This window comes from Chroicocephalus ridibundus, chromosome 4 (genome assembly GCF_963924245.1).
Source record: "Chroicocephalus ridibundus chromosome 4, bChrRid1.1, whole genome shotgun sequence".
Classification (NCBI taxonomy): domain Eukaryota; kingdom Metazoa; phylum Chordata; class Aves; order Charadriiformes; family Laridae; genus Chroicocephalus; species Chroicocephalus ridibundus.
Genome location: NC_086287.1, coordinates 24,383,383 through 24,527,561, shown reverse-complemented (window position 1 = coordinate 24,527,561; position 144,179 = coordinate 24,383,383). Strand labels below are relative to the sequence as shown.

Here is a 144,179-nt window from a genome sequence, read left to right as displayed (position 1 = left end):
TTTGCAAGTATGCAGATTTGGGAGCCAGGTAAGGCTTACTAAGCATTATTTATATTATAGCAACATTCATAAGAACAGTCAAAGTCTGGGTCCCAATCCGCTCAAGCACTGTACTGGATTCCTTATACCATGATGATTCTGCTTTCCACTCAGCTGTCTAGACAAGTAAAGGATGTGGACACACTTCTTGAATCATCATAATGCCACAGGAAGAAGATGTAATAAAATTCTAGAAAACGTGCGTAGATGAGTGGCAAGTAAGACTGAAGATTCTCCCCCCAGTAAGGAATTCATAAGAGTGATATCAAACTACAAGATCTACTGCGTATACAGGACTTTGTCAACACTTATAAATACTTAAAGGGTGGATGTCAGGAGGATGGGGCCGGAATCTTCTCAGTGGTGTCCAGGGACAGGACAAGAGGTAATGGGCACAAACTTGAGCATAGGAAGTTCCACCTAAACATGAGGAGGAACTTCTTTACCCTGAGGGTGGCAGAGCACTGGAACAGGCTGCCCAGAGAGGTGGTGGAGTCTCCATCTCTGGAGACATTCAAAACCCGCCTGGACGCGTTCCTGTGTAACCTGCTCTAGGTGACCCTGCTCTGGCAGGGGGGTTGGCCTAGATGATCTCCAGAGGTCCCTTCCAACCCTATGGTTCTATAATTCTGTGACTTTGAGGAAAACACACAGAAGAAGCTAAAAAAAAAAAAATGTAGTGAGGGAATTTATAGAGAGGTCCATCTCTTTTGCTTAAAAGAAAGAAGGTGTCTTATTACAGTGTTTAAGGAACTTAAGAAAAAAATACTAAATGACTAAACAGAGAAAAATCGAAGGGGTTACTGAACAGAGTTATCATGATAACCGCAGCTTCACAATTCAATGTACTTTTGTCATACAGTGGACGGAGACTAGTATAGCCCTTTGCTAGCACTTGATTTGAAGCCATATAGTAAGGCCAAAAAGGATAGATCCAGTGCATAATCTAGTTTTGCAATCAGTGGGGAAGACGTGATCAGACCTCAACTCACTGAAATCACTTTGTTTCTGATATTGGGAAGATTTTCTGGTTGCTGGTAAAACATGAGTCAGGCACTCCCAGTTCCTCCTACTATGTACACAGGGCATACACAAAACAAACACTGCTTGTATGATTTGCACCCTTGTTGCATCAACAGTGGCAAGTGACTCTTACCCACGTGCATGTGTTTGGGCAACAACATGGCGCTCACTGAGAATGGAGAGAAGGAGACCCCATGAACAGAGAGAGGGAGACCCCATTTATCTGCATCAGGTGAGAGTGGCTCATTTGGCAAGTCCACAAAGATTGAGGGGGAATTTTCTGAGCAGTGAAACAGGAACACAGTGAAGCTACTCCTCCAGGAGGCATCAAAATTTAAAGTCTAAACTTGTACAATTAAATACAACCCTATACATAAGGAAGAAGTCCCAGCTGACTTGGTCACCAGCAATGAATAACCTTGCTCTACAGTAAAATTTGTCAATGAACATCAGGAGCAACATCTGATAATAATGTCCTACCAATTGGCAGGAATTAACCATCTGGAAGAATTTTCTTGCCAATGAACCATAGTGATATGAGGCCAGCAGAGCTGCTCTGGACAAGAACCTGTGCAAGACTATTTTTAAAGAGATACAACTAACAACATCTGGAGAAAATAATCTAAGCTATAAGATTTCCAACATGATTATGAGATATCCATTTCTCCGTCCAATACTTAGGAAGACTCATCTGTCTTCCTCTAGGCTTCAAGACTTTTCTTCAGCACTCAGTCTTATAACAGAATCATTCAGTCATTGTCCAATGACAAATCTCTTCTCAGTCTTGATATCTTTGAGAAGCAGAATATATTGAAACCTAACTGATACAAGGAGCTGAGGCTGGTGCTGCATTTGTTTGTAATTGCTTATGGTCTCTTCTGCTTTATTGTTTTCCTCATTGCTGCTGTACCTCAAAATGTATTTGCTTCACAAGGCCATTTGTAAGCAAACTTAAAACAGTAAAACTATAAATAACTCAACCACAGACATCATCAGGAGTATAATATCTACTTAAAGTGTGGAATTCACCGTCACAAAACATTAATGAGGTGCATTCTTGAAAGGAATTATACATCTACTGATATAAAAATCAACTTTTATAAATACCTACACATACAAAGCTAGCTTGTCAAGTAGCAGTAGTCAAGCTACCTTGACAAGGTTTGTTAATAAGTGTGAAAGGTGTTCAGAAGGAAATATCTTACTGCGATGAAGTATTTGAATTAGGTGGATTGTGAGAGCAGGAGTAGGAGCCATTGCATTAAAATTCTGACTTCCACCATTATCCATAGCAGAAGACATGGATCTAAGATTGATAGTTCCACTCAGACAATTCTTATATTCCCTCCCCACAAAAATCATAGAAATTCTAGAAATTCTAACAACTGTGACAAAAAGATAGGGCATGATTTCTTCTAATGCAAGCTAGGTAAAAAAAAAAAAAAGGGATGTGAAGTAAATGGTTTAAAAAGTCTTAATAATAATAACAATAATACAGTATTATAGGATCTTTTGCAGACCTGTTAGTTCAGTGCTAATTTTATACAAAAAGAAATTAATACTACGTAAAATGTTAGTGTCATAACCAAAATAATTTAATAGTCATCATAAAAGGGATGTTATAATTCTAAACGTGGGTGACATGCCCTTACTGACAAATGGTATATTCTACAGAGTGATACTTAGCCATTTGTTATTTTCTCACACACAGTTCCTCAGTGTACATCCTGTAGGTCATCGTTCTGCTCTTAATTAGGGATTCCAAGTAGGAAACACCTTGCTGTCAGTATTATTTGTATATTTCTTAAGGATTTAATGGTGGAGGTTTTTTTGGTTAGAAATACTCCTTTTTGCTGTTAGCGTGTTTATTTCTCCTGTGAAATGAAAGGAACATAAATACTAGCTTCAACTGGAAATAACACCATCAGACTTCTCCCTAACTTTAATTTCATAGATTCCCTTATCTCTAAGAACATCCCGAATAACTTCAATAGCCCTGTCTGCCTGTGTCTAAGACTGCCAGTGACCAGGCGTTTATCTGCTGAGGGTCATAGTTTTTTTATATTGAACAAAGTTCATTTGTTTACAAACACAGGCTTTCTAAACCATTATTCTATTGAATAAAGCACTTATCAGAGAGATGAAATCAACAATCAGTTGTACAAAGCTTTCCAGGAAGCTATGCTACAATGGCTTTTTTGTGATAAAAAGGGATCAAGAAATGCCCTGAAGCATGAGATTTGATTACTCATGTTTATGAGTACATATATGAATGTTATTCTCAAACACAGAAGGAACCTGATTTAAGACATCTAATAGAATTTGTACAGTAAAACACATTATCAATGTTATGGTTTATATATAATCCAGAAGTAGAAATAGAGGACAGAAGAGTAAAAAACATTTCATTTAGGACCAGCCTTATCACTGTCACTTTGCAAAAATAAAAATTCAGGATTTGTTCTTTGTGGACATTTGAAACATTGACTGCAATATGGATCAGACCTATCCTTGAACAGAAGAAATTAAGTATGTTTGTCAGACTTTTAGTTATTGCATGCAGTTTATCAATTTTTGCATAAAAATAAACATTTTTTTTTCTCCAAGTATCTTAGTGACCCAAAATTCATGTCAAATGCTGCAAGCCGCTGACATTTATCTCCAGTAAGGGTCTCTAAAAAGGCTTTGATCCAGATAGTATTCCCACGCCCTCACTTGATATAGCAAAATACTGAGTACACGCAGTAGTTCTGTGCCATAACTGGTTAATTTTGGTATGTCAATTAAAATTGCAACAAATAAAACAAGCTCTCAGAAGTGATTTTTATTAGGAAATCTCTTCCAGTTCCAAGTCAGGACTAAAATAGTTTCTGAATATTTTAATAATAAAGTTATACTCCATATTGACCAGAGCTGTTATAAAGTGTACCTTGCACATTTTTTATATCTTATGAGATAAGGAGGATTTTATCAAAAGAACTAGGTTTTTGTTGTTAATTTCTCCTTTTAAATGAAGGAGGGAGGTTTTCCTATGAGAACATAACAAAAGAAGTCAACAGTAACTTCATCACTTCTCCAAGCCTCTGAGCTGGATCTCAACTCAAAAGGCTTCACCCTCTTCCTGTGAGTTCACCTCTGGACAGTCCTGATTTTTTGCTTCTCTGAATCTATTCAAGTCCTCTGATTTCTCCCACAAATATATTCATCTTCCTACTCAAAACGCCGCCTTTCAAAGCTCCCAGACCACATAGTTTCAGTTCCCCAGGAGATTTTCGTGTTGCTGTTTTATTGGTGCTGTGCTATGTTTGGGGTGGGTTTTTTTTGATCAGCTTCCTTGATTTCTCACATTTATCTGAAATAAGACTCTGTTTGCAACTGCATTTAATGTTGCTTGGAATATTTATAGTACTGTATCATCATAGACAAGAGGGGCTAAAAGAGACCACAGAAGGAATTTGTTTGTGTAGTTTAAGCCCATTACTTCTTGCTCCACCCACCATGTAAACAAATAACAGATTACACCCTCCTCCTCAGCAACCTTTTATGTCTTTAAAAACTGTAGGCATATTTCTCTTCACCTTCTATGATGTAAAACACTGCTGTTTCATTTCAGTTTTTTAGGTTATCTCAAACCGGGACGCTCCTAAACTGTTTTCTTGTCTCTCTTCAATTGGGCTAGCAATCACCCAAGCAATGAGCTCAACATTGCTCACGTCCAAAAGCCTAATCCTTACAGTTTACCCTTATGCCTCCCAAACTACAGCTTTGTTCATATGCCCAGTTTGATGTTTGTTTTTTAGCAACAGCATGCCTGTTTTTGACTCAGTTTGTCATCTGTATCAGCCACTTCTCCTGCAGATCTTGCACATGCTCAAAGGTTTTCAGATCCTATATTTATCAGCCGATTGTTTCCACCTAGACTCTTGCCTGTAAAACCAGTAAAAGAAAAAGAAAGTTTCAGACATTCTCAGATAAAGCTCTATTCAGTGAAAAACAGTAATTTCTAGTGGAAGACTGAAATTGCTGTTTTTCTGGCAAGTCCTAAAATGAAATCCCTCACTCCTCCCAAGACCGACAAATAAGAATTACTTGATTTATTGATGAAGGAAAGAAAAAGAAAGTATTAAGGAACAATTAGAGACGTTGCTTGTCCAGCAGGACTGAACAAAGACAATGCTAATCTGGGTCCCATTTTCTTAATCAGGATCCAGTCTTGGCCACCATAGGAGATGGCTATCATATTAGACACCCAAAGCGTCCACTCTTTGGTCAGTGTAAGTATCACGATGACAGTGAAATTCACCTGTCTTTATGCCAAGCCACTTTCAGGAGTAATAAATGGTGTTAATTGTTACAGAATTGTTTATTGCCCAGCCAGTTACAATCTGCCTCCCCTGGCACAAAAGCACAATTTGGATGAAGCATCCCTCGGGCCTGTTCTGGCTCAGAGACTGCCTTTAGGACTACGCTGTGATGATGAACTAGATTTTAATCTTAATTGTAGCCCTCAAACTCAAAACAACCCCATGAGATTTCAGGGATGTCAGCAGATTCACAACAGCAGCAACAACACAGAAACGAAACCACTCTTCCCCTCCCCCAGGAGCAATCTCGCAATGGCGCTTTCAATTCTATTATCACTTCTGTTCTTGCCAAAAAAATGCCAAAAAGTCTTAAAAAACCACAGGCGTTTGTTCTCAGATGCTTCCAGATGGAATTTTGGCTCAGCATCTGAAATATTTATTAACTCACCAACAATATTCTCCTGCAAGGCAAACATTTTATTTTTCAATTGTAAAATCAAGTACTGAAGAAGTTTGGGATTAATGCTATGTGCTATCACAGGTTAATGGAGCAGACAAGGTTTAAAATCAATCACCCTTAGTGTGAACATACACTCGTTACTACAGCTAAAGAAAACACACCATCTTTAACTTCTTATCCAAGCAGTAAACTTAAAATTAAATTGGCATATTTGTTAGATAAAATATTTCAAGCCTTAGAGGGCACTGTGCTTAATGGTAGGTGTAGTAAGAAATGTATTTTTACAGCAATGTAACGTTCCCTAGCGCTTCTAGGTTTGCAACATCAGAAAAGTAAAAATGATCCATTCGGCTTTGACAGGGTGCTTGTTGCACATGCACAGACTCTGCTTTCCTAATCCTGTCCTTCAGGCTGATCTAATCTCAGCAGCCGTGAGAGCTGGATTCCAGGTTTGTACAGCCACACAGACACTCCTCCATTCCCAGCTGGCTGAATCAGCACGGCGCTACCAGCTTCCAGACATTCATATACCAGACTGGTTGAGGATGCAAGATCTGGTGTCTCTAAAGCCAAGGACGCTCTGCAATAAACCTGCAAGGCAGGTTGAAAACCATTCAGAAGTTAGTTCTCTTGACTTCTTTCCCAGAAACAGACTATTGCCTGCTGATAACTCTGGAGATATCCTATTCTATTACAAACAAGTTCAACCCTGCTTATAACGAATGAAATTACAGCAAGCAAAGACGTAGAAAGTATCAATGCCAAACTGTATTAACAGTCCGGTAGTCCAGGATCCCAAAGAGTCCACAATAACATTTGTTGGTTTTATGTTTTTCATGCTGAAAGGGCAGGGCCAGCTTTGCAGTTACCATAGGGAAAGGTGATGCGTAAGGACAGCAACTGGTCAGCAAAAACTGTTAGAAACTGCGCAGATGGTCCTGCTTGCTCACTATGAAACATGCCTCCTCCTCCTTTTCAGCTCAGAGGAGCACAACCAGAAAGGAGGATCCTTAATGGCTGCAAACTATTAAATTATAAAAACTATAAACTATAAGACTTTGACATACGGTTTTGGCAAGTCAACATCCTTTCTACTTCTCAGGTGCAAACTCATCTGAAGAAATCTAGGGAAAATATAGTACCTGTGTTTTTATCAACCTACAGGTCAATCTGTATGATATTCTAGCACATTCCTAATAATTCCTCCAAAACCCGATCCTTCTTCTCCGTGATTAACCACATCTCTTTAAAAGTAGCTAAAATGAATGTTTAGTTTCCTGTTGGCCTTCAGGTGTCACAGGAATTCACAATGGATTTCTTTTGGGCTTTGAAAACACTGGTAAAAGTGCAAACATCATTCAAGAAACACAGTTTTAAGAATATTAAGTTAAGAAATTAAACTTTAGTCCATTGAAAGACAGCGAATGACCCAATTAAAGGAGTGCAAAAAAATAATTTTAATTACACAGACAGGACATGACAGACATGACTAGGAATGAAAGCATCCTTAAGTGAAACCTTTTTCTGAAGGAACTCCAGTGGTGGGTTTTTTTAAAGAACAAACACTACTGAACATTTCTTAAATAGATACCAGAAAAAAAAATTAAAAAAAAAATATCAGTCTTCTGGAAAAGGAAGTTTAAATCCTGCAACTGATCCCTTGACGACATTAGATTATCCTTCCATTTAAGCTTAATAATCAATACAACAGTGGATAATTTACACCACTGACACCACAAGCTGCCATAATTTCGTTTGTAGTCCTCAGTGAGCCAATTACACAAAATCTTTCTTACTTTTTTTCTTTAACTGACTGTCTTTAATGCATATTGATCTGATGGTATACAGTATATAAATCTGTCCCTCATCTGCAGGGAGGGAATGAAACAATGTTTACAATTGTCAAGACAAACTTGAGTAGCTCAACCTAATCTATCCATCTAGCCAAATGTCACTCACATTTCCTGTCAAACTGTTGAAGCGTCTCCTACATTTAATGCATGGATAGTACTAACAGTCATCCAAAAACCTCTGAAGATAAAAGGTACGTCTCAGGTTCCAAATCTAAAGATCCAAAGGAGATGCAACAAAATAAATGCAAGAATATAATCAAAGAAAAGGTTTCATCCTCTTTCATATGCACATATGAAAAACCTTTCAGGTAATAAAAATTAAATTAAAATTAATAAGTACTATACTAGTTTGTGCATGACATAGGAAGGTATGATGAACACATTTAAACCTTCTTTCCTGATCCAAGCTGATTAAGACTAAAAATAACTATTGTCTAGTGAAGGGCTGGCGACTTGCAGGGAAACATTCAGTGGGAAAATACTGCATTTTGCCTATATTTCACCCTATGTATCTACCTACACAAGGCTCAACTTGACTGTCAATCTCAGAGCTGTGGTCAAGGAATGAATGGGCAGGTAAAGTCAATTCCATTTTGTCACAATATGAAGTTTTGTATCAAAACCTATGAAGATACTTGTGCTACGTAATGTTTGTCCTATTATTACTAAAACATTTTTATTTTTTTTTTGCAAACCGACACTTTTCATCTGCATTTAGAAAATCCTGCTTGAAAGGAAACGTACTGTAAATTTGCTTTCAAACTACGCCACTACTGGGATGGATCATATGTAGAAAGAGCGTATCTAATAAGTGTTTTTGTCGGTTGTGAACTAAATTACTCACAAATAATTCTTGACATTATTCAAGTAGTGCTAAGTCCCTATTTTACTGAGTAATGACAAAGACCGGAAAGGACCTTGTTTTTAGCTGTCATGATCCATTACTATAGCATGTATCTTTTCAAGATGTTTAAGATTATGAATATCTCTTCTGCTGCAGCTGCGCTGGGCTTGGTTTGAGCCATTAGATATTTCCTGGAATGCATAATTACTAGTTAACACAGCCAAGAGCCATTTCAGGATCTTTCCATAAAGCTCTAAGAAATAATCTGAAAACATATGAGTTGCTTGAGCAAAACGAGGGCTTGGATTAGCTTTCAAGGAAAGTCAACAGCCACAAAGCAAAAACTAACTATAATGCCTTTAAGAAGCACCTCCGCATATAGCAAAACAGTAAATAAGTTAATTTGAAGACTGCGCTTTTTCAAGAATGGTTGGAGTTTCAGAACAAATTCCCAAAACACAAGAGCTTTTATTAAGAGCTTTAGCTCGAGGCATACCTGATCTTCTGGTCTCATCTTACTGGTGTTTAGGTACTCGTGTAATAAGAGATGCGCTTCATGCTACTGCCTAGATCTAGCTCGCACATTCATCTTAGTGCCTTAATTTTCCCAGTCTCCTCCACTAGTAGATAAAATAGGAGCTTATTAAAAAGCCTTGTACCTCCATAAAACTGGGCCTTGATCTCCTGCAGCCTCAATAGGTACTACTTCACTTTCTTAGAGGGGTCAGGTCACCCAACAGCGAAGAGAGGCCAAATCACATGACCCAATTCTGACTTCAAATTTTCAGTCTGTCACCGAAATCAGCTTCAAGCATTTTGCTAACAGGGATTCAAAATATTGCAGACCTTGTAATCATTACAGAACGGCTTTACCAAATCGTAAAATAATAAAATCTCAAAATCAACAACTAAAACATCGTAAGGACTAATATCAGCTCGGCTGCAGATATTTTTCTGCCCCATCCAGTGCTAGAGGAAGCAGGTTTCCTCTTCATGCTGAGTACACAGAGTTTTGACTCATATTACCAGGAAGGCTGGAAGGAGAGGCCTCCCCAAGCTTCTGAACTCATCTGGTATCTGCTCACACAAAGACATCAATGTTCTGAGATAAATTAGCCCCTGGAATGTTTTTGTTTTTAGAACTGTGTTCTGAAAAGGCAATGTTTGCCACACATCTGGAAAAAGTGTGCATAGGTTAAGGATGGAAGATGGGAAAACCTTGAGAAAATAAAACATGAAAAGGAGCAGACTGGGTGGGAAAACTGCTGCAGACTAAGTGAGGGGGTGAAAGGGGACTATCCTATCAGGAGGATGTCTTGCAGAGAAGCTTACAAAGATAGCATTTTCTTCTGGGGCTTGGAGACGCTTCACTTGACACACATCACTCCCCAGCAGAGTGGGTGGACAGCTAGTTTGAAGTTTTATATGAAAGTGAAATCTTTAAGATATAAATACATAGAGAGGATCACAGAAAATCTACAGAGTTTTGGGTGGGGTTTTTCGTTTTTTGCTTTGTTTTTTTTTTTTTTTTTAAAGGACATCCTTTGTTGCTAGAGAAATGGCATACTACATTCTGACTGTAGAATGTAATGGGTGGGAGAAAACAAAGAAGCCACAGAGGCTTTAAGTGCCACTTTCTAGCCTGTTTTTTTTTGTCTGGGGTCTTCATAACTGTGCTTAGTAGAAAACTGGAAGTCTGAACAAACAGTGTGAGGTGTCGTACGTAACATTCCCATAACCTCCAATGCACTGCCTACTGCATCCTGTGACCAGACCTCAAGCCTGCACCTGATGTACTGCTGATAGTCTCTACAGTTCTTGCAGTCCTTCCCAAGAACAGTCAATTAGTCTTTACTACCAGTGAAACGGAAGTGCATTTCTACTCAGGACACTAATACCATTGCTAGAAAAAGCATCTCACTTAACTTTCTAATACAGACCGTGCAACTGATTTCACATGATCCGACCATTGCCATCTGTAAAGCCCTACACACATCTTTCTGTTATTTCTGTAGATACAGAAAAATAAAACTAGGCTGCCATACATCATTTGTATGTACTCTGTAATGAAGTGGAGAAAAAAAGCATGCTAATAATATATAAATACAAACCAAATAAGTTGTCTGGTAGGGTAATAATTAGCAGCCAGTAAGCTCAAGGAAGTATGCTTGCTATTTACTAGCTTGTAGATGTTATTGTAATGCAAGAAAAAAAAATGTGATCCACAAACAAGACTGAAAAGAAAGTAAAGGTCAAAAAACCCAATCTTCTTCCATCACAATTACACCAGACAAGTTATCAATATGTGAAAAGGACTCCAAGCCCAATAGTAAATTTCGAGAACAGTTCCATCAGTTCTGTGAAATGTTAAATTCTACAACTAGGAAAATACTTTAAAGCATGTAACAATACAATGCACACAGCGAGGGAAAAAAACAATGAAGGTGAAATCACAGTCTACTGAACACTCTAGTAAGGATTAGCAGTTGACCTACCAGTCACAGGCTCTTGACAACAGATTTTAAGGCCAGAGGTGTGTATTAGATAGTGTGCATGCTATAGTATAAGGAATTTTAGTTGGCTATCATTGACAGAGAGCAAAATGCTCTCTGTCAACTGAAGTACGATTTCAGGAAAACACCCACTTGATTTGAAAGCAGCAAGAAAGAGACAATCTACCATTCTCCTAAACAGTTTGTTCTCTTAGGAGAACAGTTGGACAGTACTGATCTGAATAGGTGGCAAGAACTTGAATTCGAGTCCATCATTTCAGAGTTTCAGCCAGACTAGCTTACCATAATGGTCAATAAATATAAGGAAGGTCGTTACTATCCCACATGCCTAGCACCACTTCAAAGGAAAAAACTGAATAAACATGAAATGTCTGAGACTTTTGAGCCTAGAAGTGAAGAGGAAAAAGGGAGAGGGACAGAATCAAACAAGAGCCTTCATTCTGTTTTTCTTATTGACTAGCTAAGGTGCCTAATTGATAGATTTTTGTCCCATGTCCCCTCCCTAAGTTAGTGTCTTGACTGTTGAGAAGCCAGGTCCCGGTGTCTACCTCCCCAGCACATTGCTCAAGGAATCTGTATGTCCAAGGTTTTAGAGCTCAAGGCAATTGCCATGCAAAGAAGAGCCACAGCAATAATGATTTTCATTGCTCTTTAAGAGTCTTCACTTTCAGCATTTTAGTTTAATTTGTACCTTAGCAGAGGGCAGAAAAGTGTCTCTCAGTAAGCATGTCACAGTGGCTGGATCCTTCTAATCCTGTCATTAATCAATACATACTAACACTTGGAAAGCCTCTGTTAATGAACATGACTTCACTAACAACAGTACTCGACAGATATCTACAGACAATTCCATTATATGCACATTTTTAACTTATCAAATTAAGACTTTATTCTCCTAAATACTTCCTGAAACACAGACAAGAACGTACCAGAAGTGTAAATTTTCTGGAAACTGCTCAACTCTTACACATCCTCTTTACATAACTGTTCACACAGCTTTTTCTTCTGGTTATGTATTTGACAAACAGGTTTTGTTAGAAATTTATCTTACTTTGCACAATAGCATTGCATTATAGGTGTTAATATCAGTTTAATTAATCTTTGTTTCAGAAACAAAACAACATTTTAAAAAGAGGGAAGAATAAGAACTAAGCACAGCTGAGCAAAGGAGAGAGTGATGCACGGTGTAAATGGGGAGGTCAACGGTGAATAAGAATTAAGGCTGACTTTAACTAGCCATGTGCGCACACCAACAACAACTTGCTAAAAATTAAGGAGTTGTGAGCTGCCTTTTTTTATGTTATATGTCCATAAAACCTAATGGACACATGAAAGAGGTTGTCAAAGAGGTAGCTCAAAGTTCCCTTTTACTTACCCGTAACCAACAGGCAAAAAAGGGTGTCTAAGCAAGCCACTGAGGTGGTGGCACAAGCTATTAGTTTTTAATAAGTATTTTATAAACTAGTATCCCTTCGTAGCCCAGTGTGGTTGCAGAGTCACTGCAACTCTTCCCGACGTACTATATCATCAATAGTTTTTTAAAATACTATATTTTACAACAATAAAGGTAAGCCATAAGGGTACTTTGCTTTGTGTATTCTTCACCGAAAAAGCATTGCATATACGTCGCATGTATATGTTCATACCAAGAGCCCTTCCTGTATGAATCTTTTACTGTACTTAAGGAGGGAAATATAACAGAGACAAATTCTGTTTTGAGTTGTTCTCCCCTGCCTTCATTTACTTCACAGTCCTAGTCAAAACCTAGACTGAGGATGAGGACAATGAACAAAAGATGGTTCCTTGTAAGCATTGCTAGCAGGGATTGACTCTCAGAGGAAAAGACCATTTCCTCAGGTGCACTTCCAATTTGAACAAATGTTTCACTGTGAACTATCAAAACCTGAGCTATTCTTTTTTCCACATGTACAATAGGTTTTGTAAAATGAAAACTAGTATATGTTAGTGTTTTTAAATCTAAGCTAATAAGTAAACCTCAAATCTAGGCTAATAAATAGACCTCAAATATTTGCCTCAGCTTTGTTGGACTAGTATAACATATTTTATTTCAAAAAAGCTCATCACATGGATAAATTAATTTCCTTTCCATGCTATCACAGAAAAAATGTAAAGGACTTAAATCCATCTCCAAGCTCTATTTGCATTAAGATGCAATCTACCAGTGACTACTTCAAATTCTCTTTTAATATTAGCAGGGATTCAGACACAACAGAACTTACACAGGCAAGTTTTGCCTATTCTGAGAAATACGTATTCACTCTGTCCTCTTTTCACTATTGTGAATGCATAAATAGAATCAAAGGTAGTCCATCCTGCACCTCCAGAAAAAATGTTCCTCCCCTGGCTAACATATATCCAACATACACACCTCTTAATCATCTGTTTCTTGCCCCCATTATAGGGACACGCTAAGAGCACAGCCCAATTACTCTGTGCTTTAGTTACCTCCGAAAGGCACAAAACATTCTGAAGAGCAATAAGAAAAACTGGAGTTATTAAAATTTATGCAAGGCTTGGGCCAGGACCTTAACACGTAGGAGGCTGAGTTGCAGAAGTGCTGAACACCGTATCTGCCACTGACACCAGTATAAACAGCTATTGCTCACTGTCTTTGCAAATTAGGCCACTGCATTTTAATTTATCATGTAATCATTGATTACTTGAGAAAAAATCATTCTTCCTTTCATGCTCAAGACAAAAGCGATGCACTAAAGAAGGGTACAAAGAGAAACTTCTCACAGAACGTAACAGCAAAGCCACCAAGATTGTCCCTGTCTTCCAGAGAACTGCGTGGAGATGAAATGGCATAACCTGTACTGCACACCAGGGAACAGCAAGGACCAGCTGCCCCCTCAGAGAGCTCTCTCGGCAGAAAGCCAAGGGGGACGGGAGCCAAACATGGCAGGCAGAGCCAGCGTTGGCAAGAGGGTCCAACAGAGCCATCAGCACGGCAAGCAGAAGGCCCAGTCGATGCAAAAAACACTTGAGAGCAGAGACAGGGCTGGAGACAAGGCAACATACCCGTAACAAAGGGCCCATCCAGGTTGCAGGTGTGACAGCTGAAGACAGGTCAGCTCAAGAAAAGGTTAAACTCCCAAACCTGAGCCTAAATGGGGCTCCTGGGACCATTGCAGGGGTGGATGCCCCAGGTGAGGCAGGTCAGGGCCATTAAAGCCTATTAACACCCTCAGGGCCCTGTCAATATAAGGTATTGTTGCTGCCTCTTATTGCAGTGGGCAGGGAAGGATTTGGAAAAAAAAAAAAAACAACAAAAAAGAAACACAAGCAAACCCCCAAAACCTCAGTTCTGTGTCTGTTTCCTCTTATGCTTAATTTTTTGTGCTATCCATCTTCTCTGTGCTGAGGACACAAAGGCTAGAGTTCTTAGAGAAATTAAAAGGAAAACACAGACTTAGACCTATAAGAAAGAAAAGCTCAAGTGCAAATAGTCCTGCAGGTCATCTCCCTAATGCCTAATTTATTTGAACAGCTGTGTACCAAAGCTAGCAGAATTAAGTGTCTCCTTTTGTTAACTATGAACCATTTTAAGTAGAAGTCCGAAAATGTCATAACATTTTGTATTTAATCTATACAACTCCAGATTCAATGGGATGTGTGGGGAAAATATCTCTTTTGTAAGGCTTTTAATCTCCCTCTGTTTATAGTGAACAATTGCATTCACAGTGGCTTTTTCTACGCTTGGATTTTTTTGGCAATTAATACTCAGTGGGTACGGTTTAACCAGTGATAACATCAATGGGAATGGTATTGGTGCCAATGGTTTGGGAGCTTATAGTCTCATTTCATGTCTGAGTGCATCTGAGCAGTCTCAGGTTACAGTTTAACTGTAGTTATGGCCTGTAGAGCTGCACTTTCTTAAACATAAACAGATCCCACCGTAGATCAGGCCACTGCTAAATTTTCCCAGTACCATCATTGTCATAGGTGTGACTGCATCGGACTGCTTGGAAGAAAGCATAGAAGATGGAGACAGTTCCCCATGATTGTACTGTAAAGATCACTATTATCGTAGGTGCTAAGACTTAAAAGAACTTTTCAGCTGTGTTTTGGTTTCGATGTGCTTTCCACTCCTAACATTCCATTTATATCCCAGATCCCAGGAGAAAGTACTAAAGGTAACCCATGTTCGTAATCAAAGAAACAAATATAATGATTATGCCTTTTAAAGGAGGGATCTTAATGTAGTGTAGTCTTCTCTTCATGAAAGGCAACCGCGTGGTACCAGCTCCTTGGCTGTGGAGCTGTAAGAGGACGCCACTGTCCTGAGCCTCCTGGCCTGGGGAGAGAAGCGTCACAGTGTCACAACTAGTGTCTTGGTTGGTACTGAAGCAGGGAAAGGCAAAATTAAATTTCCCATCTTTAACTGCTTTGAGGATTTTGACATACACAAAGAAGCAACCCGCTTGCCTGTTTTGTAGCCATTCTGTGAATAACAAGACAATTTCTACCACTTTCTGACTTTCACAGTTAAAAACAACTTTGCTCTGGCATTAAACCCAGCTGAGTTTTTCCTGACTCTGCTGTGCACTGTGTCTCAGAAGTCAACCCCTGAAATACTTCACAGAACCGGAGAGAAAGATTTAGGCTGTACTTTGAAAGAAATGTAAATACAATGCTTCATTAGGTGGATTCAGGCAAAATTACCTTTATGTTTAAAATGAGGACCATGATCATTTAAAACCTGAAATAACAATAATGGGGAAAGAGTAATGAAGAAAAAGTAACAAGTTAGAAATACTTGTGTTTGGTGGGGAGTGCTTTCTTCCTCGCTAGCTCTTTCTTTCTCTCTCTCTCTCTCTCTCTTTCTCTCTTTCTTTTTCTTTTCAGATGAGATTACCAAAGGATTGAAAGAATCCAAGCCAGACTTTGTCAGATACTGATGCAACGGGACTTAGGATAATAGTTTTTTTTCTAATCTCAGATAGTTATAACTCAGGAGCTGGATGCTGGCTTCACCAATATGATGAAGCTAGCTTTAAATCCTTCAGATGATCATGATGATATTATTGATGGTTTGTGGTTTGTTTTTTGGGTTTTTTTTGTTCTTTGCCTAGTTTCTTTTTTACCTTTTAGCACATGACAGAATCCATTCTGAGACTTATTCTATAGATGCTTTACCCTTCCCAAGAAAGCTGAAATTCATAAAAATTAATATGAGTCCAGAAGTGAAGTTTTTAGATCAAATAGCAAATGTCTGTGAGCTGTATCATAAAATCTTGAGAGTTTGCGACAGTGGATCCATGAGAATCCAAGTAGCTATAGGGGAAGATTTTGTTGCCTGAGCAGAAAGTGGCATGGGGAGTTGTGAGAGGTGAGGACCTCTCACCTCGAGCTGCTGGTGGGCAGCTACACTTATAAGGAAGGAGGCTTGAATGAAATAAGGCAAAGACACACTTGATTCTGAAATGAACTGACAGTCAGGAATTCATCTTGCTATGAAGATCATCTTCACAGCTTTCCTAATTTTGTTTTACATACTGTATTCATACTATTTTTATGACAATTGCAGGAAGTGATAAACTTGTTTTATTGCTCTTCAGAGGTACTATTGTGTCCAATTAGCTTGGTGCTATAGTTTTCTCTAATTAGATGGGAAATACACAACATAGTTAATTACACTGTACATCATTCGAGAGGCTGGAAATAATTAAACATGTTGTCATTATTCAACTGGCCTGGAAAAAGTAAATACATTTCAAACACTAGTCCTAAAATACTCTTTCTGACACTGGCATCCAGTTACATCAAAACTTTCAAAAAAGCCTGAATACATTGTCAGAAATACACGGCAACTGTCAAAACAGTGAGCTGTGTGCGTCCACGAAATATATATTCTTTCCTTAAAGGAAGAAAGTATATACTTCTGTGGAAAACAAAACAAAACAAAAAACCAAAGTGACTATGTGAACAATATAAATGTAATAACAATGAATAACACTTAACATAAACAACGGTATATAAGCAATGAAGCTAACTGAAACTACAAATACACACGACTTTGAAAATCAAGCCAGCAAAATTTTCTTCTTCAGATTTGCCAAGTAATTAAAATTCAGCAAATACTTTCACTGCAAAATAGTGCACTGTGATATCTGAAGAAGAGATGACCTCAGTTATACAACTTCATTTTTGATGGCCCTGCCCTAAATATCCTCAGATTCAGCTGCAGCTTTATTTTCACTAAAGGCCAGAGCCTACAAAGGACTTAGTAGACTTAAAAAAAAATTGGGCACAGAAACCTCTGCGCTGAGTGCACAGGCTCCCTGCAGAGTGCATTCAGAGAGCCAGACCCCTCTCAGCAGCATGCCAAAAGGCAGCCAGGGCGGGGGGCTGGAGCCACTCAGTGTCCCTCAGCTCAGCAATCAGTAGACGAGAATTAGCCAACAGGGACACTCTGCGGTCAGAAGCACATTAGAAGTGTCACCCACCCCTCCTCAGGTGTGGGTCCCTCAGGTGTGGGTCCTTCCTGGAGGGAGAATCTCTTCTTGTTCCTTTCCTTACACTGAAGTAGGCAGACCTCATGTTTTACTTTATAATTAACCCATAGGCCCAGGTCATCACTGTGGAAGGGTACCCTTTTCATTTTGGACAGCAAAATCTACCCTGAATTGCCTGAGGTGTATATCTTGTATGAGACGTATTGCCCAGATCGGTGGTGGAGGCCCCATCCCTGGAGACATTCAGGGCCAGGCTTGATGAGGGTCTGAGCAACCTGATCTAGTTGAAGCTGTCCCTGCTTACTGCAGGGGGGTTGGACTAGATAACCTTTAGAGGTCCCTTCCAACACAACACATTCTATGATTCTATGATCTATAACTTTCTCAATTGGTCTGCTCACCTCTACTTCAGATGCACCAAGCATTGGACACTTTGCAAGTGGGCTCTTAGAGAATTACCCCTCTTTTACATGAAATCTGCATAGGACAGTAAAGAGTTTTAGGAAATTCGCTTACATGGGAGGCTGCTCTTCGAGATATCCAGGAGCTAAAACTTCTGTTTTGTGAAAAATTTCCAACATAGAACAAACCACCCAGACTCCAAACCGTCCAGGAAAGTAAGTTTCAGCAGGGGTGACACAAGGGAGGGAAAATTACTGTGGTTGATTAAACTTTTAAAGTGTAATTTACAGAGTGGGATAAACCACAACAGAAATAGAAAGTAAAATGTAAGTGGTAAAATCAAAAGCAAAACTTAATTGTTTAAAAATGGTAAAAAGATATTTTTTAACATTGTGGGGATTTTTTTTTTTCTGCATAAAATGAAAATTTGACAACTGTACGAAATATGAGAAATGCAGTTTTGACAGAACCATACATTCCAACAGAATATGATTCCCTCAAGATTTCTTTGTCCTGGGCCATTTCTTAACTCTTTCAAGAGATTCATTCTGAATAGACACAAAATTTACCTTTAAGTCTGCTTGTTGTCAGAGAATTTAGAAAGGTTATCAGATGAGAGAGACAACTAGAAGAAAAACTCTTTCTTCATCAGGTATTTCAAATTAGCTTTTAGAACCTAATATCTCTGATGGTTTGTGAAATGTGGGGCTATGTTTACTGTGAACATCAGCAGGAAATTTCTTGCTTCAACTTGCCTTTACAAATGAAGCAAATCAGATACAAATTGGTTGCTAGTGACTTTGCAAATTTGAAATAACTTATTCTTCTCTGGAGCTAAGACAAATGAGATTTAACTGCCTTATAAAATATTTTTCTATTTAAAACTGTCATTTTTATGACTTTTTTTCTGACTTGACAGTTGCATTAAAACAAAAAGAAATTTAAACCTGAAACAAATATGCCTCCACAGTTGTAACTTGAACTTCAACCAGTAACAAAATCAAATGTCAGCAACAAAATGAGTTCAACCTAAAACAATATCAAGATTAGAAGAGGCATTTTCCTCTGATCTTTCTGTTCATTTGAATTTCTAAACATGATTACCTCAAATTATTGATTTATACAAATTAAACATACTTTTACTTAATTGAAACCATTCATGAACCGCCAAACTCTTTTGTAAAATTATGCAAGTGGGCAAAAAAGAGGTTTAAATAATTTTTATTTTTATTTTTACTGCAATGAGAGTGAAGCTGCGTAAAAGCTTCCTGAACAAAACCAAGCAAGTTTTGGTTAGTAAGTGAAAGCAAAATAGTCATGCCTTAAGGCTGATTCATTTTGTCATAGATAATTTTGTCTACTATTGCAGTTGAAATACACATCTCTGGTGACATAGGTGCATATACCCAGAATCTAACTGAAAAGCCCACCGAATCCACTAATGTTATTTTCATTGACCTCAAAGGGTCAATGTAGTCCTATGGCCTACCTGTTAGTGTGCAACTGTGGTTGCTTTCAAATGCGAAGTACACTCTGTCCATTTACAGCTATAAGAACAGGCAATAGAATGTACATAAGCAGCTTTATTTTTAAATGAAACATGTAGCAGTTACATACAAACTTTTCTATATGTCTATATTTCTCTGTCTATTCACATATAAAGCAGAGACATTCTAGAATTAATTGAAAAAATAGAGGATAGTATTATTTTTCTAGAGTTTTATATCTAATAATGTTGTTGTAATTCACCCTACTAGAAACATAAATGGATAATTTGGTGGTTTCCTCTTAAAAATCTAATTTGACTTGGCGTAGCAATGCTAAATGAGCTTGGTGTAACAAAAATCACCCCATTGTATTTGTTGCTGTTGTATTACATTTAAAACAAGCCTGCAAGTGACAGGAACAAATAAAAGATTGTCAGGTCCTAACTGCTTCTGCAAGAAAGGCACTTCACGAAACTTCAAACTGCTGGACCTGGTCCAGTAACATCAAGCACAGCAGATTGGCAAATTTATTGAATTTCCACGTTTCCTTTAGTGGAAGGAAAATGAGGGCAAATTGAACGCCACATTAATACACTTTAGTCCAGCAGCTGTATGCAAAGTTGATAACTTCAGGAAGAGGATGTTCAACCTTTGACCTCTGGCTGCAGGTCTGGTTTTCTTACACACCTGGGAGTCCACGGAAAGCCCATAGAGCAAAGGAGCTTTCTTCCACAAAGCCCTAGGTAAACAACAAGCTATAACGCTTCAGCTTTAAAAGGGTATTTCTCAACCTTTATTTTGTTCTTAAATGCAAATAATGGTCACATGAGCTTCCATATCTTTCAGTCTCTCTGTGGGGTTTAGGCTGTCCGTCTTTTTGTTATTTTATGGGGGACTGAAGATAGTGATATTGATTTCAAGGAGCTTGGAGGCTGAGGGGCTGCTGAATGGAGGCCTCTGCAACACCAAAGTGGTGTTGGGGTTGTGACACATACTACAGTAGCAGCAATTTAATGAAGCATTTCTTTATGTACATTAGTTAAAAATTAATTTAGAACCCGGGAGCCTGATCCTGATTTCGAGAAAATCAATGTTTAAACACCCACTGAATTGTACAAAAGAGAGATAAACTTCTAAATTATTGACCACTGCTGCTTATGTCATCTGTTTGCAGTTCAGGTGTCTGGTTTCTTAAGGGATTTCAGAAAGATTCAAAGCCTTTCCTTATCTCAAACACTGAGCAAACTCAGACAGACTCAGACATAATCTGTACCGCGGGAGGACTAGGCTGACAAACCAAGGCGATGCATCACTCCCATGGCACTCTGGGTTTTTCTAACACACGGAATTACACTAAATAGCTTCACCTTTGCTCTCCCAGCTGTTCAGAGCAAGCAGATCCAGTTCTGACTGTCCTAGACCATCACTGCCTCACCATACCAGTAACAGAAGGATATCTATTCCTAAGCAAATAGTCATGGCTCCAACCTCTTCTCAGGCACCTTTCGGTCTGCTGGTCCTTCAGAATCTCTTTATTTCAGTAGCATTGTCACAGACATGATTGCTTAGGGGTAAGAGAAAGAAAAATTTTGTAGGAAGAGGAAATATTTGTCATTGGAATGAGTGATAACTGAAAAAAATAGTCCAGCTTTCTTAGACAGAAAAGAAAAAGACTTCTTTTTAAGGCTGAAAGAATAGTTTCTGTGTAAAACCTTGTCCACCTTTTCCAGCTATACTTACTTTAGCTTCAGTTAGCTTAACAAAAAATCTTCCTGTGCAGCATCAGGATTCCTTGAATTAAAAGTGGTAATAGTAGTATAAATCTGACAAGGAGTAGCTAAGGCTTTCCAGATGTAATGATGTGAAACCCAATTTGCACACTTAGAACACCATACTTAGGGGCAATAAAGTCAGTTTTGTTCCTCACATTTTGAAGATTTGTTCTACTTCATTTTGTTTTCTTATTCAATTCATTTTGGTACGTGCTATTAGGACTAGGTGTGCCCTATTTTTATAAACCAGGGTAGTTCTCTATCAATCACCAGAAAAGGCAGATTTATGCTTACTAAGAAATTGGAGGAGATTGTATAATTAGCTGCAAAGCAAGAGCAGAAAAGATCATTTCATTGCAGAGCAGAGCATAATAAAAATTCACTTACTTTGTTTTGTTAAAATATACATCTTCTAAATTGCTCTTTTTGATGACTAGATGGTGAAAGTTAGGCAAACTGACTGAGGCAAGCAGGATAACAAAATAAACCCAAGGCAAAACATTACAAAAACAGTAAGAAGGGATTCTTTAATCTTTCAATGGAGCTGGTCCAAAAATAATAATAAAATTTCATTTTAGACATAGTCCCATGTAAAATAAGCCTTACTTTTGTATTATCTGATTCTGCCTGTTTTACTACTTTACTAGCTATATCTTTAATGTAATTATATGTTTAAGTATCCTTACCAGAAGTATGTTCTTACCTGTAATGACTGCAAGTAGATATGAATGGGCGTGGGAGGAAAATAAGATCTTCTGTCTTGTAAATAGATAGTTTGCCTTTTTACTGTAGTTTGCCTTTTTTTACCTTAACTCACAGCAACCTGGCAACCATTTTTCTGACAATCAAAATACGTAGTTTTGCTAAATTCTGGATATTTGTTCAGATTTTTTGTTCTCAAGAAAAATAGTAACTGAGCTTGGTAGAACAAAAGATACACATAGTCCTGTTTCTTGTCTTCAGTGCTGACCAAGGAAGATGCAAGAAGAGTAGAATAATCTACAGAACAGTATAGAAACACAGCAAATTTTATTAAAGAGGTGTTTTCCTAGTATAATCTAACAGCTTCCTCTGATCTGAAGTTCAAGGTTTTCCTGAGTAGCAGGTTGTATCTTATGCTTATTAGCCTTTGATAGATTATTCTTTTCTCAGTCTGCTTAATGAGATTTTAAATTCATGTAAATTTTTGGCATTGGCAACATACTGTAGCAACAAGTTGCACAGATTAATACTTTTTTTGTGCAGGAAAAAAACCCAAACTACCCAAACCATTTTGTTTGAACCTGCTATATGAAAACTTAATTTGATTTCCATTGCTTCCTGCATTCAGAGAAACGGTGAATAGTCATTGCATATAAACCTGTCTTCCCCAGATGAATAATGCTGCTTTAGATTTATGCCGTATTTGTGTCTTTTCTGTCTTGTATAATCCTAATCTATATGTATATGTATATGTATATGTATATGTATATGTATATGTATATGTGTATGTATTTGTATTTGTATTTGTATTTGTATTTGTATTTGTATTTGTATTTGTAATATAGAAGACATATGTTTCATTAATCAGCCTTCTCTCCTTTTGATGCACCTTGTGTTATTTTACTGTATCCTATTTTAGGATAAGAAGATCAGAAATTAATTAAATGTTGAATCTGTGGGCACTCCACCAACATATACAGCAACATATTGACATTTTCCATTTCATGCTAAGTCCCTTTCCTAATACTTCATAAGCCTTGATTGTGAGGTGTTTTTAAGCATTTTTTTTTAATATCAGACCTTGACAAGATTAAGTATGTCAACATTTGTAAAAGGCCTCCTTTCCTTTCTAGGGAGGAGTGAAGGAAGAATAAAGTTTGGCATGAAACATTTCAAATTTAAATCTATAAGATCTTAAACTGAAAAAAATATTGGTTTTGGAATCTTACTACAGAGACCTAAATTAATATGAAGAACGATATAGGTAGTAAATTTAGTTAATTTCTTGAAAACAGCTGAAAAACAACTGCATAAATTGCCCTGTGCAGAATCCCTTCATTGTGCTGGCAGTCTTAGACCGGCTTTTCGTACCAACATTGTATTTGGATATATTTTTCAGCATCCGTGCTGTCTTTGCTTTTCTGCCCAAACATAGAAAAGCCTTCAATTCTCAGAAGAAGGTACTGTAAATGGCAAACAATAAAGCCCCAGCCCTCTCCTGTCATATGCCGAATGCCTTTTGTGCTCTTCAGTCTCCCATTTTGGAGACTGGAGCTGGATGAATTATTAGCTCATGCCGGCATTCCTGTGTCTTTGCTGGGAATGAATTATCTATCTCGCTATCTTGCTCTCTGGAGCTCTTGCTTGGCTCCTGGTCTGCCCTTCCCCACCGTGGAATTTGCACCACAAGCCTGTGCGCAGGAGAGCAGCACCCAGGCTGCCAAAGCTGCCCACATCACCCCCCCACCCCCCCGCTCCCCCCGGCCATTCGCCTCTCCACACCCAAAAGCAAGAAGGAAGCATTTGCCCTCTTGACTAGTCGCAAATGCGACTCCTATTTTTGACATAACCGATGCTTTTAATGGGAATTTCTCCTTCAAAGCCTTGCTCTGAACACTCTGACTTTGTGAAACCTATTTGCGTGAATGATATTCGAAGATAACTGTCTATGGCCTTTCCAATTTTATTTGAACTGTACATTTAGATGAAAAGAATAAAAAGATTCTTCGATTAAAAAGAAAAGGAAATGAGTTAGGTGACACTTAAGAGTTTTATCAAGTCTTCAATGATCTGTAGAAAGTTAAACATTTGTTTTGCAAAGCAAATTCCACAGCACGTTCATCACCACGGCTCAGCTCCCTCAGATATGATTTATCAGTGGGAGCACAAGACAGAAGTCAGTGCTCCGGCACTCCATTGCAAATACAGATGCTGATCCTCTTTCTGACCTACAAAATGTCACTTAACTTGGAGCCTTTCACTTACCAGATTTTAACAGGCTGCGATTATTTTTGCCTGTATCAAAAGGAGCTTGTGAAAATCATGTTTTACCTGGCTACTATGAGGGCGTGCAAGGGGAGTGGAGATGTACTATCTTTTTCTCTCAGCCTCAGGATGTTTAGTCACGTTTGGCGGTGTAATATCATAGGGACGACAAACATGGTAAATGCTCACTATTCCTGCCCATCTGCCAGTGGCTATTACGATTATTACCTTTGCAGCAAGGAGAACAGAGCACATTATAATGCAAACTGAAATGGGATAAATTGTATTTTTGTTTTAGCATGTTAGCATAAACTGAAGTCGCTGGTAGATTCCTGCTGCTGAGGTGCTGACCTGGAGATGGAGGGCTGCTCCCCTGTGCCTGCCACCGCGTCGCAGCCAGCATCCCCCCCACCTTCTTCCAACGAACGGGGCGGACAGATACACCTGCTTTGATGTCATCTCCTTGGAGAGGGTCTCTGTAGTTGCTGGCCACCTAAAGGTACAGGTAGGTGTACACACACGCGTGCATGTGTGCACAAACACACACACACACACGGCATGCTTGAGTCCTGGGGAGACTGAAGCAGATATTTCCCTTGTGCAGTCAGGGTTACCCTGTAAAATTGTTTTGCCTCTGTGATGTCCTCTTTGAGAGGGGGATTTCTAAATTAGGCCAATGAAGGTCTTAATGGCACAACGTAGCTTTTAATTCGTATTTACGCTGAAGCCTCAGCACAGTGTTACAGCAGCATAAAAGACTATAAAATTCAAATAAATTATATTTACAGCCACTGTAAGGCCTCTTTATAGTGTGAAATTGACAGAAACGAGAAGCAGGTGCGTTTGCAAAGTACTTTGAGGAGAGCCTTGTTCTATAAATTGGAAAGTGTTATAATCTTTCAACTCGCTATATAGTGAAGGTTTCTTCAGCCTTTCCTCCTTTTAGTTGTGAGCAAAGGTTTGGCTGCAATCACTTTACACTTTTGGCTGACAAGAGTATAAGACATTGCCATCCGTGACACTATCCCTACTAACCTGATGAGCATGCTGGAGAGGCTTGCTCCTGCCAGATCCTTCACCACCCCAAAGGCTGTCAAACCTGTTGTCACTCACATATTTTGGAGTGTGGCAGCTCCAGCAGAGGGGGGGAGGGGGGAAGCTGAAAAGGTACAAGACATGGGAACAAATTAGGAAAAGAAGGGGAAAAAAAGAATATAAAGAGGACATTTTTCATGATGCCATACAATAAACTACAGAACAATGATCCACAGAGTGCTAAAACTCGCTAGAAAAGGAAATGGAAGTATTGTTGTAATGAACAGTTACACTTCAAGCATCTCTTTAGCTTCCTTTGGCCAGTTCTAAAATTCTTTATTCAGTCATTAGTGCAAGTCTTGAAACTGATACGATTTTTTTTTTCTTTGCTCCAGATAAAGAATTATAAATTTGGCCTTTTGTGTCTGTATGATTCATTCCTGCAGTGTCAAACTGAAGTCTTTAATGTTTGGGTTTGATAACCTACTGTATACAAGCAATTTATCAAAAGTGTTATTAAGTTAAAAGCTAGCTGATTACAAAAGATTTTTCTATTTGATTTACCAAAAGTGACACAGTAACCAAACACACATACTCTCCTGTCTGTGATTCATCTATATGACACTTTTATCTCAAAAAACGGAACAAAAAAGTGATAAATAGGTCAGACACCATGAGTTCTGCTTTTCCATCGAAAGTTAAACCGCAGTGTTGCGTATGGAACAAAGAGTTGTTCATGCAAATCTCCGGCACGACAGACCTGAATCTCTTCTTACTAAAGTCACTACAAATTAGAAGGTAGCCCAGTGAAGCCAGCGTGCCAGTATCAAAGAGCACAGAAGAAAGCCACTCCCAGAGTCCTAGTTATATGAAAAGCAAGGTGATGCTATTTAGAAACCTCACCCTGAAAGGAAATCTGATGCATATAATTTCATCTTCTTAGAGAACAGAACCCTGATAACTCTGTCAAGGAAGGCTTTAAACCTGTATCTGTAAATCTGGATGTTGAAAACAGGAAGCAAGGGTGACTGAAACACCATGGTGCAGTGGTTCACACTTTCTGAGCTTATTTTACATTGCTTACACAATGATGTGCAGCACTCAGAAGATTACATGCCCACAAATTCTTAGAAAGGCTGTGTGGAAAAAAAAAATCTATAAAGAGGAAGCTGAGGTGCCTTAATTTACCAAGTCGCTAGGGTCTTTAGACTGTACTTAAAATCTTGATACTCAGGCTAAAAATCAGTCATCAGTTCTCATTAATCACCAATGGAACTTCTTGTTCACGGGCCCAGTGCACCAAAGCATTAGAATTCCTCTGCCAGTGGCACACCTATTTAACACTTTGCTGGAGTTCTGCTCTCCCAGTCTTGATTTAAAAGGTCCCGATAGATATTTTTTCAAGCCTTGCAACAAAATTCAAGGAAAAAAGGGCAAAATTAAAATGAGTGAGGTGAGTGAACATACATTTTCTAAAAGTTGTATTAAGATTATATGTACCGAGACAATTTCCCGTTAGAAGATATGAAAGCTCTGATCTTGTCCTTGCTGTCATCAAAGTCAGCAATCCACTAGAATAGAAATATGCGGTAAAGTGCCTGGAACCTTATCCTGGTGTACCACCGGTTTTGTGCTACAATTTATTTCAGGCAAGTTAATCCTTATTTCTGGCCACATTTAGTTAAGAATTATGGCCACTGGTGGTGAAACCTAATGGGTTTTGACCACTAGTCCATTAATGAGTTATGCCAAGGGAGAGAACTTTAAGGAAAATTAAAGTCAAAATTGACTCGAGACAACTGCACACAACCAGCTGTCCAGTGAAGCAACTGTCCTGAGTATTAACTGACCTGATTGTAAGTGGGTCAAAAATTTTTTGGCTTAGAGGAGAGAGGATATTTGCTGCATGAGATCACATGATCCTCTTTCTGGGCAACAGGGATTTTCCTAGGAAATCCATGTCCCTGTAGAGTTTGAACAGTAGTGAAAAAGCAGATAACTTTCAGAAGTCATACTTTTAAATAACTGTAAAAACTCTCTCTATTATATTTTTTGAGCCATAATTCACCAAATTTGTGCAATCACATTCATGAAATTACAGTGTTATTAGTCACTAAATAGCTGAGCTAATGTTGAATTCAGGCTAGTACCGTTCATGAGGGTGATCCCTAGAAGACCCTTTCTGATAGTTAAGAGTAACCAGAGCTATTTAGCAGACAGAGAAACTGAAGCAAGGAGGTGAAATATTTTATATAAATGTGTTGTATATAAGTATCTCTCCCTGCTGAGGTCCCTGATAAGTTGATATTTGCTGTCTATCTCTCGTTATCTATGTCGTTGTGCCAAAAGAAGCAACATTAGTGCCTAATAGCAAGATCCTCAAAGGTACTCAGACAATTTTCTTCTCTTCCACCCTTCAGGATATAGCCAGAGATATGTAGATAAGCAGAGTGACTAATTCCTAAGCTCTTTTTAAAAGTAATGTTCAGATCCTATCTGTTTACTCGTGGGCACAAAATAAAAAGTTTTCTGTTAAGAAGACGACAGTGCAGAGATGACTCTCTGGATATCACTTATAGCTTAGGAGTTCAGCAGCACTAAGAGGAGCATTACCTCTATGGGATCAGAAGTTCAGAGCAAAGTTCGAGCTACAGCTTTTGCTGCACTGAAATTCTGAGCTGATTTCATTCTTTCAGGACTTACTCACAGTCACAAGAACTTGACGTGAGAGCAGAGACAGTGTGAAGGGAACAATAATTAGGATCACCATTTCCACCTATCTGTAGTTTATGTATCTTACAACTGATGCCTTTTTAGTTGTCCCTAAACCCGGAAACTGATGTTGCTCTGCTCATGATTACCAGGTGTAGTGACACTAAGCATTGATCAAAGGCACACCAGCAAAATAAAAATTTGGATTCATAGCCACAGTTTATTTAACCAGATTATAAAGAAGAGAGAAATAGCAACATCAGAAATACATGGGACACAGAGATGAGCCTTTCAGGAGTTTTATAAATGTGTCAAGTCTTCAGCATTAACTTAAAAGTTCTTTGTAGAACAATTCTAGTGAATACATTTATAAATGTATTTCTAAGCTCTTCCTGGAACTCATGCATTATTTCTCCATTTTTACCAGATGCAAACAGTGGTGAAATGACTGATGCAGTTTCGTCTTTAAAACATAACTGGAAAAATCATTGCTGCAACAGCGTAGTCTCTCTTTAGTTTTTCTTCCTTCCCTCTCTGAGTTACTTCTCATTAGCTCCATCCCAAACAGATACAGCTTTCAGCGCAGCTGTTCCTACCACAGCATATGCCTTGTGCTAGCTGTCTTTTGCTTCCATCCTTGATAGGAGAGTTTTACGCTTATCCTGTTGTCTTTTTGAGGCAGCTCATAACATACCAAGAGGCGATAATCAGAGTTCAAATCCAAGTCAAGCCAAACTGTGAACTAATGATTACCAAAAGTAGACAAACAATGAAAGATGTCACCACTCTCATTCACTTTACCCCATTTACTTTTATCTGAACAGTCAAGGAGGGAAAAAGAGAAGCCACTTGTCACCTGTTAACCAGGATGTCCAGGATGTATGCTGAAAAGTGTGACACCGGGCTGAACGAAGAGTTTCCATGCAGTATTGTCAGGTCAGCGCCTGCCCTCCAGGATAGCAGGCTACACCAGCAGGCAGGCTGTACTCTGTGATTTCTGAGGCTCTGAACCGTGGTTTGAGATCTGATTTACTTGGCTAGCCCACTAATTGTCTTTAAAGGGAATCCCAAGGATAACGAGGTGAGTTTTAATGGTGAGATATAAGGCACTTTCTTTATATTTTGAAGATTGGTATCACCTACTCTTTTTACTGACTGACTTAGTTATTCCTGAGTCTGCAAATTACTGGATTAGTTTAAAGAAGTTATTCTTAAGACTACGATTTTTTCCCTGTAGAAACAGAAAGGTCCAAACTTCAGTCTTAAGCCCCACAACCTGGACCAAAGAAAACCAAAATAGCATCTTAGAACCACGCGGTAATTTGGGATAGCAAGGATATCCAGAGGCCGTTAGTCCAATATCCACTCAAAGCAGGGGGGAATACCTAAGTTAGATTCAGCTTTGAAAGATCAAGTTGCTCAGGATCCTATCCAGCTTAATCCAGTAGGTATTCCAGCTAAAGAGAAGCTACTCCTCACTGAGAAAAGGTCCAACCACCACCACTGTCTGCTTATTGTGCAACCAGTGCCCTCGTAGGGAGCAGGGGACTGACCTAAGTGGAGGGATTTGCCTGTGGTTCCATACATGCCTGGATGTTTTGTCAAAAGTTCTTTGATGGACCTTGATTGTTTCTTTTCATTCTGTTTAATAAAACTACGCAGATGGACACTCCCAAAATTGCTCTTCAGTGTGCCCAAGTGAAAAACACTCCATGGATTTTTTAATGGTTTTTGCTAATGCATATAGAAAATGCATCTTTCCCGAGAATCATGTCACATCTTTCAAGCAGATATTACAGGCAAAAGGAAAAAGGAGCTGGAGAGCCCTCTGGGACTGTGTCTAGGAACTATGTTCTTCTAAATAGCACATCATCTTCCTTTGTTGCTTGAGATATCCTATACAAAAAGGAAGTTTCAGCAAAATCTTAAATGGCACTGGCCCAAGCCCAAAATTTAACCATCAAAATCTTAAGAAGGGAAAAAGATGGAGAGGAGGAAACTCAGGATATGACAGACACTTTGACTTCCTTTGAAACACAGACTCTTCCTGCTTTCCATTAAAGTTCTCAATGAGTATTTCCACTCCATGAAATATTTGTCAGCTCTCCCTTTGTGTGGGCAATTGATCACTCCCAACAGATTAGACCAAGACTCCTCTTCCTCTCTTGCTATGACTCTGGTCTAGACATTTCCTAAGTCATTACTTCAACACACTTCTCTTTCAATAATACCAATAGCTACCTTTACAGCTGAAGCTGAAATACAGGTGGTGAGGTGTAACATTAATACCACTGCCATGGATTGCTTTTTCTTATTCTGTAATAGCAAATGTGAATGTGTTTGATGAACACAGTGGCAAAAACCTGACCCAACAGAGACCTGTCAGGGATCAGGGAACGTGCTGTTTTCAGTGCAGGTAGCATCACAAACGCAGGAATAACCGCTTAATGTAGAGATTGAGAGGACATAAACTATCCATGAATCAATCAAAGAAGTTGTAGCCTGAGTTGTTCACTGATTCATATGCCATTGGTATCTGATTTTGCTCTGCATTAGATACCTTTTCTGCTATTTTTAATTCTTCTTGGTTGAGAAAACTGCTCACTCAAATGTCATATGCTTCCAAAGCCAAATATAGATATGAATTTCCTTGGATTTTAAACATATGTATGGTGCTAAAATTCACAATGATGCATGTTAGGGAAAGATTCTGTTCTTGTTTCACACTTCTGACAATCTGGAGCACCTCTTTCTACTTCAGTGAAGATACAATCATTCAATCATAGCAGAATGTGGGTCCTTGACTTTAGTGTGGCTTTGTGAACTATTTAAGGTGTATTTTTCTTCACCCCAAAAACATGCATCCCATGAAAAAAAACAAACCTTACACACCAGTCTGCCCTTCAAAACAGAAGAGCACAGATAAAAGGTTGGGATTATGTCAATGTATGAACATCAGGGATCAGATTTTATAAAATATTTCAACTCTTAAATGTGCAGATCTACCCTAGAAAGCTGAGGCACCTCCAAAAATCCCACTAGCAACCTATCTGCTTTTTAAGACAACAATATAACTTTTAAAAACTATTCCCAAGTCAGGATCATAGTCAATCAGCAGCTACGCAATAAACAGCTATAAATAGCTATGCATTCTCCTTATAAAAAAGAATTCTGGCTTGAACAAGCAGATGAATTTGGCTAATGTCGATTGTTTTACACATGCATAGGAACTGCTTACATATAAGGGTAATGTTTGAAGAAAATGCCTCATTTACTCATGCAAAGGCTATTAAGGCTTCTACAAAGCAGAAAATGAATTAATACACTCAAAATCTTGCCTTTGAACTACATAACATTGATGACTGCTTAAAGGTAGTTATGCAGGTTTACATTTCTTCCCATGCCTGATACCAATGGTGATGAATTTGGTGAAAAAAATGTTGAAGATGTTTACTAAAAGTGTGGGGAGATGAACATGCTGGCAAATAGCTTTTGATTTTGTTTGATGAATTCTGGCATCCTCGAATTTAATTGCTCAAAGTCTGTCAAACAGAAATGAAAGAGACAAAAAACCAAACAAAAAAACCCAACAAAAAAAAACCCCACCAAACTAACAACCAAATAACCTTACAATTTAAGTATGATTTCGGACAAAAATTTCCCAATAAAATTGATTAAATCAAAAAGGAGAAAGAAAAATTAAAATTTCTGAATCTACGTAATACATTCTTTATGAAGTATTTTTGGGCTTCACCTTATAAGAGTTCACAGTCTGAATCCACTTGCTGAACTCCTCAGTCTGTGCCAAGGTGGATTTATATCTCCTGTGACTGTATTCAAAAGATCCATCATCCTTATTTATTTTCTGTCTTTTGCGATGTTAATTGTGAATCTTAGGGACACACTGTGGTGTCCCCAAATATCCTATAAAAAGCAAAAATGCAGAAAGACAAGGGAATATAAAAGCTTCTCCTTGTACACTCAGCAGAACCATGGCAAGAGAAGTATCTCCTTGGGCCAGCACCATTATCCTAGCTTTACAGCTGACACCAAAATAGTACAGTAACTGGAGACACATAAATATCACAGATTATGTTCCCTTTAGTTAATTCCAAAACATCTGTGCATTAGACCACAGCCATAGCCAGACTTTTCAAATGTCAAAGTGATGCTGGTAAATCAACACTTCCAGGCATGTGACTATACTGTGACGAGCTCCCAGGTCAGCCAGGGCTACCCTGCAGGTGGCCCTGGTCTCACCCTGTTCCAAGTGGTCCTGCCGATCACATCCTGTGAAAGAGCTCCTGTGGGGACAACATGCTGGCTCCTCAGCTGCATTTACACATACAAACTCTTTCTAATGCCTTGATGGTTCATAGAAAATTGTTTCACTGGCATTTGCCGTAACTTTTTGTTTTGCTGAGTCAGTTTCCCTTAAAATAAAGATTTGCTCACATGAACATCAGCAGTTTCTCCAAGTTGACCTCATATTCATTATCCTCTTTGGGGATATTCTACGTAAGCTAGCAGGCATATTTCCTTTCTTCTAAATTTAGTTTCTTGTACTTTCATCTTTCTTTTTTAACAAAGAGCAACATGACAAATCCCTATTGTCAGTTAAGTTACAAGATCTCCCACACTCTCCTTTTTTGTTTCTCATCTCAGAATTAGTGCTGTATTTTGCTTGAATTTTATTTTTTCTTTCAAAACATTTGTTTTAAAATATAATGTTTACTATTTTGAAATAGAAATAAGTAGGATGAAATAGTTTTTTATTTGTGAGGTACAGTTTAAGAATGAGCTGAGTATGGACTGTAAATGTGACCGCCAATTAGGTAAAATTCTTTGATGGCTTCATATCTTTGTTATTGAAAGAAGGACTTAATGAATGGGGTGGGTGACCCTAATGTACATAATTTTAGTACCAAAATTACTATCTGGTAAAAGTGCATGCCTAAATTCAAGGGTGATTCTAAGATTTCATTCAGAAAAAGAATGAAAAGAAAAAGAGAAAAGGATGAAAGTTTGGGTTTTTTTGGCTAACAGGAACTAAATTGCACGTTCAAAAACTCTAATCAAGACAAAGCTAGTTATATAGAAAGCGGGTTGAGTTAATATTGACACATAGGATCATTCTAGTATGTAAAAAGAAAAGCAACTTCCTGTGTCTTGACTACGGTTTCAGAAACCATTAGTTGGACTCAGTCCTACACAGAAAAAGCTTTTGGCTGCACTGGAAAATCTTCTTAGTATAAATCAAGATTTGAATGCAAACTGAAATACTGATTTAATCCCAGAGTAGGTTTTCTCATTGTGGTTTAGATACCTGTTTACAGTTTAGCTGTGGGAAAAATTCAAAAAATAAAACCCCACCATATTGCACAGGAAAATGAGAGTTCATATGAAGGCTTAACTCTTCCTGTATACAAAGTTTAACTACACCTGTACATCACACTAATATAGTTAGCAAAAAATTTACATATAGACCATACCTATATGAAAGCCTTTATCATCTTGTATACTAAGTAGATAACTACATCACCACAATGAGCTGGTAAAGGCTTTCTATAAAAATTTAGCATTAAAAAAAAAAAAAAGAAAGAAAGAAAAAGCCAATGTTAGTTCCTTGAACAAAACGAACTACACTTGCTGAAACATTTTTTGGCCAGAACAAATGTGTCTGGTTTTGCCAGCATAGCAAAAGCTAGATAGATTTTTCTGTTTTGTTTTTCACACTTTATGTGACATATGCTGCAAAACTTTCCAGAGGAGTCCAGGCCAAAGTCTTCCCAGTCTTAACTAGGATAGTTTATACCTCCTTTACTCCTCTTCCTTCTCTTTTCTCCCCACATATGTTCATCATGCTTCAGATTAATTTTAAACTTCAGTCTTGCTCGTGTGTAGCCATAATAACACTTAGGATAACTGTTTTGGTCAGGATTATTTTTTTATATATATATATATATGATTATATTGGTGTATTATCAGCAGAATTTTTTAAGGCAGTAGAAACTGAGATTAATAGATTTATGGTTCTTTATCCTGCAGGAATTGCCTCTATACTGGTAGTGCTTCAGCAGACGTGTTTCAAGTGGTAGAATTCTGGGAGCTGACAAGGCTTTACATAGCTCACTTGGCAAAAGAGCAACTTACCACAGGGTGAGAGTGTGACATTACAGCAACATGGTAGCTGCCAGGTGCATGTTCTTATCCCACAGAAAACATGACGGAGCCTACCTCTTACCTGCCAGCTTGTCAAACAAGGCACCAGGGCACAACATGGTGCATTGGATGTAAAAATTTTCCTGATGGAAGGCAGAGCAAGCACCTTAGATGAGAAAATCTTCAGTCATTACAAGTAACTACAAAACTGCTGGGTTTGCAGCTAACTACAAAGAGGAATGTGAACCGGAGCCTTTACTTAGTTACTTATAAACCTCATACTCACTCCTCAGCACACAACTTCTATTACACTTCTTACATATCATCAGCGACTTTGGCCCAGGAGGTCTCACTGAATGCACAGGAGCTTAAGAAGGAAAATGCAAATGCAAATGTGTTTACTCAGGGGTAAAGAGGTGTAGCAAGGAAACCAGCTGAATATTGGAAAGTACTCATAAAAAGTCTATTCCCTCCTATAGGTAATACCTTCTCACTCTTCCAGCTCCTCCACATGTAAATCACATCAATTTACACTCCATTTCACTGACTTATACTCTAGTAAGTGAGTGTAAGTGGGTCTTAAGGTGTCTAACTGAGCATAAAGGACTCTAAATTACACACTTTATGCGTCACCTCTGAACTTAGCTCATAGGTTTTAAACAAAAGCAGAGTAATAAATCGACAGTTTGGAGGAGGGAGGACATTAAATGTATGTCCATTTTGGTTTCTTGAGGTTATCACTGTATTTCATCAAAACTAATAAAAGGATCCTGCCTTTTTACTTGAAACATTATTGAACTCAAACTGAGATATGCATAGAATTCTTTAAGCGATTATTTAAGCAGGTCAAAAAAATAGAAAGACCTGAAGACACTAAATAAATCAGGGTTTGGGTTTTTTGTCTGGGGTTTTTTCCTATCTCAGTTTTGATCTGTCCCTGAAAATAAAAGTTTCAGAGAAATGCATGTTATTTTCTGTTTTGGACCATGTGCTGAAATCTCTGTTGTTAAACTTCGTTCTGATTCACTGTCATTTTTACAATGGAATATGCATTTAAGTAAATTGCTGATGAGGTTTGTGGCAAAGCTACCAGGCTATGAATAGCATCTCAGAGTCAGTAAAATACTATTTAGAAACACTGGAATCTATTTATTACCAGATGACTTACTCCTGAGGTCAATTATTGCTACAAACATTTAATTAAATGGTGATGTAAATTTGATGAGCCTACTCAGTAAAAGCAAGGCCTGTTCTGCACTTTGAAAAGGTGAATAACAGAACTGTCCTTCCATCATTCCAGTTAAAATTAATTGGTCTCTTGGAAGGCTAGTTATAGAAAATATGCAAACCCCTTGATTTATCTTCCCCAGAATATTATCTCCATTAACTTAAAAACGTAGAGAGAGAGGTTTCTCAAAGCAGAATAAAAGAACAATGTGATTTACTTTGCTAATGAAAAAAAAATCCTGAGGGTTATATTTTGCTAAGGAGAGCTTTTGGGGGACTTCTTTCTTTTTATTTTTTCCCCTGAGCTTGGGGGTGGGTTTCTTTAAGGTACGAAGTGGAGCTGGAAGGGAAATAGTATTTAAGCTGAGAAACCTGTTATTATTACTGCTCTGCCTCCACAGTTTTAAAAACAGATTCTGGTACTTATGAGAGTGGGGAATTGCATTGCTTCGTGACTTCCTCCCTGATAACAAATTAATTAGATGCCAAGTGCTAAATGCTGGATTCAATGCATTCAAAGGGACACTTATGAAAACAAAAGAGTTTGGCATTTGAATAGCCTGTGTTTGTTTCTGGAAACATTTATTTATTTTAAGACTTCAAAATAATGACAGTCCATAGAATGTAACACTCAAATTTTAGAGCTCATATTTCCTCACAAAGATCTTTTATTTCAATTTTAATAGAATTCATTCTTAGAAATGATAATTATACACCAAGCTCACCCTGCCAGCATCACAGTGTACAGCTATGAAAATGAAAAGACTTGCTTTTATGCATTTGCTGAACCAGAGGTTTTCTTGAAATCCCTTTGTTGAAAGCCTGCACAATATTCTGAACCACACAGTCTTTCGGTCTTGATTCAGATAACGTTTTCAGTGAAATAAAGACATTTTCTGTTTTTATAATACAGCCCATCAATTTACCCTCAGTTCAAATCACTTCAGCTGGACAAACTTAACAGTTAGGAGAGAGACTTTGTGAGTTTCAGAACCAGAAGGACACAATGAACTACTTGAATTTTTGAAACACAAATGTTGCATACGTACCTGTCCTGTTTAGCATCTCTAACAATAATCTGAAGAAGATAATGAAGTGCTCTTTCTTCAGGTTTGCAGGTGACACCAAGAAGAGGTGGAACAGCGGGTGGAGGGACCCAGACTTGTTGAAGAAATTATGCCAACAGGAGCCTTATCAAATTCAACAAAGACAACTAAAGTCCTGCACATGGGAAGCAGAGCCTCTTGCAGTGTTACATGCTGGGAATAGACTGGTTGAGGGCAGTTCTGCTGAAAAGGTTCTGGGGGTCATAGTGGGCAGCAAGGTGAGCATGAGCCAGCAATGTGCACCAGCAACAGCAAGGGCCAACTGCATCATGAGCTGTAGGAATAAGAGGAGAGCACACTCAGGAAATCAAGGGAAGTGTTTATTGCTATTTACACATAGAATGGTTAGAGTTGGAAGGGACCTTAAAGTTCCAACCCACCTGCCATTGCCAGAGATACCTTCCACTAGACTAAGTTACTCAAAGACCCATCCAACCTGACCTTGAACACTTTGAGAGACGGGGTATCCACAACTTCCCTGGGCAACCTGTTCCAGTGTTTCACCACCCTCACAGGAAAAAAAATCTCTTCCTAATATCTAATCTAACTCTACCTGCTTTCATTTTAACACCATTACCCCTTTTCCTATCACTACACTCCCTGACAAACAGTCCCTCACCATCTTTCTTGTAGGACCCTTTTAGGTACTGGAAGGCAGCTATAAGGTTCCCTGGAACCTTCTCTTCTCCAGGCTGAATAACTCCAACTCTCTCAGCCTGTCTTCATAGGAGAAGTGCTCCAGCCCTCTGATCACCTTCGTGGCCCTCCTCTGGACTCACTCCAACAGGTCTACATCCTTGTGTTGCAGACCGCAGAGCCGGATGCAGTACTCCAGGTGGGGTCTCATGAGAGCAGTTTAGAGGGACAGAATCACCTCCCTCGACCTGCTGGCCACTCTTCTTTTGATGCAGCCCAGGATACAGTTTGGCTTTCTGGGCTGCAAGTGCACATTGCCAGCTCAAGTTGGGTTTCTCATCAACTAACACCCCCAAGTCCTTCTCCTCAGGACTGCTCTCAATGCATTCTCCACCCAACCTGTATTTGTACTTGGGATTGCCCTGACCCACATACAGGACATTGCACTTGGCCTTGTTGAACTTCATGAGGTTGGCATGGGCCCACCTCTCAAGCCTGTCCATCCCTTCCCTCCCGTGTGTCCATCGCACCACACAGCTTGGTGTTGGCAAACTTGCTGAGGGTACACTCATACCCACTGTCCATGTCACCAACAAAGATGTTAAACAGCCACTCATTAGATCACTACAAGACTACTTTGTCCAGTTTGGGCTGACTCCATACAGTAAAGACACTGATAAAGACGAGTGAGTTCTAGAGGGGACTTCAACGTGACTGGGGGCTGGATTGCTTGCTCTGTGAAGAGAGGTTGAGGGACCAGGGCTTGTTCACCCTGGAGAAGAAGGTGGCCTCAAGGTGACCTAACACCTGCATGGAGGATGTTGAGAAGACAGAACCAGCCTCTTCACAGTGATATGTGGTGCAAGGATGAGAGACAAGAAGCATAAACTGAAAGAAGAGTGGTTCACATGATATATGGAAAAACTTTCTCCCCATGAGAGTAATCAAAATGAAATAGGTTGTCCAGAGAGGCTGTACAGCCTCCATCCTTGGAAGTTTTCAAGGTCTGATAGGATAAAGCCCTAAGCAACTTTATCTGACAACGAGTTGACGCTGATTTCAGCAACGTGTTAAGCTAGAGTAAAGCAGTACCGTAGTAACAGTGGAAAGGACGTCCCTGGAAGAGATGTCCTAGGTGTCAAACTGTCTCATTAAGGATCTTGTCCTGAATACACATGTACCTCTCTAGCATTTGTGCAAGGAACTACTAGAGTTATAACACATCATTCTGAATAAACAAATTTTCCTCTTCTGGTTTATGCTAATTTCCCACGAAGGAAACTAAACTTTTCCAGTCACAGCACATTTTGGAATGACCATGTCATAGGTATTTGTGTCAGCCAAGCTGTACATATTGGTCATGCACTTCATAATATCTCTGTCCATCAAAAACATATTGCACAAATCTTTGTGATCTCTAGCTCCCTGAATTTCAATTAAATATACCTCTTTCTCTATGGGTTTGTTGCATTTTGATTTTTTAAGTATGAGCTATCTTAATTTTCTTTTTATCTTTATTTAAGTAAGCAAATTACATTAAAGTAAAACCTTGCTTAGAATTTTTTATTTTATTTTATTTTCCATTAGAATTAAAGGGGACGTTATTTTGGAGGTTAGATAATAGTTGATGAAAATTCCTATCAAGTAGTGTGAGTTTCCCAGGTAAATATACACAGGTAACTCATTTAAACATCTTTAGTAGTAATTAGCCCATTTCCCCGATAATACTATGAAAGTATTATTGGAATGCTTTTAAGAAATGCATTTTATTCACTCAATAGGCCAGAAAACTTTCTTTGGAACCATTATTCTACATCACGTAAATACATATCCAGTCACATAATGATATTCCTCTCTTTGCCCATATATAATTTACAGTTTTGTGAATTCTATTTACTTTTCAGCTGCAAGTCAAGCATACCTATGAAAAAAAAATGTCAAACCTGAATATTGCTACAAACCTTCAGAAATGTGCACAAATTTCCAGTAGGTACACAATTAATCACTGGATCTGCTGAGATCGCAGCAGCAACCTATTCATAATTCAACTTTTACCATCGCCAAAAATACCGGCATGCTGCACTCATTTGCATGTTTTTATGAGATCTGAAACCTAATACAGTTATAAACCCTTTTCTGAGATGTGGAGGATGCAGAGCACCGGCCATCTACTTTGAAACAGCTACGACTGAAACTGAGGGTCAAATCAGTGAGAACAACAACTCCCTACCTTACAGAAATCCAGAATGGGAGGGCGAAGGAAACAGCACAGATTTGGCCATCCCTGAGAAGTTATCAAACCTTTGCAACATCATTTGTAAGTCTTTTTCCAGCTTTTAAGGGATGATATCTTCAATTGCTGTGAAAATAACTACTGCTTTTAAGTTAGAAACAAAACATAGGGGTTGGGGGGGAAGCAAGCAGGCAATCAGGCTGATGTCATTTTTATGACTTGAGACTTCAGAGACTGCAAGAAAACTTGAAGTTTTGGAGATTTCAACACAGCAAGGCATTTACTGCTAGCCATGATGGCTTGTGACTTGTATGGGTTCTTTTGAAAGACTGGAGTCGATGAGGATTTACCTTCAGCTAATCATTGTCTTCCGAGAAGTTAGTAGAGGGGGATTTTCCACCCTGACAATACCAAGAGACTCCTTCCCCACCCAGCATTCAGTGATTCACCACTGAGCAAGATAACCAGAGTAGATGCTCTGTGATTCACACTGGCTCAAGAAGGGGCACTGCTCTTTCACGGCTGTCCGGCTGGATTTGGAATTGGTGAAGGGCTGACATATAATTTGGCATATTCCACCAACCTGAGTGAGAGACAGTCCTGTGGTGAGGAGATCCCTCCGCAGAGCACTGACACCGGGTAAGCAATGTAAAAGAGCCTGCTGCCATGTTCAGCTGAAGTAGGACCCATGCCAGGAAGTGATCTTTCCTCTTAGCACTTCCAAAATCATCTCCCAGATGTACAGGCTGTGCAGGGGAGGAAGGGAGAGTGTCTGATCTTTTATTAGAAAGTTGCAGACTTGCTTAATCTAAACACACTAGGATAATACAGAGAGGCAAGTTGTATAAATGTTGGACTTGGATTAAAGATTGTTCCATTATAGACGTATCCCTGGTTATACAAATATATTTATTTGTGTATAGATGCGTTTGTACACTATACATATATACGGTGAAGATCCCTGCCCATGCTAGAAAAAACTAATGAAAAATTATTTTCACAAAATATTGCATTGCGAAAGGTAATAAAGCAAACAACCTTAATTTGCATTTAACGTTGAAAAGTGATTGGTTTGTCCTGTTGTTTCACGGTTTGAGAAGTATATTCAAATGAAAATAAAAATAAAAATGGCAGGCTGCTGATTAACAATACAACGAATCAAAATGAATATGAAACAGCTTTCAGATATCCACTGCTCCCAAACTTTCCTCTGTCCCTACCTCATGTTTTTCAGCTTTTGTATCTTTGATTTTCCTTTCAGCCTTCCTCTCACACTTCCACTGAAGGTTGCACAAATAGTGTAAGTGATAGACTGTTCCCTATACCTTTTTCTTTAGGGGATTAATTTTGCTAATAGCTTTCAAATCAAGTGTGCTGTCACCAGCCACCTTGTCACTCTTACACCATGGAGGGAGGAGCTGATAAGAAGAGAGAGAGGTCACAGACATGCAGAAAATGCAGTGTAAGCCAGATGAACTATTTGGATGAAGACAGTGAGGCTTGTCTCATTTTAGAAGGCCCACGTAATCCTCCATCAACACCCGACCAAAATAGGGCCACTGCATTCCCAAAATGTAAACCAGGTGTCATCCATCCTTTTTCCCAAATGATTTGTCCTCTGGTGGATGGCCAAAAGGTAGGTATTAAGTTTCATTCACAGCATAGACTTGTTATCAGAAGATGGGGGAGGACTTGGGATATGTGGCCTAGAACACTGCTGATCCATTCCAGTCAAAAGTTCTTCCCCCTCAGTTTCCTTTATGAAGAAAACTCTCAGTGGCAACTCCACAGAGCAGGAGATCCCCTCCTTGATCAGGAATTGTGCCACAAGGTCACAAATATAGTTACGCTCTGCCTATGGCTCAATATCTCTTCAGCTTACAGCTGTCTCAGGCTGGTTCCTCTCATAAACTTCCCTGGCAGTAGTGTGGCAGGAGTAGGAGAGCCAAAAACCACTGAATTTGAGCAGTTTCTGTTAGGTGGAGAAACTGTAGGAACACCCAGCCGAGCGGTCAGTAGCTCTAAATGATGCTGTCAGCTATATAAGCTGGAACAGAGTTTTCACATTGACCTGCCATTGCTAAGCAGAACTGAGAACAAAGACTGTGGTGGTCCCTGGTATATACCATGCGCTGTGTTTAGATACAGGAAAAACACTTGTGATAAGACAGGAGGAGAAAATCTTAAGGGAAGACATAGTTTGTGGGGAAGAAAATGAAAAAAATATAAAAGTAAGAATATGTAATTTCCAGAAGATATGCATATCTATGGGGCACGGCCATTTCATCTTCCACTTTGCATTATCTTTGCCTGTGGTCAAGTTGGGGCAAAGTTGAAAGTTGCTGGCATTTGCTATCTGTCCTGCGGGGGTGAAAATGGCTGTATGAAATACAGGAACAGAGATTAACTGCAGCATTTTCCCTCACCTTCTTTCATTTTCTTTCATAAATTATAACAGCACAATCACCCGTGTTTATTACATCGCACTTGGTGATTTGGGGCTTGAGATTCTGGGGTAAGATAAGGGGAAGTTAAGAAATGAAAGGGTAGGGGAAAGAAGGAGGGAAAAGGAGTACAAAAAGAGAAAAGCAGGCAGCATGAGAAGAGTTATGTCCTTGGAAGCAATAAATAAGCTGAAGTGAAGAACTAATAGTAAGAAAGAGTTAATCCAGAGCATACCTCAGCATAGATGCATAAAATAACAATCTCAATTACACAAGCAGCAGCAGTGGAGTAGTCAATCCATTGGCAGAAAGGAGGTGAAAGCTAGCAAAGGTGATTAAATAGCAGCAAAGAAAAGTCATTCAAAAGGCTTGAATATGCTATAGCATTTAGCAAGGCAAATTAAATGGCAGGAACAAGCAAGCTGTGAAATGGCTGGACAAAAAACTGTCAGAATTTGCAACAGAGCAGCAGAGAAGCAGAGGACATGGGAAGTCAGAGGTAAAGTCCTGTCCGTGGCCCTGAGGGCCAGGAGAATGGACATCCTTCTGGCTGCTGCAGCTGGAAAAGAGTTTTTCACCAGCTACCTCAGCAATACTACAAACTTGTTCAATTCCCATTGCGTGACTAGCTGTTTCTAGTGGAAGTTCAGAAGTTTCTTCAGAGCGATGTTATGCTCTATGCTGATGAAGATGGGGAAGTAGACTAGAAATAGAATTCCTCAATTTTTCAAACATGGATAGCTGTCAGGAGTCTTGGATAAATACCTATTTCTTGATTGTTTCTTGAGAATGAATGGCAGTATTGATAACAGGTGATGCATTCTGCTGTTTTGGAAGGAAAATAAGACAGTGGCAGCTGGGGTGTGTGGGTGGGTGATGTTGTAGTTGACAAGGAACTGGTAACCAACAAAAGAGTGGAAAAGAGGAAAAAAAGTATTTCATTACTTAAGAGAGTGCAGGAGCTGAATCCATTTGACTTGTGAAGAGAAGGTTCATATGTCATTTGATCATCATTTATAAGTAGTTGCATGAAGAAAATTATGTATAATCAGTAGTAGGAACCAATGACTGAAAATTCAAGACAGATGAACTTAAAGATATAATTAGCATTGAAGAAAATTAACCATCATGATGGATTATCAAGAGTTTGACTACCTTTCTAAGCTGTATGTTCTTTCTCAGTTAAAACTTACCCCCTTAATGCAAGCATTTTTAAATCAAATTAGGCGTACTCTAGCAATGCTACATAGACCCCTTAGATGATTACATTGCTACTTTAAAAACATAACAGCTATTAAAGATTATTTTGTTTAATTTCATGGTACAGAGTGTATGAAGATATAAAGTATTTCTGGTATTTACAAAATTAATTGAAATTAAACCAGTATATGAAAAGTTAAGAAGGCTGGCATTATTCTTCACTTTTGTGGTGCCTTCTGCTCTTTTTAATGCTATTTAACAGTTTGCACACGCTATCAGAAAGTTCTGTTTTAGTGAAAGTAGAAAAATTAATTACAGGGAGTTATGAAAGTAAACTGAGCCTCAGCAGATTTCTTGTGGCCTTCTACTATTTCTAGTCTAAAAAATTCCTAAGCAGTAAATAGTGTTTTGTTCACCTGAACTCAAGTGAATAAAGTTCCTAGGCCTCTGAAACCAGCCTGCATGATGTAACGATACTACAGTTAGATCTGCCTGGATCTCTGTTAAAAGCAAAAACAAATAAACAACCCCATGCAGATTCATGTTTTCCTTTTATATAAACCACCATAGTTTCATTCACTCCATTTAAGTTATACCAGTGCACATCAGTTAAGAATCTGAACCATAAAGTATATACTATTTTATCCTTCTACAGGAACTTTCTGTCTGATAATCTTCACTTATGAGAAGGATTTCCTTGTGAAGGAAATGATGCTCATTTGTCCCATTTTACAGATAAGGAATACAATATCTGTACAGACCACAATACATGGTTTTGACATTTATTTCTTTCAAAGCAGGCCTTTGACATTTGGGTTCTTCATCCAAGTTGCAAATTACCTTTTGGGACCCAACTCTGCCAGGTATTGCATATACGTGAAAAGACAGCTTTGCTCATAATATGTACTATTTAAAAAAAGAAAAAAAGAAAAAAAAAAAGATGTGGTGAATGATGAAACAGGCACTGAGGAGGAAAAAGATCTCAAAGACATGCATAAGCAGTTACATGAGAAGAAAACCCAAAGGAAATACTTGAGTTAAATAAAATAATACACGATGCATAATAAACCCATGAATAATGAATGAAAACCATCACTAACAGTCCTTACCCATTTCTGGCCACCCATCTAGTCATTATCAGATGACAATTTTACCTTACAAAAGAAATTATTCACAAGGAATTTGGAGTGCTTTTAAGTTTTAGGCTATGTCAAGGACAGTGACCAGAGCATAAAAGATGGATTAGGAAAAAGTGTGTAGACAGCCATGGGATATAACAGATCCCCAATTCTGAGATTTATCCTGCCTTGCTTGGGCACATTGGTCTTGTAGATAAACATTAGTGATAGAGTATAAAGACTTGCTAAATGTGGAAAAAAAGCATTACCAATATTTCTGGGTTGAAACTGCTAGAAGGTTACAAACACAGCTGGTAATTAAAAAACCTAAAAGCAGAAAGCAGAAGCAGTTAGCAATCAGTAATAGATCGACGAGGAGGAGTAAATAATGAGGAAGAATGCAGACAAGTGCAGAAAGACATATAGAGCATTCAAAATGCTAACAGATGACAGGCAGTTCAGTGCAGATGAATGAAATGTAATTATGACTTTGATGAGCTTTCATGGCACAAGACTACTCTTTGTTCGAGATAAAATATGAGGAGTATAGATGAAAACAGAAGAAAAAATTGGGAGGCAAGTCATTGTGCATTATTAATGACTGATAAGAAACAGAAATAAAAAATACAACTCAATGCATTTAATGAGTCTTAATAGTCCAGTCATGTATGGCTGTGGATTGGTATGCGCATGCGTCATAAAATATGAGCACTTGGAAAAACAGTGAGAAACAAAAGGGAGCTTCTTCATGTACTGTTAAATACAAGGTGTCTGTCTGAGCACTGAGCTAGAAAAAGATCATCAGTTTCCCTGACTTCTGCTTCTTCATCCATAACTTTTTTAATCAAGATGTGTAACTTGAACAATTGACCTGGTGGTTTATGGATGTTTTGCACGTTTCTCTAAAGTGTCAAACAATGGCATGGCCAGAAGTAGCGGGGTGTTGGCATAGCTATAACAATTCTTTGATTCATGGCATCAAAATTTGTGCAGTGTGGTCTGACTCAGCTGACTCAATAGAGTTTTCCCTGCACAAACAGGAGACTTTTTTTGTCCGTTTATCTCAGAAGTATAGAACTACAGATTTGTAATAGTAATCAAATCCATAGGAAGCAATTTCATGCCCTCTCTTCTAGTACAAATGCTGAAGAGATATTCCCAAAGGACCTACTCCCATGCCTCTAAGGACAGATTTCCCAGGAGATGATAAATTTCTTAATGTTATCCACTGCCAATCTAGAATAAGTCTAGCTAAGTCAAACTGATTCTATGAGAACTTAAGGTAAGTGATAGGAGACCAGGTCCTGAGGATATGGACAATGAAGAGTCCACAGGTACTGCAATGCACTCCTTAGCTCAGATATCACTTGGCACAAACATGATTCAGCATTTCTAGCCAGTTTAGAATATGGAAAGGAAAAAAAAAAGGGGGGGGGGGGACCCAAAAGAACTGCTAACTCCAATCACACAACTGAAAATTGTGAGATTCAAAACCTGCATTTCTAGTGGAAATCATGATGGCAATCTGCAACATGATGTGTAAGTCTAAAACAATATTGATCAGGAATTTCTTTTTTCCAGTAATTGTCTTATCCACTTACTTTGTATCGGTTGGTTGATGGGTTTGTTGGGTTTTTTGGCTTTTTTTTCCAGTTTGAGGATTTGTGGTTTTGAAAGTTAGAGACTTTTTTTTTCCCTTTAAATTAGAGGTGTGACTATTGACTCATTTGCAGTGGGGGATCAACCAGGGCTGGTTAAAGTTGTTACCTCCCCCAGTTGTCCGCCCATCTCTTTCCTCATTTTCCCTCAGCAGGAAGAGCTTTCTTAGACTGGCAGCAACTCCTGATAGTTACCAGTTTACAGCCTAGCATAAAAAAGGAAGCTAAAAATTGACCCTTGTCAGTGGTAATACTTCTTTTGCTGTCAACTGCAGATGCTGAAGAATACATCTCAGTAATACCTGCTGGGCAAAAAGTACCTGCAGGAGCACAGCAAAGGGCTTTGAGCAATAATTGCTTGAACCACCCTAGTTTAGGTGACTGCAAAAGTCTGAGTGTCTCAAGGATTCGCCTTAGTCTAGAAATTAGCAGTGTCAAATTATAAATTATAAGGAAAATCACAATACAGCTCTTCAATACTGCATCTCCTCTGTGAGACTGTCCAATCTCATGTACAGCAATGAAAAAGACTAAAGTGAAGCATTGATACTATTTTCAATGAGCTTAAAAGCTTTCTCACATGTAGATGAATAATCATATCTTTCAAATATTTGCTGTATCAGACTATCCAGTATGGATTGGTGAAATCATCACTGTCTGAGAACAGAGCCGAAGGTTGTTTGTGAGCTTATAAAACGTCCCCTCAGAGACTTGATGTTATGAACTGGCCTAATGAAGCATTATGTGTTTTCAGTAAGTCAGCTGTGCAGTTGCTGGTGGTTAATATTGTGTCAGTCCTGGGGGCACTCATAGGCCCTGACTGGGTCCATCCTCCCTGGAAGCCCACGCACACCCTCTCGCCTGGTGCGGGGGCTCTGTGTTAGTTTGGGGCTGGCACCTAGACCCGTCCTGAGCACTGCTGGAGGTGTGCAGGTCTCCAGTCCTGTCTTCTGGATGGACCCTTGACATAGGCAATAGCTTTCTCTCCAGCCCTGTCTCTGGTCCTGTGTGGATTCTGAGCCTGACTCTCCACCCTGCCCTGTCTGGGACTGTCAGTGGACGCCGTCCCCAGCACCTGCTCTGCCCATCCTATCTCCCTGAGGTCACTGCCTCTGCCAGGGGGACACCCGTGACTCCCAGCTCACCCTCCCCTGTGGAGCAGCCTTGCTCTCGCTGTTCCCTGTCAATAAGCCCAGCAATAGGCCAGTGATCATGAGGATGCTAAGACTGGCCACAAAAATGTTCAATAGTGAACAACGAGTCAGAGACCAGAGAAATCCAAGAACAATGACAGTGGAAGTATGTAATTACCCTACTTTGTTCAATAGTGGTTAAGAGAAATTCTGTTTAGCAAATGCACAAAACAAATCCAAAGATGTTCCTGTAGTGAAAATCCAGCTTGCCTCTGCGCTTGCAGAATTCTGTCCCTCTGCTGAACACATGCTGACAACCGTGCATGTGCTTCAAAAATAAAATGGATGAGTCAGTTCCTGAAAACTGTCCTCTCCCTAACTCTTTTTGTTTGGACTCACTAAAAGTCACCAATAAACTATTACATACTCAAGCTGCTTCATTCTCTTCAGGGAGGATTTCACTGCCTTCTCTAACCCTACCACAAGAATAGCTTAACTTCTTAGCGTTCTTTTTGCCCGAGGCACAGAAAGGCAGATCATTTTTTGACGCAAGTAGAAGTTCAATTTATCCTGGGGGTATATTCCTGACTCTTCTTTGTAACTACTCCGCCTAGGACATTATACATGTGGTGTGTTTAACTAAATAAGCCCGTGGTTGATTTCAAATGAAATTTATCACCACCAAGTAAGCAGAAGTAACTAAAGAGAAAATCCATCATGAACTTAGGAAGGCTCCGTTTGAGTCAAAAACAAAGAACAAGTAGACTGCAATTTCAATAATAATAATAATAATAAATAATAATATGAAGAAGTTGTCCAGAAAAACCTTCCCATGTGCTGCTGCCTTTGCATACAGCTGTTTCCTTTATACAAAATGGTCATCAGTCTCTCACAGGCTGAACGAATATAGTACACACAAAGCTGATATAAGTCCTTCCCCAGGGACTGTTCAAGACCTTGAGAATGGCGAAGACTGCAATATGGAAAACCAAGAGCGGTGGAATTTCCTAACAACCACCCCTAGCTGAATTAAACTCACCCTAAATTTGCAATAGCGGTGCCATTCTGCAGATGGGTTTTCTCACTAGACAGGTTCCTTCAGTATCCCATTCGTGAAATAATTCTAGTACCTTTCCCAGCTCTGCTATAATATGGGAATGAAATTAAGAAAAAAATCTATTGGTACTAGCAACTAAATATTCTTCATAGCATCGATGTAGCGAGTAGCCTTGTACCTTTCAGCAGGGCATTTCTGCTTCCACACCGCACACATCCCTCATTAAAGCGCATCCCTTCTATTTCTCTGCCAGCAGGCCATGGCTACCTGGATGGATGCTGAACCTTTCACAGGTTCAGTAGATCTCATCAGAGATCCTTGTTCCTTCTAACAAAGTTTCCCCTGTGTCTAAAAGGCAATGCATTCCTTTTCATAAAGAGATTATTGAAGTGGCATGAGCTCTCTTTTACTAGATCCTCAGAAAAAGTTTAGGACTAAACAAATTGAAGCTGGTGCCCTATGTTTCAAAACTGATGAAGAGGTGTTGACTGCTGTGACAACCTTCCTATCCCCCTCAGTCCACAAATCTGTGATGTGGGTGCTTTGCACTGCTGAAGAGCAACACAAATGGTTTCACAAGATATTTTCACTGCCTCAAAATCCTCTCAAAGACCTGAAAGCTTACTGCCAATTTATCAGGATTCAAAACAGATACCATCTGCCTAGTCATTCTGCCTGGGTTTGGGTTTTTTTTTTTGCTTTCCTTTCAGGTGATCACTCCATACCACAGTGACATCCTTTTCTGCCCTCTAGCAATAGACCCTGAAAAGGGGATCTTCCATCACAGCAACATGCAAAGACTTTTGCTCGTTTATTTCTAAGTGTGGAGGTATAATCAACGTAGCCTCTGATTCTTGACCTTGATGGCCAAGGCAATGTCTTTATGCCTTCTTCTTTGGGTAATTGAAACCAATTTTCCTTTTCACCTATCCCTTTTACAACAAAATGTTCTAAAATAAATAAACAGGAAGGATTAGAAAAGGCTTCACAAAATGGCATTACCTCTTTATCATAATCAAGGGATTAATCCAGAAAAAGCAAAAATCAATAAATTTCAATAGAAAATCTACATTCTCCTTTGTATCCCATTACACATAGTTAGCTTATACCGGGATTGAAAGAGGTTTAACAACAGTTGTCAGGTAGCGCCTAAGGTTTTTTAAAACGTTGTAGAACGAAGTTTGCTAGTCTTGCATAAACTGATGCATGGAAATCAAGCAGCTGTAAAGCTATAAGAACTGTGCCGGGAGCCCTGGGGTCTATGTAAGACATTGTAGCAATTTTTTCATGTTATCTCTTTAAATAATATAGAGAGAATTTGGCCAGGCTAATTGTTTTAAAATAATTTTCTCCTATCCAACTTCTATAAATCCTCATAATTCTGAAGCTGAAAGAAAACTGGATCCTCTTAGATCATTTAGGAGGACCCTTCCATAATTATAACCATCCCCTTGAAAATCTAAAAAGTTACAGAAATGGACTTGACAGAGACAAAAGTGAAAGAATTATTTTAGCTTGCTGAACTTGTGGATAAGAAAGTACAAATGAATCTGTTTTTTTAATCAGTAGAAAATTAGAATGAGTGAGCTCTTGAGGCCCCTTGGGAGATGGGGCAGATGGCCTTGCAATCAGAAAGTGATGCTTTTTCTAGAGTAGATTGATAGTCTGCCTTCTAGCCTTCTCCACTTAGAATAAAAGAAGAGTGATGAACACATAAGGGGCAACTTAATGAATGCTGTGTGACTTCCACTGAGGTAGTGTTTCGGTTCTATATAGTGCAGCTAGAATATGTCTGATAGAAGTGTGTGGATTTTTTTTCCAGAAAGGCAAAAGATCAGTGACAAAACCAGAGATGTAAAAATTTCCTTTATTTTAAAAGCTGGCTATGACAATGAAAAGGACCATAACAATTTTACTTAGAATCTGTTAAAGAAACAACTCACCCGGGCCATTTGTATGCTATTCACAAGGTTCTACTTACACCTTCCATTCCCACCATGGTAAGTAAATAGTCGATTGTAAATTTTTTTTTTCTTAGGTGTGTTGATTTCACCCCATTGCTTTTCTTGTCATTCTATGTTTCCCTTGCATTTCACATATATGAAGAAAACCAAAGAACCAATGCAAAACAATGTTTAATGACAGCCAGATTCTTATGTCAGTTATGGTTTAGCCATCTCAGTTACCTGAATTTCATCAGATGCAATTAGTCGTTGGCTGAATTATCTATATTTGTGCAACTGTTTTCAGCATGTACATTAAGATGAGAAACGAGAAACTTATAGGTAGAATTTTATCTTCCTTGCAGAACTTTTTACTTAAAATGAGATGGCACAACATGCAACGCAATTTGTCATAGTTTACTTTGGTCACAAAGTGTGGTCAGAAAAATAGACTTTTTATTGCTTCAAATATAAGAAAATGTTACAGACCAGTCTTCCTGTCTTACCTATTTATCTATCTGTTTCCAACATGTCTATCAGATGGCATCTGGGTGGAACTATTTTGATTTGAACAAAATTTGACATGAGTCTCTAAAGTACTCAGAAGGGAAAAAAAAAAATCAACAGATTTTGACCAGCTTATTTCCTGGTTTTACTGGAAATCAACTTGACGAAGAGGCTGCAAAAAAAAAAACCTTGGAACATCCTCCTCAGTATTAAAGACAAAAAAAAAAAAAAAGATCTATAAGACTCCTGGATTCCTATGTCTCCTGGGACAAGACAGTGAAGGATGGCCAAAGGCAATCTATAGAAATAGTTTATCATGATACTGTCAAAAGCTAAATGCAGAAATCCCTTGGAGGACAGAAGGGAGAGCCTCTACTAGGTCAGGGCTATGAAGTGCAGCAACCCAAGGCATTATGCATACTATTACAAGGTGATGTCTAATGACATACACAAGTTAAAAAAAAGAAGGTAACAGCAGACTGAAGGAAAAGGGGGAGGGAATAAAAAGCTGAAGAGAAAGATCACAAACAAGGACAGTCCAATGGCACACTGAAGCTTTATTAGTAATTTTATTTGGAAATTAAATCCAATCCCTACATTCCAAAATGGTAGAAATTTACCATTTAAGTCATGTCACAAACGTTGCCCAAGTCTGTTTCAGAACCAGTATGGTGCTTTTATTCTAAGCTCACCATAGAAGTGAGATGTCACAGAAAATTCCCTTCCCTTCCCTTCCCTTCCCTTCCCTTCCCTTCCCTTCCCTTCCCTTCCCTTCCCTTCCCTTCCCTTCCCTTCCCTTCCCTTCCCTTCCCTTCCCTTCCCTTCCCTTCCCTTCCCTTCCCTTCCCTTCCCTTCCCTTCCCTTCCCTTCCCTTCCCTTCCCTTCCCTTCCCTTCCCTTCCCTTCCCTTCCCTTCCCTTCCCTTCCCTTCCCTTCCCTTCCCTTCCCTTCCCTTCCCTTCCCTTCCCTTCCCTTCCCTTCCCTTCCTCAAAATATTTAAAAAAAATAATAAAAATAAACTTATTTTGCCTAAATTTGATGAAGAATTCACTTTGAGTTTTTTATCTTCTGATGGCTGCATGAATTTAAGGCCTGGTCCAAAATTTGACATTACTGACAAAAATTTAGTTTATTCAGTATCTTTTAGACCAGCCTCCCAGTTACAGGACTACTTCCAGCTCCTTTTGCCCTCTCTCTTGCAAGCTGTGGAAGTCGTTCTAACAACATAGCCGGGGGAAAAAAAAAATATTGAAAGAGAGACTTTCATTTTTATAATCTTTCTTAATGTTACCCCATTTCATATTCTCTTTAAAATAAGTGAGATGGTATCATGGATCAGTGGACCATCACTCCGGGCTAGCCATCTTGTATGATCGCAGATAATTTAAAGAGAATACATTTCTATATTCACCTTTCAGTTCACAGCCTTTCAACCATGCAAAGCAGTTTGAAAATAAATAAAAACGTTTCACACTTTTTTTTTTGGGGGGGGGTGTGTGTGTGTGTATGTGTTTGAAGTCCACGTAATCAGAGTATAATCAAGACTGAAAGTGGGGGGTGCGAGGGTTACCAGTTTTAACAGAGCGTGTTGGAGGGAGAAAACGGGGGAAGTTTCCCCTCGCTGCGACTCCGGCGCCGGCCGCATCCGAGCACCCGAGCATCCTAGCGCTGTGCTCTGCTGCCACCTTGGCCGCGCCGCGGGACGTGCAGGCGGCCCCGCTCCGCGCCCGCGGAGCTCCCCGCTGCGCGCCTGTGGCAGCTCTCCTCCCGCCTGGGAAACCTCAGTCGGTCAGGTCTTGCCACGCTCTCCGCTCCTGTCACCCGCTGTTATAAATAGGACAGGGATATATGCAATGTCTGAAGGGTCTGCTTTTTTTTTTGGAGAGGGGCTGGGGGGGGGTGGGGGGGGGAACGCTCTTCAAAGGAGGTTTATTTGATTGTTGTGCTTAAATTCGAAACTTAGAAATGTGAGTGGGAGGAGAATAGTTTTTTTTTCTCCCCGTTTGCTCACTGTAGGATTATTCTTCTTCCTTGTCCAGCCTTATCTTGCACATTTACTGAAGGGAGCACTCAGATTCCCCTTCACACGCACCGACCTGCCTCCGTGTCCGTCCTGCTGCGTGGCCACTGGGGCTCTGGAAGGAGCTCCCAGCAGTCCATCCCACGTCCGGGCTCTCGGTGTCGCTCAGCTGCAGTTAGAGGACCCCCCTCTTTTTTGGCGGGGGGAAGGGGGGTAAAGAAGGGTGACAGAAACATCATAATTTACTGAAAAAAAATAATATAAATGGATATTAGAAATCCAATGGAGTTTGCTAATTTCCTTGCTTCCCTCTCTACATCTTCATGTTACAGTGCTACAGCGTTGTCTTGACATCAGTCTCCAAGCTGGTGGTACTGAGTTTGGAAAGCTTTCGTGCACTTCATTTCATCTTTGAATTGCACATGCTTTTTCTGTCATTTTTAAGGCTCTCTTCTGCTTCGGAGGAACCATGTTCTGACATGCTGGAGTTTGCTGGTGGTAAATATTTCCTTTGACTACAAAGTGCATGTGTGAAAAAGGCTTTATTTTTCTTTCTTTCTTTTTTTTTTTTTTCCCTCATGGAAATATGTTTCTTTCTCGCTTGCTCCTTTCTCTGCTGTTATTAATAACCTGTAAATGAGTTGAATCTGGAGGTCTGAGTGAAATAGCACTTTCGGATCTATACTTTCAGCCACACCATGCTGAGGAAAGTGCAGAAGCTCTGTATATGCATGTGTGAGAGGGATTCATGCGATGCGTGTGACAGTTTGCATACCAGACTCGGTGACAAAGTAGGGACCACAGGTGAGTCCCCAAGAGATCCGCTTTGCCGAGAGGATTTTTCCAGCCCCTAACCACAGAGGAGAAGTATTCAGCTCTCCAACTGCTCCCCAGAGCTGGCGGTTCTGATTTGTTTCAACTGAAAATAATCAAGAATAGAAAATGACACGTAATAAAAAGTCCCCAGCCAAGCAGCCGTGTGCGCTGCAGTTCCTCTCAAATAAGCGCTCCCCCATGGGCTGAGGTCTCGGTGCCCAGGCAAGAGAAAGGGCTGCAAAGGGTTAAGCCGCTGACTTGCTTGCTAGGCAAAGTTTGAGGAAGAATATGTCTGAGGCTGAGTATGCTGCAGCCCCGCGTTTGAAATCTGTCACCCTCACTTAGGAGCTCTGCATCTCTGGTTGTCACCGGTGAATAATGATCACACGGCGATAAGATCGCTCTGTGGCGTTGCGCCGGAGCCGCCGGGGGAAATAGAAGAAAGGAAATTACGAGGCGTTTAACCGCTTTAGCAGGGTGTTCTTCAGTGTCATCGGTGGGTGTCAGGGTCAAATGACCGGCTGGACAGCAGCTTGGAAAGAAAATTTCCTTCCTCCTTTCCTTGAGAGAAACCTTGGGTGATGGTGACCATTGGCAGCTATGGAAAACAGAGACCTTGGTGGTGATCCCTAAAATAATACCATGCCGGAGCCCAGCTGTTCTGCCACTTTCTCCCCTTTTAACCTGCCGGACCCGGTGGGCTTTGGGTGACCTACCGAGGAGGACCCACCTCCGCAGGAGCAGGTAACGGCTAGTTAAGTCACTTTCTGGATTGACACGATCTTGATTTGACCAAAGTGTGTCCCGAGTATCTTTCTCTGATTTGAAGGGTGGGCTGATTGAGGGGCCAGGGGCAGGGAGGGGAACAGGAATAATTCCGCCTAACCTCTCTGAGCCCGTGGGGCAGGGCAGCAGCCGGCAGCCTTGCAGAAGTTTTTAGCATTCCCACTTTCCTCCGTGGTAAGGGGCATTAGGGGCAGAAATGCCTGGAATCGATGAAGGTCTGCTCTGCCTTATGTGTTGCCGACAGGTTGCCAATATCGGGGACGTGGAGAAAGAAGGGATGGGTGAACAGAGGGTGAGAGAGACTTATAAGGGTGATTTTTCTCACGAGAAAATGCACCGGTTGTCTATCAGCTTTGGGAAAGAGATATAAATCATGCGCAAATAAGCGCTCTGAAAAGTATACAGAGCCTTTAAAAAAAAAAAAAAAAAGACGACAGGTCTTAAACAGTCAAAAAGGACCCAGAACAGCCTTTGAAAAAGGTTTTTCATTCGCCTTTGGACCCTACGGGGCTCCTGATCCTTTCATCCCTCGGGACCAGCTGGGAGCAGCAAGCATAGACTCGACTTCAGAGCAGCCCCTTCTCCGAGCCGGGGACACAGGCTCCCCCCGCGGGTCTGACCCGTGCCGGACCCGCTCCTTCCCGGCCGGCTGAGCCCCGCGGCGGGCCCCGGGCTCCCTCCCCTCCACCCCGGGGGCCCAGAGCAAATCCCGGCCCCCAAAGCAGCGGTTCGGGGCGGGGGGCGGGGGGGAGCGGGGTCTTGCCCTCGACTCCTTTCCCCTCGCCGAGTCCCATGAAAAACGCCGGGCTACCTGCGCTCCCCCTTCCGCGCAACCACCCACACCCCCAACCCCCCCCGGCCGACGCTCTGCGCATCCGTGTAGGTGAGGGCGCAACCTTTTCTCCGAGCGGGCGGGCAGCGCGGCTCGCCACGGGGCTATCAGTACGCGGGGGCTCTCCTAAGCCCCCTCGGAGGGCAAAGGGGTGGAGAGCAGGGCGCGGGGGGGGCAGAAACAGCGCCGAGCACAGCGCGGTAGGGCTGACCCTCGCCGGGGCTCCGCGACGGGCTCCTGGGTACGGCTTGTTAAGCCTTTGAAGTCTTGAATAATTTAGCGCCCCCCCCCCCCCCCCCTAAGCGAAGGGCGAAGGAGGTGCAGAGACAATGGCGAGTGATTCAGCTTTTGAGGTACGGCTGAGCAGAAAACGCAAGCCAGCGAGCAGCCGGGGGTGAGGGGGAAGCAAACCCCGAGGCATTTCAGTTGCTTTTTCTGTTTCCTCGACACATGGCATTGATCAGCTCTCCTCTTCTCTCCTCCATCCCTCCCCAGCCCCTCTCTTAAAGTAACTCGCAGGAAAAGACGTTATTGTGCATTTTCTTTACTAATGGGGGAGTCCGAAGCAAATTCTCTTCGCACACCCCACGTCCCACCTTGACGACTTTATCCTATGGCTCAAGTGCTTCTCGGTTTTAAATAGTACTGCCTTTAAAGGGACTTGTCAGGACAAGGCAGTAGCTTACCAGGGAACTGAGCGGCGGGGGAAGGGTTACCCCGAAACAAGCGCAGACAGCCCGGGATGTATATACACACGCAGGCACACACATGAACACTCACACGCACACGCACTGAATGTGCTGCAGGAGACATGGGGGGGTGGGGGGCGCGCTTGTTAGCGCTTCAGGGCAAAAGGTGGTTTCTCCAGCGGTTTTAAAGTCTTTCTGACTGATGATGGAAATCAGACGGAATACTAAAGGAGGTCCGTCTCTTCCCTGAGGGTTGGACTTTCTTTTATTCTATGTTATATTTATTCGGTGCTGCTATTGCCTACCTAAAAGTTAGCGGGGGGGGGGGGGGGAAAGGAGAAGGAAAGAAGGGGGGTGGGGGAGGCGGGCTTGTCGCTGGCTGCACATGAAATATCGCCATGTTGGTGGAGAGCACGGCTGTAATTACTGCTAGCGAGGGCATCTCCCAGCTAGGACCGCAGCTCGGGGAGTTTTTCAGCTCATTCCACGCCTTCCCTTCCGATACACCCCGAGAGTCCCCAGAGCAGCGGGACCGAGGTAGCCCCGCCGCGAAGGGCGGCGATATCCGCACCTTCATTTCCCGCAGCCCCGGCCCGCCGGGCTCCGCGGAGAGGCGGGGCGGGGGTCCGGGGGCTGCCCACCCCCACCCCACTCCCCCGGGCAGCGCCGCCCGCTTGGTTCTCCTCGCCGAGAGTAGGGCGAGTCCAAAGGGACGGAGCTCGTTAAAGTGCCCTCAGCGAGCAATGGGTTAAAAGCGGGAGAAAAAAAAAAAAAAAAGAAAAAAAAAGGAAAGAAAGAAAAAGAGAAAACCTAGCCTGACTTTGCCTCTTGGAAAGCTTTAGGTTGCAGCCCTGCCTTCCAAGCATTCTTTAAACTACAAATGTGGGAGGGACTCCAGGAGAGAGAGAGAGAGAGATGGCTATCAACTGAATTCATTACTGTAAACATCTCCCTGGGGTGTCAGGCAGGGAGGAAAAAAAGGCACGACTTACATTAGCAGGGAATAGTCAGAACTGAGGCATCGTTACTGCTAAGATCAGCCTGCAATCCCGGCTGAAGGCGGGCGCAGGACTTGGAGGGAGCCAGACACACGGACTCACACATATACTTACATATATGTGTCCGATGCCTTCTCCGACTTCCAAGGGTCCTGGCTCTCCGTGCCTGCTCCTCATGTGATCCTTCCACCAGTTCCAGAGGACAGAAAGAGAGAGAGAAAAAAAAAAAAAAAAAGAAAGAAAGCAACCCCAAGACCAGGCGTACCCGCAGTCCCTTCTCGTTTATTTTTTACCGGAGAAGGAGGAGCGGCGGGGGGAAGAGCGAGCGAATCGAGGAGAGAAAGTGCGTTGGGGATGCCAGAGCCGCGGGCTGCGCGCCGGAGGAGGAGGTGGCGAAGGGGGGAGGACGATGCCGCTGCCTCGTAAGGGCGGAGGAAGGCGCGGGAGGCGCGGGGGTCGCTCCGGAGCGGCGGCGGCGGCCGGCGGGGAGCGGGGCCGGCCGGGAGCGGCGCTGGGCGGCCGCGCTGCGCGGCGCGGAGGGCGGCGGCCACCACCGAGGAACGGCGGCGGCGGAAAAGTTTTGGTGTGGGGGGCCAGAGGCGCGGAGGGGGATTATGATTGGTGCCGGCGAGGGATTCCCAGACACCGCCAGGTACAGTTGGGATTTCATTTCTCTCTCTTTTCCTTCCTGGTAACTCTAGCCTCGGGCGATTTAAAGCCGCGGTGCCCTTTGCCTTCTCCGAGAAGGCAAAGTTAAGGAGCCGGGATCAGGTGGCGTGTCAGGAACATCGCCTCCGCCTCATTAGAGCCCCACGTCTGCGAGTGTGCGGCACCCAGGCACACACACGCACGGATTTATGAATGGCCGGCGGCGAGCGTTAGCGGGGTCCCCGGGTTATTTTCCACCGGCGTGTGCGTTAAGAGCGGGGCTCGGCGCTCGCAGCTGCAGGGGGCTCCCGGATCCCCGATCGCATTTTAGTGCCGAGCCGGGAGGGTGCCGAACCCGGTCCCCCCCCGTCACCCCCCCCCCCCCCGCAACCCGTGGCCCCCGCACGGCGCCGGGCGGGGAAGGGAGAGCCGAGAACTACCCCTGCTGCAGGGGAAGGGGCAGAGCGCCTGTGTTAGCCACCACCATTAGTATTATCTGGGAGGTGGTTCTGAGAAACGGGACCTTTAAAGATGAGCTTTGCTCGGAAGAGGCAGTCGGCTTAGCTCGGCGCTGGAAAGTGTTTAAAGAGATCTACGGGGAGAGCAGGGAGCTGCGCCCGGCAGGAGGATCCATCAGATCCCCATCAGCAGCCTCCGGAGCGGGGCTGGTGGTGAGTGGGTGGAGGCGAGGTTAAGAGAATTGGATCAGGACTTCGGAATACAAAGGAGCCCTTCCTTGATCTGCTGAGTTACACGGTGATCTCTGGCAAAATAGTAACAAATACTGCGGGGGAGGGGGGGTAACAAAAAATAACAGATCGCAAAAAGAAGTCAAACAGCTGAAAAGACCTCTGTAGAGCATGAGATAAAACCCCACAAAAGATAAAGAAATCAGCAGCAAAGTAAAAGAGTAAGACTCTCCACCTTCTTTTCAGAGTGGGAATCAGTCAACAGGAGCTTTTAATTAATTTTAATGGAGGAAATCTGTTTTAAAGCTTACAATAAGCTAATAAATCCAAGGCACAAATCCGTGTAAATTCCTGTACTGTGTGTGGAAGGTACTGGTTAGATTTCTTCAGATGCTGCTTTTTGCAACGCGGAGCTCAGCTAAATAGAAAGGGAGAGGTTCCTTACACGAGGAGCAGGAAAAGATATTAAAGCAAGTCAGACCTCTCACACACACACAGACGTGTACACACACACGCACAGAAAGACGGGGTGTGTGTTAGAGAGGTTTATTTACTGCATCTAACTTTACAGTGCTTGCAGGGAAATTAAACCAGTTTCGAGGTTGAGACTGATTGCTACTTGGGATTAAAAAACCCAACCAATCAGACAAAAAAAAAAACATCCCCCAAACTTCCGTGGACTTAATTCCTTGCTTCATTCACTGACGTGGTCTTTCTCCAAGCGCACCTTTATATGTTTGTAGTTTCAGAGAAAATTCATGAATTGGTTTCAGATATATCTAGTTTTGGAAGGAGAAAAATCCACCTTAGCATTTTTTCAAACACTTAAAAGGTACTGTACCTATGCCTTTATCCACCTTTCTTTCCTTTCTTCCTTTAAAGAGTCAATGTATGCAATGTTATCATTGAGGCATAATCTTTGCATAACCAAAGAGATACAACAGATGTTATTTAAAAGTCACCATTTCTAAGTGACAAAAGTGATGTTGAAGTGTTAGTGTTGTTCCTGAAAATTGTGTGAGAGGAGAGATTTCAGACATCATTACCATTTGTTGGAGGCTTGCTATTTAAACAGTTGTTCTCTGTCCTGATCTGGTAGCGAGACAGTTAAAAAGTAAGAGAGTTCAGGCCTGGAGTACTGTAGGTGAAGCAAGTCAGAGCACTGTGCAAATACAGTGTCTGTAAAACTACCTGTGACTAGAACAGTCATCAGTGTTTTCCAAAGTCCAAGGCTGCAGCAAGAAGAAGTGGTGCTGGAATGCACCCAGCATTCTTAAAAGAGTCGCTCCTCACATACACCCACACCCTATATTTTGTATAAGGTGATGTTATCTGTGTTTGGCTTTGAGAGTCTGGATCTAATTTGAGCCACTGTTACAAGTCACATTTATATCCTGGCCTGCTGGATAGTTTGATTTAGGATGTAGACATATCTCCTTTGCGCAACCCTACACCCTCCCAGTTGGAATCTGCATTACATAGGCTATGGTTTCCTTCGAGAATCAAGAATGTGCTTGCCTTTAACTGCTTAAAATAGCAGTACCTAAACTGTAGGATGTTATTAGGGCTGACTTCCCTACCCTTCCCGCAGAAAAGAAGGAGAGGCATAGTTTTACCAAGTCAAGAAAACAAAAAGGAGTTCAAACAAGCATCGCTATCAGGCTTTTCCTGTACTGCACTTTCTATTTAAAGGACTAGAAAGAAGGCACACTTAAGATAATACTGTTTCCAGGAAGGTGAGAGCTTTATTTCTTAATCTTTTCTGCTACCTCTTTAATCTCAAAATGAGTTCATTTTTCACTAGATTACTTTCATGTAACTTTCAGGCTTTTACCAGACAGATTCAAATCCAGTCCATTAGTGACCTCTATCTGTGGGAAGTGTATAGTCAATGGTGGTGGTTTTCCCTTTTTCTTCAGCATAGTGGATTGGAAACACAGGCTATAAATTGATTTGGTCTTTTATACCTGCAGATCACCTAGCTTGTCAGGTTATCAATGTCATAGCCATTACAGGCAATACGATTTCCTAGTGTTTTAAACAGGAAAACAAGAAAACTAAACTCCAGTTCCAAACATGAATCCTGAACTTGAAAAGAACTCTAAATCAATTCCAGCTATTCCGGTGATAATATGATGAACATTTGCAAAAATCAGGAAAATAAAAACTATCCAGTGATCTTAAACATCAATAATGAAGGAATTGCATTTATGTCCGTCTGATGGTTTAATACTTACTCTAAAGCAGGCTGACTCTATGTGAAATTTTATTGCCCCTGAGTGCTTACATAATAACTGAAACTTGAGACAAACACTCAGACCAGATATACTATAAGTAGACTTTATAGTAGCAGGGTGTTTAAAAAATGTAAAAAAAAAAAATATCCAGCTGTGTCTATATTAGGAATACATGTCAGAGATCAAGGAAAAGGGGGTCTTTATAAACAGATGGTCTCTTTTAGGGGATTATTAAACCCAGCTTCCCAATACTAATTTGTCTCTTGTTTATATCCACGGCTATATTCCATGTTTTAGTTAGTGATTGTAAATGGCAGTTGAGGACTTGATCAGCAATATCTCTGGGTAGGTGTATACCATTGTTTGACATTTCCCAGATTGTAGCTGATTACCTCAGCGCTCGGTAATATGATGGGTTTAGGTGTTTCCTTGCGTCCCCCTTGGGCAGTCTTTTTAGGAGTCGTTCTGCCAATGCTTTTTATTTATTTCCTCAAGAAACCCAAAGGGCTGGAACTTGCCTCAGAGGTATAAAAATTGCTTTTTCTTTTCTTTTGGTGAAACAAATACTTGGGTTTTTTTTTTGTCTTATGAAAAAAACGTAGAAAAGAATAATGTAAAGAAGGCTAATTTATCATACACTGAAGATATGAGCTTTAGTTCCCCTACAGCTGTGTGTAACCCACACCTTTCAAGTAATTGACTTCTTTTACAGAAAACCAATGAAAAAATCATCATTAAAATATGTTTCTTGACAGGCATGTTTTATTCATTTCTTTAAAACAAACTCAAACCTTAATCCATAGGTAATATTTAGGAAAGAAGTGTTTGAAATAATTGTTTACCAAATTATATTCTAGTCACATCAAACAATATGTCCCAGGCATAGTGCAATTTAATCTGATATTTTCAGCCACTGGTGAAAGGTGTTAGGACCTTCTTTGCCTTCTTTTTTTTTTTTTTTATTGATGTTTTACCCAGCTAACACTTTGGGTTTTTTGCCTCTTCGATTCCTTCTTCTGACATGGCCCTTTGAACTGAATCAAAATTAAATACTAGCAACAACTTAAAACAAATCCATCATGCTCTATTCAGCATTCGTGAAAACTTAATGATGCATAAAGAGGTCTGTAAAATATCTCTTCTAAAAAGAAATCATGTGCTATTTATCAGCTCTACGTAGAAACTATCTCCTGTATATTTTACTTCAAGCTGTAACTGCTTTATTTATTAATTTGCTGTAGAAGAAACCCTTTCTAGCCTAGTTTAATGCGAGAATGTATTTATAACAGCGTACGGCACAGAGAATTGTTGATCATTCAGAGGTACACTGTCACTGAAACTGATCCTTCAGTCCTTGCAGTCAAAACTCAACAGGCTTCTGATGTACAGGATCAGATCATTGCTAGACTCGGTCCTGCAAAGTGTTGATTTTACTTTGGCCCCAGGTGAGAGGTGACTTGCTTCCAACAGGCCCTGGTCAGTATTTTGTAGGATCTGTTCCTTACGAAGCAGCATATTAAAGGTCGCAGATAATATTCTGGCTTGGCCTTCAAGTCAGTACGCCACTTTTCATAATGCTTAATCACCAGCTACCTATTCACAAGGTAAATTATCATTGTAATTTTCTGCAACAGTTATGGATTAAAGACTGCAGTAAAAAAAAAATGAAGAAAAAGAATAATTTTGAAAGGTAGTTTGGACAATAATCTTCAGATTATTGTAATGTTCTGCAGTCTGGTTTTACAAATCCCGGCCCAGGCAGGGACATACCTTGAGCCACAGGATACAGAAGAGGGCATTTAGTTCCTTTTGTCATAATTTATTTGCGAATATATCACAATGAAAATGTTTGGATGAAAGGGCAGAAGTTCTGCTCTTTGGTCAAAGTTCTTTATTGTGGCCAAGTTGTCAAGGGTAATCTAATTATCTTTAAAACGCAAAATTGTATAGACATCATATCAGTTCCTTCCTTAAAACATGCTAGATATGACTGAATTAATCTGAAACTATTCCACGAGCTTTATGCAGATAAAATTGACAACACTTTTTAAATGTCAGGGCTCTTGAGGGAGAATTACAGGCAAAAGATTTTGGAATTCCATCTCTCGGACTCATTAGCCGTTCACTGTCATGCATATCGGTCTGGGCAGGCTGATGCTGGACACTTCTCTTGTAGTAAATGCTGTAAACTGTACGGAAGTACTACATGACCCATTAAAAGCACGAAAGGTCAGAGCTCTGAATGAAAACCCTCATCAGCACCTTCTGAGAACTGAAATCCGTGTGCGGCAGTGTCACTCCCAGTTCCTGCTGGCAGCCTTTGTCATTCCTTCACCAAAACCAACAGGGAAAATTAAGAGAAGAGCTTTTCTTGAGAGTACTTCCAGTCCTGCACCACGTAGCCGCCTGAGTGGCTCATACCTCGCTGAGCTGTTCCATAAGAGGTAGCCAAGAGACACCATGTGGAAAAGGGCTGCCCGGGTGGAGAAAGGACCCAGCGCTCCCACAGCGTGTCCTAGCACTGCTGGGAGCTTTCGATTATGTTCATACACAGTCCTCAATCTTCACACAGGTTGCAGAAGACCAAACCATGGTCAAGCTGCAGTCATAGGATCATCAACCACAGGCTTGTAGGTTCAGAGTTAAAAATACTGAGATTTCCTGCATGCGTTTCCTACAGGGAAAAAGAAATGCAGTATGAGAACTGTTTTAGAATGGGTATGACATTCACAATGTCATTGAAAATGAATGCAACAAAAAATAAGTACAATTTTATATTAACATCTTAGTGACAGAACAAGAGATTTAATATACGTTTCTGAAGAAGAAATGCAGGTTTTATGTATATATACATACATATAAATAATTTGTGTGTGTTACATATATAGGTGACTGTGACTTTGTCTGTAATCACAGAAGTCTCCGTCAGACCCTTCAAAACATATATAATTAATTTTCCTTCAAAATTAATTTTGGGGGTGAACTGCAAATCAAATTAAATGAGAAGAAAAACTTATATTTTTCTTTCAGTGTGTTGGAAGTTTCTATACTGGGTAAAAAACCCGAGATGCTCCCAAGAGGTATCGCTCCCAAGAGGTATTGCTCCCAAGGTCGATGGAAAGAGTCTGTAGCAAACTTACCTGTGCTTATGAAGTAGAACTTCACAGCTGAAAAGCTGCTTTTTAAATTAATGTATTTGACTCTAGACTCAATCCTCCTCTCTTTCACTGGCAAGTTAATTTCACAGACACTCTTCTCATGATTAGAGATTACTCATGTGAGTAATAATTTGAATACTCAAAAGTGATGTCATTTAGCTGTAATTGAAGATGATACAACCCCAACAGTGTGTCTCTGGTTATACTAATGTATATGTGCTTTCATTAGGAGTTTCTTCATGTGGGTATGGAAAAACAAGCTGTGTAGGTACAAGTCATTAGACTAGAATTGTATCCTTATGAGGGTTGTAGCAGTATAGGCGTTTGTCACAGACACAGCCTACACAGGTACACTTCTATAAAAACTACCTGTAGACTCGGCATTGGGTGTGCATGTCATTTAAGGAATTACGATTTTGGTAAGCGAGGTGCTTTTACTGAGCCTGTTGCATGCCTGAAATGCCAGCGGAAGCCATGTGAGGTGTCTCTAAATGAAGGAATATTTGTGAGTAGTACCACGTAATTTCATTTGTGATCTAGGAAGTTTTTCCTAAGTGGTGCTTCTTGTGTCATTGAGAGATTTGCATCCAGCTAAATGTACCCCGTTTAGCAGTCTTGTTTGTCTGGTTTCACAGGCCACCTCATTGACTGATCTAGGTTTAACCTTATTCTTATCTTCAACCACTTAGCTTTGGAGTTAGATGCAAATGCTCCCAGACTAAACATTATTTCTTGAGCCATATCAGTGGAAAACTTGCTGTTTGTTTTATAATTTGTTATAATTATGTAAAAAAAAATTAAAAATGCCACTTTGATAACTGAATTGCTATGAAAATTGGTATGAACCTGGATTGGGTTGTTGGAGGACTCCAATTTAATATCTTAATGCTCTTTATGCATATTGCATCATGTTGTACTGATCCATTACTGTAAGCCCCGCATTATTCATTGAACAAGGGAACGTGGAGGTGGAAAAGACATATAAGGCTAACCAACAGCTTACAGTCATCTCTCTAGTACACTTATAAAATTTTTCATTCTTGATTTAAATGTTTTCAAAGATTTCATCTGAGACATTTTATCCTTTGAACTGCCCATAGGAAATTAATTTCCAACACAAAATAAGTAAATTAAACAAGTAAAAAGTGCTGTTATCCAGGCTGATAAATTTCTCCTTCTTCAAAACAAATTTAACAGTCTAACAACAAATTTCCTCATGCTGAAGATGAGTATACAGTTAGAGACTGCTAAAATTTAACAGAACGTGAACACATACACACAGACACACAGGGTCATTCCCCACTGTATTGCTAAATCCTGTGTATCAAATTGGTATATGCCCAACAGTGATTTTTGAAATAGCTCCTCCTGGCCCTGTGCCATGCTGCTCAGTGAAGAGCTGCTTCTTGCAGCAGTTCAGCAGTAAATTGTAAAATGCGTTTTGCCAGTAAAGTCTTTTTTTTTTTATTATTTATTTGAGAAAGGACTTTCGCTGTTTGACAAAATTAATTTCAGAACCTTATTCTTTAGCAGTTGCGCGATAGAATAACAGTCTTTAGTCAGAGAGAAAAGTGTCTACCATTATAGCTTTGAAAATACTTGGGCAAGAAAGAAGCATAATGGACACCTCTCGGTTTTTTTTATATGTGCACTTTGAATGCTGCAGGCAGAGCCAAGTCCCTTATAATTGCCCAGAGATGCCTAAGCCTCTGTAGCAGAACATCTGACAGTAAGGTTACTCTAAGTGCTTTATCCATGTTGTGCCCTATCAAAATCTTTTTTTATTCATGTGGTATTGTGTATTCATAATGGTAAACATGCACGTACATGCATGCAGGGACATAGACACAAACAAAAAGTAAAAATAAAAGAGATTTCTGAGAGAATTAGAATGGGAAAAGATCTTTTAGCAAAATCTATTTCCTTCTGAAGCTTAGTTAACATCTTCCTTTTTTATTATTTAACTAGATAGCAGGGCAATCAGTGATACTGTAGAACTCTGAAATGTAAACTGTCTGTAAATTCTGTTCGCTTTTCTCCGCTAGTGTTTTCCCCCCATAGTTAATAGAGAACTGTTTTCACAAGTAGTTTTCACAAACTGTTTAACACAGTTTTTAAAAGAATAATGCAATTAGATTTCTTTTTTTTTCCTTTTTCTTGAGTTCTGGCTACAGGGTGCCTGTCTTCACACTAGAGCCTTAGTTTTTAGTTACGTATAATTCCAGGAAAATGCAGTGATTTAAAATTAAAAAAAAGGAAAAAAAAAAAAAAGCTAACAAACCAAACCAAAACAAACCCAAAAGCAAAACCAAAGGAAACCCAAACCCACAGCCTGTGGAAATCTCAATGCTAACAAGATGGTTGTTTTCTGTCCGACGCTGGATAATCTTATCAGTATCTATTTAACTTAATATTTATTACAAAATACAGGTTTCAACTAGATAGTCTGTTATCACAGAAGTCAAACACTCAGCTCTATCCTCAGATCAGCACAGTGGATCTTTATAATCTGGAATAAATGAGATGTTAGAGTTGCTGCCAGCAGCTCTGGCAACAGAAATGTTGATCTGCCCAGATTCTTTCCTGTAAAAATTTCTTATCAGCAGATCCACACATCCTACATGGTGTGACTGTGGATTTACAGATAAGAGGACAGAATGACTGAAAGCGGATGGATGGCATGAGCATAAATAGGTCATGAGTTACCAACTGTGGAGCTTGATCCTGAGCACCGGGAGAGGTGATTATAAATTTCAGAGCCCCTCCAAGGATAAGGAGCTCTCTAGGTAGAAGAGTTTGGCTTTAATTCTTCGCCCTTCATTTGTCCAAAGTTGAAAGTGCATAAATCAGTCTGTACGAGCAGAGATGACTCTGAAATTCATAACCACTCATCTCTGTGACATTGATGGAAACTCTATTGGATCAAATGCATAGGTATTCTAATTATGAACCTCTGATATTCAGAACTTCCCTTAGGCCATCAATATCTCATATGCAATCATATTTTACAAGCTGCCGAACGATTGTCTGGTTGTGCGTGTGCCGACCGAGAGAAGACATCCTACAGTCTAGCCAACCAGCTGCAGAAAGATGATCCTCTTTAAGAACTAGGAGAATAAACACCTCTGAATTTCAGATAACATCAGTATCAGTTCACAAGCTACTTAGGTCTTGGGAAGAAATATTTGGCGATCTTGGGAAGGGGTGTTTAAGTATAGCCCTGTATATTGTCTTGTGTTGAATGATAACCGTGTTTGACAGAAAGGCGTTTCTTTTAACTCCTTCAGTGCTATGCTAAAAGAGCATCTCCTGCATATTAGAAGCAGAAATAAGGCAAAGACCTGTAGCCTTGCTATGAAATTTATGCTCCCTGCCACCATCTGGGGTACTTTTATTGACATGTATTTATATTCTGGTAGCAGCGTACTTCTCTCCTGTTTCCCTCTCTCACACTCTCTTTATTTTTTAAATACATGCGGCAGCACAGGCTGTATCAGAATTTTTAGTTAGCTCTTCAGCTAAGAAGGATCTCTTTTCAGCTGGAGTTCGTTCTGTTATGTCTGTCATGTCATTGAGGACACAAAGTATCCTAAGGATACTATCCAAACTAAAACAAGCAATAATGCGGATGGAAGCTTTTATTTTACATTTAGATATTTCCCATATTATTTTGCAGGTCAAGTATTGCAGTACTGTACAGAGGGAAGATAAAAGCAGGAAAGGGAAAGTGACTAGAAAATAACTGTGGGAAAAACAGGATGAAAGTGAGTAATCAAAGTTGTCCAGACTGAATGAAGCCCAGAGATAAACAATCAACTTTCTGTGCAACAGGAAATCGGAGTTTCCTAATGATCGCATTTTTAGCCACCTAAGCTGTTATTCGGCTGAGGGGAGGACTGTCGGTTGTCATGAGAAGGAGAGGTAGGGCAATGCGCGATCTAGGAGGAGCTGGGAGGGGAGAAAAGGGTCTGTGAAGTTCCCCCAGTTCTTTCTGCGGTGGGCATAGCACATGGGAATCACCAGGCAGAGTTACTGCTGTCTCAGAGAGGGTTAGCTCTACAACAGAACCCCTGCTGGTTTGGTGAGTCTGGTTTGGTGAGCTTTGGTGTATTCCCTCTTAATATTACTCCATGGCCTCGTTTTTGTGACCTTAGAAACCGTGCGTGTTAACTGTAAGAAAAAAAGGATACAGAGTAAAGATGGGATGGATAAAGCAATTAGTGAATCACTAGTCTTAAATTTCCCTCTCAGGCATGGGTATATATACACAGAAAGTCTGCTTTACAAAGATAAATCAAAGGGGGATAATGAAACTTATTTGTTATTTAAAATATATGATATAGATCCTGGCAACTTTTATGGCATTTAGTTTTCTCTTGCCCTTAGACCTCTCCTCTGAAAAAGATTAAAGATTCATTATGTAACGAAAAAAACCCAAAAAACAATTAAGGGGGGACAATAGAGTGGGGGCAAATGGCACTGAAGTGGGTCTTTATTATTCTTGCTTATAAGAAACACATTGAAGGAAATGATCATTGTGCACTGCAACATACAGGATTGTGATGTTGCTTCCGTGTCATCAGCACATTTATGCTGTCCTGTTGATTAAATCACTGGCTCGGTCAAACACTGATCAAACTCTACGTTAAGGTCTGAGCTTGCAGTGTGCTCTTTCCCCTTGCAGCTGAAGGCAAGGCAGAATTCAACCCTGGATTCTAAAACCAGCGAGGGGCCAAGAAGTGGTGCACACTGAGGGCTGAACTGGCAGCGGTTGCAGAAACTCCCTGCATGTGTGTACGTGTGAGAGGGTTGGCATTTCTCTTGCCTCAAGCACAACAAATGCCCACAATCATCAGCAGCACCAAGTCTGGGCACTTAATATGAAGGAAGGAGATAATTTATGGGGAAGGTTATACTAAAGATATATGGCCTTATTTTGTTGGAGAGGGTGTGCAATTTTTTAATGATTTTAGCATTCTCCACAAGCATTCTGGTAGAAATAATAATTGGGACAATATGTAACTCTACTTATTCGCTTACTTGTATTCTTGCAGAAAGTCTAGTAAAGAATCTGACTAGAATTCAGTGACTGTAACTGTAAAAGAGCAGAAAAAACTCAGTGGAAAGATGGCACTGTATGAGTTAACATGTTAGCCCTTCATTCTTTCAGATCAGGCTTCCTGTGAGTAATAAAACACAAGTCAGATGAATTTGGCTGGTCTCAGTCAAGCCTCTCATGGATAGTTGCCCACACGGGAATAACTACCGCATAGATTAGCTCTGTGAATAGTTCCAGGACAGGTGTGGGGCTGAACTGCATTGGCAGAACTGCTCCGGGGAACTCGTGTGCGATGCTTCACGCAGTGGTATCTGTTTTCCCTTTTCATGAGCACTAAAATTCAACCAAACATATTTTTTGAGTAATTGTTTTTAGGGAGCTGGAGAAAACTCATATTTTGTCAGATTTGCAAGTCTTTTATTAGGCGTTTCAAAGAAATGAAGTACGAGTGAAAATTAAAATACCCCCGAATTATTTCTTACTTGCCAACATTTCATTCCTGAGAACAGAAACAGTGTTTAAAGCCTCTGACCCATCTTTCCTAACAGTCTAAGACAAATAACAAAAAAGGGCACTATTTTTAAAGCTTAAGAGGGGACAGAATAACACAGGGTTTCTCCTGCTGAATACAAAATCTTTCTGTTTCTATTTGAAATCCAGACATAGTCTACAGCGATCTATATGAAATGAAAGGTGGACTCAGGTAAACCCACCACTATTAACAGAGCCTCATTTTTCCAGTCTCTGCCAGAAGTGAAAAGATTTATTAGGTAAGGAGGATGAACTGCTCTTTCACTTCCACGTCCTCCTCTTCCTCTGTTCTTACAAAGCAGAACTGAGCCTAAGTCACATTGTAAAAGTCCTTGTAAAAAGCATGTTATCAGAAACAAATTCTGCGCTATTTTTCCTGACATAAAAAAAGACAACGCAAAGGAAAGATAGAAGGAGGAGTTAATAACAGCATTTGATCAAAGGAGCGCTGACGCACAGGCAGATTCAGAAAGCTGCTTGATATTAGATGTGTAGCGCTCACGTAAATCAGGGCTGGACCAGTTTAAAGCAGCTGAATACCCACAACATAAACCAGAAAACTTCTCTATTGAGTTCCTTGTCAGAGCCGTGACTGTAGGCCAGCCTTCCTTCTTTAGCAATAAGGGGAAAGGATTGTCGTCCTGGGGCTGACGCTCAGCTGTTTGTGCCCTGGCTGCCTCAGAACCAATAGAGGGCCCTGCTCTTCAAATCTCTCACATAAAGTAAATATTTTCTTTTCTTGATTTAACTGGTCATTTGAGGAAATGCTCGGGCATACGCTTGTCTAAGGTCAGGTTTACAGCACTGCTGTAGTTGATTGCGTCACAGTTTGGTGTTTCAGATTCACATGTAGGCATGGTTATGTAATTTATTGAGGCATCTATTTATACTTCACTTATGTTTCTTGTATCTGTCTATAGCAATTGCTATACCAGTTCCGACTGACATATTTTCCATGACATTTTTCACACAGTCCACCATTGCTATATCTAATGAAGCTTGATTTTCACATGTATGTGACCATCATGGATGTGTAGTATGGCTCTAAAAAACTTACCAGCCTAACCTTCATCTCCTTCTGCCAGGTGACTACAGACATAATGGTTTTATCAATACAAATGTAGACTTTTGGCACTTGCATTAAATTTCAAACTGATCGTTTTTAGTGAATTCAATTATTTCTCTTGCTACAGGAGCTCTCTACTGCAGGAGTGGGAAGAATAATGGCAGAGGTCCTCTATCAATTTGCTATTTTTTAAATTTCACTTAAGCCTATAGTTGTGAGTATTCTGATGATGGTGTTGTCTAAGAAAGATAAGAACAGTATGAGGAAATGACATTAATGTTACTGGAGAGAATCGAGTACTTCTGCTTTGCGGGTGAATATTTACCTCCGGAATCTACAGTGAGACTTTACACTATTGTCTGCAAACAGAAACGGGCAGCAAAGTGTGTGGAGCTTTGCTAGCTGGTAACCAGGGATATCTTTTAATACATGATTTAGTGGCCTTTTTCCAGTACAAATTTCAGTAGCATCCCAGAGGCAGTTAATGTCTAAGAATAAACGTATCCATTTTGTTAGTCATTGTTTCCTGTGAAGAAACAAGTATAGTGTTTTGCAACTAGATATAAAACAATCCGAATAATAATGGGCCGCATTCTGTTCTGTTCTGTTCTGTTTGATCTTATGTTCTGCCCATCGCTGTAGTAGCCTAACGTCAATTTGTAAAACTTTAGTGAAAGGTGTCATTACAAAAGAATTCTGCGGTGTTTGATAATATCAAATGACTTTATTTCGCGCAGAGAGTTATTAATAGGCAACATGAGACCTGGTCAGTCAGAATTGCAAAGCTTTAAATTCCCTTCTGAAAACGAAATTCAGGGTAGTGGTTTGTACCCACAATTATTTATGAGTCCGTGGATCGTATTTATAACTCCACTGACTTTATACATATGAACAATCTAGATAAGTAATTAGCAAAATGACATCAATTGTGCTGCATATTGCAACTGCAAACGACAGTGTTGCAAAAGTGATCGTTCTTTTAGAAATGTAATACACAGCATCTCTCACCCTTGCGCTCTCTCTCTTTCTCTCTCTCTAACTGCTGTCTTAACCTCCAATGCTTAAAACCCTAGATATATTGAAACCTAGGTCTTCCCACCAAGATTAGAGGGTTATACTTTCATGGTCCTTTGATTCTATCTATTTTAACATCTCTTATCTGAGAGAGCTACGTTAGGAAGGAGTCTACAGGTTCACTAATAGGTACAGGCACAAAGCTGTCGTTCTAGACTGTGCGGAAATGAGATTAGAGCTGATTTGACAAGAAGCAAATCTCCCTTTCCTTCACTCTAGTTCCTTTCCCCCAGGTAATTATACAAGTTGAATTCATCAGCCCAGTGTATTGCTTGCTTTTCTGGCAATTTCCAGTAGGAAGATTCTTCTTATTATAAATAAGTATGTGTGCTCTATAATTGCTGACAGTCACATGGGATCCTGATTTCTTCCCTTTATATGCACTGCAATGCTGCAAATAAAATAATGTGAACTAAATATCTCCATATCTTACATTACTGGCTGGAAATAGAGGATGATCTTCCTGACAATTTTTCACTGTTTGAATCTTCTCGTGACACGCCACTACCAATATGTGAAAAGGAATTGTAAGACCTGAAATAACAAGAACTAGTGCGTGACTGGTCACACTTTCACCACAGAGTTTCTCCAGTATAAATCCAGGTTTAGTCTTCTGAAGTCTGGAATTATTTTACATCTACATAACTGAAAACGAAGAGACTTGCTTCTTGTTTCAAGTCTTCATCCATAGGGTAAAGCAGAAAGAAGGTGAGCATCCTTACGTCAGGCCAATTGAGAGTCTCACTGCAAAACGTATTTAGGGCTGTAAAGACTCAGAAATGCAGTGCATGTGCAGAACTGTGTGAAATGCCTGAAGTAAAGTAGAGGGTGCTGATGCTGATGGTTTATGGATCAATGAATGCATAGATATCAGTGCATTGACAAATCAAATGGGTAACTACAAAGAGCTGCCTATTTGTACACGCCACCCCTAGCAGAATTTCAAAAGCAAGTGCAAAAATCCACAACATTTTTGAAAACAGAATCAAAAGTAGAACATTTAGTCCAAAGGGAATGTCTGAAAAATCGGTTTTTTAAAGTGTGTTAGCTTTAAATCAGGAAATGAAAAATAATCCTCCACTTTCTAACATACACTGTGAAAAAAATTGGTCTTCCGTAAACGGCAAAATTATCAAATTGTTTGAGCCAAGTTTCTTGATTTATTTTGACGATTAACATGCCATCCTGTAGAGAAACTCATACACGTGCTTAGTATGTGGCCATTCTGCCACTTGAGTGTGTGGGACCTGGGAGAATACCAAAAATAAATCCAGCAAAACAATTGTATACTTCCAGCCCGAGTGCAAACATTAAAACTGTTCCTATAATCAGATAATTCTTAATGAAGCTGCAACTTCACAATGTCTGAATTTTTCCATATGCAAACTGAATTTGGAGTAAATAGAGGAAAGATGTTGTAAGGCTGTCCAGAAAGTACAGCAAAAATCTGAAGAATACTGTAACGAAGTGACTATTACTATAACAACTTATGTATATATCAATTTTTAAAGGGCATTATGGGTAGCCATGGTTGATTTCTGAGGGTTTTGCTCTCTGTTGGAGCAATGTAAGTCAGGAATATTTTTTCATGAGTATTTCAGTGCATATAGAGTATTGCTCCTGAGGAGAACCAACTCCACATTACTTGAATTTAATAGTATTTAAGACTGTGTCGTGTCCCCCCCCAGTTTAAGAATGGTGCAGCAGTACTGGTTTTGCAGTGATTCCATGCCAAAACGATAGAAGTTTCTTTGATTTGTCCCCTGCCTTCACCTCCTCCCTTCAAAGTGGCTAAGGTTTTATTCCTGTGAGATGCAGGCCTCCATTTTATGCTATATATGACATTGGCTCCCGCTAATTCCACCTTGATCTAAAACAAATTTGGGAAGCAGTCCCCTTTCCACGGCTGAGGCCGTGTTCTGCAAAATTCTGCATACTTTCAATTCCAGTCAAAGTCAATAGGTTTTGAATGTGATAACTATTTTGCAGGGTCTCCACATATATTTAAGCTCACAGAAATGTCTTGTGGCTGTCTCCGTAGGTATCAAGAAGGATCACCCATTATATTGCTAGGTTTTTGAGTGAGAAAGATTTAATTTCAAAATATAGTATGAGGTAAAATATAAATCTGATACGGTTTGAAATAAAAGCCTTTTCTGAAGATCAGATTTTCTCATGCTGGCATTTTTTTTTTGTTTAATTGTAGCAGTATCACCTGCAAAGTCCACAAAACAACAGCTATAAGTAATAAAAGTCTTAAGAATAGGTAGCAGGTTGGCTGGCATACAATAGAGAATTAAAGCAAAGACCAGTCTCCCTTGGTAAGTGTCGATATGAATTATTAAATGAAGCAGTGGCAAAATACAGTCTGTCAAAAGCAGTTTCCTTCTGGAGGCATGGGAGGAATTAAAATTTATTTCAAAGGAAAAGCTTTTATGCATGTCTCCAGCATCTTGGTTTGCTTGAATTGCACAACTTGTCTCTGTACTAAAACTTCCCAAACTGATTTCCCAAATAAAGAATGTGTATTGGAATAACCTTCGCAATACGAGGCTGATCCTAGATCATCCTATAGATGATTTCTCATCTATACCTGAATTTTTTCTTCTCAAGTGTTTCCTGGAGACAAAATATTGTAGTAGTGTAGTGGGTATGATTCCAGTGGACTTGAAGTATGGCATCCAGTTACTGATTTGATATTTAGGATATCTGATGATGCTAGAATATATACTCTGTAGTTTGAACGTGCAGGTCTGCTCCTCAGTTGGTCTGTACTGACATAATCTTCTTAATTATCTCATCGTTAGATGAGTCATGCTAGTTTAGGGTTTGAACCAAGGAACGAGTGGCCAACTAGATGATCTGATCTCTAGATTAACTTTCCAGAGTAGCAAAAAACTAGAGAATGTCAGATATTAGTGATGAATCCATTCCTCTTAAATTTAACACAAAGTCATGAATTTTATCTTTGATATTAAGCTCAGAATTGGCTTAAAATTTTAGAAATATTTAAATAAAGTTCAAAACCATTTTGTTTTGGGGAAACAGGGTATCTAAAGTGATATAGAATTGCTTATTTGCTTCCATAAATACTATTTTGATCTGCATAAATCCCTGAAATTTAACACCAGCCCATGCAATTGATTAATTTGAATATGGTCCATTTTTAGGTGCTTGTGTGACTAATAGGACCAAAATAGCTGAGAGTCTCTGTTTAATATAAGCATTTCATATAAAGTTCCTGTAGTCAAAGACCTAGGTGATGTTTTGGCCTTCAGCAAACTCAACAGAAATAATTCCCACTGACATCAAAGGAGTGGGGTAACTTCTCCTGACTATCCTTTCCATATCCCTTATGGCTAATTAGGACTTCATTCAAACACATCATTGAGCAGTTGCTAAACTTTTAACATGCTTATGAGCTCTTTATGCTTCCTCTGTCATGCAAAGGAGCATCCATCCAACAAAAAGGCCACGTTTAAACGCTTAACCTGTGATCTGATTGCTAGTTTTAACTGTACTGTAAAGTCCCATAAGCCACCTGGAAAGGGATATATTTCTTTTCTTCCTGCTCGGAGCACCGATGGAACATGGGTACTGAGAAAAGCACGCACCCTACAGCCAGACAAAAAAATACTATACAGACACCTGGAACCTAAGATAGCACATACGAGTTCTGTGTATAAGACCCAGTACTGTGTGTTAGCAGCTTTCAGCAAAAACATGTAAAAATAACTTTGAACTTAAATGATCTAAAGAAAGTTTGTAAAACCAGCTGCCAATACTTACATGTGTATTTTGCCATACAGACTTGCAACACTCGGGCTGGAATTCCTTGTAGACTCTAATAAATTGCCTTTCTTAAAAGTGTTTGTCTCCAGATAATCAGGCAAAAACTAGTGAGAGATGCTGAGTATTCTCTGGGAAACTGAAAATCATGATACTTGTCTCATTAGCTGGAATGCCATCGTTACTCTTTTAGCCTTTGTCTCAAATAAGCTGAACGTCAGGACATTTTGTAAGAGCCAAAATTATTACACAATCTCCAAGAAATTATGGAAGCCTCATTTCTAGGCACAAATAAAATTAGCCTTGACAAAGCACTGGTGTATTAGTGTTGAAAATATGCCTGCAGTGATGGGGCTGGTACAGCTGGCATAAGGAAACTTTCTTGTCACTTAAGATAAATTAATTAATGGAATTCGGTCATTTGGAATAGCAGAAAGGAATGACCAGGACTGACTCTTAGCATAGGATTGATATATTCTCCTTTCACAAAGAATGTACTGACTGCAACATCATTGTCTTCAATTGTAGCTGGGGGTGGGTAATTAAGAAGATAATGGGAACACATGGCACTGAAATAACAGCAAGAGTCTATTGAACACTGGCAGAGTTTTTGTCCAGGCGCCTATTCGTAAGATCTGTTATGTATATATTCCAGATCTTATATCTATGTGCCCAATTTGCTAAACCCTTATGAATGTCTAAATTTCCATTCACTTCAGGAAACCACATTCACATAAAATAAGTCCATGTGTTACAGCCAGCAGTTAAAAGTGTGTACTGTAGAAACCTCTGGAAAGATACTATGATCATTTATGTTATTGAACTCTGTGTGCTTCCGGTTCTCCTTTCTTTTCCTGATCCTGTCTTACTCCCATCGTGCACCTCCTCAAGCTCTTTTTCCTTCCTGCTGGACTTCAGTGCAATAAATCATTTTAAAATAAAAGTTATTGCATCAGAAGTAATGCCTTGGTGACATAAACTGCTATGTTGCACACGAGGTAGGGAGGTATATATTATATTTCGATACTTTAGGTGGCATTAATAACATCGATATTTATATTGCCGTAAGCTTAGCTTGCACTAGAGTGTCGTTTATATAGTGTTATGTTTCCTGCAAGTATTCTTCCCGTCACATCCATTTCTAGCTTTTTGAAGGTAAACATACAGCAGAACAAAGCCATGTGTATGGAGTTTCCAGTATTTTTAATGTTACAGCTATAAAAATAATGACCTTTATGCAGCCATCTGCAGCTCTATGCAATGCCTTCAAAGTCAGAGGTTCTTTGAGATTATTAATAGCAATAACATTATCTCAGTAATGTGAGAACTGTGGCTGTCCGGATTGAATGTCCCTGGTAAAACTACGTTGGAAAATATGCCCATATGTATTGGTTAAAAATACGAGTATTAAATCAAAGAATCACTTCTTCCATTTCAAACATTTCTCAAGCATTTTGAGAAAAATTCTGGAGAGTTGCTATCATCAGAAAATGATTAGGATTATCAAGGAAGTATTGAAGATGTCCAGGCTAAGCTTCCACTATTTTTTGGCTGCATTGAAAATGATTTGGTGCTTGCAAATGTTTGTGATAAACCTATCAAGTACAGTAATAATAAAAAAGAAGAAGGAAAAATAATTATTTTAAGAAAATACCTGAACAGCTTTGTTGATCTAAAAAGAAGGGTGATTTAAATCTGCTGGGATATTTGAGTTTCTCCAGACTAAACAAAAATACAATGGTTTTATTTAATTTACTTTGTTTCACAGTTTCCAAAGATTTCGTACAGAAAATGTAATCATTATTTATTAGTATGAGTCCCATACAAATAAACAGGAGTTGTTAAAGCATTTCTAGATCAAGTACACAAATACTGTACATTATCATCCTGTTCCTTGGTGCAAATAGCCTGAAGTGAGATCTGTCTTTCTACAGAAATTTTGTTTATAGTTTACTTCATTCAATTTTGATATTACACTTTCATTTTCATTCCCTGTAAGTTAATGCGACGAAGGAACTATTTAAAGGGATTATAGTGTCAGTAAGTTTTAAATCACACTACTTGCCTAAGCTTATGTTACCAGAATAATGCATAATGAGCACACTTTTGTGAAATCATGTGAAATCAAGTACACGTGTGGTCAAAAACGAACATCAGCACCACCACCTTTAAAAGTTTAGTAACTGAAGAGCCAGTTGGTGCAATTGTGCTTTAGCGATTAGAGGAGAGAGGAGTATATTACGGAAATGGAGGTGAAATCCTGGCTCTGCAGAGAAGGTTGGGAAATTTATGTTGGCTTAAAAAAGATGAGATTTCACTTCTGGGTCTTATTCCTTCCGACTCTGCTGCTGACTCACTGAGCTTACTTGGTCAAGTCGTTTAATCTTCGGTCCTGTCTGGTTAAAGCTTCTGACCTATCCCAGAAAGTTTGTTCAAAGTTGTGTTGGAGAATCATCTGTTGTCTGTAAATTAAAGATGATGCAGTGAAAGATGATCTTTGTATGAAATGTCCCATAAAAATCTAGACATCTCAATTTCTTCAAAATTGAAGTCAACGCCAAAAGAGAGTTTCCTGTGTTTGGTTTTGCTGCCCTTTTTTTTTTTTTTTCCAAAGGAAACCCGCATTTTTCACAACAAAATTTGTTAATATTGTGAGGAGATGCTACACAAAATAGAAATATTTATCTCAGAAGGGAGATGCTGGAAAGGAATACAAGAGCTATTAGGTACATGGGGAGAAACAAAATATTCTAAAGTGTCTTTTTCATTATATCAGATCAAGGGTCTGTATAAAGAATACTATAAAAATAGAGAAATACTTACTAAAGTTATTATATTCTCTAGAGTTAGAAGCTATCCTGCTGAACTCAGTGCCACAGGATATCCATAAAGTCAAAAAGTTATGATCAGGAGAACTATCAGCTCCTTGTATGGATAACAGGACATTCTTAGTTGCAAAATAAAAATATTTTACGGATATGAGGATATGCGCCCTTGTAAAGGAGCGAATAAGACATCTGTTAATCATTCAGGAGATAGGTGGACACTTAGGAACTTGTTTACAAATATGTGAACAATTAGAATTTAGGATCTTTTTAGTCTCGTCAGTCTCCGGGACTTTCTGAAGCGTCTGGTAATGACCACTGCTTTTGACTGGTCTGGCTTGCCCCCCTTCTCCCTTCTGTCATGTGTAGCATGCATTTTCCATATGAAACAATTATTTTTTCTAGTTATGATCTTGCCACTTACCATATTGTTTAAAAAGTTATACTATCTTCTTTTTCATATATTTTTAGCACTAGTCCTCTCATTCTAATACTGTCTTGCCTTTTCAGTGTCTACTTACCCGGTTTAGTACCAATTAAAGTGCATTTATCTAAGCTGCTAGTCTACATTACTGACCTGTATTTTATAAATATTTTTCATGCATGGATATATGCACCTATACATAAATACTATCTACACTGCATACATTTGTTATTAGAATTTTCAGCCTATGTAGCGTTTTCTGTTTCTCATTTGATTTCGTGAATTATGAAGCTATTGTAAGAAAACTGTAGCAATTTTTGCCACTGTAGGATTAGTCCGTAACAATAGTAACAGTATAATAACTTATTATCATAGCACAATGGCCAAAAGGTAGGCTGTAATGATTTAATCTAGATGCATTCCTAGAAAATACCCAATGTGAGAGTTTTTCATCCAGCAGAACTTGCGAGAGACCCAAGAGGGTTAGCATTCGGACACTTAGGAGATCACAGTGTCGTTTACTGGGGACATGATGATGCCACAGACAGTGCTTTTTTTTTTTTTTCTGAAGCAGCACATAAATATAAGCAAAGCAAAACTCCTAACCCTACTTTGAGTGACATATATTTCGTTATCCCTATTGTAGAGAGCAATTTTTGTAACTCCTTCCAAGTAAGTTAAATTGGTCTCAGTATCAGCGTCAGAACTCTGTTACTGAGTTTTCTGTGAAGATGACACTGAAAAATGCCACGGCAAAAAAGGCTAATAGAAACATGTATTTAAAAACAGATGTTCCTTCGTCTGAGAATGCAGCAAGAGTTAAATTTCACCCTGGAAATCTGGAAGATTTCGAACAGTAACTCCTGAAGCATCCTTCCTAATAGGAGAACATATGAAAAGGAAGGATGATGGTTGATGGTTGGACTTGATGATCTGAAAGGTCCCTTCCAACCCAGGCGATTCTATGATTCTAAGGAGAAGAAAAGAAGGAAGTGGTCATTTTTGCTATTGTGGCTAATGGTTGTTTGCCTTTGTCATAATCAAGGTTTTAAAACCCATTTTGAGACAAATATTTAAGAACATAGATATCTGTGAAAAATTGGGATGGAATGCCATTTGCATTAGCCAAAGATAGAGGGAGGAGTCATGCTAGACTAGACTGACAGCTGGATTTAACCAGATAACTGGTTTTCTAGAAGAAAATTATAGTGCACTTTTCTATCTGGATTTCAAGAGAACATCTGATATGGTGGCATTATTTAGCCTGAGGAAGAGACTTAGAGACTTAGAAACAATTACTTTTCTAAGTGTAAAACAACTGAAGAGAGCTAAAAAAAGGAGTAATTTGCCTCCAGAGATATTGTTAACAGAATTCCTCTAGCATTATCTTTGGAGCTGACAATTTTTAGCATTTTCATTTAGGAATTAGTTTATTAGGAATAAAATCAACCAACGACACAAATTTGAGATAAGTTCTCATTGGAATATTGCAACAATATATGAAAAATCTTTGACAGTTCTAAGACACAGAAATAACAGATTTATGACTAAATTAAGCAAAACAAATAAAAATATTAGGTATTGATGCATTTATATTGTTAATTAACAAAAAGTTGAACTTGCAGGCTGGGAAAACAGCAGATGGGAAAGGAGACTTGGATGCATGAGTCAATCACAAAAGACTTCTGTGACTTGACCATGACAGAGAGAGATAGAGAAAGGAAAGGAAAGAAAGAAGGGGAGAGAGAAACAGAGAAGGAAAAACATCTTACGTGTGAAGCAAAGTATTTCCAGTGGGTAGTGAAAAATTGACGGTTAATAGTAATTGGTTAAAACTATTTGCAACATTGTAGAGAGTATTATAAAAAAAGGTGTTTGGACTGAAGCAGGTACACAGACCAGCTGCTTTGATAATTAGAGGAATGAAGAAGCTATTTTACATGAGGGGACTGAAAGAGCTGGACTTAGCCTAGCGAAATAATAGCTGAGAAAAAATATGATTGCTTTCTATAAATAAACGGGGGATGGGAGGAGGATGAGCTATTTTTGCTAAAGGACAAGGTTACACAAGAACAAATGAATATAAACTAGCGATGAATGCATTTATTCTGCAAATTCATAAAAAGGGTTTTAAGACGGAGCTCAAATGAGATGAATGGGATTATATGACATGATTACTTATGATAACAGGGAATTGGATTCAGTGACCCAGGATGGCTCCTCTAGTTCTACAGCATGTGCTCATACAAATTGCAGTTCTGTGCTCGGACCAGTAGATCACCTGTTTCTGTGATTAGTTGCTTCCTCTGCTGAGATCTTGTTCAACATTGTCTAAAGTCTCCTCAGTTTTCTTTTCCAGCGGTGATGCAGTCAGGGAGACAGTTTGGGATTTGTTTCTTTTCTTTTTCTTCTCCCTCCCTCCTCCCCCTTCCCCCCCCCATTATGTGTAAGGGAAATAATGCTCCACTTCTGCATTTTCCAGTGAAATTTCAAGTTTTGCTTCATGTATTGTGGCAGAAAAACAGATCAGGGTGAGTGAAGGCAACAAAGTACATGAAAGGTAGGTGGTAAACTTTCTGAGCAGGAATAATGTATGAGTAGGTATGAACAGCAACCAGTTTTACAGCTGCAGCAGCACTACTTCAAATTTGAGCAGTAATGTATACACGCATGTTACATTTTAATTTTGGTATAAAAGGCATTAACGGCTACTTTGATTTAACATTAAAGAAGTATTTTATTTTTACAGACACACAGGAAATTCAAATACAGAGATGTAAATATTTCTCTGTAGATGTTTTTGTCTAAGTTCTGCTGATTCCACAGAATTTTCTTGCTCTCCCAGATCACCGAGGTGATTCAGTGAGCAACTTGGTGCCTCAAAGTGCCACCTTGGCTCAGGTGACCTAATTGGCTCAGGTGATCAAGGTGCATCTGCTCATCATGGTGAGTCAGATTTCTTTCTTGATGAATGGGGTAGACATAATTATCTTTTCAAGAACAGGCATTGTTGATAATTTGCTTAGAAGGACGCTTGTGTAAGCTATGAACAACCATGTAAGACTGTTCATTGGGCCTTGAAGGGTTAGCTCTATGGTCCTTGAAGGGTTAGCTCTATGGTCCTTGGCCATGACGTTGCAAGAACTTGTTAGCCAAAAGAAAACCATGTGCAACTGGTCAAATAGCATACATAAAAAATCTCTTTACTAGACAGAAAGTTTCTCTTTGCCTTGCAATTGCTTTTGAAAAAGAAGTAAGGAAATCTTTGGAATACAGGTGAGTGATTTGGGAAAGTGGGATCAGAAAGAAAGGAAATTCTGGGAAGAGTTAAACAAGGGCTAAACTTTTTATTCATCCACTGTGAGTTGTGAGGGCTATTAGTCAGACATAACAGTAAATCAGTCCTAGCATTCAGAATTTCATCTCTGTCTTCCTGCTGCTGAGCACGTGCTGGACCTGACTATGGTCTTGTCAGGCATGTTAGAAAAATATCAAAGGAGTATGAGAGGTGCAATGCAGAAAAATCTGAACTTGTGTGTTGCATTATGCCCTGTCAGTCACAGTGAATGTGGCCTGACACAGCATGGTATTTGTACCCGGCTGGTCTCAAGGGCTTAAAATTCTTAAAAGGAAAATTTCTCCTGAGCTACGTTATTAAAAGTTTCATCTGAATAGGGAATGAAGGATGTGGCCCTTCAGAAACAATGGTGCCCCAAGAGATTCCTATGTCTTTGTCAATTTAAAATGATGGCAAGCAGTAGCAGCATATTTATTGTATAGCAGTAACTTTATTAATAGCCACCACATAACAGCTGAAAAACATTCCTTTTCTATCTGGGCATGTCGCCTTAGTACATCAGCAAAGGTTCAAGAACAGAAGATGACAGGCTTTCATAGAGAATCATGCTGTTAAAATAACATTCTCTCCTGTGCCATAGCTTCTGGCGCTGGAACCCACCATCCCGTCATAAATTGCTGACATCAGTGTAGTACAGCATTAATATTATGTCTTTAACCCCTTTGATGCCATTTCTCTGGGTAAACCTGTATCAGGTTTAGAAGGAAGGGAAAAACTTCACAGGAAAATATACACGTATATATACATGTCTTGCAGACAAATTTGAGAACACAGATTTCAGATTTTCCATAGAACTCTCATAACTTTTTCGAAATGATGGCATTAATGGTGATAGTTCTTTACTTTTAATTTATAAGCGAAAGAGAAAATAAATCCCATATATTAAAAAAAGTCATTCTTCAGAATATCCTGATAAAGTCCGTCTACATCAATGTATTAATTTCAATAATAGCAGAGTTCAATGGAGAGGAGGGAGAGGCACTCTTCAGCTATTTCAGTAGAGACTTTTCTTTTATTTTGGTGACTACAGCTTCTTTCTGTGTATCGATCCTAAATCACAGTTCTCTATTTATTTCTGTGCAACTTTTAGGTTACTGTGAAACACAGCCTTCATCATTTTTTGTAGCTATTTTACTCTGCTGCTTCTTGATTCATAAAGAAATACATTTAACTACAGATACGACTGAATGCAAAGTAAAAGGGCAGCTAGAATGGACGCAGAGTAAGCCAAGGCTTCATGGTTTGCAAGGGGCCCAAACGAGTTGCAGTGTCAATTTACAAGTTATGGATGAACTTCGCTACAGCTGAAAGGGGAGTGGAAAACAAGTTGTGGTTAGTGACTGGAATGAATATAGAAGGGTCCTGCACATTTGTTGGAAACAGGCAACACAGATAACGTATCACACAAATGTTGACCAAATCTGAGTTTCTTAACTTAGAATCACAGTGCTAATCACAACTCGGAGAACAGTCCTTTACATGTTAAATTAATGCTTTACTTTAATCCTTCCTGTTCAACTCCTTAAGAAGCTCGCCTTTTTCTAGAGTACGTGGTAAATGAAATCTTCCAGGTGTAAAAAATACTTTCTCACGCCATATACTGGAGATCCCCAGCCTAACTGGGTCAAACTGCTTTAAACTCACCTTCTTTTCTGCCTTTCAAATGGCTTTTCCATTTAATATCTGTATTTTTGCAGCCCCTCATTGCATGGAAATGATACATTCTGGTATTTGTTTGTCTATACTTAAACTCAAAGGTGATAGCGTAGTAAAAAACGTTGATTAGATTTTCTGCTCCTGTCACCCAATTCACTGGCAGAAATTCTATTATATGCAGTTTAGCCCAAAAGTATTCCTGGCATAATTCCATTAAATCTTGCTTCTGTTTACATCAAATTCTACTGCCATGTAGGGGGTCTGATCTGATATGGGATTTAAATTCCGAGATGCGGGATAAGAGAACAGAAGTTGTTGTAAGGTACAATTGCTTAGATTGCCAAGACTGATGTATTTGTCCCTGTGAATGTGTCTCATTTTCTTTCAGTGCATGTAGAGTGTGACGAGACAGAGGAGAACTCAAAGACTGAACTTTTAGGCTGCAAAGTTGTATTTAACATACAGCCAGCTATAACAAGAGCTCATCTGGTTTAAAATATTATTTTGACTTTCGTTTGCTTGGAAAAGCACAGGGTTGTTCATATATATATCTTCTTCCATGTTCCTTTTGCTGAAACAAGGACAGATAAATTTCTTTTCAAGAAACCAATTACCCACTAACAAAACACAGTATACAGACAGAAAGTATCACTGATTCATCCCTGGAAAATAACACCATATCTTCCATCCTGCACCATCATGGAGGCGTATGCCACTATTCCTGGAGGTGATGATAGGCTACTGAGCTTCCTAAGCTGTTTGGACTTCTATCAGTCCTTTTCACACCAGCTCTATTTTTACCTTTTCAGGACTCTGTTGGAATCCAAGAACCCTATTGCTTTGCAAAGTGCAAATTTCTGCAGTGTTCTTGCTGTTCCCTACTGCAATTCCAGTTACTATTTGATTTATGCTGGTTTTTTTTCATGTTTGTTGGGTCTTACTCCACCATCTTGACAGTGCTTCCCCAAATTATAAAGCGTAGATGTCTGCTGCAGGGCTTGGGGATTTAGCCGAAAGCTCCCATTAACGTTAATGGAGATCGTACATAAGTCTGCGTGCAGCATAGAGAAATCTTTCCCTTCATTTTGGTGAAGGGTGATATGAGTGTGACTAATTTTTCTTTGATACCATATTAAGAAGGATAAGAATAAAGACATTTAAATGGCTTCTCATTTAAGTACACAATAGAAAATACACTGGTGCCTATACTTTGTATTTACCCATCTTGTCATGTTAATGAGCAGAAAAGATTTCACCATTTTCAATGATTAATTATTATAGTACTGGTTTAGGACTGAAAGCCTTGAACAACCAAAGTCTCTGATTATTCATAGAAGAAATATAGCACAAGCACTATGGAAGCACGAGCCATGCTTTTATCCTTCTTTCACACATACATATTGTCTCACTCTGTTCCTCAACTTAGCCCAGAGGGACCTTTCAGTGAATAAGTGGATAATTTCACTTCCATGCTTATTTGCTTTTTTGTCCTCACAAGGGGCCAGCTATTGCAATTGCAGACTGTGATGTTTGCTGTGCACAAGGGCCCAGTGAAAACTGTGTTGGAATCTACTTACATATTTCATACAGAACTGCCATCAACTGTCAACAACTGTTGGGTCCAGCTGAGATTCATTTGAAAAATATGCCAAAGTTTGAGGGATCTTGAATTCTATTTCCAAGTTTTTCAACCAAATAATTTCTCATAATTATAGTAATCTAATACCATGTCTACAGTCTGTATTCTTTTCAGGACGGTATTTCCAATCTAAACGTTTATAGGCTGAAACTAGAAGCAGGTCATGCAGAAACTGTTATAGATCTGTCTGGCTTTGATGTGGAAGCTAGGGCTAATTGCATTTGACCCCTACAGCTTTGGGGCAAATCTGCACTGTCCTTGCTCTAAATCCTGATTATTTTCTATTTGTCCCTCAAAAAATGAGAAAATGAGAACTATGTTGAATTTTATATGTTTTAAATATGTTTTCTTCTTTAATAGTAATGACAAACAGAATTCTTGAGATTTTCCAAGGCACTTCAGCCTTACTAAATTTTTTTTTTTTTTAAGACTGAGTTAGTTAAAACTAGTTTGTCATTGGTAACTGTGAAACCTAGACCTGGCTATATGAACATGGCTATGGCACCTTGTTGCTAGAATATATCCCCGTAGGAAAACCGACTCCACATGTGCATACATCCAGATCTACCTTTTCTCCCTTCCTGGCTCCAGAGAGCCAGGGTGGGCTGTGGGAACCTGGCCAAGAGGAGGTGCAGTACCTGATTATGAACAAGTGTGAGACTGGTTGGAATCAATCCTGAGAGTCATCTGGTCCCAGGTCAGCAGTAGGAAGATGCTGATTTGTACGAACTATGAAAACATCACCCATGTCTGAATAGTTTGTAAATTCAGTTTACAATTAAAAATCTCATGATAGCAGTACAGTAAAAGCCTTTTCAACGTCATCGATTCATGATTTTCCACCAGAAAATACGCACCGATGAAAAATAAATACCAGTCTAGTGCTAAGCATCTAAAATCCTATTAGAAATCAAGCTAACTGTGATTGCTTAGAGTCTCCAAAATACAATTCTTCAGTTTTCTGCTTCTCCTAGTTTGTCTATAGTATTTATCGACCCTACAGAAATTTTTGGCAACTTGTTCATGTTTACAACATGCTTTTAAATGCAAAAAGGCATGTAAATCAACTGTTACTGTGATGCATGGACTGGTAACAGCTCTTAGTCTGAAAAACTTCCTGATCTCGCTCAGGACTTGACTGCCATACCTCTAAGCTTCATTTATTTTTGACGGTCCTCCCTGAGATTAAAATCTTATTTTCTTTATATAACCACAGTCTCTAAATTGCAGGAATAATAATCTGGCATCTAGAAAACACTCAGATGTTAACATTATTATGATCATATGATTGAAAATGGGGAACTTCGTTAAAATTTTCGAATGGTTGCTTTTGGAATGTTGACCTAGTATTAGTTGCCTCTAACTTTTTCTTAAATAGATTAGAAAATTTTATTTTTCATGTCTGTTATTCCCATGTGGGTTTTGACTCAATAATTGTCATGGGAGATAATTGCAAATTCTGTGTGTAGGTTGACTATCAATTCCTTCACAGAAGATTACTGTGAGCTCTCCTTTCAGAAACTTTCACATCTGTATTATTTACAGCAGACATCTGATATTAGTCAAGAGACAGCCCTACGGCTTTGTCCCAAACAATTCAATTTCTGATTTGCTTGTAATACAAAGTGTTAAACATTGTTATTTCTGTTCTCTTGCTTTTGAGTCTGTGATCAGTATTCTCAGACAAAATACAGACTACACCTTTTCCAATTATCAGAAGCTGCTGGTAATGTACTGAGAACATCCTTCATTTTTGACAACGGCCGCAGTAGTTGGGGTTGGGATGAAGGCCAGAGTCCAGATATACATCTTTTCCTCCCCACTTTTCCACAAGAAGGCAGGTGTGCTGAACACCCCATCGCTGAGGCTGGTGATGTACATGAGCTCTTCCCATAAACCCCCCCATCTGATGTATGGCCTCGTCCTGTTCTGCTAACACTGTCAGTGAAGCAAGTGAGATAGGAGCTCCTGCACGGCTCTAGCAACTGAACAATTAAAGAGTCTCAGCAGCCAATTGATGAGAGCAAATTTCACAAGCTTCAAGGGCGAGGAAGAAGCTGTCAGTAGTGCATCATCTCTCCTAGGGGACTCACATGAACCAGAGCCCAGGTACCCTCAGCAGTAATCCCATCACCTGTTCTTATGGGAAAAAAAAGTGGGAAACAGTCTGCATTGTCATCAAGATCAATTTCTAGACACCTACGTAGCATCCTTTGAGCGGTTCTTCATTTGCAAAACACTAAATACTTCAATAGGTTTTGATGTATTGCTTACCCTATAGAAAAACGTTCAGAACTCGTCTGGCAATTCGGCTTTGCTCTGGCAGAAGAAAGTAGAAGAATAAGTAGTACTGCTTATTCCCAGTTGGCAATTCCATCACTAGCCTGGCCACAAAAACATGGGTTACCCTGGGGTCAGATGGGCCAGAGCCAACCGTTTACCAGAGGCAACCGCTTGGCATCTGCTCACAATTGCTCTCAGATGGCGTATGGCTGTGCAGAGGCTGCTACCAGCCAGAACGGTTTAGAGCAGTCCAAAGTGCCTCTAAATTTTGCAAGTACCAGAGCTACCTTAAAGCAACAGAGCAGGCATTACTGTAGAGCAGAGATCATCTGAGCGTAGATCATCTGAGAAACTGGGATTTGCAAACCCTTCGTGGCAGCATTCTACGCCCCGTATGTTCAGTAGAGGTGTGAGGAGAGTACTGATTCTGCACCAGCACCCTTAGTATTGCTAGAAAAATACTGGAAGGCACCTTGCAATCTTCCACATAATTTGCTTTGTCTACTATCATATGCTACAGGCCAGAAAATAAGTTTTAAAGCTCAGTTTGAGATGAAAAGTCAAAACAATTCTAGCGGTAGGCATAACATAGGATTCGTAAGTAAGAGCAAGTGAATTTATTAAAGGGAACTCCCCATGTGAGCCTCCATGTGAGCGCAGGCGGTGGAACGCTAGCCACACTCGATAGGACAACAAATAACGCCCTCTCTCCAGAAACTACTGGGAGTGAGAAGACATTTGATTTTAAACTCAAATCTGACAATCAGTTTAACTCAAAGCATGTTTTTTTCAGCCGTACCAAGTCTGCGCTTGAATGATTGTGCTGGTGCTAGGGACGCAGGAGAACAGTGCCGGGGAAAGGAGGCTAAGGTGCGTCCGCTCCCTCTCCCCTTTGCAAGGGTGGTCCAGCAGCCAGTAGAGGAGAATGTCCCAACCCCCAGATTATTCCAGGCAGGTGGACAAATATCTTTTCCTCTCCCATAGGAGACCTGAAAATAATATGGCACAATCAAGAAATTTATTTAATCTCTTTGAACCCCTGGAGGTAGTAATGTGCCTGGTAATCCAGGCCTCTTATCACAAGTCTGTGTTGTTTATATCCAGAATTTGTCTATTCTGGTTAGAGGCCTTATTGATGTAGAATTAATTTTCTCTGTTTTACATATTTTTGCATTGGTCCCAATTATGGTTGTGTGTGGAAGTCTACTTGTAAATATTTTATTTTTAACCATAGGAGATGTTTCAAGATGTGCTCTTCTATGCTTTTTGAGTCCTTGACCACTTCTTTGTTCCTGATTCCTGAACTCCCCTTCTGCAATCTTTTCCCAATAAATCGTCACTTACCGATGTTTAATAGTAATTTTCATAATTTCTTTGTTCAGCTTATTATAAGCAAATATACTCGGTTATGTAGTCCCTACTTCCTGGGTATCCAGTACTCCTTCTTTGGTGCCTAAAATCCCCAAACCCAGACATTTAATTAAAAAGCAGCATTTGAAACAAGTGTTTTATTAAAATCAGTAGGTCAAGAGATTCCTTGCACATTCGTCTCTCAGCAGGGGGGTGTCTGCTGGATATTATTATAGTTACAGCTGAAATCAAGTTAGACTGAACTTAATGAACTGGCCTAGCTGCATGTCTGTGTTTTTATAGGTTTTCTAATGTTCATTGTTTTCTTAATTATCCATTTGCTGTTTTTCTATTGGACTGGAGCTTCATTACTTAATGTTTCTACTTATACTTGAGAGATGCAAAGTCATTTAGCAGAAAAGTACATTTACTGTAGTGCTAAATGTTCTTATTATCTCCTATGAGCAGAGTCTGGACATCCTTAAATCCATTTATTTAGCACAGAAGACGTCTTGCTAGAAAAATGGATTTATTTTCTATGGTCTTTTCATTGATGCCATTTTGGAAAAATATCAGCACACTAAAGGAAACAAAAAGTTCAGTTCACAAATCTAAGGGGAACTTAGTTGGAGCTGCTGGAGACTTAATTACTTTGATATTTAAGAGGAAGAAAAAAATCCCTTAGAAATTCTGCTTTGAACAATTAAGAATCAAAGAAGTATTCAGTTTCCAACCAAACACGGTCCTTTCAAAAATCCGGATACCATTTAATTCATGTAAATCACGGGAGGGAGAGAACAGCAATCAGAAGCCAGTCCACCCTTGCTGAAACCCACAGAAACCTCCTGGATGGACTGTGCTTCCCTCTGGGGAGCGGGGAGATGAGGGAGAAAGAATGTAGGACAGATGCCCAAAAGAAAGAAAAAGAAAGAAACGGTGGAAATACAGACATGTGTGTGTGTCTTTGTCTCTGTGTGTGTGTGAACTTAGTTTATTTTTACAGAATAGAGGAAAGAATATCCAATACATGGTTCTGGTTGGGTTCTTCCTCGGCGTTTCACTGGTACCAAAGATACCTTTGTTAAGACGGGTGGGGAGGGGGAGGGAGAAGAAGAAGAAAAAGCACTTTAGAAAATTTATCTGACAGCAAATAAAATAGCATTGATTATTTAGAAAGAGGTGAGGATAAAAGTAAAAAAAGAACAATGCCTGGAATAAGTTAAAGTTTGGGCTGACGATCATTAGCAAAGCTGTTGTAACATGTAGTGGTGTTTTTATCTTTACTTCAAATTAAATCAAACCATGTTGTTAGATTTTACACAGTGCATGATGGTGCATTGCATCACCAGATGAAACTTTGGGATAAATTTTCATTTTGAAAAGTGAATTAGATACTTAAATATCCTATGAAACTGATGGAGCCCATTATCTTCTTTGTTATTCAGGTCTTCAAAAAAAAATCCCTTGATGCAGCAATAATTGCATGCCTGAATCAACTGACTTGATGTAAAACAAACTTTCAGATACTTTCTTCAAAATATTGCTCTCAAGCCTATTATACTTAATGTCATTCAGAACAGTCCCAAGAAACATGGAGAAAATTGCCTTTTTGCTTTTTTTCCTACTGTTCTGAAAGCACTCTCTTGCAGTTTTATGTCCTTGTCATTCCACAAAGTATTAACTGTGTTTTTCTAGTGAGCTGCCATTGTTAGCAATATAACTACTGCATAAGCTGCAGAGCTGTATATCGTGAATTATAAAGTGGGATGGAGAAATCAAGTGATGTGATTGGCATTCCATGTGGTTAACAGAATATAGCACTATAAGTGGTGGTGTTGCGTCCAGCCCTCCAGGCTCGTTGACTTCAGTAACTCTGTCTGCTCGGGTGCATAAGAATTCTTTCAAGATCACACCCAAGGTTAAATCATGGGAACTTGGAAATGGGAAACTTTAAAAAATACTTCTGAAAATAAAACAGAGGGACAACTGAAACTAATGGGAGATTTTCCATTGACTTCAAAGGCAGTAGAATAGAATCAGAGCCATGAAGCTTCATACATGGGAAAGGAATCCGTGACTATGATTTTGTACTGGTTTCTCCAAACTGTACTTTTATTATAGACTACCTTCTTTTATCAATTTTAATAATTTCTGGCTTCTCTTGAAGTAAAGCACATAGTCTGGCAGCCTAGTGCAAATAAATCTACCTCCCTGTCAAAAATATAAAATAAATATGAGAATTAAAGTATCATAGAACTTGAATATTAAAAATTAAGCAATAAAATAACTCTCCTTCCCGGTAAAATCTGTTTGTACTCTACTAACAATACCAATGCTAATTTTGTTGAGAAAGTGTACAGAACTAGATGTTACTCTAATATATTAACATACAACATTGGAAAGAAGGTCAGAATGGGGGCTTTTTTTGTTTGTTTTTTTAGGAGAGGAAAAACGTTCACATTCTCAAAATTCATTACCAGGTAGTGGTGTCAGTTTTGAAATACAAGTATTTCTCCACAATTCTTAGATAAGTTTAGAACCGAACCTGAAAAAAACGTTGTAAGGTGCTAAGAATTGTACAGCTCCTTTTTACTCATTTCTTAAAATGTCCGTGTAATTCCTTAGTCAGACTTTGGTTTGAAATGTCAAAATACTGTACAGTATGTTCTCTGCCGGGCAAGGACAATAAAATGGCTTGTTTTCATCAACAGAGAATTTGGCCCTGGAAGCAGAAATGCCTGAAAACTGGAGAGATGCATTTGCATTCCTTTTTTCTTGGTGTTCAGGCACATTTGCGTGAGTTTTGAGAAGGCTTTGAAAAGTGAATTGTAAGCTGTTGTGTTGAGTTTGTCTTACATATCTTTCTGTGAACATTTCTAGCAGAAAATCAATCATTGTGAGCACTGAACATGAAACCAGAAGGTCTCCGTATGACTAATGTGACCAACTGCAAAAAATAAGGACACTTTCAATAACAAGCCATCTCATTACTGTAATTTGCAGAATATTTTATTGTATGATTCCAAATAATTAATATATTTTAGAAAACAATGATATTTGAGTCAAGAGCACTCCACGAACAGAATAAGAGGTTTTCAGTTAGCTGTTGCCATTTTTTTTGTCTGAGTTTGAAGACTAAGATGGCGCATCCAATCCTGTCTCAGTAGAAGTGCAAGAGGTGGTGAAAGGTACAAAGATTATTTAATTTTGGCACAAAATTTGGCCCAAGTTTTCCATGTAGTATTGTTGAATCAAGAGATGGGGGTAGCCGGCCTACATGGAATATCCTGGCATTACCAACATGAGGTATATTTTTTGCTCATGAAGTAAAATAACTGCCATGAGTTCTACCGTGTCTCATTCAGGCTACGTTAAAACCTGCATGCCATAAAACCTAGGCGCTTTAATTCATATTCAGTACAAACCATATTCCAGGTTTATATTGGCTTTGTACTGTGCATAGTTGACACAGTATGTGAAGCTATTCTTTTTGGCTTTGGCTCCGCAGTGCCATTCAAAAACCACAGATTCCCTCTGCAATTCAGAAAAGGCGGACTTGCAACTTTTCAGCATTTAAAAGGACTTTTGTCACCCGCTGTCAGAGAGACAAGGTAAAACCAGCATGGTCACTTTCATAGTTGGTACTTAAAACAAAGATGGATTTGAATAGTTGCCGTGGCTTTCAGCAGTGTGTGTTTGTGCTGTTCTGTCATACAGCACAATAGTTTTCAAGCTGTTTTAACCACAGCATCAGGGGAAGCTGTGTACTTGTTTCCTTGTAACCTTGTAAATCATACTGTCCATTTACATGCTTTCAATAAACAAAAGGATTTCTGCAAGTGCTTTCATTAAAATGAGTTCCCCACTGTGACACCAGTCTTCTTCCCTGTACTTGCATTGAATGACTGTCTGAGGTTGGTAGTAAAGACTGAAGGAAAAAACCAAACCAAAATAACAAAGCTGGAACAGTCAAACCTCAGGCTATTAAGGCCAGGTCTTCAAAGCTGGATGTCTAAGCAGAGAGAACATGTGGTTTCATTGATTGAATGCAGACTAGGAGACAGGAACTTGTAACTTTTAATTTTACTTGTGCTCCCATCTCACTTTGCAACCCTTAAGCAACTTTATTTAACTCTGAGGAAGATCTAGCATTGCCTTTTTTAGAGTTGCAACACCAATCCCAAGGGCCAAGGGAGACTTAAGACACACTTTGAGTTGTCCTCATTCTTGGCTGCTCCAAGGGTGCAAGAAGACCTCCTGAAGGAAGCTCAGAATAACCTCCCAATGTAGTACACTTACGTAAGATCCTAAAGCCCTCAGTCTTACTCCCTTATATCCCATATACTGGGTCTTGTCCTGCATTTCTTGGAAAAGTCTGAGCTGCTTTTGATATTGGCTGTGCCAGAGCAGTTTCCTCTGAGGCGACTAAAGGTTTTCTGTAGTTACTATATTCTGCCACAATGCCATATGCAATCCACAGCTGAAATACACAGCCACGATGTCTCGGTTTCTCAATCTAAACTGAAAAATAAAAATGTTCTTTGAATTCCAGGAGGAGGCTAATAATGCTTGTCATGCCGTGATTTTGCAAGGGATCGTTAGCTAACCCTTGGAACAAAGGCAGCTGAAGCACAGAGCCTTACCTCCCAGGAGAAAACGGAAAGGGCCACGAAAGGATTCACAGCAGGAAGAACATACATCAGCTCCTAGCTAAGGTATTAACTTGCAGCGATGGGGCTGCCTGTGATCGCAAGGGTCTGGACTCTGTGACCCAGGAGGTCGGTCCCAGTCCTGCATTCCCATAACACACAAACAAACCAGGGAATTAACCCGTCTCCTGTGGCAGCCATCTAGTCAGAAACACAGACAGTGTTGCCATTCCAGGTCAGAACTCTCAAATCCCAGACTGACATGTGTAAATGAGTGCTGGGGTGAATATAATTAACTGTATCTTGTATTACCAAAAAGTACCTCCACAAAGCCGGCACATAAATGTATGAGGCCTGGACTTCTGACTGCTTATTTTGAGGATGGAAATCCAAAACCTGACAAGATTTAAAAAAAAAGTGTCAGAAAATGAAAATTTCCTTTCGTTCTGCCATGACACTGGCTCAATGAAGCCTGTGGTGCTGCCACAGACCCTGTTTCTTTGCCTGTTGAACACAAGCCAGCAGAGGACACTTTATCTTGTTTATTTTCATCACCTGGGACAGCCTACCTACGCAGTTTGATGGACAATGCTGGTTTTAGGCGCTTGGCTTCATTTTACTTTCTGTTATGCTCAGGAGAGGTAAAGTTATCGTAAGTATTCAAGTGGGAAGCCAGGGGGATAACTGGATTAATCGGTCGTATTTACTAAATGCTCACATTGAGTTTAAGAAACACATTCACTGGTTTTGTGCCTGATTATAGGTTCTGACTTGCAACCTTGCCAGTTCTGATTTTATTGTGAATCTTAAGATACTTGGCGTTTCTTTTATAAGTCCTTCTCCTGGAACCTGTGTGTCCAGAAGAACTTGGGCTTTTCTTTCTAAAGATGCAAGACTCTGTAATTATAGGGATGTGAATAGTGCTTGCAAATATCAATGCTAATTGCTGTCCAGGCCACCACAGCATTTCTTGTAAAAAGAAATTATTTCAGCAGTTAACCAACACCATTTGGAGCTTCTCTGGGTGCAGGGGTATTCTACTGCCATACATTAGGAGGATGGTCTCATTTTCAGTCCTGTCTTTATCTACTTTTTCCACCAGAAAGGTGGTTTTCACCCAAAGAGCTTGTTGGAGAAAAAACAGTGTCTATAAAGAAGAGAGCCTGAAGAGTAGAGTTTTCTCTATCAGTGGAGTGACACTAGTCTCCCCAGGCATCCCTTTTAGAAGTATGCCTGACTGCTCCTGGCTCAGTAATTAATCAAAGGTTTGGTGCTGGAGTCAGGAAAGAGAAATAAGACTGTCTTACATGCAACTGCCTCCTCTTCACACCATTTCAGACTCTACATCTCCTAAGGAGTAGCCTTAAGTTGCCACCTCATTTTTCACCATACCCATCACCCATTCTAATGACTGATGGCGGGACACTGCTGACCTAGTCTGGATTAGAAAGGGCAATCGGAAGGTGAATAATGACAAGACATATACAATGATAAGTATGACTGTGCCCAACAGATTGTGGGATATAATTATCCTTTAGCAATAAAGCAGTCTTTGAACCTTCATGGCTGTGTTAACACACTAAGATCATGTTCACTATGTCCTGCAGTATCTGATGCAAAAGCTGGGCTGACTCTCTCAGAGATACTGCAAAGACAGCACGGGAAGGAAATTCTTATTCGTGATCATAAGTTTGTCACTGCATTTTTTAGAGAAGGAGGAAATAAGCAAGCCTTGTTTGCTGTTACCAAGCATTTACTGACTGACAGTACCATAGCTGTCAAGACCATCTCTGGAATTTATTTTATTTACTTTAGCACATTCAAACAGCAGGAAAATAGTGTTTGATTAGGAAAAAAGAATTTTTAAAATGCGATTGTTATTACTTAGGTAATAGTGTCAGAGAGGAGTGGAAGTTTTTAAAATGTTCATCCACCAAAAGGGATTGATCAGGATGGGTGCTGAGGTATTACTGGTGGTGACAGGATGAAGTTGAGTGCAGGATCAGAAGAAACAAGGGTGTGGATATCCTCTGCTTTTGTTTCTTTTTCTCACCATATTTATTCTGAAATTTCATTTGTCAGAAGTATAAAATTTGGAAGGAGCTAACATTTTGGCTAAACTCTCTCTATATTGAAGCACAACCAAAGTTATTGCTTCTACAGGTTAGTGAAAGATGAGACTCTTTCAAAATATCTTATCTCAAAGGAGGTGAAGCGAGCTTGTGAGCAAGTCCTTCTTACAAAGGACTCTGTTCGACAATCTTCCCAGCAGTCAAAAAGGAAAAGACATAACCTAGCAAGTTCACAGACTTTATTTAGACTTTATATAGTGGCTGGTCTAATGACCTCTTTCACAAAAGTTTGGTCAGGAGACTGAGAAGAAAGATCCCATCTATATCATACAAAGAATAAAAATTGAATTGAAAAAAGAATCTAATGATGTTTCTGCAAAGCTTAGAGAAATAAAAATTACAGTTGTGTTCAAACTGAAACCCTAGATTCAAAACAGTCTGAGCTTCAAGGCAGTGCAAATCTATATACAGACATTGTGGCTTGGGTTTTTCTCTACGGGAAAGGTTCAGGGGTCATTGAAGAGAAGAGTCCAAAACATGATGATATGTTTCAGTTCCTTGTGTGGTCACTACTTCACTCTACAAAGTTTCCAGTCTTCTAAAGCTAAAGCAGGACATTGCTATTTAGGGAACTAGAACTCACTGTAGCCCTGGAAGCGCATTTTTGCATCATAGTTTTACCATTTTATTTTTGCTCTCACTTTAAAAACTCATGGCCTCAAAAGCAGAATAGAGCAGTGAAGACTCCCTTTTCCTTTTTTATTGCATCTGGAAGGCTCAGGAGTAACTAACAGTTGCTTAAAATCACATTATTTGGTCAGTTTAGTTTTAATACTATATTTATGGTCATTAGCAGCTATCTGGAGTTCCAAAATGCAGAATTTGCACTGCGTTGATGACTTTTACGCTATCAGATACATTACAGGATCACACCATATTTAATTTCTGACTCAAATACTCTGCAAGTGTAATGGACAGGTCCATGCATGCTACATTTCCGCTGCGGTGCTCAGTCCCTAGTTCCGATCATAAAGCGTGACTCGCTAAAATGTAAGAACCTCTCGAGACAGGCCAGCAGCCCATCTAGCTCAGTGTTTTCCCCCGACAAAGACAAGAAATTGTTGGAGTTGCTTTTTGCCATCCATTTTCCCCCTGCATGACCCCAGCAGTACCTGAAATGTTGGACCTAGGCATATTAGAGGGTACATGCCTTCCTATTCTCTTTAAGGGAACCTGTTTAAAGACCATGAAATTGTGGAATCCTTTTCTGAACCAGCCAAAACTGTCTACTCCACAGGCATCTGTGGCAGCAAATTTCACTTCACTCTCTGCTGTGTAAAGGAGTACTTTGTATTATCTGTTTTAAACAGGTATCTTAATAATTTTAATGAATCTCAGTGGCTCTTGGTATTAAAAAGTATGATTTTCATACAGGAATTTTCCTAAGCCAGCGCTTGTTGTCAGGCAGTGGGAGTCAGGAGCTTCCCAGGCGAAGACTGGTGCCTGTGAATGTACGGTTAATTTGCTACAGGTACCTATGCAAATCACCACAAATTTTCTTTTGTTATAGTGTAACCGAATGATTTGTGGAAAGCGAACACAGAAAGTTACCAAAACAGCCACAGTGAATGTGTTTAAACATTCAGTCCTTAGCCAGTCCTTACCTTTGCTTCAAAAATCGTTGGTTATTAGTAATAATAGTGAACACTATTGCTTTGGCAAAACTTCCTCCTCCATATAAACCCTACACAGAAGATTTGAGTAAATTTTTGGGGGGGAGGAGGGTTAACGCTTAAAATATTTGCAGTGAATGTGGAAACAGATATTTTTTTTTCTCTTGAATACAAGATGGGTTTCTGTTTCGCTGGAACAGAGGAGGGCAATATCTCCCAAGAGGCTCAAAAGCCTTGAAGATAATTGCTGCCAGGGTGGGTTAGTTTAAGCCTGTGTTTGGATAGAGCATGTGGCAGTATCTCTCAGGATGTACGGTATTACGAAATGCAGTTCATTTTGATTGAACTAGCAAGGAAAGGATTTCTAAAATAATATTATACAGTAAACAAACTCCGCTGCTGTGGGCTGAGCTCATTCAAGCTCTCAGGAGTCAGTAAGTCTGTTATCCTCTGGAATAGCTGCAGCTGTTTCGGTTCTTGTCCTTTATTTTTTCACACCACTTTTTGAGTTAAGGTCAGCTCTTTACTCAATGGGTCAGAGATGCCTAGGTAGATCCGGAGTGAAATGTCTGATAAATTCCTGCCAAATCTGAACTGAAGGTGTGCGCGCACGTGTGTGTGTGTATGTGAAGGCTCAGGTGACTTCCCCTCTTCATATTTATTCTCATCCTGAGTGCCACTTCTGTTGTATAGGCTATATGTCCTGAGTAACACAACACAGACGCAGTAGCCCAAAAACAGAGGTGTAGTAAAGAGGGCTTTGTGCTATAAGAAAATTTCCTTTGTGTAATCTAAGCAACATCTGCAGCTACTCCAATTCTCAGAATATTTTTTCCAGGCTGCTTGCAGGTTCTGCTGCAATTCATCTGTCCATAAAGCAGAGGATTTTGTGTTTTTTTTCTCATCTTCTCCATAGGTATCCTTCCACACCTGTATGTGTGTATCCAATATGAAATTAAACAGAAAGGTGGAAACCTTGGACTGTGGTTACGTGTGTATGCAATAGGAATACTTCCCTGGCCATCAAAGCTGATTTGCTTTTTAGTTACCTTACCTTATAGCCCCCTGTATGAAAGGATTGTGTAGCGGTCAGAACAGACTAGCAGAGGAAAAATTGATGAAAATACTACGGATTGGATGTAAAGTTAGCATTGGCTTTATACCCTACATCAGTGGGTTACAACAAATGTATGCCTTATTAGCAAAAGTCTGAGTAAAGAACCTGTGCTTCTACTATCTAAAATTTTGGTGTAGGTGTAGGCCAAGATCCAAGATTTCCCATGCTTACAAAGATACTTGTATTAGGGACCTACCTCAGTTTTTAGTCCAAGCAAAAAACCCATCAGCAAACCCCCAAATCCCTTAGTAGATCTTCATATGAGGTCCATTTAAAGTTCCCAGAGGTCTACACAGAAATCATAAAAGAGTGTCTCCTTATTTGATTCATGCAGTGACCTGAATAGATAAGAGTGCTCTGCAAACAGATGAAAACAATAATTGCCTTTTTGAGCAGGCATATTTTGCTGCCTGTAGAATAGCTTAAAACTCTATCTCACTCTTTTTAAAAAATATTTCTCCCTCTGGCCCTCTCTCAGGTTTTATTGTGCGCTGCCTCTCTGCCTTCCTGAACTCATTCGAGATGTCTAGTTTTGTATAAGCACAAAATGCTGATAAGAATACTGCTGTGATTCCTTGCAATAACGACTGTGCTGAAAAGTAGCACAAGGACACATATTGATAAGGAGTCCATTGCCTGAAATGCTTTGACACATGTCAGATGGAATTTGCTTTTGGGCTGAAGGCCAACTCCAGGCTTCTGTACCTCTTAGGACCCACTTAAAAGCTATTAGGAGAGTTTAAGTGGTGCACAAATCTCTTGTTGGCTGTCTGCACCCGCTGTGAAGCATTAATGGTAGAGGACTGTTTCTTGCTCTGCTGCTGGTAGGTGTCGTTCATGGGCCTGCTGGCAATTTTGATCTCGCTGATGCAACCACACACAGACCTCAAAGGCAAAGGGGCGAAGTGGAAACACGAAGCTGAATTGCTTTCTGTGCTCTGCTCTATCTTTGTCAGGATTCATTCAACATGAAGGCTTTAAACTTCCTAAGTGAAATAAGCTTAGGAGAGCTCTTTAAAAAAATTTTAAAAGATTTAGAGCAGTTATTGAGAAAATATAATGACAGAATACCAGGAATTTATTCTGCTGTGAGCTGCTTCTTCATAAACACACACAGACGGCAGGCTCTTTCTGTCACTCTGTACATTGTGGAGAAAATTGTACTTGTTGCCATTACTGTATCCTCTTTCCTCTGTTCATGCTCAGAAGACCTGTGATGCTGTATAGCACGTGAAACTATTCACAGAGAATAGTCTGTCCTGCCGCCCTCAGCATGGGGCAGAAGAAAAATTGGCTCGAGCAGTACCTTTCCAGCTTCTGGAAATATGATGTCCATTTGGCTCTGCTTTGTCTTCGTGCACCCCTTGTGTTGGCAGCATCTCTGCTCCTTCAAGGAAAGGGTAGAGCAGGAGGAAGGCTGAGAAGTGACTTTAATCATAGCTGCAGATGTAAACACCATTTTTTCTTCTGCTCTGTCTTTTCTTCCCCAGGGAACTGAGCTGCTGCCAGAAATTAAAGGCAGCTAGTAGTTCCCTGGTTGCAGCCAGTGTTTAAACACGTAATCTGTACTCCTCCATCCTGCAGGAGCAGTGCTCTTGCTGGCTGACTCTGCCTTTATTTATTAATTTGCGATCCCTTAAGACCTCTCACGATCTTCTTGTGGTTTTAATTCCATGGCTGAGAATCACTGGGTTAGAAATGTCTGTTTACTATTTCTAGCTTGTTCTTACTTCTACTTGTACCTAAAACTGAATCTGCCCTATGTTAAGCTCTGTGCAGTCCCAATGCAGCCTTCCTTTCTCAAAGAACTTTGAAGTTAAATGAGAAATCTGAAGGGCTGCTGGAGAAATGTAGTACCGTACCCTTTTACCAAAGGAGAACCAAACCTGAGCAAAGTGCCAAAAAAAGTTTGCTCTCTGTCAGAATCAGGACTTGGGGATTCCCATCCCCATTGCACCAAATAAATTCTTTAATCCCACCATCTATCATATTTTCCTCAATCCTTTTATTCCTCAAATGTGTACATTCTTAGGATGCGTGCTTGGCCATCAATACTGAAAAGGAACGAGACCCTCTAACTGAAAGCAGTTATTATCATACAGAGTTACTGGAGTCCTGAATGCAAATGAGCAAAAAAAAAGTGGCAAGACCAAACAAAATTAACTGAAAAAAAAAAATAATATCTGTAAACGGTCCATATCCTTGGTAACTGTTCTCCCCTGCTGCCTCTGGTGTTTCTTTCTTGTCTGTACTGTAAGGGAAATCACTGGTTCTACTGATGTCCAGGTAAACAGTGGATTTTGAAAGAATGCCACCACATGCTGTATGTTTTTGTACTGCTATGAAATACTTACTTCTGTATCCTTAGTGTTTTATATTGCTTTAAAATGAAGTTTTTGATTCCGGTGAAATGTGGGAGCGCAAGGTGTTTCCTGTATGAAGTGCTCTAGTGTCATTCCTGGAGCAGTGAGAATCTTGCGCTTTCTCCACCTGTGCATACAGAAAAGTGTACTTGGATCCCTGGGAAAAGATAATAAATCCAGATCCCCAGACCCTTGTCAGGCGCTATTGATGCTGAGATATTGTTCAGTTGATAAATAATTAAGCTATTTAACTGCATAGGGATTTCAGAGGTTTAGCTGTACGTTTTTCATCCATCATTTTAATATCTTTCCCCTTTTCTGTTAACTGACCATCTGATGGCAACGATTTAAAATATTTGTTTGATAACCTTCTGTTTGCCTGTTACAGAAGCTGTGCCCTATAAGGAAGATTTATTCTCTAGCTGGGGAACGTCTTTTGTTCAGTAGTCCCATAAGTGACTACACCATACATGACCGGTTTCCTGAAGCAGTTAGGGTGCAAACAACTTTATTAATCTTTCGTGATAGCTCCTTAACAGTGTTTATGGAGTAGTACTTAGTACTGTGAAGGAGCAGCATGCTATGTAATATTCAAAGGGGAAGGAGAGATCTCCATCTGGCTTTGTTGGAAAGATGAACATATGATGATACTTTCAGCTTTATTTATATCAAGGTGCCTAAGAGGTTGAGGGGCAGCTAGGGCCATATTTTCTCCCTGGGCCATATGCTACAAATAGGGAAGATAAGAACATGGCAGCCCACACTCATTTGCCGAAGACCCTAAATGAATGATACCCCACAAGGTAATGTGACACCACGCAGAATCTCATCAATGATGTAGCACCATGCAACACATTTAAAACGTGTCAAGATGTTGTCTCCACAGAAGCAATGTTTAGTCACTTAGGTCACTAAAAGCAGCATTTTCAAATTATCCACAGACGTTTTGCCAGGCTGCCCACATATCTCTAGATAAAAGCAAACTGTTTGCTTCACAGTGTAGAATAATTTATAGGTAGGGACCAATTTGCTTGCAAAGAAACAGCAGGTTGCCTTCATTTTTTCTTAGCACAAAATGCATTATGCTAAACACAGTACAGAACATTTGTGTTCCAAAAGGGGAATTATTTTAAATTAGTTTAGTATTATTAGTTTTTCTCAAGCAGACGTGTCCAGTTTTTGTCACAGAAAGCTGTAAGCCCTCTGGAAAAGGGTCAAGAAAGCAAACAAAGCATATCTGTCTTTTCCTTTTACAATGTTAAGTACAGCTGTCCAGAGGGAGATAATTCCACAACAACTTTCAGCGTTTTAAAATGTGGAATGTAAACATTATTTTACGAATGCCTTCATGAAAGGAAATTGTGTCAAAACTTACCTTTTTGGGTAAAAAGGTCAATTTTTTACTCTTTCTCTATCCTTTTTTCTCTCTCTGCCTCTGGTCGTAAATGATCAGAAAGCATTGGACCTTGGGCACATTTTCTATCGAAAACATAATCAAAAATGACAATCAAATACATAATAAAAACATTTTGGCTTCGGTGAAATCATATATTTTAATGAAAATGCATCTTGTTGAAATGTTCCAGATAGCTCCTCATGTAAGATTATTTTCATTTGCCGTTTCCAGCTTTCTCAGTCCAGCTGTACATCATTACATAGTACATTGATGAGTTTATGGAGTCCTAGATGAGATCCATCAAAACTATTTCACCTAAGATGTGAGATCAGTTCTTTGGGGATGAAAGACTAGGGAATTAATTCACCACTATGATCATACTCACTTTTTGACAAATTTGTTAAGTTTTGAACAGTGCAGCATTAGACCGGTGAAAAATTAGACTAGGCCTTGGGGGAAGGTTAATAAAGACACCAATAGCCTTTTGCTAGTAGGTGCAATACTCCATTTAATATGAGTCCTGGAGGTGATCATCTGTTCCTCTTTGCCCACTGGAGTGAAAATATCATGATGGTCACCATCTGGAGTAAATTTTCAACAATCAGCAGTTTTATAATGAAAGTAGGGATATTTCCTTCTAAACATATGCTTGGGCTATCAATGACTTTGGGCTGCCTTGAAGTCCTATGCAACTTAGAAGCTCACATTAGGTAAAATCCTGGAGTTCTGCACGTTTCATTCTCCTGCGTGTTGTATGAGGGAGTCCTACCTGCTTGTGCAGTCAATTAAAGGGTTTGCTTTTTAATTTGCCATGTGTGCCCTCATTACCTTTTACTCTGACAGCTACAATTAGCTGAAATTGTTGTTTTTGATGATTCCTACATTAGAATTCAGGACTCCACAGGCAGGAAGTCCTTAGTGGCAGTTTTTCATTTCTAGAACTCTCCTTCTGGTTCTGCCAGAAGCTGAAACAATCTTTAGCAAAGATCTGTGCAGGATTAATCCATGCAGACAGGCATTCAGATTGGACTGGGTGGTATGACAAACCAAAAGATAAATTTAGATGGATGGCACTACAGTGTCCACTAATGCAGCTTCCAGTAGGAAATGCGCCTTTTCTTTGATGTTTTCCATTAGATATTCTATAGTCTTTCATTTCTGAAATTGAAAGAGGTATACTGTTTTATGTAACTAAAAATAGTCGTATTCCTTGACGTACATTGACTATGACAAAACACTGTACGAACCCATAGGGTATCTGTGTGCATGAGCAGGGTTGATTTTTTTTGTCGTAAAATGGAAACACAAGTGTTTCTGTGTTCAGAGGTTTATTAATTATCACAGGTGATAGAGTCTTGATGAAGTTATGCAACACGAGGTTTTGAGAATAAATTCCTTCTATCATAAATAAATGTTAAAGTAAATGCAGGAATGAAGTCTAGGCAGGTTGTATTCTTCACATCTGAACTTTGGCACTTACATGCCCGCTTATGGACAAGTCTGAGAAGCTGAGTAGGATGTGTGGCACAGCACAGTGTCCGGCAGGATGAATGGCAGCCTTGAATTCATGGTTCCACCTGAAGCCTTTATGACATTGTTCTTGTAGCTATTCCAACTCTTGTGACTCTAGTGATTATGTCTTGTAGTTTGTTCTCTCTTTTGACCTGACACTGGTTCCTACTAATCTGTAAAGGAGAAAAATCTGCTGTAGCTGAGCTGTATCCCTCATAAAACTCCCTTTCTTTTTTTCCATTGTTAACTCTCTTTCCCCCCCTCCCTCTTGCATATCTCATATCTACGCAATAATTGTACTTCATAGTAACCCACAAATAAGAAACAGTCCTGAACCATGAAGTACATAGAATTCAAGCTGGGAATAATGCTTATTGTTAGAATATAGAAATATTAATTTTCCAAGAAACAAAGTGCTATACTGCTCAAACAGTTTGTCAGGCATATAACAGAGACGCTGTTGAACAAGCCAGCAATCACTGGAGATCCCAGACATCTGTGAGGAAGTAGAAGTATCTGCATGTGCGTGGAGATGGACAAAGTGGGAAGAAAACAAGTCCCACATTTATTCATTTATTTGTTTATTCAGGGGAGAGAAAGTTTCCTGCTGCCTTAGCTCCCCCTCCTGGCGATCAGGAATTGGGCTCTGTGGGATTCTCGTTGACTGAGAAGAACCTGTACAGGACCCAAATTTCCAAAGACAAAGCTTTTGTTGATTATAGAATCATGCCCTTTAAAAAGGGATTTCCTGAAGCCTGCATCCTTCTGGGAAATGTGTCTGCTTAATACTTTGCAGGAATGTGTCTGGAAAGAGATAAAAGGCCCGGAGAAGCGGAAGGTTAGCGAAGAGCAAGAGGGAGAAGGATGGTGAATGACATCTTTACAACCATTGTTGCGAGATGTACCACTCTCTAAACTTTCTCCTGCCTCCACCAAGGCAGATCCAAATCCATTTCACTTGCCTTCAGCAGGCTGCCTGATCTGAGCTTTTGAGAATAATTGTAAGTGCAAATTGAGAGGCAAAACCAGAAACGTCCTGATCAGAGCAGAAAAGAATACAAGAGGGAAGAGCTCATTTGTGTACCTTTGCTGAATCATTTTGCTAACAGTATTGCAAAGGCAATAATGTCTTTCTCTCCCAAATCTGTCAGTACAGACTTCATAGTGTCTGTAACAGTATGGAGACACCTTAAGGTTTCCTTCCAGTACTAGCTACTGATCATTATCCTGACATCATTATTCACTTTAGAAGAGGCCATCAAAGATGGTTTGTCCTCTTCCTCTTCACCTCTTTTTCTTCCTCCTTACCTCTTCTTCTTGCATGATACACACCCATAACTATGACACAGGCACAGCAGTAAGCATGCAAAGGGGCTTCCTGTAACGACATTTTGATTCCTTTGGGTCATTTTCTCCACGCCTTTGATGCAGAGATTGTAGCCTCATATTAAATTTTCAACACAAAGTTCAAAACCAAGTAACTTATGGAGAAACGTATACAGTAAACCATCACTTTAGGCTCCTAATCAGTTAAAGAAAAGCATGATTTTCATTCGTGTGTAGATGTGAACTCTACTTATGTGGAAAAAAGAGTTTTGTCAAGTATTATTCCATAATTATTTTTGTTACCAGATGGCATTTTTCTTAAGCACTAGGAACTCTGTACTAGGTTTCAGAGGAATGGAATTAGATTTGTTTTCTGGTTGTCATTCAATTCCAGACATAATAGCCTTGTACTTACTGTATATTATAATTATGTAGAGGAAGATTATGACTTGATTATGACCTTGGTCTGCAGTAAAGCCAAGAAAATTTATGCCGAATGCTTTTGTGCTAAATTAGAGTCACTGGCTGGTAGTAGTGAAAAGAGTAGATATGACCATTTGGTTTTGGTTTTGCTTGCCTTTCAATTTACCTTGCATAGCACTCAGGTTCAGATAAATGTATGAACTGCTAGGAAAAGTGGTGCTGAGTGGTTAGAATATCAGAGAAAAAACACTTGGATTCCTAGGACCTATTTTTATTATTTTCAGGATTCCTTGAAGGAAGGAATAGCCAAGCATTGTTAATTTTATTCACCCTAAAAACTTAATAGCCTTAATATAAAACATGGGAAGACTAATGAAGACAGACAACCTTTCTTCAGGAGCACAACAAAACTCCGTGCTTATAACATGGGGCTGTAAGTATTCATATGCAGTCTGTGCTCCATATGCTGTCTCCTCCCTTGAGTCTCTGTTATCTCCCCTGAACATTAATAGGTTTTCAGGCAGCCATAGGAACCTTGACTGCTATGCCTTGGACTGCGTGTTTGGAGGACTGCAGCATGAAAGATGGGGAGGATGGCCCTGATGGAAGCTTTGGAGCTTCTTTAGCACCATAAGTGTAGCCACTGAGGCAATACTGGTCAGTAAGGTAGGAAAGAGTTCCATAAGCAGGCTGCTAGTGGGTTGTTGGTTTTGTTTTTTTTTTCCTAGATACCACACATTTATGATTAAGTAGCATTTTCAGTAATATATTAATTATTGAAAGCTGTTTGTTTATTGCAGCTAAATTATTTTATAGCTATGCATAGCAGGGTGACTAAAGCTTGAAGTTCTGTGGATGCTTCTGACCAGTGAAGGGAATACTAATAAAAACCTTCACCTTCTGAACTTGCAGCCAGATGTTTCAGCCTTTAAATACCTTTAATCAAATATCTTAAAGGTGCTGTTCAGTTCCAGAGTTGAACAAAAGCAAATCTGAAATTTTTATCCAGTACACAAAGCCATAATTGTTCTTCTCCAGCTAGCATCAGTCATGCCAAAATGGAATTTAAATAAGTCAGGTTTGAAAAAAGACAGTGAGATAAAAATGTTGATCAGAAACTCCTCTTAAGATACGAAAGGGAACACTTCCATTAATGTCAGGAACTCAGGCCACTAAGCCAAATATTCAGACGTGGCCACCTAAAACGTGTGCGTATGTTCTCATCTATTTCAATGTGATTTTCTCAACTTTATTATATCATTCCTGAAATCCTAATGGGATTTAATATCCTGGCTGCAGCAAGACAGGAAATGTCCTAGACACTTGGAAGACGTGGCTTGTGCTCCAAGGAGGATGTAGTGAGAAATAATAGAAATCAAGGGTACCGAGTAAGGAAATAGAAACAAAAAACGACCAAGGTGATGATGGGCAAATGTGTTATTGTTGAGGTATTTGCTTGTTGTTTTCTTTAATTTTAAGTTAACTGCAACAGATTCCCTTACCCTCCTCCTCTCTTTTTTTTAGAGAGGTTTTTAGAACTTTCCAGCTTCACAGTAAGAAAGGTCTCTGGTATCTATAGTGTATGAGTCAATTCCCAAGATTTAAAATCATGTATCATCAAGGATATTAAGTACCCTTGATTCCTCCACTTCCAAAATTCTACTTCTGCAAATGATCAGTTCCTTCGCAGAGAAACTCTGTTCAGTTTTTGTCAGAATATTGAAAACAGAAAACTTGCTTCAGGAAGCCAATAAGGGATGAGGAGAAAGCTCCATTACTCTACCTGCCTTCGGTTTTGGCAATTTGCTAAAGAACAAACTGTTTCAGCTTTTCCAGCCTTCTGGAATTTGTCGAGGATGTTTTTCCTTCACAGAGTTTCTTTTTTACATCAAGCAGGTTGCTCAACTCTTCAATCTATTTAATGTCTTTGGGGTAGAGATTTCTAACACAGGGACACAACTCACTTTTGCATTAGGGTCCCTGAGATTTGCTGAAAAATACTGCAACTACAACCTCTACTATGAATTATTATTAAACAGTTGTAAAGACTGCGAAAGACTACTGAGGTAAAGCTTTTCCCCCCAAAAAACAGTTAAACACATTCACTTGTATCCTTGCTGCCTCATTCCTTCCCTGTGTCACACCACAGTCAACCCTGAAGTCATAAATATCTAATTAGATTTGTCCTTGTGCTCTTGCTTGATCTAATCAACAGTAGTTACCAATGCATATTTTCTGTATCAAGTTTTGTAGTATCAGTTTATTAAGGACTGATAGCTGGAGATTATGATACTGGCATTAATAAGAGGACTTATTTTCTCACTATCATAAGGGGAGAAAACAATAGGAAAGGTTTAACAGATTTCTAAAATTTCATCCATGTAACAAAGAAAAGGAGATAAACTCCAGAGTGACAGCTTCCAAAGTGCTGATATACTTAGGTGACTGTCCAGTCAAAACTCTTTTACAGGTAATATCTAATGATAAGTACTGTGTGTTTGGCCCAATTTGCTAGAATCATTACTGAAATCTTTTATTCAGGTGCCACATTTACCTAGGTGAGAGGTACTCTGGGTACAGTCCAAGAATAAGGTGAATGCATAAATCAGTTTTGATAGGACATTCTTTCCTTCGGAGTTTCCCAGCAAATCAGAAGCTGCAGCTGCCTGTGGCTGCAAGTCCTCAGCTGGGCTTTCTATCGTACCCAGGAGTCAAATAAAACCTAATCAGCAATCGGACTTACAATTGAAAGAGAGCTCAGAGAAGGGTATTGGCCCTGTTAGGAGGTACAGACTGTCTCTCTCCGATGATGGAAAGGGAGTGAGAGAACCGCTATTATTACTCTGTGTGGTCTCAAGCATCCCAGAGGAGGCTCTGCATGTCCTTTCTTATTTTAAAAAGGCAGTGTCATGACGGATCAGAGCAGCATGATCTAGACGGGAGCCAGGCCATATTAAAGGCGGATAAACTGTCACACTTAGGCTCATGTTAGAATGTAATCCTGTTAGAGTTTCTCTACAGTATCACGTCATCTTACATAATTGAAAAGAAACCACTCTTGACTGAAATATGCCTGCGAGAGAGAAAACTTGAGCCGTGGGGTAGCTAATCTTACTGTTTTCTAGAAAAGGACAACACACAGTATAGGCTGCATTACAATATATGTCCATTTACCATTTGAATTCATAATGATAAGCTACAGGACTTTTCAGGGTCTGGTTTTTTATCTCCAACTGTTCTAGCCTTGGGGCTGATACCTGATGATGCTCCAAATAAATATAGTAATCTACAAGTGCCAGGTTGCAGGGTTATAACAATCTGCTCCTAAAGAGACTTTCTACACTGTCAGTCCACGGGGTTCCCAAAAGCAGCATTTGGGACATGTTATAAACTGCACATCTGTAGCAGAAGAACAAGCTTTCATGTACTCCTGAATTACATTTCTTTCTGAATTACCTGAATGGTGCTTAAACTGCTTAAATAAAGGGAAAAAAATTGTTTAAAACATTATTTCTGTTCACTGAAATTCTGTTTTCCTGAAATCCCAGCCAACAAGTTTTGATCTGGGTCAGCAGAATTTACCCCTGGTATCAATACAGGTTGGGGGATGAAGAGATTGAGAGCAACTCTGAGGAAGGATTTGGGAGTACTGGTGGATGAAAAAGCTGGACATGAGCACGCGATGTGTGCTCGCAGTGCAGAAAGCCAACTGTATCTTGGGGAGCATCAAAAGAAGTACGGCCAGCAGGTCGAGGGAGGTGATTCTGCCTGTCTTCTCCACTCTGGTCAGACCCCACCTGGAGTACTGCATCCAGCTCTGGAGCCCTCAGTACAGGAAAGACATGGACCTGCTGGAGCGGGTCCAGAGGAGGGCCACAAAAATGATCCGAGAGTTGGGGTTGTTCAGCCTGGAGAAGAGAAGGCTCTGGGGAGACCTTATAGCAGTCTTACAGTACTTAAAGGGGGCCTACAGGAAAGATGGGGACAAACTTTGTAGCAGGGCCTGTTGCGATAGGACAAGGGGTAATGGCTTTAAACTAAAAGAGGGTAGATTTAGACTAGATATAAGGAAGACATTTTTTACAACGAGGGTGGTAAAACACTGGAACAGGTTGCCCAGAGAGGTGATAGATGCCTCATCCCTGGAACCATTCAAGGTCAGGTTGGACAGGGCTCTGAGTAAACTGATCAAGTTGAAGATGTCCCTGCTTATTGGCAGGAGAGGTTGGACTAGGTGACCTCTAAAGGTCCTTTCCAACCCAAAATGTTCTATGATTCTATGAAAATCTCTAAAAATACTGGGCTTATGTAACTGCAATTCAAGGTCCAAGATCTAGGCATGCTTGATACTTGTCAAGATTTATATCCTTCATTAGGTTCAAGTATGTAAAATGCAGCATATTTTTTTTCCGTCATTGGAAACAACCTATAACAAGACAAGAGAGCGTCATATAATACAGTACCTTTCATTGCATGCTTTAGACAGTTGGATTGTTTCATTATAGATCTGAATAATGAATAGTAGCTGTGAAGGTAAAAGTTAAAAAGTACACTTAAAAGCTGAAAATACACATTACAGAACTCATCTATACTAAAGCTAGCATATTTGTTTATGTAGCCATTCACAGACAACTGTGTAGCAGAATTAAAAAAAGTATCTAACCTTTATGGTTTCAAAGAAAGTGCTCTCCTGCAGAAATGCTGTAGTTTGAGCTGATATCCTAAAATAATAACTTAGCAGATGTGAGCCTGTTTCATTTAGTGGAAAGCTAATTCTGAAGGCTGTTGACAGCACAGTTCACATCAGAAACAACATCAAGATGATAGTTTTAGCAAATATATGCCTTACAGCAGGGTATCTTGTGTTTGTGGATTCCCATACTTATTTAAAAAACTGTCCTCACAAGTAGCTAATTCACTGTGGAGGGAGGTGCAATAATTTGGCAGCGTGCGTTAAACTGGAGAGTATACATAATGGCATTACAGAAATAGAAGCAGAACATTCCAGAGTTTGATAGGAAATTAAAAAAAAACATAGAGTGTGATTAAATAGTATGTCCTAGAGCCTACTGTCAGGCACCAGTGAATAGCATTCATTGAAGTCAGTGGTTGTGCAAAAGAAAAAAAAATCTGGGAAAAAATTCCAGTTAAATGGTTTAGTTTTATGTTTGAAAAATGTTTTAGTTTTAGTATTTGAAACAGACTGTGAGAGGACAAAGACTGGAGGTACAATATGCAAACACAAATGATAGATCTAGCCTTCACTGTGGTCACGGAAAGTCCTTCAATCACTGCAAGGACTTTGCATCAAATCTATTCCAAAACTATTTAACAGTAATATTAAGCAATGATTAATATTAATGCCTTTTTTTTTTCCAGAAATCCATAAAGAGCACAGCCTTAGAATAGTCTTCCAATGGGCTTGATCTTCCCTATTAAACATTACATGCTATTCTTTTCTTTTTTCTTTTACAGGCAGGCCAGATCCGGCAGATAGCTGGTATGAGGACTTTGCTGACTTCAGAAAGCTGAGTGTGACACCAGCAGACTTCAGTGAAAGGAAATATCATCCCTCAAAGCAACTCATACACAGACAACTTTTGGTAGCTTTAAATTAACCTGTTGCTGACCTGCAAAGACACAGCTATTGTTTCTTTCAGCACACATGGAGGAAGGCAACAAACTTTGTAACCCTGGCTAATAAGACTGTGGCTTTCTTGTCAAAAATAGGAGGTAGGCCAATTATAAAAGGATTGTTTTATATTTAGCCTCCAGGACTTTAACTCTGGGCTGAACACTGGACATAAATAGAAGTCAATTTTAATGACCTGAGATTTTGCTACCTGTGCTTTATTGTTATTAGTTCTTTAACGCTTTGGTACTTTATTTCTTTAAATTAGAAATGGGTTTGTGGACTAGAATGTGGCCCACAGATTGGGCTGTTCTTATGAAATCATGGCTTATCTTTTCCCTGGGGGTCTACATGCAGGTGTCCAAAACTTTCGCCTGCCCAAAAGTGTGCCGCTGTGACCGAAACTTTGTCTACTGTAATGAGCGAAGCTTGACCTCAGTGCCTCTTGGGATACCGGAGGGTGTAACCGTCCTCTACCTCCACAATAACCAAATTAATAATGCTGGATTTCCTGCAGAGTTGCACAATGTTCAGTCTGTGCACACAGTCTACCTGTATGGCAACCAATTGGATGAATTCCCCATGAACCTGCCCAAGAACGTCAGGGTTCTTCACCTGCAGGAAAACAACATTCAGACCATTTCTCGGGCTGCCCTTGCTCAGCTTTTGAAGCTGGAAGAGCTGCACCTGGATGATAACTCTATCTCCACTGTTGGCGTTGAGGATGGGGCATTCCGGGAAGCCGTCAGCCTCAAGCTTCTGTTCTTGTCCAAGAATCACTTAAGCAGCGTACCAGTAGGCCTTCCGGTGGACTTACAAGAACTTCGAGTAGACGAAAACCGAATTGCTGTCATTTCAGACCTGGCCTTCCAGAATCTTACAAGTCTGGAGCGTCTGATTGTGGATGGCAATCTCCTTACTAATAAAGGCATAGCTGAAGGCACCTTCAGCCACCTCTCCAAGCTCAAGGAATTCTCAATAGTGCGGAATTCACTGACGTACCCTCCTCCCGATCTTCCAGGTACACATCTGCTAAGGCTCTACTTGCAGGACAACCAGATAACCCATATACCACTTACAGCCTTTTCAAACCTCCACAAGCTAGAACGTCTTGATATTTCCAACAATCAGCTTCGGATGTTGGTAAAGGGGGTATTTGATAATCTCCACAACCTGAGGCAACTCACTGTAAGGAATAATCCCTGGTTATGTGACTGCAGTATTAAGTGGGTCACTGAATGGCTCAAATTTATTCCCGCTTCCATCAATGTACGGGGTTTTATGTGCCAGGGACCAGAGCAGGTCCGAGGTATGGCAGTCAGGGAGCTCAATATGAATATGTTGTCATGCCCCACCACCACCCCTGGTCTGCCGCTTATCATCACCCCAGTCCCAGCTACAGCCATGCCAACTACATTAGTTCCCACCTCATCCGTTCCTCCCCCAAGTAGCAAATATAATCCTCTCACTCCCACCATAGCCACACTCCCCACTGTGCCTGACAGGGAGGACAGAGAAAGGGTGACACCACCTATATCCGAACGGATTCAGCTCTCCATCCATTTTGTGAATGACACTTGCATCCAAGTTAACTGGATGTCTCTCTTTACCGTGGTGGCATATAAACTCACGTGGGTTAAAATGGGCCATAGTCTGGTAGGAGGAATTGTTCAGGAACGAATAGTTAGTGGTGAGAAGCAACATTTAAGCTTGGTAAATCTGGAGCCCAAATCCACCTATCGGATTTGTTTGGTTCCCCTGGATACTTATAACAATTACCGAACTGGAGAAGACACTGTCTGTTCAGAAGCCACAACCAAGGCTTCCTTTTTGAGCAATGGCAGCAACATCCCCTCCAGCCATGAGCAGACGACTTCTCAGAACCTGGGCTCCCCGTTTCTGCTGGCAGGGTTGATTGGGGGTGCAGTGATATTTGTCCTCGTGGTCCTGCTCAGTATTTTTTGCTGGCACATGCACAAAAAAGGGCGTTACACCTCCCAGAAGTGGAAATATAACCGGGGCCGTCGGAAAGATGACTACTGCGAGGCAGGGACCAAGAAAGACAACTCCATCCTGGAGATGACGGAAACCAGCTTCCAGATTGTCTCCTTAAATAATGATCAGCTCCTTAAAGGAGATTTCAGACTGCAGCCCATTTATACCCCAAACGGGGGCATTAACTACACAGACTGCCATATCCCCAACAACATGCGATACTGCAACAGCAATGTCTCAGACCTGGAGCACTGTCATACGTGATAGTGAGGGGCGATGGGGGTGTCTAGGACAAAGAGAAAAAAACTCTGGAAAAAATAACCCCCCAACAACAATGAAAAAAATTACATTTGATAAATGTTACCCAGATGCATTTATGCATTTGAATACTCTGTAATTTATACGGTGTACTATATAATGGGATTTAAAAAAAGTGCTATCTTTTCTATTTCAAGTTAATTGCAAATGGTTTTGTAACTCTTTGCTTTTTAAATCTTTAAAAAATATTGCTAAGTACTGTACAGGGTTGTACAATAAGAACCCAATGTCATGGCAAAGGAAAGAATGACTCATTCTTCAAACATTAACCACTTTGCTGTCGAAGCTGTCTGAGGGATGTTAAGTTTCTAGGTGTCCTGTAGTACAGGAAAATAAGTGCATATTAAAACAGGGTCACTAGAAACGGACAAAAGCAATTCAGATAAAATGGGTGCGACCCTCCTGACTTGAATCCGGCAGTTGCTGTTGAGCTTCAAACAATTGGAAATACTTCCGTTCCCCTTTGTCAGTTCTGCATTTCCTACCTCCGACTGAAAGCTGGAGTTCTGAGTGCTACCAAAAAGGCTACTTGTTTGATTAGTTTTCTCCCAATATATTAGGAATAGGAAAGGTAGACAGAGCTCTATGTCAAACTCAAAGTGACCTTGTTTCCAATTTGCAAAAGCTACTCTGAAAATGCCCCCCAACACTATATACTTTTATGATAGAAACCGTTCCTGCTTTTCATTATGATTAAGAAGCTTTAGGCATTCTCTGACCCTTCTCAGTGGGAGATGAAGGTTATCAGTATGTAACAGATAGCTGTCATTAGGTTGCACCTCTCTTTAATAGAGCAGCATTTGTTGACACAGCATGTTCAGGTAAAACCTGAATGAGGGAAATTCTGAGTATTCTCAGCTCTGCGGTGTTCATGTAGAATTTGGAATCTAGAAGTGTAAATTGCTGAAAACATGATGCAAAATATGATGCCAATGGAAAGGTTGCTATTGACTTTTATGGCTGAAGCCCTGTTTGATTTAGGGGTCTGAATTATGTTCAGTACGGAGAAGTAGGAAAAAAAAGACAAACAAACAGAAAATGAGTAAGAAAGATCTTAAAAAAATTTATTTATTATTGGAAAGGCCTTCAGGCCTATTATGGATCTTAAAAAAATTTATTTATTATTGGAAAGGCCTTCAGGCCTATTATGAACTGGAATATGTTCAGTTGGGAAAATCATACATAAATACTGGATTTTTTTTTTTTTAATTTTTTTTTTTTTTTCAAGTATACAGAGGCGGACACTAACTAAACGTTTGATTAGCTGAGGAATTTTGAGAACACAAGAACACACTGTCCCTCTGAATTACCCTTCTTTTATCTTAAGCTTTTGGAATTTTTCCACAATGATCTGTGCTTTATAAGCAGTAGGTGGGCTTAGAATTTGCTTTTTTATTCCCTCAGATTCTTTAGCTGGAATACCTTCTGAATCCTTGGGCTTTACATGCAGCATGCGAAACATCGTGCTTGTATTTAAACCATGATGCTGCTCTCAAAATGATATAATGTTCCAGCCATTCCATTGACTCTGTGACTGCCAAGAACTGTGGATTTCTTGCCAGCTCAGTGGTGGAGTCTAATTCTTCCTTTCTTTCAGTTTGTTTGTTTGTTTTTTAATGCAGCTCACTTTCTCCTAAGCTTGGGGACAAGCAAAAGTTCACAACAAAGAGGAAAAAAAAGAGAGAGACAAAACTTTCCTGAAGGAGTAGGGAACCAAAGAGAAAACCTTTTACAGTGACCAACTAGGGACAAGAAGAAGTTGTTAGAAATGAATTGGAAGTAAAGACTGAAGCACTTTCACTGTGGAATGCTTAGACTTTTCGCTGCTGCTTATGTTGGGAGAGAGGGTTTTAATCCTTTCCTTTGCTCATTTCACTTAACCCATTCTTGAAACCCAACAGTCTATGAGTGTGCAGTCACGCAAATTCAAATTGCATGATAACACTCATTCTCTGCAATGGCAAAATGAATCCAGTTATGACTGATTGCAAAGTACAATCATTGTGTAAGGAAAAACATCCTCCCCCCAACACCTTTTATAATCACATTTTGAAATTCCACTCTATATTCTGTATATTTGCTATTTTTTCCAGCTATAACAGGTATTTTAGGCAACCTGTGTGGCTACTGTAATAGTAAAGTCACTGAAATTTTGCTGAATAAAAGGCTGCCATATGATTTCAAATGGTGTAATTCTAGGTAGAAACGTCTATGCAAAGTGTTTTTTTCTGTGACCTATTTACTGAAGATTATGATGAGAAGGTTGATACCTTTCTTTCGTTTGTTTAATATGTTTTAGGTGCCAAAGCCCACAAGACAAGCAGCAAATAGTTGTGCTTCTGCACGCTTCCATTGCATGCTGGAGTTTGTTTGAAATTAAGTAGAGCCAGAGATTCCCATTGGGCGTGGATGTAGTATTTAATTTCACCGAAATAACTAGACGTATGTTTGATTTCAAAAGGCATCCTTTGAAAGTACATGCTTACTAGAATTTTGTACTTCAATGACTGATGCTGAAGGAATCTTTGTCCTCCTTGATGAACATCTTCTGTTCTAGGCCTCAGGATACCATAGTTTCAAGGTGAGCTAGGCGCCTTATTTGTAGGAAATGACTTATTCAGGGAGTTCAGCCGTACTGCAGGTGAATGATCCACAAGTCCAAACTGATGACAACAAATGTGGTTACTGTCCTAATAGGGGGAAAGCCGAAGGCATTCACAAACTGTTCATTTTGATCTCAGATGATGAAATGTATATATATCTATCTGTGGACTATGACTTGCTTACCTAGATCAAAAATCAAAACGATATTAAAGATAGCATAATTTATGCTTCTTTTCAGTATGAAGAAGAATATATATATATTGATATGGGGTTCTGACAAAGTTTCTTTTCTATAAATACTCTTCTGAAAAAAAGTAGCAAGCCACTTATACCAAAATTTGTGGATAGAGCTGGGAGTATTATCTAAACAAATGCACAGTTGTAGTCAAGTGAAAGGTCATGTTTTCATTTGAAGAACGTTTCTCCCAATTCTAATTGCTATCCAGCTGCAAAAGAGCTAATGTATTTCAACCTACAACAGGGTTTTTGACTTTTCAAAGTGCCAGTCACACAAACAGCTGAGACTTCATTTCAAGTCACACCTAGATAAGTACATAACAGGCAATTTTCACTAGGTAAAGTATTTGGAAAAAGTAGAGTTAAAAATGGACAATGATATTTTGGCCATGTGAAGTTTAAGATTAGTAGCTTTTTCCTTGGGCTTCATAAAAATGCGTTCATCTTCACTTAGTGCAAATATCTGACCACAGATACTAGCTAAATGCTGTAGAGCAGAAGTCCCATCTGTGTGCATATGCAACTCATCCAAAATGTTCACTTCCAGGTCCTGATTTGAACAGGTTCATTGGACCTAGGGGCAAATGTGTGGTTTACAGACAGAATCTCATCCATCTTCCATTGTATTCTGCTAATATAGCTGACATAATGTACAGAAAGATTTGTGAGTGGAATAAAATAAGAGTTTAAGTGAAATTATGTTGAAGCAGTATCACAACACTGCTGTGTCCGGTGCTTGGATTCCTTCTGGAGACCTGTTTATTTACAAACAGGTCTCCATTTTCACAGATTCTGTCACTATAACAAGTGTTCCTTGCATGTAGCTTGCTGGCAGAAACAAACACCCGATGAATGCATGGACTTTGTGTTAACAGGTTCTTATTGGAGACATTATTATTGAATTTGTTCATAACAATATTTAGGGTTTGGGTTACTTTGGACTGAAAAGATATTAGCAGTTTTCCCTGTAAGCCAATAAAAGACTACAATGAATGTCACGTAAAACAGAAAAATGAAGCAACATATGCTATTTGCTGCTACAGTAGTTCAACTATACTTTTGTCTCAATCATTTTCTTTTTTCGTGAGAGAAAATTTCTCCCTCTGAGAAATGTATCTATTTTAATTTTGCAAGCAGAAGAACTTTATGTATCTTATATTGTTGTTATGGTTTTAAGGGTCTACATAAGGCACTTTATTAATGACCTTGAAGTGAAAGTTCAGTCTCAGCTTTTGACAGTGAAGTGGTTAATTCCCATTGAATTCTCCATTTATAGTACTTTTTCACCTCAAATTATAACATGGAGATATTAAAGTTTTTTCTTTAGAACATGAGAATAATGGTTTTAGTCATGACCTATCTTTCCAGCTCAGTGGAAAAACAAAACAGAAATGAGTGCCAAAACCAAAAGTTACTGGCTCTGAGCCTCATCAAATCCTGCCTGATGCTCTCTTTTAAACACAAAGATAATCCTAGGAAGCTGGTGATCTCTCCTTCCCTGAACTCTACTGAACAGGGCACTTTGTATCCCAGATGATACTACAGGCAATATTGAAGCATTTGGCATTAAATGTTTGTACAGTAGAGAATGTCTTGCTCTTTAGAAGGACACTGGCTAGTAGTCCATCTGGAAAACTAGTATGAAAGAGATTTGGCGAGCTTTTGTTATACTGGGGCTCTCTGGAAATGTGCCTCATAAGAGCTGAATTCTGATCCTCTCAGATACAGATAAGCTACTAAAAAAATTGTTACCATCACTTGGGCCCAAATATCTGAAGGTGATCTTTCATAAAATTGATTTTAACTGAGACATGCACACTTGATTCTGTTATGTGTTTGGTATACTTTCTATCTTTAACATGGAAAAATAGATGGTTTGAAGTCTGCATTATCTGTTTTCTGCAATCTGCCATGTTGCACGCATTGTTAACTTCAAAACCTCACTATACACTATATATTATCTTGTTGGCATATTCAGTAAAGAGTTATTTAAAAAAATACAACAATCCTGCTGTATTTATATGAGCAAGTTAATTAAAATAAGGATGTGAATATCTGAAAGGGAAAACAGAAAAACAAAAATATCAATCTTCTGTACTTTCATTCCTGGAAATATTTTCAAATGTTCTACTGTATGTCTACCCTCTCTTCAGTTTCTAAAAAACAAATATTTTCATCTTCTGTCTCTCAAAGAGTTAAACCATTTGTTTTCAATTTCTTAGGTTTGATCTTATCTTTATAAAATTATCTCATTCTGATATGCGTATAGGAAAGCACTGTAAAACAAGAACAGATTGTATTTCGGTGTTTGCAATTAATAGGTACACTTAAGCAGCTACACACATCTATAACAAATAGATATATGTGGAAGCTGTGATCCATTATATGCATAGTCATTTGATAAAGGCATTTGACATTCATCCTTGACAATCTTAAACCTGCTTTTAACCTATTATTATCTGTTTCCTTGAAATGAAATGTGAATTTTTTCAAACCCTCCCTTTGAAATTGTTCTTGAATTTTCAGAATGCACAACATTCAGACATAGGCCTTAATAAATTTTTTTATATCTTATACCTAACATATATGGTAATATATACAGTATATATAAAGACATGCTTTAGCTACTTAGAAATGAAAATTGCCCCTCTTCTAGTTACATATACAAGAACTAATTTTTTGGCTTTGCCAGAACCTGAAATATGGAATGTTACAAGCTGTGTCACTTCAAAGCTTAGAAATGTACTAGTGCTGAGTGTCACAATTTCTCTATAAATTATCGTACTCTCTTCTTAACCCTGTATATCAAGGAAACTACCGAGAGCTGCTGTGCAATACATCTACATCAAGGCCCCACTTTCCTTAAAATGCTTCCCTGAACTTGATGTTTCTTCTGAGCCAGATTAGACCCTCGTAACTAAACCTTATTGCCTTACCAGAGGAAGCTGGACAATCGAGGCAAACAATCAACACTTGCGATCACTTATGATTTTCTGGCAAAAATAATGATATCACCATTTTCAATTGATGATTTTGCTTTCTCTCTCAAAAAAAAAAACCAAAACGGTGACAATCACTGACTACATCAGATAATACTTTAGTAACCCAAAATCTTTATATTTACTTTTTATAGTTCTAACCTCAGTTATCTGGAGGCGTTGACACACATGTGTGCATGTGTATAAATTACTGGGGTTGTGTATAGAGGATTTAGCTACAAGGAACTCCCAAAGCAAGCACATCGAGGAGTATTTTTCATTATTTTTCAGTCAACATTTTTCAATATTTCACTCGAAAAGGAGCTGTTCTCTCTAAGAATAGTTATGGTGCCGTGTGGAGAAACTACATTTGGTCATTAAAGTATGAAACAAATGTTTCAATTCTACTTGAAGAAGTGCCACTGTCAGTGGAGGCTTGAACTAAAAATCACAAAAATGCTTCTATTACGCAGGTAGAGACTTGGTGAAGTTTTTAAAAATAATTTGCATTCCTAAAACAAATTAGTACACTGTTATGGTGAAATCCTGACCCCACCGATTTCAACTATAAATTGGAATATTTATAGGAATAATACATATGTCAGAAGAATTATTAAAAACATCTAGTATGACACATTGTAGAATACGTCACACTGTGTATCCCCAAATGAAATGCATCAGCTGAGAAGGCGGCAGGTCTACGTACCTCTTTAGAAAAGCTAGGGGAGCAGTGAAATAGACTTTACAGAAAATGAGGGGAGAGAGAAATATGTAGAGCAACATTGTCCGATGTAAACCCACACAAGATATGGACATTTAAAGCCACAAACAGGTCTCTGAGCATAGCAAGAACGTTCTTTTACACATAAACGCTCACACTTTCTGCTTACAACTCTGCATTATGGGTAACATACGTGACTGCAAAAATGCATGTATGAATATTAAGAGTTTATAGTATAGTTACACTTCGGTGGGGACATCTTATACAGAATAAGAAGAATCTTGACTCCAGGGACTGTCTCTATTATTTACCTTCCTCTGTGTAGGAAGAATTCATATACAGAAGGAAGTAAAAAAAACCAAAAGTCGTGATGATTACAGTATGCTGTTTTCTAAGTGTACAAAGCCTCGAAGAATGAAGACGGTGTATAAACTATTACGGAAAATGCAACTCAAATGCACACATTTACAACTTTAACATGCTCTGTGCAAAAGCGAGAAGTCTCTGTGATGAATACTAGCCAGAGAACTAAGTTGAACACAACCATTCTTGAAAAGCACAATTGCCAGAAAGATTCTGTTAAAGCGGTGTATTTCTTGAGTGAAATCAATATTTCTACTCCTATAGACTTTGAACAGGTGATCACACAGCTAAATAAAATTCTCTGTGGTGGGGATTGGAACATTGTGTCTAAAGATGGCATGCTGTATTTTTCATAACTTGAAACTGCCTGTTTGTGATGAAGAAAAGGCATATTTTGTTCTTTGAAGATGAAGTATAGTAATAATGATGGACAGAATATAGAGATGCTCCTCTTTACTGACATTTTATGGACATGAAAAAGGACAGATACATTTGGTCCATACACATACATTTGTGACATAATTTTAAATTTCCTTTACAATTTTCAGACTCTTCAGATCAGATCCACTTCTAATACATGTACAATATTCCAAAGCATTTAAATCCTCAGAAATGATGGCAATCCCTTTCAATTAATAGAATCAAGAAAATGTGATAAAATAAGTATTTACAGAAAGTGCACGGTACTTTCTCAAAGCTTTATCAGTGATAAAGTAAGAAAAAAGAAAAGAAAAGGAAAGGAACAAGAGGAAGGAAGGAAGGCAGGAAGGAAGGAGAGGAAGGAAGGCAGGAAGGAAAGGAAGGAAGGAAGGCAGGAAGGCAGGCAGGAATGCAGGCAGGCAGGCAGGAAGGAAGGCAGTCAGGCACGAAGGCAGGCAGGCAGGCAGGCAGGAAGGAAGGAAGGAAGGAAGGAAGGAAGGAAGGAAGGAAGGAAGGAAGGAAGGAAGATTACTGTTAAAATAGAATAGCTTTGTATTTCTATTTAGTTGATAAGTCCTTCCAAACTTGTAACTTGACACTTAAATGTCAAATTTTGGTTTGACTTGAACGTCAAGCAATGTAAGTGACAGAGTTGTAGGCCTGAACTCATATACCTTCACAAACTGGTTTGTGCATTCACAGCTCAGGAACCAATATGTAATTCATTGCTTTCTTACTTACAGTGCGAATGTTAAGAATTTTTTCCCATTAAGGAAACATGTTAAGAAAATTTGAGAGTTGGTGTGAAGTCAAATACTGCAGTATATGTTAATGTGAACAATTTCATTTATTCTAGCAGGGCATTAGCATGTCTTTGTAAGTGAGGACTGCAGAAGCAAGGCATGCACGTTAACTCTGTCATTTTCAAGAAAACCTTTCTCACCAGTACTAGACTCTACTTGTAGCTGACAAAAGGCACGTGTGATTTACCAGGCATATGTGATTTAGAAAAATAAACAATGGAAATCTGAGAAAGGGGAGATATTCCAAATTACTATATTTATTTTAATAATATGTTGTTGAGTACTTTAAGCAATTAAAAAAATCTCATAAAAGTATTGACGCTTTTCATATTAAAGATACCTAGCAGGCAAAAAGTGAGTCCTGTTCACAAGAAATTAGCCTAGCCAGCCTTTCGCTTTAATCTGCGTTGTAGGTGTGTCTTGAAGTCAGTATTTTCTTTTTTTCTTTTTTTTTCCAGATTACAGGGAGTAGCGTCAGGATCATTTTATGAGGGATGCAGCAAATTACAGGTCCTCTGCAGCATTATATAGGACCTTTGCTTTGTACGGGACCCTAGTATTGTACCTTCCCTGAGGTGAAGGTCTCACCTCTTGGAGGTCTATAAGAAAATGCACAACCCATGCTGGGAAGGATCTGAGTTTTATTTTGTTTTGTGGGCCTTCAATTACGATTTCCTGTAAGTTCTGGAGTTCCAGGTACAACACTATGTTCAAGAAAGAGTGTGTAACAAGGCAAGTTTGGAAGGTTACACCTTTGATGACTCTCCATTTATCGATGCAAATATTAGTAAGGTGCTTGCAGACAAAATTCCAAACTATAGTAGATGTGATCATTGCGTTAGTGGTCAGATCAGACACTCCTATTTTCAGTCTAAATATGTATTCCTTATCTCCATTATTCATTGTCCAATTATTTGTTTTCTTAACATTGAGATCTTAGTAGTATTGCTTATTTACCACAATACAAGGAAAAAGCTTCTGTAGAACCATTATACCTGCAAACTGTGATGAAGATTACCCAGTAAAGCTAAGGTACAGAAACGCTGGCAGCAAAGTGAACCATTTGTCATGAGGTAATGATCTTCTACTGTGATATCAATTCAGTTTATACCCAGACTATGAAAAATCCAGAGGCACCAATCTCACATTTTCCTTTGCATTTGCATCATTTCTTCTATGACACATCAACCTTCTCTAGCGCGATTGGCTTAAAGGACAGATTGCTGCTTGCTGCCTCACCTGATAATGTAATTTATAAGTGTTTACATTTAAGATAAAAACAAGAAAAACAAAGCTGTTTTCTGATTGCCTGCATTTTTGGGCTGCTGTAGTAGTAATTTGCTGTGTATCTGTCTACTGCACTGTTTGTCTCTCACCATTTTTACACATGCATAAGACACACACAAATATATGCACAAGCACACTGTATTTATACATCTTTTATATATATATTTAGATGCTTAAACATACACATAAGCATATATAGAGACATATGCTGCATGTATAGATATGGATTCGTCTAGGTTGAGCCCCATACTGATGTTTTGCTTTGGATTTATGCATTGTCTCATTTCTACTTAAGCTTCTGAATGCAAGCAAAAATGTAGAATAGCATGATTTTTTTTTTGAAGAACTGTATTGTCAGTACTGGTGAGAGCATCTTTTCAATAATGTATATGCTTTGGCAGTCCGTACACTAAAACTTGAATAATACAGAGAAGATTAAGATAGCTCCTGAAAGTGGATACTATGCACCTTCTGAAATAGACTTTCCAATGCACAAAGCACATCTGAGGAGTCAGTTTATAGCAGGACTGTTGTGTGGTTGCTAAATAAACTGTAGAAGGAGGAGAATGTGGGAAAAGACAGTATGTAACTAAAACCTAGTATGAACAAGAAGGGAAAAATTCAGATGTTTCTACATAATTAGCATTACAGTTGAGTTTTTCTATGTCATTTTCTTCTCTGCAGCCTATTTTTCTTTCCCTGTCTTTGACAGTTTTTCCTTCTCATGTTAACGGCCTTTTAAATCAGTCTTCACCTTCTGCTTCATGAAGAACCCTTTGTTATATGGGATATTTGTGGGATGCCCAAAATGAGGGCCTCTCTCATACATGAGTGGATGCATGTTCATGTAGCAGCCCAAATGGGCAGTGTTCATTGCCACCCATCTTCCTCAATTCACTTATCTAACTGCTCCAAAAAGATCTTGCTGAGAGAAGCCATACAGCTGGTGTGCTATTAAAGGCAGACTTAGAAATGTGCTGTGAAATATTCTTCCAGCGTTTCATTTTAGAGGTTCTCTATTTGCAGCAAACATGCGAGGAAATTTGCATGCAACAACAGCCTTCTCCCCTGCACCAACAGCATTTTTTCCCTGCCGTTCCATTTGCATCTGGCTGCTGACTTGGAATATGAAAAGCCCAGTTTGCTTCTGCTGTTCATACACAGCTTAGGTATCCTGACTCCATAATTAAAAGACATGAACAACCACCTGTCAAATTCAAGGACTAGTAGCAGGAGCTGCAGGGCTTGGGACGGTTGACTGTATGCCTGGACATGTGGTAGCCTACAAGCCGAGTCCTCTGCGCTCCATACGTGGCTCCAGTCACCTGTACTGCCTCTTTCCGAGACAACTCTGGTGTTAAAAGCAGATCGTTGCCTTTTAGCTCCACAAATCTGTCCGTCCCTTCCTGAGGTCATAAATTGTAATACAAGTATTATCTCTCCCAAGGTGAGGAGAAAAGGATGAGACGGGGTCTCTACCCATTTCTCCAAGAATGGGCCAGTCACCCTGTAAAATGGTCTAAGAACCGTCTCCCTCACTGAGTACACACTGTTTCCTTGTGCTAAGCAGGTTACGTGCCCCGTAGTACCCGCAGCTACTCTCCTTCTGCCAAATATGTTAACGCTGTGGTTAAAATGACTCCTGTCCGTGCTTATACTGTAGTGCTGAAGATTCAGAACTTCTGTGTTCACAGGCATTTTACTGTAATTTTTAGTTGTTAGTTTACGTACTCTGTTTGATAGGACTCCTGCCTTACTCATTGCTGAAGGTGGAAACAAAGCAGGGCAAGATACTTCATGTAAAGCCGTGAACCTGACATTCTGCTCTTTTAAGTACCTGCCTTTGAAATTTAAAAAATATTTTACTATGGGTTTCCAGGGTTTGTTTGTAACCCATAATACTGCATACATTTTGCTGAATATATCTCTCATATTCAGAAATACAAAAGCATAAAAAGTGCATATTATCCTAGAATTTGTTAGTAAACGTCACTGTTTTCCAGCTAGAGATCGTCCCTGCTTATAAATGAAATGAAATAAGCAATGAGGTTCCTTCTAGTTCCTGAAGTTTCTGTAACAGACTACTCTGAACTTCAAAGCTAATGTAATTTTTTTTTTTTTGGGGGGGGGGATGGAAAGAGGGATTTAAAAGGAAAAATTGTGCCAATACAAAATGTATATTAAATAAATCTGGGCCAAAACATAAAACTTCTGTTCAGATCTGGGGTATAGAGATAAAATTTTGGTAAATATAAAGATACAAATGTTCCTTATTTGAGCAATATTCTCTATTTGTGGGATTTAATTAGGGTTGCTGCTTATTTTAAGCATCTGAATTAATAGACCATTGATAATTTTTGACAGGGTTAAGAAAAAATATTCGTTATGTACATGTGCCAACTATTTATTTTTTTTAACTTGAATCACTCCAATTTCTTTAAACATTTCTTCTCAGAGGTACCAGTGTCTGCTAAGTTGCAGAGAGTTTGGAAAGCTGCATGTTTTGTCAGTGTAAACAAAACAAAACAAAATTTCACAACAAACATTCTTCTGCCTTGTTATAGAAGATAAATTGTTTAGAGATAAATTTCTGCACGCCCAAATAATCCGGCAAACAGAGTTTGATCAGGAGACAAGATTTATTTATGTTTCAAAGGCTGATCTTAATTTGAAATTGTAGAGAAATGCACTGTCAGATGAACGCCTTCGCTGCATCGATTCTAAAAGGTGACAGGTACTCATTTGGATTTAGCTTTTGACAGCTGATGAAGAATGAGAGTGAAATAACCACAGCAAATAGAAAAGTTATGAGTAAAACACTAACAGCATTACTCTGTTGAGTGCAGAGTATTATATGCCTGAAATAACATGAATTTCCTTATGTTGGAATTTACTGCTTGCTGTAAAATACAGTTGTATTTTCTAATGAACATTATGGCCTTCAACATTTTATTCACAGGAAATTTCTCATAATTATTTAAAAATTGTGTTTCAGAAACCATCCACTTCAGAAAGGTCTTTTAGTCATGCTAAATACCAGTCCTCTGGCGTATTAACTGCTTCCAGTCCTGACAAGTCTTTGTTAATGCTCTCCTGGATTTGCTCACAGGGCTTTTTTCGTTTGTTTTTCCTGCTTGACTACACCCCCAACCCCCGCCAGAGCAGATGGTGTGGAGAATATGTCACTTTTCCGTGTGTAGGTTTTTCCCAGGGCAGCCAGGCAAGACGGTGACCCAAGAGCAGTTTGCCAGGCATGCCCACCCGCACAGCTAACACAGAACCCTCAGCAGGTGCTGTGAACGGGGAGGATTACAACAGCGTGATGGACCATCACCATGTCTGTCACCTCTCCTTGCTGTCGCAATACCGGCCACACGTGTCTCCAACAGTCAATCTGACGCATGTGTATCACCGAATCGATGCCTGGTGAATAACCTGTAGTGTGTTTATGAGCCCTTTGGGCAATATGAATGGCATAGAGGGGACTTAAACCTGGTTTGTGAGTTTAGCTCCGTATTCTCCAGTTTCTATTCACTAACTATGTGCACTACATTCTTAAAAAAAAAAGCTAAGACGATAAATTAAACTGACAAAAGACAAATCTTTTGGAACTTATGAGGAATTCTGGGTTAATGCTAAAGGCTCTAGCTTTTACATATTATATAGTAATTAATACTCATATTTTTAATAGGAGATCCACATCCTTAAAGAGTACTTGAATGCATCTCTTCATTAAAAAGATATTAGCAAAATGTGGATTGCATGGGAGTTTAAAAGGGCTGGAATGGTCTGTGGATCGCATTACAGACTTAGTCAGAGGGAATTATTCTAACAGCTTCAACAAATTCTGGACTGAATCCTGAATCCTGAAACATATCTTTAGCCAAAAACATGCTAAATCCACTGTCAGATTAGAATAATTTACGTAGAAGACCATCTAAGTCAGTTACGATTTCTTCTACATATCCACGTAGAAAGTTCTAATCTTCAGTGTCATCTAGTGCATAGAAAATAGAAAATCTGACACCAAAATGCTAACGATTCTGAGTCTGCATGCCTGCTGTTTCTTGCTTATAATGGGACAAATGATACAGCCTTTACTGACCTACTTGGGATAAGCACTACATAAAAGCTAGGCATTTTTATTATTTCACCATATGCAGCTATATGACCTCTGCTGAAAAACAGTAGATTCACCTAGAGGCATCTTAGTAGGAGATAAGAATCTGGTTTACCATTTTAGCGAAGATATTTTTTTAATCTAACATATGGACTCCACAGGATTTCAATAAAGATATACAAACTACGATGGATTTAGATCATCACAATATCCACATTTCTGCTTAAAAACATTGTGGGTAAAAAGGAAACAACAATTATATGTAAAGCTTGGAGTTCATTATTAATATAATTGAAATCTTAACAATCTAATTAGAGAGTTCATTAACACCTAACTGTAGCAGAAAAAGAAGAAAATAAGGAATATAAAGAAAAGAATACCACCACACCAAAAAACCCAACGCAACCAGAACCAAAACCAAAACAAACCCCTTCAAAAATAATACAGTTAGAATTGTATCACACATTTCCCAGTTGCTAACCCTCTTTCTGGTGGTGTGCTTACCCTTGCACTGCCCCTCAGGATCCTTCCGTCCGTTGGGGTAACACAAGGTGAATCACCAGCACCCCAGTTCCTTTACTGGGAAGACTATGATGTTGATGTTGTTGGTTTCTTCTTCACTTTAGGATCTGCAGGGGTCATTTTTATTTGTTTGCTAATTCTCTTTTACACCTTTCTTTTTCTTCAATGGTCTGCATGGCCACATTACATCCAAATTTACTGCATATGGTGCACTTGTGATACTCTTAAAACCAGTTTTGTCCAGGTCTGCATTTCTTCATCTAGCCGCTGATGAGTTGTTTACAGCCACAGGCTTTCCAGTGCCAGCCTGTGCCCCATCTCCTATCACCTCATGCCTGTATTCCTCTACACTGCATCCTGTGCCTCCATTTCTCAAGGCCTCCACTGTCATAACGGGCCTGTATTTCTCTACATTGCTTCATTACATTAGTCAAAAATATCTCATTCTATACAGGACAACTTCTTATTACAACTATATATAAACCTGTGGTTATACCATAAGAAGACAAGCTGTATTAAAACCAACTAAGCATGGTCATCTGGTTATTAGAGAAAAATACTGTTACAGCTAAACCAGGTCAAAGTAAAGTTCCAGGCAGATTGAGACAAGGTCAGACAAAGTAATTCTGACAAGCCATAGTCCTGAGACGTCATAAGCTCACTACAAATCCTGTGGTCTATTGCTAGCAATGGAAATACTGTATTACTGAGCTACAAGCTAGGCCAGAAAGTATGTGTGTTAAGAATGCTGTCATAGAGTCCCTGTACATCCTCTCTAACCTAGGTTATAGCATATGGACTATTATAGAAAAGAATCTATTTAAGAATAAAAAGCATTATCTTAGTTGCAGGAGTGCCTATAAAGTGGCCTAAAGTGTTTATAATTTAAAATGTGCTTAAAAAAAATGGTTTTTTTTAGTTTTCTACTACTACCTCTTTACAATTTAAAGTTTATGATTTAGGCTAAATAAAGCCTTCTGAAAGAGAATGGAAACCCATGCCAAAGTAGGTAATAGTTTCTGCAGTGATTCAGCAACCTTAACTTACACAGGAAATATCTGTTTCTAAGAAATCTTTACAAGCTGTCAGTTCCGCTTTAGAAGACACTATCCTTCTCAGTGTGATGGTTGGCTTCTCTAATAAGATTACATTTCTCATAAGACTTTCCTAAAGTCTTATTGTCGTGCTCTGGCTTATTTTTTTTCTGAACAGAGATTCCGAATCTTTAACTTTACCAACATTTATGGTAAGTGATTAAGTCTCGTATTGAGATATTGCCCTCTAAATGAAAAATTTAGTGGATCATTGCTTATTCTTAAGAAGGCAGATATTTCAGATCAGTCAATACTTCTCTAAGAAGTATAGTTTCATATTTTATATGCCAATTCCTCACTCATGTAAAGGCACAATGATCTGAAATCCAGCTGAAGGTCAAATGCAATACTAAACAGATATTAAAAGAAATTATATCATATATAAAAGGGATGCTTTAGTGCATCTCTGTTGTATAGGGCACCTTCCATATTTTTATTGCTTAAATAGAATCCTTAGTAGGTTTCCTAAAATGATACTGGTTCCCATTGCTTAAATCAAGGACATCCTCAATGACAAGATTTCTTTTCTTGGTTTTGAAAGGCAATCTTTCCCTTATCTCTTTTTTTTTTTTGACAGGCATCTAATTACACCTTGTATACAGTATCAAGTGTGCCTACTTCATGTATTTGTAAATTTATACTGGGATAATGGGTATTTTTTTAATCTAATGGAGGGTTGTCAGGTGGTTAAAAGCAGCTAGCCTTTACAACAAAAAAACCTTCCTCTCTTAAAGGAGGAAAACCCATAGTCTCAAAAGAAAGCATTTTCTATATTATTATTTCATTACTGCTACTTATTGTTCACAGACTTTCTGCTCTTAAATAAAACATCACAGAATAGATAATGTTGAAATGAACAAACCTTCATAATAACTATTTTCTGTTGAATTTTCCAGCAGCTAATATAACTGAAGCATGTTTGTACTTCAGCTCTAAAATTCCATACGTTGAATTTCAAAAAAAGTTAAAGAAAAAAAATGCCAATACGATTTGATGGCAAAGCCTACCAGTGTTGCTTTCATTCCTCCAATGATCAAATAAAACAATTTGAAGTTGTTTTCAAAACAGACTTTTAATATAGCAAAAACAAACTCCTGAACATGCTGCTTTGCCTCTGATCATTGCTCAGCTGGATGTCCTCCATATGCCTTTCCTCTTTTATTCTTGAATGTGACTTGTTTTTCCAGCCCAGATATGACATAAAAATAGGTTTTTTAAGCTGGGAGAATTCTGTTTTTAACTAGTGGAAGAATGTATTCTAGTCACACCTCTGTGCCCTTCCCATCCATCCAAATATGACTATAAACAGCATTAGATCATTTTGTCAATTTATCTGGCAAGGATTATTTACAGCTTATTTTCTTAAGCTTTGCTTAGCCTTAGTATTTCTCAGCCATGTTACTGCATCTAATTGTTAGCTGGTTTAACTCTTTTGCTTTTCTCAAAGAAAAAGTCTGTTTATTAGCAACCTTTTCCTTTTGATACTTCCATAATTTCCCTTCTGCTTAGTGTTCACATAGTTTGTATGTGGAAGATGTGGTATTTTGAGTGGAGAGAAGTATTACAAGTCTGTGTGTGTTTCTCTTCATACTTCTGTTCTTTCCTCTTCCTCCTTGTTCTTTGTTGCTTCTCTTAATTAACTCTAATTCTGTAGAACCTTCAAGTGAGAATATCACAGAATTCTTCCCCAAAATGTACTGCACGCTGCTGAAAAGTACAAGTTCCCAGCCAGGGTTCTCCCTCCACAATAAAACTGTTGCATGAGCAAGTAATGAAGTTGACCTGCTACGAATTTATTTCGTGTGTCCCATATCCTTCTCCATTTTTCTCTCCCCTCCTTTTTCAAGTACATTTCCACTGTGTCCCTGCTTTTGGCTCAGGGCACACCTCTAATGTGCCTACACGGTGCTTTCAGCTCCTTCCAGATTACCTACCGCCATTCAAATATGGAAATAGCTGGGAAACAGACAAAAGGTGCTGTAGGTGACGGAGAGAGAGCAGTGATGTGGTGATGCAGTGATAAACCAGTGCAGGGCTGTGGATCGCCCAGCCGGTTGTGCTCTCTCTAGCTTTTCCTGAGGACAGGCATTTACAGAGTCTTTGCAATCTACCCAGTCACCAATTTTCCCACATTTTTGAGTGTCTGGATATCTCTGAGACCTTTTATTCTTCTACTTGCTTAAATATAACAAAAACATTAAACCAAAACAAAGCAAAACAACAAAACAACCCAAACAGGCATGACTGACAATCTGACAGGCAGACGCAGGACACAAAATGTTTGTTTGCTAAAAAAAACAATCCAAAAATGATGAAGTGATGCTGCAAGAAAATCATTTAAGGAATTATACTAGACCAAGCTGAATAGGGAACAACAGGGTATCACTGTGATAAAAGAGCAAGAAAATCATCCAAGTTGCATTTAGGGTTATGTTAAAGGCACTGCTACATGTTAGAAAAACAGGGTGATTGATTGCGTAAGCCTCACTTAGGGGTGGAGTCTGTAAATTTTAAAACCAGAAAGAATAAGAAGAATAAAAGAATGAAATAGTATCAGAGCATGAAATTCACCCAGTGCATCACCTTGTTCTCCTGTTAAAACATTAATAAATGGACAATATTTATGAAAGCCTCTTTGCATTTGAAAAGATGTCTTTGTGAAGAAACAATACAGCCTATACTTTGGCACAAGTTAAGCTACACAGATGTGCTCCAAATGGTAAGATTTAAACGTAGGTTTTAATTAACTCATGCTTCGAGGGTCCTCTCAACAGAAGGTTTGATTTGAGGCTTTGCTGAAAACCTTTTTATTATACTGTATTGTGTAATACAGCCTTAAATGCAAGGCCATTTTTTGTTTTCAGAATATGTTTACATTTGTGATTTTTTAATTTATTTAAACTTCAAACTAATAACAGCATGTCTAGAGAAATGCAAAAAAATAATTATGTTAAATGATTTTTAAAATTTCCCATATCTTCTAAGGAACAGTTGCAGTTATGCCCCTACTGGATCAGTGGGGTTGGAGTGGCTTGATTTGGGATGGAATGAGCTGATTCAATTAAATGTTACCAGGTCCATGGATTGCAAAGTCTATGAATCAAGCAAACAAATAACAAAATTAAGTATAAAAATACGGAAATTTTTAAAAACATACATTTTGCCTGATTCTCGTTTTGCTTTTGCTAAGGAATATTTGACAATCAGGCAGATTTTCAAACCTTTACGGACAGATAATTTTAAATTTAGGAAAAAACCAAACATGTCATGTTTGATTGTAATTTAAAAGATGACAAAACACCAAAACTGTCAGTCATACCACTGGTAATAAAATCAAAAGAGCTATTAAAGCAAATAAGTTCCATCAGAGGAAAAAATACTGGTTTCCTGGTTAATCCAAAATTATTCCACTGAAGAAAAGCCTGGAAAAGGGCAGAAAAAGTAAAGTCTGGTCTCAAAGGACATAGTAAAATTTAAATATTTTGATGCATCTTAAATGAATATAAGAAGCTGAAACTTCCACATTTTCCATCAAGCCACAGAAATATCTAAGGAAGTTTTTTTGAAGAATATCAAACCCCCAACATCATATTTTCATTGACTTGACTTCAGTGTCCTAGTTTCACAGCTTCCTTCGTTCCTACAGTTATGTAAGGTGAATTCCACGTTTATTTTTGACAGATATATTCTTGCAATAATTTCCTCTAAAAAATGGGTAACAAGAATAGGTCCTTATGCCATGCCCCTGAGATTCACATTCTTCACTATGGTTCCACAGTCTGAAGAATTTTCATAGTCACTGATTTTTGGCTTTCAGGTATCCTGTCCACTGTGGCTTTCACTTAGGGACTAGACCTCAAGCTGGTGGCACAGGTGATTAACTGTGAATACATCAGATGTTCTCCTAATAACCAGGATCTTTTTTTTCAAAGACAACTCCAACCTGTTCAATGTATTGTTTGCAGCTGCTTCTGTAATGGATTGTCACCAAGGTAACCATGGGCAAAATAATGGAGTCTTGGCATCTCTTCTTTAATCAGTCTCTGAAATGTAAATTCTGCACTGAACAGTCCTTGAGGAACTATCTTGATCTCCCAAATTGTCTATAGTGAATGCAGACCTGAACAGTTTGAACAGAATCTGAAAATATAAACTGATTAAACCCAATGGAAGTTTGGTTGAGATGGCTCAATCAGTTCTAAGTTTCTAGTAAATTATTTACTCTGGAAAAAGGAAATACATGAAATAATGTCATTGTGATGAGCCTTTGTAAAGTCATATGGAAAATGCATTTTCAAAATTTTCTTACTGTGTCTCAGGGGCTACTTAATTTTGCCTCAGTCCTTACTTGCAATGCTCAAACCTCCCTGATTTCATATTCCTGGTTACAGCTTAGTCTGATAGGATCTTCATCAAAGCCTGCTATTTTATCAAAAACATTTTTCTATTGATTTTGCAAAGTGTGGTTCTGCCTTTGTAGAAGGAGCTAACTCCCAGAGCAAACTTATGTTCTTGAATGAGCTTCCTTTCATTGTTGGTGAGTATATCTGACAGAAGAGGGGTTTGGGATCCCTTCTCTTTCCTACAAACCATGCTTATAATCTCTTTACATCTTTAACAAGCTTTCAAACTATGAATGTGTACAGTTTATGGTAGAGCCTGACTGTGTCATTTCCTGACATTGTAAGTAGATTCATTAACCTATTCATTTCCTTAAAGGCTTCCCTCCCAAGAATTTTGCATCTTAAAGTAGTTTTCAAGGATTAAAGGTAACACCAAGTCCTCTACTTCAAAAGAATTCTTGCAACTATTCCAGCTGTACCACTTCTCCCAGGTCTTTTGGCCTTTGATCATACTTCGTTGCATCAAACGTAATGTGGATTTTAAATCACCACATAACACTCTGAATATATGAAGTTCCTCCTTCAGCCTCGTGCTGCTTCACAAAAAGTATACTTTGAGATCTGAAGATTTCTGTTTTTTCTTTCTCTATGGGTGTCTAAACTGATGAACCACAGATTCTTGAAGTACCTTGTAGTAGCCAGAGAGTAAATGAAGTAATACTATGCTGCCATTGCAACCTTTCTGGTTGCATAAATTTTCAATTTAGCCTTTTAGCCTTAAGCATTTTGATGAAAACGTCTATTAAACAACCTATTTCTGGGTGGTAGGAGGCAAGTGTCATAATTTTATAATTCTTTAAAAATTAAGATCATAAAAGTTGTCTTTTCAGCTTTTATCTGAAAGGACAAAGCACTTGCTTTAAGGTATTAGATAGCAGAATTTCTTGCTGGGAGTAGAGGCAGGGTATTTTTCTCCATCTAGCCTGATCCATAAGTGCACTCATAATGACCATGAAGACCACTCAAAATGGCTGTTTAACCATCTGAGAGAGGAACTGAGTGTGACTTTCATGGACGCAAATATACTTGCCAGCTTTTGAGGTCTGGTCACAGAAGCTGCAGCAGTCCTTACTTCACCTTTCCTGCTAGGATGAGGAAGAATAATTTCTTGAGCACCTCAGAAACATTCTTGACCTCAAATTAGAACAGTGATGTCCAAGCTGTAAAAGTAAAACATCTGTCTAACAGTCTACAGATCTCTCTCTGACAATCCCTCTCATCTTTGAGGTACCTCTCTGCCTAGACATAGTTTTCCATGAGGAATTTCTTTTTTGTTTTAGGCCTGCAATGGCACATTGAGACAAGCTCGTCTATACAAAAAGAGTTTCTGTTCTGGCACATAAGATCTTCTTGTGGTGCAGGTAGTCTCATTCAGCAGAGCTGATCCTCACCCCATAACTCCTCTGACTTCCCAGTATTAGCATCTGTGAGTGGATACTAGTCCTTAGTTACCTCTGCCTTGCTGACAGTGGCAGCTCGATCTGTCATCCGCAACTTCTCTGTTTTGAGACATTCTGTGTTTATCATGGAAGAAGAGTCATCATTTCATGCAGCAAGGAGTAGTAACTCCCACTAGTGAGAGGCCCCCTACACCTCCCACTCAAGGATAAATTCCTGCCCTTCCCCAGCCAATTTCTCCAAGTGTATTGTCTTAATAACACTCCCCATTCTTCATGATGTATTCCAGATCATGGAATATATATATATTCCATGCTATAAAAGCTTCTGTGTATTCTGACATTTCCCCCCCCCCCCACAGTCCTATATTCTACACTCTGTTTATGTTCTCAGCAGAGACATTATGTCTTGCTTAACTGCCGTCGAAAGCAACCAGTTGTTTCTCAGTGTGCAGCTATAGCTCTGGCTGTGACCGTTCTCTTGGGTGAAGCAGTCCTTAGTCAGGCAAAGGATTTTTTATTCTGCAAATTCCCTGTGCTGTTTTATCTTTTAATCTCCAGCAGAAACATACTGGTTGAACATTTTTCTCTTACCTGTTCAGTAAAGCAATAGTACCTTCAAAACACTTATTCTAGCTTGTTTAATAGACTGAGATTCAAGTGATTGGGCAGTAGGAACACAAACTACCTTGGCTACAGCACTCAAACAATTCCTGTGGGACCTTCAGGCTTCAGTTGTCCTGCTCACCACAGCTCACACATTTACCACTGAAAAATATTTCTTTCTCTCTTAATCTCACAATATGGTCTCTTATCCATGCAGCTGAAATGGAAGAATAGGGTTTTTTACCTTTAGAGTTTTTTTGCATGAGTATTTAGTGAAGCTGTGGACTCAATAAGAACCCAATTTTAAGGATCACCGCATCTGTTGATGCAAAATAACTTGCTGTTAACCATATGTATTTTAATGGCCACAATCTGTACCAGATTATGGTAAAATGAAAATAAAAATCTTTTATTTTTATTAAATTATTTATTATTAAAAATATCTAAACCTTTAAATATACAACAATGTTGTAGATGCTTGTAAACGACAGGCAACAAAAGGACACTACTATACTGACATCAGATTTTTCTGTCTACTGCCAGTATTTAGCTGGAGACCCTCTCATTCAAGATGGGTCTCCATTTTACCACATAACTACTTTCCAAGAGACTCCTCTTGGAGAATCAAATATTCTTTCTAAGCCACACTGAGCTTTGCTTGTTTGTTTTGGTTTTGTTAGTATAAATCTTTTCCTAGGAACTCTTCAAGCCTGTCATTTCTCAGGACCCTCTAGCGTTTCCCTGCCCAAATAATTTTCTCTTCCCAAAACTTGTTCACCTGTAATGATCTAAAGATAATTGTGATGTTCTTCCTATTAAATTATAGACTTTTTTTTTTTTTCTTCATTCTTTGGAAACACAAAGTCACCTGTTCTTGAATTGCCTACTAATATCTCTTGAACTCTTTTAGTAGTAAGGTACTTTCTTCCCCATTTGATTACTAAACGTGTACATTCCAATGTAAAATATCTCCACATACAAAGCCTTAAATTTGTAAACCTGTAAACTGAAAAACATACTTAATTCAAGGTTATAGATGGAAAAAATGTCTGTCATTCATTACCAGCTCTTAACTGAGACCAGGCATGACATTAATCAGCAGTTTGGAATGATAATGGCTTGGGATAAATGTTGCCCAAACTAGTCTTTGAGGAATACTGTAGCAATTCCCAACAAGCATTGGATCGGTGCTTTCCGATGAGAAAACAAACAAGACTATTTTGTGGGAAATGTTATAATTAAAGTCATAACTGAACTATTGTACAACTATTGAGATTAGGTGCTTAGATTAAAATTCCTGAAACAGAACTTGAAATGTGTGGATATAATTACTGAAACAGAGAAAATTATTCTGGGAAAGATGTTCTAAGCCCTCTAATCCTTCCCTCTCTTCTGCCTCATGACATTCCAGATAGATGTCTGTCTGTTCAATGCTTTATATTTAGTGATAAATACTATGTCCCAGGGAATTACATCTGGGGTTTAGTTAAAGTTTCCCAACATCTTGTCTAAACCCTTGCTGGAACTTCAATCCATTATTACTTACCCTACTAGCCCTGGACATGGAGAATGAAATAATATTTATTATTTGTTTCTACACAACCTTTTTGATTTTAAGAACTACTAGTTTTTCTAACCTCTCACATGACTTTCTTGACTAAGCAAGGTCAGATCCTTCAGCCATTCCTTGTCGTTCAAGCTTCTAAGATCTTTTCTTTTGCTTCTTTTCTTCCCTGATGACTCTGTCCAAGCAGTTTACTTGTTTTTTTTCAAGTCCATCACAAAAAAACTATGTATGATATTGAGATGTTACCAGTGCTACAGAAATCAGAATTACATCACTCTTACAGCTGTTGCTCCAGATTGGCATTTTCTTTTTCACAACATAGCATTACACTGTTGATTCCTGTCCAGCTTGTGACAGCATCCTCTCCTCATGTTTTACCCATGTGTTAAGTCATCCTTGAAAGACCTTTGGGAGCTCTGTTAGACCAAAAATTTCATTTTCAGAAATTATACTGACCTTCCCATGTATATTCATTATTAGTTTTATTTTGCTTATGTACTTTGTTTTCCAGCATGGAAGTCAGATGTGTTGGTCCTTAGCTGTGTCAGCCCCTAATAACACCTTTTTAAACTACTTATATTCATTTCTGTGAAGCACATTTAAAAATTATTAGATTTCTTACTACATTTAAAAATTTGATTTCTGAGAACTCATAAGTTAATATTTCATGGGTTGGCTATTTATTAATATTCATTTTATCTGTTTATTCTAAAAGCTTGATTTGATCCTCAGTTCAAAAATGTTCCATGGTTTGTAAGGAGCTTCTGAACTCACATGTTCTGAATCTTCTACACTGTCTCTTGACCGTGGGTTCATGAATATGTATATGAATATGAAACATCACTACATTCATGCAAGTTCCTCTTCTGCCACTTCATCCCTCTTTGTGCTCTGTGAGATGTTGATAACTCTGACTGTGGAACCAGTTTTGCATCTCCCCTGCAGTGGTTCTATTATATTTCCCTAATTTGTTGATGAAAATGGCAAGTGAGACAAAAGTGTCACAGAAAACACACTGTATGACTTCTATTGCTTCTCCATCTGTATTGACTCTTAAAACATCATAGACAGAAATTGGATTGCCTTGTTACAGTTTGTGCTTGATGGTCAAAGTTGGCCAATATTCATCATCATGTTTTCCCCAAGTGCTTACAAATCTGATTTGTTTGCTGACATTATTCAAATTAATTGAAATTAAATGGATTGTTCCCCTTTTCCACCTCTAGTTTCAAGATCTGTGGAATGGAATGAGTTTAATAAGATTTAAAGAACCTACAACATACATGTAACAACAAGAGGAATTTTCATTAATTTTTTCTACATCAATGTCCTCTCACAGATACCTGAGTGTCATAACATTTTAAATGATTGAAAGTATACCAGATTTTAGTTTTAGGTCTCATCTGAATATTGAGAACTCAACCAGAACCCTGCCACTTAACACCTGAGGGAACTTCACCCAGATAATATTGCCAACCACGTCTTTAGCAAAGTTTCATTGCCCTCTTCTGTGAGCTACCTGCGGGAAATGTATATCACAGTGATACTATTGTCTGTGGAGACAGAGTCCAGATGGGATGTGGGCACCCTGTGCACCTTCAGCTGTCTCTTTTTAAATCTTCTAATGAGTTACTGGAACGTGGCTTCTTCATAACACTCATTAGCAATGGACATGTGAGATGATGCTCTCTTGTTCAGTCACTGCTTTCTCAAAGTAGGATCCGTGAAAACTTAAAAGAGTCTGAGTGAATATTTTTTTTTCCTCCAGAACTCAGTTCTGGCTCTTATTTTATTTCATCACCTGGCACCTAAAAATAGAAGGGTAAAATTGCCCCTTAGGCAAATTATCGAAACAGACCCTCCATATATGAGGTAAGGCCTTTCTGATCTTTTCTACAGGCCTGGTAGATGGGGTTGTTATTCAACCCCAACTCTACTGATCTGAAGGGGGGAAAAGCATAGTTTTGGGGATTTGTTGTCTTATTTGTGTCAAGAATGATAAATCACACTCCGCATTCAGGCTTCAATTCCTAGAGCAGTTCCGAATCGTAAGTGTGAAAGCAGGCGGCTGGCTTATTTTGCACTGAAGAAAAGGGAAGATAACATAAGTTCTGTTTGTCTGGCAAAATCTGACACTGGAATCTGGGGTGAAATCCTCATCCCTTGGAAGTCAACAAGGATTTCGTACAAAGAATTTTTGTATTAAGTCCTAATGCACTTTAGTGGAACTAAGATTTCATAAAGAAAATAAAATTCAGTTATTTTTTCTGGAAGTGAGCTGCTCTTCTCAATTACATGAATATATTTTTTCCATTTCAAAGGCAAAGTTACTTTAATTGGAATAATCTTGAAAATAGTTTAAGCTAACTTACTCTCTTTTAGTCTGGGATACGATTCCAGTGGACACATCACCTTTTACCACCACTCGGTTTTAACTTCCATTAGAGACGTAATATCAGACAACCACATGGGCTGTGACTGCATCATCTTAAACTGTTGTGGTAGTTATGGATGCAGTAGCACATAAGAGTTATTAATAAGTTTTTGCTGATCATGTTAGGACTTAAATTTTATCTGACACAGAAATGATCCATGTGGCAAAGTTCTTTGATACAGCAACTAAGAAAATGCTAATTCTTTTCCGCAGAGTACATCTGTCTCACCGGAGATTGTGTTCTAACGTCCAAAAACACAGTGGTCAAACTCCTTCCTGAGAGACACTTTTGGCTCTTCCAGGGCTAGAAACAGCTTGGTGAAGGTTTTGGCATCACAAGTTTCGATGTTGGCAAGTCTCCCTGCCATTAGGTGGAAAGTAAACCCGTTGAGCTATTTTGTAGCTTTCTTTGAACTATATTAATTTAACTTTATTCTTTTGTCTTAAAGAATGCCATTTAAAAAAAAAACAAACAGCATGTACCAAAATGCTTAATGCTTACGTAGCAAAAATTGTTCCTCCTCTAGATAAGTGATTAAATTTCAGAAGCCATTTTCAAACTCCATATTTTCATTAATAACACATTTCTATTAAATGCAGGTGCAAAAGTTCCACAATGTAGAATTAACACACTAATTGTATAGAGCAGTGTTAGTTTTGTCTTAAGTCTATATTGGGGGACAGTTTAGCAGATGTCTGAATTACACTTTGTTAATAACAGGGGCAATGCACAATTCGACGAGATGTCTTCAAGATTCATTTTTGGATTCAACCGTAAACAAACAGAACACAGGCCTTAGGCAAATTCAAATAAAAAAGGAAATAAATTGGATACAACGGCCCATATGCTGCATACAAATCAGGTCTATTATCTTTGCTTACCTCGTGGCAGAGATATCATTTATAAACCATCATTATTGGTGAGCAGAGATAAAAACTGTATCTTAACAGTACATTACAGCTTATCTCTCACAAACAGGTAAGGAATCATCTCTTTCTTTAGGAAAAAAAAATAGAAAAAAAAATGTGTGTATATTTGCTGTGTTTATTTAATTGCCACAGAGTGCAAACACAACTAGCAAGAAATACCAGCTTCTTCTTCCCAGACACAACGTATCCCACCTGCTCAGCCTGAGTAATACCAGCTCAGCACCAGCCATCTCTTCCCAGACACCTGAATATTAGAATTCAATCGCACTATAAAATTATTAAATCGAAAGGCCAAAAGGGTCAAAACCAATATCCCTTGAGGTTGAAAAATGTCCAGGCTAGCTCAACAGCTGGTGGCTTGAAATATATTTTGATGATTAGAATGAACGTTATGTTGTTTTCTTATTTCTCTGATTGTTTTAACATAACTTTTCTGTGATTGCAAAAGGCTTCCTACTTTCAGATGTGCTGTTGGGTAGAGGAAATGCTTCTGCTCATACATATGGGAAAACCAAATTCACCTAACCTTTTCTGATGATGTTTTAATGTGATCCTACTCTCACCATCATCCTCATTATTTAAAGTCAATAAAGGTTGGTGACATACTGATGTACATTGGGAGACGAAATGTTTCATTTTTTCATTAGCAGAGGGAGACCCTGTGGTTAAAAACAACATAAAAAGTAAAAAAAAAATAATAAAAAAATGATGGAATATTGTTCTTACATATTTCCTATGCTTGTTTAGCCAAGTCACTCAAACTGTTACTGTGGTATAAAATCTATTATTATTATGTATGATAATGTATTGATGTGATAACATATAATAATCTTTAATATTATCTTTGACTGGATTCCTTGTCTGTAAAATAGGGACAAGACAGTGACCTGCAGTGTAAAAGAGCTACAAAGCTAAATCTATTAACACCTAAATTATAACACAAAATTATTCTAGGGCAATCAATGAAGGGTATACCTTCATTACATCATCTGTCTGTGTATGCCTTACTATACAAGTAGTCCCACCATCTGCTGCTCGCAGCATAATGCAATACTAACCCTGTGAAAGAAACTGTTCTGATTTGGATTAATACATCTTTTTCACTGGGAGTTTTGGAAAAATTCCCAGCTAAATCTAAGCACACTAGCATACTGGAAAGCTAGCAGTAATGTTTACCAACTAGACTTAACAGTTAGCAAACCTATTATTTGTTCTTCTCCCGCAGTATGTTATTTATATTATGTTCTGTTAAAAAATGCGACTGTACAGCAGGGAAGATCACCTGTTTGACTTTTCCTTGCTGCAAAATTCTGGATCCCTTTTGGAGATGGAGGGGAAGCTTATGCCTTTTTAAGAGCAGGAGTGCCTGTGGAAGTAAGGGATGCCACAGAGTGGATGAGGGATCAGCAGGGACTGAGAGAGGGGGCAAGCTGCGAACATCCAGCAGGAGCAGAGGTGAGGAGGCTCCTGAGAGCAGTAGGAAGCAAACACACGGCCAAATCAAACAAACACAGAATGAGGACTGTGTCGAGAGTGCTACAGCTCAGAGGCCTGGAAATTGCTGGAGTGAGAGAAAGAAAGGAGGAAAAATCCACCCCGCAAAAATATGTGTGTTGGGGGAGAGTTTTTACATCTTTTATTTTAATCTGTCTCTACTGTGCATATCATATGTTTTTCACATTCTTCAAAAAAAAAAAAAAGAAAAAAGAAAGCATTAGGTCTTGTCAGTGGAATCCAGTGGGAGAAAAAGAAGGAATCAGCACAAATTGAAATACAAAAACTCCATTTAAACATTAAAAAAAAAAGAAAGTTGTTTTTCCTATAAGGGCGACTGAGCAGGGGAACATATTGTCCAGAGAGGCTGTGGAGTCTCCCTCCTTTGAGATATTCAAAACCCAACTGGACAGGGACCTGGGTGACCCTGCTTTGAGCAGGGGGTTGGACTAGGCCAGCCTTGACCATTCTGTGATTCTGTCTTGGGAGATGTTGTTTTGGGGGGAAGGGGAGGTTGCTATGTTTATCCCAATTAAAAATATTTTTTTCCTGTGTTTATTTAAGGAAAAAGTGTGGACCTATACCTATCCATAACCCCTGGCTGACTTGTGCTTCCTCAACAGAAACCCAACAGTAACTAACATCCATGTAAATATACTGCTGCATCAGCAGGTCCAGGTGACTTCCACAAATTGAAGGCACAGGGACACAGAAGGCAGCAAAGGCCACTAGAGGTCACACAAATTGTTTAAAAGAATGTAAACCAAGTCATTTATACTCCAGTTGGGAGTCTTTTCCCTTTCCACCTGCTCCCCTTTCTTGGTCGTCTCAGGTCACCTCCCTTCCTGCTACAAGGCTGTGGCCAGGTACATTTAGCTTGTTTTCTTCCTGGGCCTGATTTTCAGCTCTGGTTTTGTCATGTGGAGATGATATCACTTTATGGGGAAAATTCCACTGTGATCACAGGCCATGGAAATGTCAAATGCTAGTAAAAAATATAATCTCATGCTAGCTGAGAAATGTTTTTCTTGCATTCCGAATACAGACTCAGTGAGTGAGCAAGACAGAGTATGGGAGAGTGAGAGCAAGCAGCAATAACAACAGTATTCATCTTCCCCAAACCGATTCAGCAATCAGCTTTAAAATTTCCAAGATCCATTTCACTGGGTTTTATAACAGCAGCTGAGATGAAAGAGAAATGAGATTCTTTAAGGATGGAAGTGCCCCACCCAAAGCTTTATCATTACTTTCTCTCTACTCTAATATCCGGTCTCCCGACTTACAAATTTGAAGCTAATTTTCTCACCGCTGTCCCTTCTTTACATTTGCTTGTCTGTCACATGCATGTGCAGGCAGAGAAATAAGGTTTCAAATCCAAATACTTAGACTTAGGTGGTTTTTCTGTTTATTATGGTGTCCCCTCCTCTCTTCTCTTATTTGTCTATTTTGCCTAGAATACTTATCTATGGGTTTTTATTTGATTCAGTGTGTCAAACTGCTTCCTTCAAACAGGGCAAGGGAACACGTGCAGAAGAAAGAAGACAGAGCTCTGCAGACTTGCCAAGAGCTGCAGTGTTTAATTCCTGCATTCAGTGTACAAAATAGCTAAACATTCTACTTGGAAAACAAGCAAACCAACAGGATCATTTTCATCCTCTACTTTGTTTTAGCTGGAGTTATCATTTGTAAAGAACATTGCTAATAATTATTTCTCCAGAAATTGACTCAAGATGCTTTTGATTCCTGCTTCTTCCTAAATACTTTTAGGCAAGTTGCACCAGCCATCCCCATGTCTGGAATGATAAATATGTCATTTCACTATCTTAGTGTGATGGTACTGATGATGAGGGTCGTATAGATAGTGGTGAATGAGATATGGCGGCTTTACTGTTGTATAAAGGTAACTGGTTTGGAATATTGCAAGTTATTCATTAGGACAACCCATTTTTATTTGCTCTGTTTTCAAAGAACAGAGAGCGAGTGAGCACACACAGAAACCATAGGACAGTTATCGTAGAAGAACACCTGGTAACCAGAGGGGATCCTAAGTCACTTTTATGATCTGAATTATGGCTGAAACTTGAGTTTCCTGCTGTCCTTAACCAAGGCAAAAGCTCTAAATACCAGGCCCCTTAAATTAGTCCCTTTCTAGCTTCTCAGTTTAAGCTTCTCTGCACTGGATTTTGTAGAGCCACAGAATAACTTGGATATGAAAACATCTGTGTCATATCCCTTAATATATTTTTTGCTCACAGCACAGTGACCACAGCAGAATATTTCCTTTGCTGAAGCCTCCAGTAAGAAAGCTAATGATCCATTAAAACATCTCTGCTTTAATGCATGCTCTGTCTTGCACCACAGAAATTCCCAGAGGAGGGAGAAAGAAGCGCAGGATTTAGTGTTATGCAGTGAGGAACAATGGGACATGGATTAATTTCCTTTCCCCCTATAACAAGGGTCTTTTGGATATCATAACAACAAGGAATTTGCAATGAAAATCTGAAGAATGAGCTGATTGCATATGGCAGGTTACCAGATGGTTTTTAGTTAAATAGTTAATTAAGGAAAAAGGAGCTATATGAGTTATGACTTGCAGATTTGTAGTTTCCTTCATAACCAAAATAAACAGTCTATGAGAATATATAGCTGGATGAAACTTCTTCTTTAACATAAATCACTTAGTACATGAGTTCACTGGGTACGTAGGACCCAGTTCCCTGTACTTTGCAGAATGCACTTTGTGTGCAGATGCAAGTTAGACAATTCCTTGTTCCCTTCCTTCCTTCCTTCCTTCCTTCCTTCCTTCCTTCCTTCCTTCCTTCCTTCCTTCCTTCCTTCCTTCCTTCCTTCCTTCCTTCCTTCCTTCCTTCCTTCCTGTTTCTCTCTTTTTCTCTTTCTGTCCATCATTTTCCCCTCCTTCCTCCCTCCATCGTCCTCTTCCTCCCTCCCTTCCTCCCTCCTTCCTTTCCTCCCTCCCTCCTTCCTTCTTTTTTCCTTCCTTCTTTCAGTGCTTCATTGCTTGCTTTCTTTCTTCTTTCCCCCCTTCCCTCCCTGCCCTCCCTTCTTCCCTCCCTCCTTCTCTCTCTCTTCCTTTCTTTTGCAAAACCTCTTTTATGCCCAATGTAGAAATTATATTTTTTATCATTTTTCAGAAAAAAAGAAAGAAAAGAAGGAGTTAAAACGTGAGGAAATAACTTTGGAAACCTAGTTTGCTTATGGTAATTATTTTGTTGATCTGTTGTGGCTTGTAGATGAGTGTGCTTTAATAGGTTACTGGGAAAGAAGAAATTAGCTCTTTTGGAACTAAGAGCTGGGCATTGACACAATGATTGTTTCTGACTTTTCACCATTTAGGCTGAGTGCTTTATGCAGGACAATGGATTTTTCAAAAATCCCTGCTGATTCTGAATGTCGCTTAGTTTTGTGCAGGCACATGAGTTTTCGGATAAGGAGGCTGGGGCGAGTGACCCTGCACTATCTGTA

At 39.2% G+C, this 144,179-nt stretch overlaps 1 protein-coding gene across 6 annotated transcripts; it reads left to right on the top strand.

Moving 5' to 3' along the window:
- Positions 1 to 51,412: 51,412 nt before the first annotated feature.
- FLRT2 (fibronectin leucine rich transmembrane protein 2) lies at positions 51,413 to 118,177 on the top strand. 6 transcript variants are annotated; one of them, XM_063332199.1, is made up of 3 exons: positions 52,838 to 53,893; positions 80,800 to 80,900; positions 110,247 to 118,177. In XM_063332199.1, the coding sequence occupies exon 3, from the start codon at positions 110,674 to 110,676 to the stop codon at positions 112,660 to 112,662; it is 1,989 nt and encodes a 662-aa protein (XP_063188269.1). In that variant the 5' UTR covers positions 52,838 to 53,893; positions 80,800 to 80,900; positions 110,247 to 110,673; the 3' UTR covers positions 112,663 to 118,177. The 6 variants fall into 6 exon arrangements, with proteins under 6 accessions (XP_063188270.1, XP_063188269.1, XP_063188266.1 ...); XM_063332198.1 differs by lacking the exon at positions 52,838 to 53,893 and adding an exon at positions 56,822 to 57,106; XM_063332200.1 differs by lacking the exons at positions 52,838 to 53,893; positions 80,800 to 80,900 and adding an exon at positions 51,413 to 52,831.
- Positions 118,178 to 144,179: the final 26,002 nt, after the last annotated feature.

What these genes read in the sequence shown, in the direction of transcription:
- FLRT2 (XM_063332200.1), top strand. Translation starts at nt 110,674, where the DNA reads ATGGGTTTGTGGACTAGAATGTGGCCCACAGATTGGGCTGTTCTTATG.